The sequence below is a fragment of the Lissotriton vulgaris genome, chromosome 9 (genome assembly GCF_964263255.1).
Source record: "Lissotriton vulgaris chromosome 9, aLisVul1.2, whole genome shotgun sequence".
Taxonomy (NCBI): domain Eukaryota; kingdom Metazoa; phylum Chordata; class Amphibia; order Caudata; family Salamandridae; genus Lissotriton; species Lissotriton vulgaris.
Genome location: NC_141697.1, coordinates 559,064,410 through 559,208,588, shown reverse-complemented (window position 1 = coordinate 559,208,588; position 144,179 = coordinate 559,064,410). Strand labels below are relative to the sequence as shown.

The window sequence follows — 144,179 nt, the reverse complement described above, 5'->3', positions numbered from 1 at the left end:
TGCAAATAACAAGAAATTGCTTTAATGAGGAAACTTTTTCCAGTTCCCGCTTCTCCACTCACGTACAGTCGGACAGGCTTCAACGATGTACATGAGCACTCTTTCTTCTCATGACTTAATCCATGCTCAATTTGCTTGGTAACTTCATCATATATTTTCCTCTGCTCAACGTTGAGTTGTTTTTCCAAGTCTTCTAAGTTAACTGAATCCTCCTGAGCATGTACCATGGCTCTTTCCACTTCATTCATAGCAGTGGCAGCTTCATTTTCGATAATAGGTCCTCCAAGTGGATCTTGACTCAATGAAACAACTCTGACTGTCCTGAGAACTGTCTCTGGCAATCTCGGCTGCAATCGTTGCTTCCTGCTCAATTTCCAAAGTTCCAGAAAACTACAAGGGGGTGGCTCTAATCAGTATGGCTGAGCCAATATCTGTAACAACAAGAAGGGGATGCCAGTACTGATACAAATAACCATTTAGCAATTTAAGACACTCAACCTGAAGCAAAATTCGAGGCTTGAAGCTGATTAGTAGCTTTTATTATTTTGCTTAATGTTATCAAAAAGACAGTTAATTCAAAAATAAACGATATTACATTCTAGGTACAAAAATGTGGGGAGGAAAGGTCTATCATTATATCAGGCATATCACACGCATACAACATCCAATCATTCAGGGACAATGGGAAATATGAAAACTCATGTATTACAGTGAACAGTATTTACAGTGAACAGACGAACACAAAAATGCTAGAGCAGGCCACAGTCTGCAAATTATTCTGAAGAGTTTGGTTTTGAAATTATTTACATAAACTGTACATTCCTAACAAAGGTTCAAGTAGTCACAATTTTTGATAGAATCAAACAAAAGAATGAACAAGGTAATGTACAACTAAGGGTGATAAGCAGACAAACAATGCGAATAAACTTGTCACCCAGGCAGACTTAAAGGTGGTGAAGGGCCTACGCGTTTCGAATCCTACAGGTACACGAGGATTCTCATCAGGGCCTTTGATTCTAGAGAAAGGAAAAAAGAAATTGTAAGATCGAAGATTTTACTACATGTGCATTAAGTGGATAAACATCAGAATCCAAACTCAGTCCACACCCTCTCCTACACAGCTTACCAAGACAAGGTGTTACTACATCCAAATATAATTTTTCACAGCATCATGGCTGGGAGGGGGGGCTTTTTGTACCTGAAATGTCCGAAGCAGACATAAATTACATAACGGACTTGAATACAAGTGGCAGAGAGATGGCAAAACTGGGACAAAGGCTTTTAAAGTTACCTGCTACGGTATACACGGATGATGCTTTACCAGGGACGGATCGCTTGGAAAGGCAGAAAGAATCCCTGAGAGGAAGTGAACATACAAGACTTTTAGGGTGGGTTTGATTCAACTGTTACACAACCAAGTTGTCAAGAGGTTGCAATTCGCCTTACCTAATTTTCTAAAATCTATATTTTGAGTCGCTGTCGCTATATTTTTAAGTCGCTGTTGCCATATTTAAAAGCGCTGTAACCATGGGGGTGGAAGTTCAGTCTGAGACCAGGAGCGTTGAATACCCAGTTCAGCAATTTGAATTAGCCAACACTAGAGGTTAATAAACCTATGAGAAAAGCCAACAAAGCGCTTATCAGTATGGTTAAAGGCGGAGTCAGCCGTTATTTGCGTGCAGGTAGAAGAGTGCTCAGCGGCTTACCGTGTTTTGATTACGGCTGGCGTAGTCCGCTAAACGCGGCTGGTTACTTTCGAAAAGTACCACGAACCTGCAGCGATATAATATGACAAAATGTCAGCAGGCTGTTGGTACCAGATTACAAAGTGCGTTTTTTTAAAAAAACAGTGAGAAGGATTTACCGTCAGCGCTGCAATGCACTCTGCAGGGGAGTGATTAATTACTGCGAAAAAAGCAGAAGTTTCGAGATTAGTTCCGCGACCTTAAGCTAACGTTGGCTACTAACGCAGAGTAAGCAGTACAGAAATACTCACTTTCGAAGGTTTAAGCAGGGAGTCTTGGCGACAGCGAACGCGAGCAAAACAGTTGCACTCAGGCGGGGGCGCCTAGGCTGACCGAGCTGCCAGAAAGACGCCCTTATATACAGGTCATTATTAGGACCACACCCACCAGGTGTACTGGCCGGTTTCGAAAACAGGGGGCAGGAATGAAAACCAGGACCGGAGTGGCTAGTCCATAGTCACTTACAAAGCTTTAAGGTGTATACGGATTTAGCAAACATAAAGGAGCAGGATAGGAAAGTCTAAAGCTTGAATATCTCACTTAATTCATTCAAGCCTGACACCGCAGTGTCGAATTTCACTATTAAAAGGGCTTCCCGTTTTGACAAAGCAAGGTTATGATCGCCACCTCGCGAATTTTTTTCTACTTTGGAAATTACAGTCCACTTCAAGTCACTTACAGTATGTTGCATACGCGTCCAGTGGAGCACCAGGGGTGCATTTTCAACCCGCTTTTTGATTCTTGATTTGTGCTGCGAGATCCTTTGCCGGATCTCTTGGTTGGTTTTGCCTATGTACAGTAGGCGGCACGGGCATATGATACCGTAGACAACAAACTTGCTCTTGCAGTTACTGAACGATTCATGTTTCCAAAAGATTCCGTTGTGCTGGAACAATGAGCCCTCAATCGAGGATTCACAACAGAGGCATGTGCCACACTTGTGATGTCCAAGAATGGGGGGCATCCCCATCATTTGGCGCAACGTAGCAGGTTTAGATATTGGCATAGCGGCCCGAACTACATAATTCGCAATGTTGTTTTCCTTTTTGAAGGCAAATAAAGGGGTGTCTACTAAGCTGTTATCCAAGTCTTTCACTAGATGCCAGTTTTGTTTTATGACTTTCTTCAGGTGGTTGGCATTGGGGCAGTATGTTGTAACACAAACTTGTCTTTTTAATTCAGGTTTGATCTTGCGTTCTAGAGTGGTCTCACGCGGTGTCCATTGTGCTCTCCTCATACAGCTCTTCACGAGTTTTTTAGGATAACCTCTCTCGCATAATTTGGATGTCAATTTCGCTGAGTGTTTTTGAAAGTCCTCTTTAAATGTGCAGTTCCTACGGACTCGCAGGAACTGCCCATACGGGAGGTTCTCTTTAAGGTTCCTAGGATGGTTACTAGAAAACATAAGTGATTTGTTTCTGTCCGTGGGCTTGCTGTATAGGGTCGTGGCCAGTTTCCCTTCAGAAGGGAAGACCTCCACGTCTAGAAACGCAATCCTTGTGGTTGAGCTGGAAATGCTGAATTTTATATCAGCAGTTCTATCATTCAACCATTGGTAGAACTGGTCGAGGGTATTGCTATCACCCGTCCATGTCATAAAAACATCATCAATAAACCGGAGCCACGCTCCGATGTATTGAATGAAAGGATTGTTGTGGTAAATATATGCCTCCTCATACATTGCCATAAATAATACCGCCAACTCAGGCGCAAAGGGGCAGCCCATGGCTACTCCCTTGGTCTGGTAATAGTAATCGCCATTAAAGCAGAAATAGTTCTTCTTTAAGGCGAATGCCGCCAAGTCAACAATAAATTTAGTGGGCACCTGCACAGGTCTTGGTCGGGAATCCAGGTAGTGTGTCAGGACTGCTATCGCCTCATCTTGAGGGATCTGGGTGTATAGAGCAGTTACGTCCAATGTAACTAGTCTGTCTCTGTCTTCGCGAAACTCAATGTTTTCGAGTTTATTGATGAAATCAGTTGTGTCCTGAAGATAGGACTTCACACTGATCATAAATTCTTTCAAGAAACAGTCTACATATTTGGCTGCCGGTTCTAATAATGAACCACATCCGGCGACGATGGGTCTGCCGGGGGGATGGTGTGGATCCTTATGAACCTTAGGCAGTACGTAAAACAACGGCACTTTGGGATGTAAATTTTTAAGGTATTCAAGCTCTTTGGGTCCGACAAAGCCAAGATCGAAGCCTTCTTGTATGATGGAAAAAAGTTGGTTTTGGAGTTCAGAGGTAGGGTCTTTCTTTATTTTACGATAACAGCTGCTATCTGCCAGCTGTCTCGTGACTTCTGTGGTGTAGTCATTAATATCCCATACTACGATCGCTCCGCCTTTGTCGGCCTGTTTTATTATGACTGTACTGTCATTTTTGAGGTTGTTCAGAGCTGTCATCTGTGCCTTAGAGGTGTTAAATTTAACGTATTTCCTTTCTTTTTCCATAGCTGATATCGCTGACAATACGCTCTTTTCAAATGTCAGAAGGTTTTTAGGGACTTTGCTTGCAGGAGGACAGAAGGAGGATTTATTCCTAAGGCCAGTTACCTCCATGGACTGGTTACTAGGGGTATCTTTGAAGAACAAAGTAAGTCTTAATTTCCTGCAGAATTCAATGAATTCTGACTTCATTTTAACGAAGTCAGTTTTTTTGGAGGGGACAAATGATAGGCCTTTAGCCAACACGTTTTCCTCATCAGCTGTTAACACTCTCTTTGATAAATTGAAAATGGGCGACATATCTAATTTTTGTAATGTTGTCGTCTGGTTTTCATTTCCCAAGGGGTGTTGATTCTCACTCGACCCCTGGGTAGAGACTGACCTCTCCCTAAAAAATGAGGATTAGAAGTTTGATTTGATTGTTGTTGGTTGGCGTTCCAGTTACGGTTCCTATTTGGACGGTTGTAATTACTGGTGGAATCACTGTCCGTTCCTGATGATGAAGTATCACTGAAGGAAATAAACTGCTTACGTGATCTTCCTTGGTTTCCTTGAAGGAAACGTCTCGATTCTACCTTGGAATAAAAGTCGGCCTGTAAGTAGGGATATATGTTATCTAATGAAAAACCCTTTTTGTCCTTCTCAAATTGGTTTGATTTTTGAGTTATCGTATAATCTTTAAACTCTTGGACTTCTTTGTTGACTTTGTCCAAGAGAGCCTTAGCATCAGCTATTGTAGGGTTAATACTTATATCTGCCTCTAATTTGGAGATTTCAGCCAATTCTTCTTTTGATTTGAGAAGGACAAAAAGGGTTTTTCATTAGATAACATATATCCCTACTTACAGGCCGACTTTTATTCCAAGGTAGAATCGAGACGTTTCCTTCAAGGAAACCAAGGAAGATCACGTAAGCAGTTTATTTCCTTCAGTGATACTTCATCATCAGGAACGGACAGTGATTCCACCAGTAATTACAACCGTCCAAATAGGAACCGTAACTGGAACGCCAACCAACAACAATCAAATCAAACTTCTAATCCTCATTTTTTAGGGAGAGGTCAGTCTCTACCCAGGGGTCGAGTGAGAATCAACACCCCTTGGGAAATGAAAACCAGACGACAACATTACAAAAATTAGATATGTCGCCCATTTTCAATTTATCAAAGAGAGTGTTAACAGCTGATGAGGAAAACGTGTTGGCTAAAGGCCTATCATTTGTCCCCTCCAAAAAAACTGACTTCGTTAAAATGAAGTCAGAATTCATTGAATTCTGCAGGAAATTAAGACTTACTTTGTTCTTCAAAGATACCCCTAGTAACCAGTCCATGGAGGTAACTGGCCTTAGGAATAAATCCTCCTTCTGTCCTCCTGCAAGCAAAGTCCCTAAAAACCTTCTGACATTTGAAAAGAGCGTATTGTCAGCGATATCAGCTATGGAAAAAGAAAGGAAATACGTTAAATTTAACACCTCTAAGGCACAGATGACAGCTCTGAACAACCTCAAAAATGACAGTACAGTCATAATAAAACAGGCCGACAAAGGCGGAGCGATCGTAGTATGGGATATTAATGACTACACCACAGAAGTCACGAGACAGCTGGCAGATAGCAGCTGTTATCGTAAAATAAAGAAAGACCCTACCTCTGAACTCCAAAACCAACTTTTTTCCATCATACAAGAAGGCTTCGATCTTGGCTTTGTCGGACCCAAAGAGCTTGAATACCTTAAAAATTTACATCCCAAAGTGCCGTTGTTTTACGTACTGCCTAAGGTTCATAAGGATCCACACCATCCCCCCGGCAGACCCATCGTCGCCGGATGTGGTTCATTATTAGAACCGGCAGCCAAATATGTAGACTGTTTCTTGAAAGAATTTATGATCAGTGTGAAGTCCTATCTTCAGGACACAACTGATTTCATCAATAAACTCGAAAACATTGAGTTTCGCGAAGACAGAGACAGACTAGTTACATTGGACGTAACTGCTCTATACACCCAGATCCCTCAAGATGAGGCGATAGCAGTCCTGACACACTACCTGGATTCCCGACCAAGACCTGTGCAGGTGCCCACTAAATTTATTGTTGACTTGGCGGCATTCGCCTTAAAGAAGAACTATTTCTGCTTTAATGGCGATTACTATTACCAGACCAAGGGAGTAGCCATGGGCTGCCCCTTTGCGCCTGAGTTGGCGGTATTATTTATGGCAATGTATGAGGAGGCATATATTTACCACAACAATCCTTTCATTCAATACATCGGAGCGTGGCTCCGGTTTATTGATGATGTTTTTATGACATGGACGGGTGATAGCAATACCCTCGACCAGTTCTACCAATGGTTGAATGATAGAACTGCTGATATAAAATTCAGCATTTCCAGCTCAACCACAAGGATTGCGTTTCTAGACGTGGAGGTCTTCCCTTCTGAAGGGAAACTGGCCACGACCCTATACAGCAAGCCCACGGACAGAAACAAATCACTTATGTTTTCTAGTAACCATCCTAGGAACCTTAAAGAGAACCTCCCGTATGGGCAGTTCCTGCGAGTCCGTAGGAACTGCACATTTAAAGAGGACTTTCAAAAACACTCAGCGAAATTGACATCCAAATTATGCGAGAGAGGTTATCCTAAAAAACTCGTGAAGAGCTGTATGAGGAGAGCACAATGGACACCGCGTGAGACCACTCTAGAACGCAAGATCAAACCTGAATTAAAAAGACAAGTTTGTGTTACAACATACTGCCCCAATGCCAACCACCTGAAGAAAGTCATAAAACAAAACTGGCATCTAGTGAAAGACTTGGATAACAGCTTAGTAGACACCCCTTTATTTGCCTTCAAAAAGGAAAACAACATTGCGAATTATGTAGTTCGGGCCGCTATGCCAATATCTAAACCTGCTACGTTGCGCCAAATGATGGGGATGCCCCCCATTCTTGGACATCACAAGTGTGGCACATGCCTCTGTTGTGAATCCTCGATTGAGGGCTCATTGTTCCAGCACAACGGAATCTTTTGGAAACATGAATCGTTCAGTAACTGCAAGAGCAAGTTTGTTGTCTACGGTATCATATGCCCGTGCCGCCTACTGTACATAGGCAAAACCAACCAAGAGATCCGGCAAAGGATCTCGCAGCACAAATCAAGAATCAAAAAGCGGGTTGAAAATGCACCCCTGGTGCTCCACTGGACGCGTATGCAACATACTGTAAGTGACTTGAAGTGGACTGTAATTTCCAAAGTAGAAAAAAATTCGCGAGGTGGCGATCATAACCTTGCTTTGTCAAAACGGGAAGCCCTTTTAATAGTGAAATTCGACACTGCGGTGTCAGGCTTGAATGAATTAAGTGAGATATTCAAGCTTTAGACTTTCCTATCCTGCTCCTTTATGTTTGCTAAATCCGTATACACCTTAAAGCTTTGTAAGTGACTATGGACTAGCCACTCCGGTCCTGGTTTTCATTCCTGCCCCCTGTTTTCGAAACCGGCCAGTACACCTGGTGGGTGTGGTCCTAATAATGACCTGTATATAAGGGCGTCTTTCTGGCAGCTCGGTCAGCCTAGGCGCCCCCGCCTGAGTGCAACTGTTTTGCTCGCGTTCGCTGTCGCCAAGACTCCCTGCTTAAACCTTCGAAAGTGAGTATTTCTGTACTGCTTACTCTGCGTTAGTAGCCAACGTTAGCTTAAGGTCGCGGAACTAATCTCGAAACTTCTGCTTTTTTCGCAGTAATTAATCACTCCCCTGCAGAGTGCATTGCAGCGCTGACGGTAAATCCTTCTCACTGTTTTTTTAAAAAACCGCACTTTGTAATCTGGTACCAACAGCCTGCTGACATTTTGTCATATTATATCGCTGCAGGTTCGTGGTACTTTTCGAAAGTAACCAGCCGCGTTTAGCGGACTACGCCAGCCGTAATCAAAACACGGTAAGCCGCTGAGCACTCTTCTACCTGCACGCAAATAACGGCTGACTCCGCCTTTAACCATACTGATAAGCGCTTTGTTGGCTTTTCTCATAGGTTTATTAACCTCTAGTGTTGGCTAATTCAAATTGCTGAACTGGGTATTCAACGCTCCTGGTCTCAGACTGAACTTCCACCCCCATGGTTACAGCGCTTTTAAATATGGCAACAGCGACTTAAAAATATAGCGACAGCGACTCAAAATATAGATTTTAGAAAATTAGGTAAGGCGAATTGCAACCTCTTGACAACTTGGTTGTGTAACAGTTGAATCAAACCCACCCTAAAAGTCTTGTATGTTCACTTCCTCTCAGGGATTCTTTCTGCCTTTCCAAGCGATCCGTCCCTGGTAAAGCATCATCCGTGTATACCGTAGCAGGTAACTTTAAAAGCCTTTGTCCCAGTTTTGCCATCTCTCTGCCACTTGTATTCAAGTCCGTTATGTAATTTATGTCTGCTTCGGACATTTCAGGTACAAAAAGCCCCCCCTCCCAGCCACGATGCTGTGAAAAATTATATTTGGATGTAGTAACACCTTGTCTTGGTAAGCTGTGTAGGAGAGGGTGTGGACTGAGTTTGGATTCTGATGTTTATCCACTTAATGCACATGTAGTAAAATCTTCGATCTTACAATTTCTTTTTTCCTTTCTCTAGAATCAAAGGCCCTGATGAGAATCCTCGTATACCTGTAGGATTCGAAACGCGTAGGCCCTTCACCACCTTTAAGTCTGCCTGGGTGACAAGTTTATTCGCATTGTTTGTCTGCTTATCACCCTTAGTTGTACATTACCTTGTTCATTCTTTTGTTTGGTTCTATCAAAAATTGTGACTACTTGAACCTTTGTTAGGAATGTACAGTTTATGTAAATAATTTCAAAACCAAACTCTTCAGAATACTTTGCAGACTGTGGCCTGCTCTAGCATTTTTGTGTTCGTCTGTTCACTGTAAATACTGTTCACTGTAATACATGAGTTTTCATATTTCCCATTGTCCCTGAATGATTGGATGTTGTATGCGTGTGATATGCCTGATATAATGATAGACCTTTCCTCCCCACATTTTTGTACCTAGCATGCAATATCGTTTATTTTTGAATTAACTGTCTTTTTGATAACATTAAGCAAAATAATAAAAGCTACTAATCAGCTTCAAGCCTCGAATTTTGCTTCAGGTTGAGTGTCTTAAATTGCTAAATGGTTATTTGTATCAGTACTGGCATCCCCTTCTTGTTGTTATACAATTTCCAAAGTTAGCATTTCTTGATATTTGGGAAAAGCAGGACATTCTATGGTCTCCTTAGCAGCAGTGAAAGAGTCTTCGTAACAGAGGAAATCTCCAAGCAGTTCCTCTTCTGCACGCCAAGGCTTGAAAAGTTGCAAAAGTGCTAAATAGAAAAACTCCTTTTTTTCTGGAAATTCGCCACTCAATTTTCGATGGTTTACTAATTGGCATTTTCTTTGCTTGACCAGACATCCCTCACTTCCAATTACAGCATACACTCCTTTCTCAATATCTTCTTTGATGTTCCTCTTGAATATATAATTTTGTAGAACCTCATATAGACAAACATTCTCAAGGTGACTGCTTCGATTTGGATAATATGTATCCAACATGTTGGTCTTCAAAATGTCGGTACTGTTTGGTTCCTTTTCTGCCAAATACTCAATTTCCCGGACAGGTTTTAGAACTCGATTTCGCGTTGCAGCAAGACCAAGACTCGCCCAAACGATAGTCCTGGATTTGGCATAGAGACTTGCTGAAGACAACCGGTCAGAACATTCATAAGCTCCAATTTCTCGATGCGACAACATCTTCAGACTGAAACTGTACAACTTCTTGCTGAGGCTCTTTTCATGGGAAATGTCCTCCCACATATCCTTCAGTTCTGTCTTTTCTTTTTTGGTGATGTAAGATGTCACATACCGAGCCACAGCCATACAGTTGTCAGCCACAAACTGTATATCCATGTTAGCATTCCACATGGACAAAATCACTGGGTTGTAGTCGTTGATGTACTTGGACTCTTCGTTCCTTTTCAAACTGTATGTATTTTTGGGTGATTTCCTCGTGACATTATGTCGCAGCGAAGACATCAAACTGTTCACTCTTCCTTTAGAAATCACCGGTCGTGGAAAGTTGAAACGACATTTGGTGTAGAACTTGTCCTTGTTTCTGAATTTACGACGACAGTACTTTCCACAACGATGGCTTTGGAAACGTAGAACTTGTTCTCTTAGGCTTTTCTTCTCCGTTGCGTTTGGAACAGCACACGTAGAATACTGTTCTATGAAGTTCATCACTAAGTCATCCGGATCTGTTCCAAATTTAGGTGCATCCTTGATCCACAGCAACATATGTATATGAGTGTCATGATTCACCAACCATGCCCCCTTTGCGCAGCAGCAAAGAGATGTTTACCCCATCAGAAAACCCACCCGTGTCCCGTGCACCCAGCACGCCATAGAATGTGTACAATGCAATGTGTGTGCTTTGTGTGTAGAAACGTTTTGCTGAGGTATTCATGAGTAAATAATGACTTTGTTTATGATTCTTTGCTTTGGTTTTTGGTTATTATTGTGACTGTAGCGTGTATTCAGAGATAGGCTATATCTTAAATGATGCAACTTAGTTTCCAAGCTCTGTTATTTTCATTCGCAAACTTGTTATTATTGTACGGAGCATCAGGAGAGGTTTGCCGTCAGGACGGGCTGGGCGCTGTTGACGCACACACACGCAGGTAAACGGTGCGCAAGGCGTCCTCTTCTCCCGGGTGTGGCTCAGCTATAAAAAGCCACACCCAGGACTTCTCGATGCTTCGTCTTCCGCAACGCTCCAGAGGACAACGCACCTGAAGCTCTCTCTCTGCCCTTGGACGACCGCAGCAACTTGCAAGGCTTCCGAAGGTCTTCCCGCTTGGAGTTCAGCGCGCGAAGCTGCAGAAAGGAAAAGAAAAGCTAAGTGAAAAACTTCTACTTTTAAATTAAGGCGCCCAACGCAAGCGAGCAGCAAAATATTTAAAGACTTGAACTTACCTGGCAATATTGCTGAGACTTTTGAGACATTCTGGAAGGGGACATATTACGTCCTGAAATAAAGTAACCAAGGCTTTGAGAGGAATATCAAAGTATTTGGTGATTGAAGAACTATAGTTTGAATATCGTGTTTGCAAATTGTGTTTTCTTGTAAAATATTGTTCCCATCTAGGAGGTGAAGGCGAGAAGAGATATCACAGAATACTATAAGTGAGTGATATGTACAAGGAGAAGGGGGAGAGTTAGAGAGTTAAACAGAGAAGTAAAAGTGAAGGGAGTAACTTATTCTTGTGTGATTATTTTTCCTAGGAGAAAGAACAGATTTCTCCTTTTGAAAATTCTAACTCCTCAACTTCAAGAGTCCACGTCACTTCACCCCTCGACGACGACACGGACGCGACGCCTAGATACTTATTGTCGCAGGTAGGCCTTTTAAAAGTTTAACAAGAAGCCTTCCTGGAAAAGTACAAGAAATAGGCGAGTGTTGGAGATAAGGATTTTAGTTACATAGGTCTCTTTGTTGCCTCGCAGGTCGACGACTCAGGAACCAGGTAGCGTCCAGTATCCGGCCCTCCTCCCTATTTTCTATTTAATTACCTAGGTGTTTTATTACAAGTCACTAGGTGTTGCCTAGGAATTTGGGAAGTGGGTCCATAACGTCTCTGCGAAATCCAGCTACAAGCAACTCACAGGTAAGAGTGCTTGTGGTCTTGACAGAAGACGAAGCCCACGTGAATTATTTCGCCCAGACGTTATGGATGCTGCTGATCAGATTTCTCTGCAAGACATCGCCAATATGTTGACTGCTATTCAGGAAGAGAGCGTAGCCCTACGTAGGGATTTTACGGTAATCCAGCGTAACATACAATCTAGACCCAGTACCTGGAGTTTTTCCCCCAGTCAAAAATCAGTTTTGAAACCTGCTACCTTTCAACCTGGGTTTCAAACCTTACATTCAAGCACTGATTCTTCCACTACTCCCACTCAGATTCAGGTAGTAACACCTGTGCCTGTACCTTTAGCACCCCCAGAAAGATTTTATGGGGATAATAATAAGTTTTCCATCTTTATGAATCAATGTCAGCTGCATTTCATCGCAAAACCAATTGCGTTTCCGGACGACTCTTCCAAGATAGCGTTTATTCTATCCTATTTAGGTGGAGATGCGGCTCAATGGTCTGTGCCTATAGTTGAACGAAATGACCCAATTCTTTATGACCTTAGACGATTTAAGAATACCATGAGAAAACTATTTGCCAAACATGTTTTTGTTCAATCTGCTGACCATGAACTTTTACATTTAAAACAGGGCTCTTCAGATCTTTTGCATTACATATCACAGTTTAACAAACTAGTGATTGAAGCACGCTGGCCAGAGGATAAGCGAGTGTCAATCTTTTATAAAGGGTTGAAGGATGAGCTTAAAGACATGGTCACACAAATCCTAGATCCACCAGATGATATTGAGGATTTCATAGATTTGGTAGTAAAATTGAACCATCGCTTATCTGAACGAAGAGGGGAGAAAGGAAAATCAGATCACAATAAAGTGTTTTCTTTCAAGGACAGAATCAGTAGTGTAAAATCAGACACTTCACCTAAGTTGGATTTAGGAGAACCTATGCAGATAGGAACCATAAAAGGACCACTAAGTAAGGAAGAAAAAGACAAAAGGAGAAAACTAAATCAGTGTCTTTACTGTGGAAAGTCTGGGCATTTCGTTAAAGAGTGTCCAGTTCGTCCAACTAAACCTAAAATAAAAAATTCTGAGGTAGGTTTAGTTCAGCAGTCGGAAAACTAGTTAGCTCGACTAATCAAGAGGTCAGATTGTCGAGTATGTTACCTAGCTTGGCCTCCGTTACCCCTGTAATCATATCCCATCATCTTAGTATAAAGATTTCCTTACAGTCTGTGCTAAATAAAGGTAAGGTTTGGACGGTTGACGCTTTAATCGATTCAGGAGCTACGGGGAATTTTATTGATACCTGTTTCCTGGAAGACTTAAAATTTAAGACTGAGTCAAAAGAAAATCCCGAAGTAGTTAAAGCCGTGGATGGTAAAGAATTATCATCTGGGTTAATTCACTTCAATACGGAAGTACTCTTAATGACCTGTTTAAACAAACATGAAGAAAAGATCACTTTTGATGTAATTGATGCACCCCAATTTCGTTTAATCTTAGGTATACCCTGGTTGATAAAACATAACCCAAAGATTGACTGGGTTAAGAAGACAGTGACATTTGACTCCGAATTTTGCCAATCTTCTTGTTGGTTATCCTCAGAATCTGAATGTGTGGTTCAAGGTAGTAATTTCCCTTTAAACTCTAAGAGTATTCTGTTATTGGAAGGAGTTCCAAAGGAGTACGCGGATCTAAGCGATGTGTTCGACAAAAAAAAGGCTAATACATTACCACCTCATCGAGACTTTGATTGGCGAATAGACCTGTTGCCTGGAGCTACTCTACCTTGTAGCAGGATTTATGCTCTCACCGAGAAGGAAAACGAACATTTGAGAGAATATTTGGATGAATATTTGGCCAACGGTTTTATTCGTCATTCAAAATCTCCAGTGTCGTCCCCCCTCTTTTTTATTCCTAAAAAGGGGGGAGAGTTGCGAACCTCTATCGACTATCGAGCATTGAACAATGTCACTATCAAAAACAGGTATCCTCTTCCATTGATTCCCACTCTTCTAGACCAACTGAAAGATGCCACAATTTATACGAAATTGGACTTACGAGGTGCCTACCACTTAGTAAGAGTCAGAAGTGGTGATGAATGGAAAACAGCCTTTCGTACCAAGTTTGGTTTATATGAGTACCAGGTTATGCCATTCGGACTCTGTAATGCACCTGCAGCGTTCCAATTTTTTATTAATGAGGTATTGCGAGAATTTTTGGACGTTTGCTGTATAGTGTATATTGATGATATACTCATCTATTCAAAGGATACCACTGAGCATGTAAAACAAGTAAGGGCTATTCTTCGAAAGCTACTTGACAATTCCTTGTATATAAAACTCGAGAAGAGTATTTTCCATACCACTCGAGTAGAATTTCTTGGATATATCTTAAGCCCCAATGGAATCGAAATGGATCCAAAGAAGATCCAAGCAGTTTTGGATTGGTCTAGTCCCTCCTCAGTAAAGCAAGTCCAGAGCTTTCTTGGGTTTGCTAATTTCTATAGACGGTTCATTTGTAATTTTTCTCACATGATCACTCCAATAACTAGACTGTTAAGAAAGAACATTAAGTTCGAATGGAATAAGGAAGCTGAGGAGGCCTTTCAAGATCTTAAGAAACAATTTACCACAGCACCAGTGTTAATGCATCCTGATCCTTCTCAACCCTTCATAGTGGAAGCGGATGCTTCTCAACTTGCTATAGGAGGCATTTTATCCCAAAGGCATAAGGAAACTGGACAAATGCATCCAATCGCGTTTTATTCTAGAAAACTTACTCCAACCGAGCAAAATTATGCCATTGCAGACAAGGAATTACTAGCCATAAAAGCAGTTTTCGAAGAATGGCGTCATTATTTGTTAGGGGCTAGGCACCCTGTGACGATTTATACTGATCATAAAAACTTGCAATTTTTGCGTTCCGTAAAAGCCCTAACTGCCAGACAATTAAGATGGACATTGTTTTTCAATGATTATAATTTCATAATTACCTATCGACCTGGAAAAGAAAATTTGAAAGCAGATGCTCTGTCTCGCATAGGAATTTCTGAAGATAAGGATAGCATTCTAGGAGAAGTTCAGCCAGTGTTATCTGAATGTTGTTTTAAAATAGGTGTGATAATATCTGAGGTAATGAATGACATAAAAGAGAAAATACAAGAAAAAACAATGGAAGAATGGCAAGATTTGTACCCTCTGTTACAAATTAAGGACAATCTTTTGTACATGAATGACCAAGTGTTTGTGCCCACACAAGAGTTGCAGGAAAAAGTGATGCAATCTCATCATGACACTTTAATGTCAGCTCATCCTGGAGTAGCCAAAACTTGTCAGTTGATAAAAAGAAAATTTTGGTGGCCTACCTTGCTAAACGATGTTAAATCTTACGTTGAAACCTGTGAAATTTGTTCACAAAATAAAACACTACATCAGGCTCCCAGTGGTCTTTTGCTTCCCCTTCCAATTCCACCTCAACCTTGGCACACGTTATCACTGGATTTCATTGTAGAACTTCCTAAAACTAAAGAAGGTTATACTACCATTCTAACTGTAGTAGATCATTTCACTCGCATGGCCCATTTTGTTCCATTAAAGAAAATACCTTCAGCCAGAGAGTTAACTCACGTTTTCTCTAACGAAATTATTCGTCTGCATGGCATTCCTACAGTAATCATTTCTGACAGAGGTCCTCAGTTCATATCGCATTTTTGGCAAAACTTAGGAAAAACTTTAGGCATGGACATACGTACTTCTTCTAGTTATCATCCCCAAACGGATGGGTTAACGGAAAGAACTAACCAAACTATCGAACAATTCTTACGTTGTGCGTTAGTGGAAGAAGAAAGAGAATGGTCAGATATACTTTGGGTACTAGAGTTTGCTTATAACAATATGGATAACTCCTCTACTACTTTTTCACCATTTTTTAGTACTTATGGATTCCACCCCAGAAACATTCCAGATTCTGTACCAATTCCATCCGATATGCCATCCTTAGAAGATCATATCAAAAAGATAAACCACACTCAAGAATTGGCTCAATATCATTTAGCACAAGCAAAAGAAAAACAAAAGGAAAATTCAGATTTACATAGAAAACCCCCACCTAAATATTCTTTAGGGGATAAAGTGTGGTTATCTACAAAAAATTTAAAGATAAGAACCTGCAAGAAATTCTGTCCCAAATTTATCGGACCATTTTCTATCGAAAAAATAATAAATCCAGTCAGTGTAAGGTTAAAGTTACCAAACTGGTATAAATTTCATTCAGTATTTCATGTGTCACTAATCAAGCCTTGTGATCCAAGAACAAGATTTAAGGACAAGCCCGCAAGCATCCAAGTAGATGGTGTCCCTGAATTTGAGGTTCTAAAGATCGTAGATTCGAAAAGAGTTCAAGGTAAATTGTTTTATCTAATTCATTGGAAGGGCTACGGTCCTGAAGAAAGAACATGGGAACCCTTATCACATTTGCAGAATGCTCCTCAATGTTTGAAACGTTTTCATCTGCAAAATCCAGCTAAACCTAGACCTGTACCTCAGATTTTGGGAGGGCCCTTGAGAGGGGAGTACTGTCATGATTCACCAACCATGCCCCCTTTGCGCAGCAGCAAAGAGATGTTTACCCCATCAGAAAACCCACCCCTGTCCCGTGCACCCAGCACGCCATAGAATGTGTACAATGCAATGTGTGTGCTTTGTGTGTAGAAACGTTTTGCTGAGGTATTCATGAGTAAATAATGACTTTGTTTATGATTCTTTGCTTTGGTTATTATTGTGACTGTAGCGTGTATTCAGAGATAGGCTATATCTTAAATGATGCAACTTAGTTTCCAAGCTCTGTTATTTTCATTCGCAAACTTGTTATTATTGTACGGAGCATCAGGAGAGGTTTGCCGTCAGGACGGGCTGGGCGCTGTTGACGCACACGCACGCAGGTAAACGGTGCGCAAGGCGTCCTCTTCTCCCGGGTGTGGCTCAGCTATAAAAAGCCACACCCAGGACTTCTCGATGCTTCGTCTTCCGCAACGCTCCAGAGGACAACGCACCTGAAGCTCTCTCTCTGCCCTTGGACGACCGCAGCAACTTGCAAGGCTTCTGAAGGTCTTCCCGCTTGGAGTTCAGCGCGCGAAGCTGCAGAAAGGAAAAGAAAAGCTAAGTGAAAAACTTCTACTTTTAAATTAAGGCGCCCAACGCAAGCGAGCAGCAAAATATTTAAAGACTTGAACTTACCTGGCAATATTGCTGAGACTTTTGAGACATTCTGGAAGGGGACATATTACGTCCTGAAATAAAGTAACCAAGGCTTTGAGAGGAATATCAAAGTATTTGGTGATTGAAGAACTATAGTTTGAATATCGTGTTTGCAAATTGTGTTTTCTTGTAAAATATTGTTCCCATCTAGGAGGTGAAGGCGAGAAGAGATATCACAGAATACTATAAGTGAGTGATATGTACAAGGAGAAGGGGGAGAGTTAGAGAGTTAAACAGAGAAGTAAAAGTGAAGGGAGTAACTTATTCTTGTGTGATTATTTTTCCTAGGAGAAAGAACAGATTTCTCCTTTTGAAAATTCTAACTCCTCAACTTCAAGAGTCCACGTCACTTCACCCCTCGACGACGACACGGACGCGACGCCTAGATACTTATTGTCGCAGGTAGGCCTTTTAAAAGTTTAACAAGAAGCCTTCCTGGAAAAGTACAAGAAATAGGCGAGTGTTGGAGATAAGGATTTTAGTTACATAGGTCTCTTTGTTGCCTCGCAGGTCGACGACTCAGGAACCAGGTAGCGTCCAGTATCCGGCCCTCCTCCCTATTTTCTATTTAATTACCTAGGTGTTTTATTACAAGTCACTAGGTGTTGCCTAGGAATTTGGGAAGTGGGTCCATAACGTCTCTGCGAAATCCAGCTACAAGCAACTCACAGGTAAGAGTGCTTGTGGTCTTGACAATGAGGAGCACCTCTTGCTTGGTACTCCTTTCTCCAGAAGAAATCCAACACCTCTCCAAGAGGTGGATTCTTCTTATTTGTGATGAAAGACATCATAGCTTCAAATCTATGATTGAAGTACCTGCATACATTCACTGGATCCAAAGAACACAGTTCTCCTGGTGTCTTGAATTCAATGTTTTCAATATTTCCATTTGCCTCTCGTAGAAATTCAAGTAAGTCTTCCCAGCCATACTCGGCACAGCTCAGAGTAAGGAACCATGTTGGAGTTCCTAAGTTCCTCAGAATACATTTTAAATCACCATGACGACGATACCAGTACTCATTAGTACCACGCTGACACGCCAGGAGATTAATTAGGTGAGAATCCAAAATACTGTCTTGGACATAGACTTTATGCATAAAGTAACTTGCCGAGATGTTTTGCATCTGTATACCACTTTTTAAGATGTGGTTCACTGCATATGACAGTCCAGACAGATCGCTTTCAAACAAGAGATGAAACAAATAGGGAATGCATTGACGAAACCTAGGATCTTCCGCATACAATCGTAAAGTCCGGTATTCAGACGCAGGAATTTGATGAGGCCGCTCATCATATCTTCCTCCTTGACCTGTTGGAAATAGCTGTGGGAAACACCGAGCTTCCAAACTTTCCTCCCAAACACTAATGGGACTCCCTTTGGCTTGTTTCATTTGAAACAACTCAATTGCATTCCCCATGACTTCCTTGGAATGCAAAGGATGAACACTATAATGTTCATATATTTCTTCACTTTTAGAGGTCTCTACTTTCTCAATTTGGCCAGCACACAAATCGCTATCCTCTTCATCACTTACTTCCTCTTCTGCAACATATACATTTATATAGTACTTATTATTTTTCTTCAAATACAATGTTGCATTTTTGACTTTCCTAACATCCACTAAATCTTGCCATATTTTCCTATTCTTTGTCGGAACCCCATTAACCAAGATAACCAGAGGTTCCTCTTCCACTTTTTCTACTCCAATTGTGTTAATGTTTTTGTTCAAATCTAGAGGCAAATAAACAACTCTTCCCTTTAATCCTCTCTGTAAATCTGATGGAGGCAACTTCCCTGTCTTTGGCTCCATTCTTACAATTGCCTGAAAGGGATGGATACTTTGAATCAAAATAGATTCATAAGTATTTAAATCCTTCAATTCAGAAGGAACCACAACCAATTCCAGATTATTATGAACCGCCCTAGCAGGCATCTGGTTTTGGTTTAATTTGTTACAACAATAAGTACACACACGTTGATCCGATCCCAAATCAAAACAATTTTCTACCATCAAGTATGTGGCAAAATCCTTCCATTCACTATTATTTTCCCTTTCACTTTTTGCATATAAATCCAATAACTTAGTTTGATTCTTATAATAAGTGCGTCGAAAACACACACAAGTGAAATTAGGCCTCTCACTTGATTTCATCTGAAACGTGGCAATTTCCTTCTGAAATTTATCTGTACTAGAAACCTGTACATTATCTTCAACATTACCCTCTACTTCTGGGTCAATTCGAACATTCTCATCTTTATTTCCAAAGTAACAAAACTCAATTTCTTCACAAATATTCTTGACATCTATTTCAGAACCATGCAAAAGAGCAGCACATAATTGTTTAAGCATAATTGCTGGACTCTTAGCATGATACAACATTCTCACTATTTTCCTGACTTTATTATGATGCACTGCTATCATCCTGAAATGATGAAAAACACTCTGGCATACTCTCCTGGAAAGACAAGCCAGTGAATGACCATGCAAACCTGTCGCTTCTCTCACTCTGCAAGGATCTAATTCTTGCAACAACTTCATTTTCTGCTTCAAACTTTTCTTATTAAATGTCCGTACAAAATCACAAAGCAAATTGATGGAATCCTGTCGCACACTGCAAATAGAACTACACTGCCAGGTGTACACAGGACGCTTAGGACGTCTTCCTAAAACCTCATTACCTAACACCTCGTCTGTCTCTGTTGTCACAAGTTTTTCTTTTTCAACTGGACAACCATCCTTCACTTCATAAGCTCGACCACTGGTGTCAACTGCAAACACCAAATCATTATCCTGAAAATAACTCTCCTCATTAAAAAATGCCTCACAACTTGAACTATGCATCCATTCTCCGGAAAAAACTTCACAAAAGTTACTACGATTTACTACTCTCTTCCATCTACTATTTGATTTGAAATCAGAAATTACCTTGTTTAGTTTCCTAATTCTATTGATTATCAAAATAAACAACTTTCGCTTAATTTCAAAAGCATGATCAATAATTTTCTCTACATTTTTCTTCTTCTTATAAAATGCCACTTTCTGTTGGCCTTTTTTAATATTTTTTAATAAATTAACTATTATTCTGTTGCGGAACATTCGTTTTCGAATGTCCCTAAACTGTTGTTTCCTTCTACTATCATGCACAGAGTTATCTCTTCCTCTACCAGTAACATTTTTGATGGGTCTTTCCTTTCCATTTAAATTGCTTTTCTTTTTCTGGACTAAAACATTTTTGGGAGAAATACTTTTTTTACAACAAATATTTCTTATGAATGATTTCGTGCTCTTACCCGGAGCTTTCTTGGTGATTTCACGAGTATTTTGGATAGAGGACTGCTGCAATAATACATGATCTTGCTGTCTTTGACGTTTTCTCGCCTTTGTAATACGATTTTTAGTTGGCATTTTTTCAATTTAGAAATGATGTGCAGTTGAATCTGTGGAAAAATATAATAAAAAACTGTTATTAACCACTATTACCAAACAGTAAATGAATAACAGTCATCATAAACTTAACACCCTACTTATTATATAACATGTCAAATCTTTGGCACCACCACTGCGTCACAAAAATGACACACAGTGGTATAAAACAGGCATACAACAATCATAAATCTCTCCCCAACATTTTAAATGATTTATTCAGGTTGACGATAAAGTGTGGCCTATCTAGAGGTTTGTTTGGGCCCAGATCTTTGGACTGGGGTAAATGGGTGTCATTGATCCACATTCGGTCCATCACTTGTTTTGTTTGTTTGAGGTGAGGCCAACACACGGTTGCAGATGACATCATAGACACTCAAATGCCTTATAAATATGACCCAAAACAACCTATGAAGCTCTAGCAGTACATATCTACAAATGTAATTGATTTCAAAAAATCGTTTTTAAACACAGCATATAAATCAATTGTATAGCTGCATTCAAGAGGAAATGACTGAAAATGTCCTTGAGACACATGAAAGCATTTTATTGAATGCCCTTGCACCATTTTTGGGACATTATTAACATGGCTATGTAACTCCCATAATCAAAATCTAAATTTGCCAAGCACAGGTGGGAGCGTATTTACAACAAACTTGCCCCATGAGGAACGCTTTCCATTGAAAATGGGAAAAATAACATCATAGACACTCAAATGCCTTATAAATATGACCCAAAACAACCTATGAAGCTCTAGCAGTACATATCCAGAAATGTAATTGATTTGAAAAAATCGTTTTTAAACACAGCATATAAATCAATTGTATACCTGCATTCAAGAAGAAATGACTGAAAATGTCCTTGAGACACATGAAAGCGTTTTATTGAATGCCCTTGCACCATTTTTGGGACATTATTAACATGGCTATGTAACTCCCATAATCAAAATCTAAATTTGCAAAGCACAGGTGGGAGCGTATTTACAACAAACTTGCCCCATGAGGAACGCTTTCCATTGAAAAAGGGAAAAATAACATCATAGACACTCAAATGCCTTATAAATATGACCCAAAACAACCTATGAAGCTCTAGCAGTACATATCCAGAAATGTAATTGATTTGAAAAAATCGTTTTTAAACACAGCATATAAATCAATTGTATACCTGCATTCAAGAAGAAATGACTGAAAATGTCCTTGAGACACATGAAAGCGTTTTATTGAATGCCCTTGCACCATTTTTGGGACATTATTAACATGGCTATGTAACTCCCATAATCAAAATCTAAATTTGCAAAGCACAGGTGGGAGCATATTTACAACAAACTTGCCCCATGAAGAACGCTTTCCATTTAAAAAGGGAAAAATAACATCCTAGACACTCAAATGCCTTATAAATATGACCCAAACAACCTATGAAGCTCTAGCAGAACATATCCAAAAATGTAATTCTTTTCAAAAATCGTTTTTAAACACAACATATCTGTTTCAGCTTACATGAGAGACCATGGAATGGGCTCCATGTACAACAATAACTTGTGTTACTGCATGCCAGAATGCTAAACCGAATATGCAATTACAATTTCTCAAAGAAACAAAATCTATTTGTATTTCACTTGAGACAAAGACACATTTTAAAAACACAGCTTTCTTCATCATTTTCTCCTTAAATCATACTATTCTCTTTCTAAATGAAATACATCTTTTCTCACCTTAGCAAATACTTTTTGAGTTTCAAAACAGTCTCAGAAATACACCAAATTGTCTTGAGCAGATCAAACAGGATGCATTCCAGAGGCTGCAGCTATTGAAAGCACAGAAATACAGATATTCATTACACATATCTCTCATATTAGCCAATCATAACTCTTCCCTCACTTTTTTCAAATCAAAACCCTTCCCCCCTCTGCACTCTCTGCCTTTTTTCCATAGCAACCACCTCCTGGAAGACCTCTCATGTTTGCAAATTCACACAACAATGTTTCAATTGAACTCTGAACTCTCAGTGCACCTGCGTATCCAGTGCAATCTTTCATTAAATGTTTTTTCCTTGACCATTCAAATTGCATCTTTCAAAGAACACATCCATGCACCCTAACCTTCTGTTTTCAGAAATGGAAATCCACCAATCACTGCTAATGAATCATTAGCACTGAAACTCCACAGTTTTTTTTCTTTACAAACTCCTACTGTTTCAACTGCCCTTTCATTACCACACTTCATCTGACTGCAGCACAACCTTCTCTCACCATGTTTAAAGTCTGGATTGTTGGACATAGTTACATCCACTGGGCTCAAAGGTATGCTGAGAACAGAAATTTACCTAACCTCAATTTACAAGATGTGGAAATTAAGTGGTTGGGCCAAAGAGGATTAAAATGTCACCAATTGATACCATTGGTGAAAACCTTTATGCATTTGCCAAAACCTGACCTGTTAATTGTGCACTGTGGAGGTAATGATTTGGGCACTTTGACTGGAGTAGGTCTGGAAATGCTTTTAAAGGACACCTTTGAGCAATTAATGGCACTTTTACCTCAAACTGCCTTGGTATATTCCAATATATGCCAAAGACAGAAATGGAGGTGGTCCAACCAATTTTGTCCACAAATTGAGAAAGCGAGGAAGCATGTAAACAAATCTGTTTCAGCTTACATGAGAGACCATGGAATGGGCTCCTTGTACAACAATAACTTGCGTTACTACATGCAAGATATCTACAGAGGAGATGGAGTTCACTTCTCAGATGAGGGCAACAGAATTTTCATTCTGAATTTAAGACTGTGCATTGGTACCTACTTATAAGTACCTAAATGTACCATAAACCCAAAAGCTCTTCTCAGAGCTACCCTTCATCTGATCACTCACAATTATTATTTTTTTCTAACTTTTTTCACTAATTTTCCACAAATTACGCTCCCCGGGGCGCTACCCGGTTCGCGAACCGAAAGCTAACCTCGCGGAATTTTTAAAAAAAATGTTTTTTTTCCGCACATATAAGCCTCCTCAGCCACCCTCAGAAAACCTAGGGGGTCAAGATAAGTCTACCATGACCCCTTCTACCCATTCTAAACATTATTTGTCCTCCATCTTGTATCTTAATGCGACCGAAACACAAAATGGTGGACCCCCGTGACGCTTAAAGTTCGCGAACCGAGCCGCTTCCCGGGAAGCGGTCCAAAAAAAAGGTGGGAAAGTAATTTACAGAAAAACGACTAGAGACACTCTCACCAAATATAGATTAGCTCATACTACATAACAATCCCTTTCATTTTCACAAATTTGATTGAAATTCCATTTAGCCATTAAGCCTGGAGACCGTGAGGTAAATTACTTCACAAAACACATCTGAAGTGTTGGAATTGACAACCAATGAAAATGTTACTTTCATTTTCTACTTTTATTATCTGACATTTGATTGGTTATATACCTGTATATATATAAAGGAGGAGAAGAAAACACAGCCATTTTGACTGCTACGTCTTGTTGTACTTGTACATCACATTTGAATAGCTATCAAACAATTCAACTTGTTTGTGAAGGTAAGTTGTTATTTTTAAAACTGAAGTATATTGTGCACTATAACTTAATATGGTAGACTTTTTCTGATAGATATATACTATCCCTCTATAGTAGTTATAGATTTAGATAGACTTCTCTGTTATAGTTATGAATGGAGTTAGGCTTGTCTTGGTTAAATCACATACACTTTTTTATAGTCCTATTTCCACTCTGATACTATACACTGCCAAAAGATAAATTCACTGATAAAAACTGCCTATCTAAAATTAATCCCAACAGTGCCCTATCTCTACTAATATATATTTTTTTAATCAAAATTTCAGGCAAAATGGAAGGCGAGCAACAAGTTAAATTTACAATTGTACTGGAGGAGAGCAGCCAAGAAAAAATTGATGATTTTCTGGATCAAAGTAGAGACCAGGAACTACTACAATGTGTTGAAGCAGTGGATAACCTGCTTCAAAATGAGGACAATTTACACCCTATATTCAATTTTGAAATTTCTGACACTGAAATGTTAGAAAATTTAATGAATTATGAAACACAATCAAAATAAAAAAATACTTTAAAAATAAAGAAAACAAAAAAAACTACAAAAACAACAAACAATTAACATACAGTATTAGAAAAGTCTATCATTCTTTTATCCTTATAGTACGCTGCCCAGAACGCTTCCCGGTTCGCGAACTTGGCGCTCACCACGCAAAAAAAAAAAAGAAAAATTTTTTTTTTGACCCTCCTGGGCCCTTTTAAAACCTCCACATAAAACCTAGGGGGTCGACGAGGATCTACTATGCCCCCTTATGGTAATTTCCCCCTTTGTTTTGGCCTCTTCTTCTCTCTCGATCCTACCGAGAGTTAAGATGGCGGCCGCTCCGGACTGTTTAGAATGTTGACAGACACCGGAGAGCCAATCAGCTTCGCATCGCAAAGTTCCATTTCGCGAAAAGTAAGCGGACCGGAGCGCAGCCCGGAGCGCTGTTACAGATATATATCTTGTTTTAAACGTTAATTTCTCAAAATCCACTGAAGCACATATATTGAGACCTAGCAAAGGCACATCGAGCTAACAGTCCCTACAATTTTGCCAAGTTTCGTGGAAATCCATTCAGCCGTTCGGGCTAAAAGTGAGGCCAACCGCCCTATGGAAATTAACATGGGAAAAACTCGTTTTGGGACCCCCCTTTTTTCTCGGCCCCCCCTTGACGAACCCCCCCCAAATTTCCAGGAGCTGCTCAGAAACAAAATGTGCCATTTTCCAGAAAATTTCAGCCGATTCCGTCCACAAACGCCAAAGTTATTAGACATAGAATTTTCAAAAATCCCATAGGGAAAAAATCCTAACTATATATACCTACTGGCGACCGCCAGTAGGTAATATATATATATATATATATATATATATATATATATATATATATATATATATATATCGCATGCAAATCACGCCTTCCACTTCCACCAAAGCCTCGGCGGCGAAGAAAGAGAAGCGAACCACTTCTTTTTTCAGGCAAGATGTTTTATTTCAACCTAGCAGCAGTCAACAGATGACGCGTTTCGGGCTCAGGCGCCCTTGTTCACATAAAGGCTGTAAATGGTTGAAGCCATTTTAAATAATATGCCCTTCCCACCAAGGTCACGTGTTCAGAAAGTTAATGATAAACATAGCAAACAGACTGCATGATTCATATACAATCGATGTGATTTTGCTACTCCTTAGTGCCATAAACCATATTAACATGACCTCAACAACATTTCCGAACATACCATTACAAATAACGGAAATTTATATTATTATGGATTGACGTCAAGAAAACTTTTTGAAATCGCAATGTAATTTCAAAACAAAAACTTCATTTTGGCAATTTTGGAATTCCTGGATAAATCCAAATACACGTTTAAAAAGTGCAATAATTCATTATAGCTGCATAAATGCATGTAATCACTAACTGATTTGTGACTTTGGTTTAAAAGGAATGTGCAATGTATATATATATATACATCCAAAAACAGGTTTGCAGCGCCCCACCTTCCGCATTTCCTCGCAAAGAAAGGGCTCAAACTCCTCTTGAAGGTACGCCAAATTTTATTTTATTCAAGCGATGTTTGCAGTCGCTATACATATATACATATATATACACATATAGATGAGAAATTGCATACCCGACTCCATAGGAAGCCCACGGCGGGCAATTCCATCCTGCACGCCGATAGTGCACATCCTGGTCACCTTGTGAAAAGTATTCCTTATGGGGAATTTCTACGTATACGTAGAATATGTAGCTCCAAGGTAGATTTGGAGAAATGTCAAAATGAGGCGTTCCTTAGATTCTGTGCTAGAGGCTATCAGACATCCGTACTTAAGGAGGCTTTAAATAGAGCTAACAATGTGAACCGGGAGGAATACCTTAATTCCACTAGAGCCATCAGAATTAGACAAGAGCCAACAACAGAAATCCCTGATAGAATCAGTTTGATCACGACTTTCAACAGTGAGGAAAGGAAAGTGAGGGGGATATTAAAAAAGCATTGCCCTTTGTTGAAAACAGATATCAGTGTGGCACCTTTGTTACCAGAGGAAACAATTATAACCTTTAGAAGGGCTCCTTCTATGAGGGATGCCCTGGTTAGATCTAGTCCAGAGGTAAACATCAAGAAAAATTGGTTATCTGACAAATCGGGGTTTTATAAATGCATCTCATGCAGAGCATGCAAATTTGGTGTTACCACCAAGGAGTATTGTTCTGCATTTGACCCATCACCCATTCTAATCAAAGGGCATTTTACATGCCGCACTGATTTCGTAGTCTATGTGCTCCAATGTACTTGTGGCCTCAAGTATGTTGGAAGCACCAAACTACAGGCCTTTAACCGTATCCTACAACACCTCAGGGCAATTGTCAATTCTGATGAAAATTATCCGGTTGCACGCCATTTTGGTTTAGTCCATCAGAAAAATGTGAATGATTTAAAATACTTCATTATTGACGCAATTCCTAAAAACATCAGAGGTGGAAATAGAGAGAAATTACTAAGGCAGCTGGAGAGCAAGTACATTCTGCTCTTAGACACTAGAATTCCCAATGGGTTGAATACAGGGGAGGACCTTCACTGTTTTCTGTAAATTTCTTACTGAAAATTTGTTGTAAATAAGAAGAGTGGCAGTCTTCAATTTTGGTTGCAGGTTGGAACCCCCTTAACACCCTTAAGCCTTTTTCATCCTTTCTCATTTATATGTTGGGTTTTTATGAGAATGTTTGACAGAACTCTCTCTCTATAGTAATGGATATGTGTAGTGCATAGCAATTCACAAAAGGGAAATGGATTTTTTCATGATGTTATGCTACATTTCACCTCGTTTTGAAGTTTGGTTATGGGGATATAATTGCCATTCCACATAATGTTTATAAATCATTCGTTATGAAGATATTGATGTTTTGAGCAGCATTGAAAAATACACTACGTGTCAGAATCTAATTGCTGGGATGAAATGGGCACTATGCCATAAGTCTTTGTTTCCCTCAGGTTGTTTCTGATTTACAGTCATCATTCCATGAGTCTAGCAAAACCTACTTTTTAAAATGGGGTATAGGTAGTTGACTGATTTATTTAGTTTATCATTACATGTAAACCTCTTAACAGGCTTAACGTGTTTTATGATCGCTCTTGTCCTCCCCCCCTCTTTTTGTTGGATTTATCAGCCAATGACCAATGAGTTATATTTGAGGCAGGTATCTGTCTCTTTGTCATGGCTGACATTGCACTTTGCACTTTGCACGCGTGTTTGCACAAATTTCATTGATGTTAGCACTTGCACTTTAGTAACACCTAAGGGCAGTAGTTACTATAATAATGCATCCAAACACCTTAGAATTCATTTTATCCTGTAGACCCTCAATTTTTGATTAGGGTACCGACATGAGCATGAAATTTATGTTGTAAATAATGTTTGCCCTTTGATGACTTTATAAACATTTAACCTCCAAGCTTATTTTAAGCAGATAGGTTGTCCATAATATACAATATAACATTTATGACGAGGTTTATGTTTTTCACAATTGTCAACACTGGATCTGTTTTTTAACAGGATATTTTGTAAACCTTATATGTTTTCAGTGTCTATGGATGTATACGCCCCCTTTGTGTTAATTGTGCACCCTATTTAATCACTGTTATTGGTTCTGCCTGGCATGTGATCAAGGCTACCGTGACGTAGCCGAAACGCGTCATGCTGGCGACAACGAGAGAATAAACTACCTTTGATATGCAACTATAGCGCTGTGGAGTGGTCTGTACCTGTGGCTTTCTTTGTTCACGGAATGCTTTTCCTCGAGTGAGAACGGAGCAGGAACTTGAATCATATATACACATATATACATATACAAAAGATAATCCAAGTGCAAGGGTGCACATACAGATATGACGGATTCGAAAATAGCTGGTGCCAATAAATTACAGGTTTATTGAAAGCTTGTGCTGCCTCTGACACGTTTCGGCCACATCCGTGGCCTTGATCACATGATCACGCTGCGGCTAAGTAAACCATATATAGAAAACAAACCTCCCATGTGACTAGTGATACACGTAATGGCCATAGAAAACATACTATTGCACTTGTTAACAATCGTCCTAATGGCAACTACCTGAAAACTTTATCAACAATTTTTGAAGTACACAGACTAATACTCAATGAAATCCAAATTTGCTCAAATTATTCATCTCATTAGGATATGCTAGCTGTAATGTGCAAAATACAGTACATGGGTGTAATAATGTCATAAAGTGCAACATGCAAATACATGTGCAAATGCGCGTGTTGGTGAAAAATGGCCTCCTCCTACGTGCAAATACGCAATGGTGTCGTCCAGGTACGCAATAATTGATATGCTTGTGAAATTTGAATATCTGAGTATGCTAGACCACTAAATACAGTACATGGGTACTAGAATACAGTGCACAGACTGGACTACAATGGGCAAAAAAAGGCAAAAAGATTCATTTCTGTTATATACGTTGCTTCCTATCCGTCCAAATGCTAGATGAAATACTAGCTGTATGACAATGTACAAAAACGCAATGGTAGAAAGCAAACTAGATATCCAGAGTCCACATCTTTTGACCGTATATACAAAACAATGTATAGGGTATAAATACCCTATTAGTCTACCTTCTTGTTGTTGTCATATTACAATGCATACTAAAATACAAGACACTAAGGACCCTTAGAAGGTCTATAAATGATCACAAATGTGCAAATACACAGTTATGACGTACAAAATAATGCAAATGTAATGTGCAATATATACATATATACATACATATATATATATGCGCAAATGACTCCCAACAGCAGCTTCCCATCCGCAAGGACTAGCAAGCAGGAGACGGACAACAGGATCTGATCGTAGGTCTTTATTCGGTCAGGTTTCTGGTATAAAAGACAGCAATGACGCGTTTCGGGCTCGAGAGCCCTTGATCACACACACACATATATATATATATATACAAGGTGCTTTGTGGGACTTGTTGGCTGAATGAAGGACCCAGGAAAGCTAACATTTTCATCACGAAAACATCGGGGAAGGAGAAGTGTAGCTGCAGGCACGACCCACTGGGGGCAGTACTTACGTGCAAGTACCTGCAGCAAGAGAGCTTGGAGCACCGAGGCTGGGAGCACCGAGTTCAGGAGACTTTCCCTACCTTCGCAGTGCCTACACCAATCGTAGCGGGGCACTGTGCCTTTAAAAGTGGACAGCAGGTTAATGTGAAGGAGAAAGGCATTGAAAAAGGCACACCAGCCGAAACCGATCTGCCGATCCTGAGCTGCTATGAATAAATGAAGGTTTCCTGTGGACCTGTGTGGACCTGTTTCTTTCTGCATAGAAAGTCTCTGGATTCATATATATATATATATATATATATATATATATATATATATATATATATATATATATATATATATATATATATATATATATATATATATATATATATATATATATATATATATATATATATATATATATACACACACACACATATATATATATACACACACATATATATATATACACACACACACACACATATATATATACACACACAAACACATATGCACACACATTTATATACACACACACACACACATATATCTATATTTATATTTATCTATATATATATTCACTGAAAAAACCATAGGTTTCAGACATGTTATAGTTAGGAATTAGCATTTAAAAAACCTTAGAAATTCAGTGAAAAAACCATAGGTTGTAGGGGTGTTATAGTTAGCTGGACATTTCACTCGCACAAAACCATTGAAATTACTCCGTTATAGTTAGTTGTACTAAGTATAACTCGCGCGCCCGTAATCCACTGCTGATGATGTCACATATTACATCATTCATGACATGGTCAGTGACATCACTGATGACATCACTGATGACATCCTAATGGAGGTAGCTGGTGGGCTAATTGCACCCCAGGGACCCTTAGGATTCAAGGGGATTTAATTCCCCAACTTAAAACGTGTTTTAAGTTGGAAAATTAATTCCTCCTCAATCCTGATGGTCCCTGGGGGCCAACTAGCCCATCAGGTACCTCCAGTAAGCGCCATGGAGCTGCGTTGCAGAGTGTTGTAAAAAGGGGCGTGGCCTCTGAACACCTCTCTGCAACGCAGCCCTCTGGTGCATACTGGTGGTACCTAGGGACCTAGGGACCATCACTATTGAGGAGGAATTAATTTTCAAATTTAAAACGCGCCACAGGGCGTGTTTGCAGACGTCTCACCTCAGGCCCGCCCCCTTCCTTCACCATTGTGCAAAGGCGCCCTGTGGTGCGTTTTTGGTTGAGGAATTAATTCCTCTTCAATCCTGAGGGTCCCTGGGGAACAACTAGCCCACCAGGTACTTCCAGTATGCGCAAGGGAGCTGCGTTGCAGAGGTGTTCAGAGACCACTCCCTTTTTTACGCCTCTCTGCAACGCAGCTCTGTGGTGCTTATTGGAGGTACCTAGTGGGCTAGTTTGACCCTAGGGACCCTCAGGATTCAAGGGGACTTAATCTTCCAACTTAAATCGGACACAGGGCGCATTTACACAGGGGTGAAGGGAGGGGATGGGGCCTGAGGTAACGTGTGCAAACACGCCCTGTGGCGTGTTTTAAGTTGGGGAAGTAATTCCCCTTCAATCCAGAGGGCCCCGGGGGCCAGCTAGCCCACAAGGTGCTTCCAGTAAGCGCCACTGCGCTGCGTTGTAGAGAGGTGGTCCAGGCCATGCCCCTTTTTACATCTCTCTGCAACGCAGCTCTGTGGCGCTAACTGGAGATACCTGGTGGGCTACTTGTACCGAAGGGACATTCAGGATTCAAGGGGACTTTATCCACCAAATTAAAACGCCCACAGGGCTTGTTTGCACATGTAAGCTCACCCCCCCACCTCCCTTCACCAGTGTCCAAACGCGACCTGAGGTGCGTTTTAAGAGGTAGTTTTAATCTACCTGTCCTATTATATACTAGGGGCTTACAGAAGAGGCCATGGTAATCACAGGGGTACCCCGATGCAAAGTGTTCCCTAGTGTATGTAGGTGTTTTAACTTTAGTCTAAGTGTCTTTTAGCATAGCACTGGCTCTAGGACTGGTTAGTCAGAGTCAGTTACCACCAGCACCCATCTGAAAACGTTGAGGGTACAGGATGATTTTGCAACAAGGTCTCTTTCTGCTCCTCTATTTGCTCTCTCTGCATGTCTTCCTTCTTCATGCACTTCTCTTCATCTTTGAGGACTTCTGTTGCTTCTTTCTGCATTTCTTTTTCTTCTTTCTGTGTGTCTTTTCTTCTTTCTTTACATATCCTACCTCTGTAGTCATAGTTAGAAACTAGCATTTAAATAACCTTTAAAATAAACTGAAAAAACATAGGTTTCAGGCACGTTATAGTTACAAATTTGCATTTAAAAAACCTTTGAAATGCACAGAAAAAACCTAGGTTTCAGGCATGTTATAGTTACAAATTTGCATTTAAAAAACCTTAGAAATTCACTGAAAAAACCATAGGTTTCAGGGGCGTTATAGTTAGCTGGACATTTCACTCGTACAAAACCATTGAAATTCTCCCATTATAGTTAGTTCAGCTAACTATACCTCGAGCGCCCGCAATGCACTGCTGATGACGTCCTCCTTCCCAATACAAATACAATTCTAAACAGAACATGCAAACCTTGATCACAGACGTTGTGCCCACAAGAACGTTCCAAACAGAGTACAAGACCACACAGCTAATTACCATATGGTATAGAGCGCAAAGTCTTCATCTCTAACACATCTTTATAAGTTTCTTTTCAGAATAGATTCCCCATAGATAAAAGATTTTTCTGAATACTTTATCAGTACAGTCACTGTTAACCTGATCCCTTCGCAATTGGTCCATAAAAGTTTCACATTGGAAATCGGCCACAAGCCTGAGTAGAGCTGCTATATAAGTATTAACATTTTGACATTGTTTTCTACCCATTTTAAAAAATATGTGTCTCAAAATCACCAACACATCAAAGTGGGTCTGATTCTTGATATTCAGCCAAAATATGGGCTTCATTTAACACCAAGGGCCTCATTATGATGTCGTGGGACTAGTGTCCAACCGCCATCGCAGTGGGATGGAGACCGCTGACAAGAAGTTGGCGGTTCCACGCACCATATTATGATGAGACCGCCGTGTAAGCGGCCGGAAACATGCCTTTTAAAATTGTGGCTTGTTCTGCAGCCCAGAAAAGGGCTGCAGCACAAGCCACAGTAGTAAAAGGCATGTTTGAAAACATCCATGCACCATGTGCCAGGCACCGGGTGGTGCTTGGCACACAGTGCATGGATGTTTTGAGGGGCTCCGCAGGTGCCCCCCTGGCCACATAGCGGAGGTTCACTGGGTACAGGGGCCCTGCAAGGGGCCCCATAAGTCAAATTCCATGCCATGAAAAGGCTGTGGGAAATAGACATCGTAATCCCTACAGCAGTGGCTGCACAGGCACTGCCTTCATTGTAGTTATTACTGTCTGACTGCCGCCCCGAGGGGCTCCTTGAGCCTGTCTGAGCAGAGAGTCTTTTCCCTCACCAGCTACACTCCAACCACTGGTATCTTAATAAATCAGTCAGACTGTTGCCCTGGATGTTGGGCAGATCGCCACCGATAGCCTATCAAGTGGTGGTCTGCCTGACATCCTAATAGGCCCTAAACCTGGCAACTGTTTTAAATAGCTCTCCCTTTAAAACCTGAAGAATGGCGTAAAAGACATTTGTACCTTTCTGGCCTGAATCTCAGATCACCTACAGAACCTAAATATGTTTTGAATGCATTGAAATACTGCTTCCATATAATCTGTCATTCATCAGGGCTTTTGAAGAATGGTGGTGGGTTTACAAGTTGCATGTCTATCGTGAGCTAAAATCAACAAGCTTTTTTGTTGTAATATGAAACCCCCAACCATTATGTCATCACTATATAGAAATACTCAAGCAATAATAATAGATAAGGTAAATCTTTGAATAGAATAGTTGACAGTCATTTGTGTGCTAAGTAATGGTTGATAAAATTATAATCCAATGTAAGATAAAAAGCCAATATAGGAGATCACCGAGCAGTTTAAATAAAAGACAAACAAATTCTAACCTAAATAAATCCCAAAACTACGTGTCTTTAATGAAATCCAAATTTTCTGCCGATCAGGCTGAGGAAAATCTACATTTTACATCAAGGTATAGAGTCTAACATTATTCAAGTTCAAATCTAGTGAAAGACATTACTTTCTCCACAGGCTTAAAACAACGACTTCTAAACATTTTTGCCCTATCATTCTACTCTCATACTCTTTTAAACAAGACCCCACCCACACTCTCACGTTATTATTATAATAATACTGGTAAAAAATACTGTTCTCAATAATGTTTTAGTTCTCCTTTCCTGAAAAAATCAGACTGTCTCAGGTTGAAAAGCTCTATTTTTAACATCCCAAACCCCTACATCAGACGTCCTTTTAAAAGACAGTTGACAATGTAGCACAGTACCTTTCCATGCTAAACGTCTTAAATCCAAACCGTCAATGTCCCCACAGCTTTTCAACTCCTGTAGCACCACAGTAACATCCCGTAAAGATGAATACCTTGCCACTGGGAATTTCAAATCTTGCATGCTCCTCATAAGCTTCTGTACAACCACATCTTGCATCTACTAAAATGCTGTTCTCTAATCTATCCCCCACAGCTATTGTAAACCTCCAGAATTAAAAACCCATTAACTCATTGCCAATCTATATGCCTTTCTAGTACCTGATGCCCAGGATTCTCAAAAAAGTCCAAAGGCCATTTTCAAAAGTCTTGGAACCTTCCACTGTTTCCTGAAATCTTCCAAGCCATGATTGGCAGCTGTCTTTGAATGGCCACTGTATGCACCTTTCCCCCTGGTCCCAGCAGCATACAGTTGAAGATGGGTAGCTCCAAAGGGAAATCTACAGAAATTTCCATCAGCAATGTAAAGCAAAGCGTGCTTGTGATCTCCAGCATAGAGTCAATACTTACTCCCAAAATCTGTGTACTTGTACCTGCAATCTCGCTATCACTGAAAAAACTGGAAATGCATAAGAAGCTGAACCTCTCCAATTCTGAAGAAACACATTCACTCCAAAGGACCCCGGGTCTGAGTTCCAACTGTAGTAGTAGAAAAGCTTTATTCGATTTTTGTAAAGTTAAAAATCATAAAAGCAACACCATCAGAAATCAATACATAATATACACAAATATACCAATACATTGGAGGAAAAAATAACTGTGAATACAATAGATTTAAGGACACATTACATTTTTCCTTTTTCTAAAAACACTCTTTAAGAATCCAATCATGATAGCCACACACAATTCATCATTTAAAATCTGGAGATACAATAAAGCTGGGCGACAGTGGTGCCAGGGACCATGATTTTTCAAGAGTGGTTTAATCCATCGGGCTCTCTCTTTTTGGTAAAAACCACAAAAACAAATCACATGAAGTGTTAATTGTTCAGCTCTCCCATCGCATGGGCAATTAATAAGCTTTTTTGGCCAATCATTGATATGTGGAAATGAGACTAGGCGAAAAAAGATATCAAATCTGAACCTGGTAAGTAGGAACCTGTCAAAACCCCTGGTGCACCAATTCAGATAGGGTTGCATATTGCCCGATGTAAGCAACATTTGGTGCCGCACTACTGAAACTTTATTCAACTCTACCCCTAACCGCAGGGATTCCAGATGATACCAGCAATCTTTCTTTAGGTCTTTCCTCGAGATCCTACATAGCCCCTCTGGTGCAGTATAAAACTCGGGTTTCCCCATGTCTAGACAAAACTTTTGAATGTATGATAACCACGCTATTTTGTGAGATTTATCAAGAGCCATAACATCACGAATGATCTCTCTGTTTAATTCTAGCTCCGCTACGGTCCAAACCCTGTGCCATAGTAATAGTGGTTGCATCGCAATCAGGTCACTGATGTGTCGGACCCCCAGCTCTGCGTGGCAATTAAACACAGATAAACTAAAAGGAACAGCTAAAATAAACCTTAAAAAAGCATTTTCTACAGTTTGTAAATCCCTGGTGTCTAGGATACCCCAGACACCAGCCCCAGAAATGGCTGTACTGACACATTTGGCCGAATAGATCTTAAGTAGGATTGCAGGGGGTCTTTTTCCCATCTTACGCGAGAAAGCCACGAGTGCTGCAGTCGCTTTTTTAAACGACAGGATTCTAATCCTGATTGCTGGACCCCAATGTCCCCCGCCCTCAAGGACTACTCCCAGATAAGAGAAGGTTTTAGTGGTCTGCACTTTTTCCCTGCGTGCAAACAGTTTGCAGGTTTTAGACTTGCCCCTGGTGCACGTCATCGCGAAGGTTTTTTTTAACATTTAGAGTCAAGCCCCTAGACTCCATAAAATTAATATAAGCGTCTAAGGCTGACTGCAGTCCTCTCTCTGTCCTAGCCATAATGACAGCGTCATCCGCATATAAAAGGGACACTACTTGTTTGGAATTGATTCTGGGTGAATCAATAACTTTGGACACCAGGACATCCTCTAATTTATTAGTATATAGATTAAAAAGAAGAGGCGCAAGGACGCACCCTTGCCTCACTCCACGTTTCACATGAAAGGGTTTGGTGCATTCACCGCTGGTTCCAAATCTCACCCTTGCCCTTGCCCCAGCGTAAAGTTGCCTTAAAAAAGAAATAATAGTTCTTCTATTTTAAGGTTTTCCAACACCTTCCACAATCGATCGTGCCTAACGCAGTCGAATGCGGCACTTAAGTCAACAAATGCTGCGTAAAGTTTTCCCGCCTTGGCCTGAACGTATTTCCCTTGAAGGAGTGCAAAATTCAGGACCTGTTCCAACTGAAAAATGTTGGTAGTAGGGAATTCTGTCTATTTGCAAACAAATTCATCCAGAAGGGCCCTAAAGTCTCTTGAATCCTGAGAAATATTCTCTGATCCAACCTCCAGTCAACTCGCATCCTGAGAGCTCAGAGAAAACCAATTCACCTCTCCATTGCTTAAACCTGGGATATGCCACAAAAATTGCTTTGTTCGGACAAAACTCCCAAGACACCTCCGCTACCTGTGACAATCATTTTGATCTTGGTCCACCCAAACGTTTGACATACTGAACTGTTGTCCATTCGCAACATGGCACAACAATTCAACCTGCCCTTTTTAAAAGACCAAACTGCAAATTAACCTGCTAACAACTCTAAACAGTTTATGTGCAACTTGACCTCTTGTACACACCAACAACTACCCATTGACAATTTTCCACAACCCGCTCTCCAACCAGCTAAGCTTGCATCTGACTATCACAATATCCAGCCTCTCCCTGAAAATCACCCGCCTTTCAATGCCTTCACATTCCTTAACCAACATTGCAATGCCCTTCATCTCCTGGTTCAGTCTTATTCATTGTGAATACTTCATCCCTTTTCGTAAATGCACTATCTTCAATATCTGCACAGCGCGGTAATGAAGCAGGCTCGGAAAGATTGCCGGAATAGTTGAGTCTGAGAAGCTTATCATCCTTGCCAACATTCTCAATTAAATGTTCTACGTCTTCAATAGTTTCTGAATTTCTCTTCGTAACTTCTTCAACTTTTTGTTGGGTAATCTCAACTCGCCTACTGTTGTTTGAACAATAAACCCAAGAAATCGAGTTTCTTGACTTGGAACTAAACAGGGTTTCTTCCTGTTGACCACAAAGCCAAAGACCACCTATCCTGGGCCATGAGTAAAATATTGGCTAGGTAAATTATACATTTTACCCCTCTGACCCTCAACCAAGACACCACTGCATGTAAACGTGTAAAAGGTTTTTAAAAACATCAAGGGGCATATGATAAATCAAAAACGTGACTTTTGAACATCCACAGTTTTCTGCTCCAAAGGAACTGTAAAACCCTTTGGTACAGTTTCCAGACAGGTAATATCAATTGAGTATCCCTTAGATCTAACCTTGTCATCCAATCTTTTATTTTTACAAACAATACCTCAAAAAGTTAACCCTTTCGATGCTCATGACGGAGCGGTTCCGTCATGAGCATCGGTCGAGCTGTGCTCATGATGGAATCGTTCCGTCATGACCACACTCGTTTTCATTAGGGCCCAGCACCGGCGGTAAATCTGCACCGCACGGATGAGGTTAATTCCTTCCATTTTGAAATGATGGTAAACAATCTTATTGTTAAATTCACTCAGATTTATGATGGGATGTATTCCTTTGTCCTTGTTTTCTCCCAGAAAAACATAGCTCACATAACCTCTTCCACCATTGTACCTCTACAGTTGCCTCTTTTAGTTGAATACCCTATATCTCCTTGTCCACCAATGAGTTATCTTCCTTTGAGAAGGTAATCTCTTTTGGCAACCTGAATAGGCTGGCTTAAAAAAATATATCCTGTAACCCACTACCGTTTCTAAACCAATGAATCCTGGGTTATTTCCTTCACTTTTTCATAATATTGGGCTGGTCTGCCATCCAGTTTTATAGGGGTATCTAAAAGGTCTCGATTGCCACTCACTTGTACTTCCTCATTGACCTTGGTCTCCTCAGACAACTCACTCAAGCATCCGGTCTTGGAGGGAAACATTTCTGGCTTGAACCAAGCTCTGATCCAAATCCAACACTACTGAAGAATGGTCTGATCGCATGTGCCATTAAGACCTCAAATGTGATCTCACCTCATTCAAGATATTCCTCCTTAACCAGTATTACACATACTGTGCAACATGTTAAGAGGGAGTCCTTTCCAGTTGATGATGAGTAAATAAATGAGGATCAAACATGACATTTCCTAGTGGATCTACCAGATTTGCTTTACAGGCCTTGTTTGCCTCGAGGTGCTTCTTTCTGTGTAGTTATCATCGGCTCAATATCTGAATCAAAATCAGATGAGCAATCTCTGCATCATCTTAACTCTTATCCTTACTGCTCAATTAGGAATCAGCTGTATTATGTGTTGCTCTCTGCAGAACACCTTTCAGGCCTTTTATTTTCCCCTAGTCATTGTCATATGCACTATTCTTATGCTTATCAAACTCTAGAAAGCACACTCCATATTCATCTTCAGTTATATCTCTTTTCCTGGGAACCCCAGAACTGTCCTTTTCTGAAATCCTCTTACCCTGAACCCTGTTGACCCAGACACTGCAACCTGTGCTTTCACTCACATTATATTATTGTCTCATATTTTCCTAATCAACCCTCTTATTCAATATAGGCCAAAACTCTCCATCTTTTTCTGAAACTATGCTGTAATAGAACCTATAAATTTACCAAGTGCTCTAGCAACATATGCCTCATTTTCCATGTCATTTTCCATGTCCTTTTAATATGCTTTCCGACACCCAGCCTACCACTACCACAATCACCTGTTTTTTTTTTTTTTTTTTTTTTTTTTTTTTTTTTTTAAAACCTTTATTAACAAATGCACAATACACAGCGTCTGCCTACAACCCCGCAGGGCCGGCCGCTATGACAAAAACTGGCTGAGCAAAAAGTGCAATACGAGGCAGTACGTTGCTGAAGCAATCTTTCCCATCAACATTATCGGCAAGAGCGTAATACCATACAAATAGGATAAGAAAGGTTTAATTTTATGTTTTTGTCGAAATGAACACAAACAAACAAACACATGGTATCATAGTGGCAAGGGTTGCTGGAGGTGGGAGGGGGGGAACGGATGTAGGAGAAAAAACGAGGGTGAGGGGGGGGTGGCGCGCATAAGAGAGCAAAGCATGTGGTAAGTAGAGGAGAGGAACGTAAATCACGGAGAGGAGGGGAGAGGGACTTCGTAGTCAAGTGGAGGAGAACAGATGTCTCCACGGTAAGTATTCCAGGGAGCCCAAACTCTGGACCACTTCCCTGGGCGCCCCCGGGCTTCATATACCGTCTTCTCTCGAAACATGGACCAGTCCATGTTCTCTTTCCAGGCACTGAGCACTGGCGATCTCGGGGAGCCCCAGAGCTGTGCGATATCCCTCTTCGCAATCATATTGCCTAGGGTGACCCAAAGTGTCTGGGCAGCAGTGCAGTCAGTCGGTTCCCACACATTCAACAGACAACGACGCGCCTCAGGAAGCAATGGGACCCCCGTGACACGACTCATAACATCATGCACCCTCGACCAATACGCTACAATCACTGGACATTCCCACAAAACATGAAGAAAAGTACCAGCCATCCCACACCCACGCTTACAGCGTCCGTCAGCAACCAGACCCATTCGCACCAGACGCGTTCCAGTAAGATACACGCGATGAAGGATTTTCAATTGAACAAAGCGAAGTCGTGCCGGAATAGCCACCTCCTTAGGGGAGGACACAGCGGACTGCCAGTCCTCGTCGTCCAATTCAAGTCCGTCAGCAGTCCAGGCAGCCCGGAGCTTCTCGAGCTGGTCAGCTCTGTTATGAATGAGCTTCTTATAAATTAAGGAGATGGTACTGTCTGGGACATGGCCATCTAGAACTCGATCCTCCAGAGGGGAGGACTGCGGAACGTCCGTACCGGAGGGGAAGACCGAAGACAAGGCATGTCTCACCTGCATATACCGGAAGTGCTCCCTATCATCGAGCCGGTATTCCAGCTTTAGTGATTCAAAGGACTTAACCGCGCCACGTGTCCAAAGGTCTCCCACAGTACTAATCCCGATCATGTCCCATTTCTCAAACCCTTTCGTCTTCCACAGGTTGCCCAGTCGCTCCGAGTCATACAGTGGCGTCATACGTGTCAGTCTACCACCCCAGCCCGTGGCCACCGTAGCATCGCGCCATGCCCGCACTGCACATTTCGTTGGGCCCGTAAGGAGTCGAAAGGGTGCCTTAGAGTATAGCGCCCTATTAAAGTTGCCGCCGGGCAACAGCAGTTTATCTAAAGCAAAGGCAGGGGCTGGCTCCGGAGAATATGTCGCATGGTTGATGGCGCTCAGGTGTGAGGCCCAGTAGTACCGTCTAATATCCGGCAGCGCAATACCTCCGTCGTACCAGGAGAGCGTGAGCTTAGATAAGGCAATGCGGGCACGGCCATCCCAGATAAGTTGCCGCTGTAAACTTTCGACTTCATGGAAATAGCGGGCAGGAACGGGGTCAAAGAAATTTTGCAGGGCATAGAGGAAGCGGGGAAGCGACATCATCTTAAAGAGCGCCGCCCGGCCCAATGGAGATAAGGGCAGATCGCGCCATCGCCGAACATCCTGCTTCAGTCTGCGGAGCGGAGCATACAAGTTCCGCTCATAGCGGACCGAGGAGATCATGGATACATGGACCCCCAGATACTTAAAACCGTCAGTCGCTACAAGAATGGGAAACCTACGGGGGAGAGGCGGTAGAGTACCAGCTATGGCGTAGACACAGGACTTGGTCCAGTTAATGACCAGTCCCGAGTTCTTACCGAAGGACGTGAGGACGTCGAAGAGGACATTGAGTGACTTCTGAGGGGAAGTAAGATAAAGGAGGATGTCATCCGCATACAAGGAGACACGATCCTCGAGGTCAGGGGACCATCGGATCCCTTTGATCGAGGGTTCCCACCGGAGCCACGCGGCAAGAGGTTCGAGTGCCAAAGCGAACAAAAGCGGAGAAAGGGGACATCCTTGTCGTGTGCCGCGGCCCAAAGGAAAGGGGTCTGAGCACCTCCCATTCACAGCGACCTGAGCTAGCGGCTGTTCATAAAGAAGCTTGACCCATGCGATGAAGTTGGGGCCAAAGCCAAATTTGGCGAGGGCTGCCCATAGGTAGGGCCATTCAATGGTGTCAAATGCCATCGTGGCGTCAAGGGAGGCGATCACTGCTGGCTCGGCGAGAATAGAAGCTCTCGCGAGGACACTGTGGAGCCTACGCAAATTAAGAGCAGTGTTCCTGTGAGGGATGAAACCGGATTGATCCGGATGGATCAAATCACAAATGACCGCAAGCATCCGATTGGCCAGCACCTTAGCAAGGATTTTGGGTTCCGCATTAAGGAGGGAGATGGGGCGGTACGAGGCACAACGGTCACGAGGTTTGCCATCCTTATAAATGACCACTATGGTAGCAAGGCGCTGCTCAAGGGGGAGGCATCCAGCCTCAACCGCCTCGAGAAGCATGTGACGCAGGTGGGCGGCCATCTTGTCGGGACAAAGTTTGTAGAGTTCAATGGGGAGTCCGTTAGGGCCCATTGCCTTACCCGAGCGAAGGGAACGGATTGCGAGGGCAATCTCGTCGACAGTAAAGGGGGCTTCCAAAGCGAGGCAGTCCGCCTCAGACACAGTAGGCAGAGCAATGTCACGCAGGAGGAACCTGGAGTCGGCCTCATCTCGATCACTAACAGGCGTATAAACCATACGAAAGTGGTCAACAAAGCACTCAACAACCTCACCCGGATCCGAGACAGTCACACCAGAGTCACGAACAATGGAGGGAACAACACGACTCGCACGCTCAGTCTTGTCCAGCCACGCAAGAAGCTTGCTAGCCTTGTCACCCACATCATACAGTCGACCAAGTTGATTTGACCGCATCAATTTAGCAGCATCCGTGACACAGGCCTTATAATCTGCTTGTTTCAATTCCAATTCATGCAACAGTGCAGGCGTGTCATTCCCACCCAACTCACTTTCAAGCGCAGTGATTTCAGTTTCAAGAGCCACAACAGCCTCCCTCTTGACCCTACGCTCAGTGGCAATGAGTGACAGGGCGGAACCCCGAATAACCGTCTTGAAGGCCTCCCAGAGAACAGTGGGGGAAGTGACAGAGCCCAGATTCTCAGAAAAATAGTAATCTATTGCCTTAATCAGGTCTGAACGGAGCCGGGGGTTTTTAAGATGCCAGGGAGGGAGCGGGGGAACTCTGTTACCATGCAAACCACCCACAGAAATCGTGATCAGCAGGGGGGAGTGGTCCGAGATACCCCGGGGGAGATGTCGAATCTCACGAACAGTGGACAAAGTGGAGGCTAACATAAGAAAGTAATCAATACGGGAGAGGCTGCCGTGCGCGCCAGAGTGAAAAGTATATTGTTGGAGCGCGGGATGTAATGAGCGCCAGACATCTACTAAGCCAAAGGTGTCAGCCATTTCACTGAGCCACATCTGGGACTGTGGCAATACTCTAGGGGGTAGTCGGTCGCAGTCGCCGGACATGACAGAATTGAAGTCCCCGCCCAAGACCAACAAGCCGTCTGGCAGCCCAAGAAGAGTCCTGCCTAAATCAGCATAAGTGGTAGCCTGCAGTCCCGGGGGGATATAGACAACAACAAACACGACCTGTTTACCCTCCCACCTCCCCGAAACAGCAGCATACCGCCCACGCCCATCAAGGATAACATCATCAATAGCAAGAGCAAGGGAAGACTTTACCATAATACCCACACCCCGGGAACCCGAGGTGAAACCCGCATGTGCAACCAGTCGATAACCCCGGCGGTCTAGGGCCTTGCAAGCATTACCAATCAAGTGGGTCTCCTGAAGGAACACAACATCAGGGGCGTGGCGCCTCAAAAATTGCAGTACAATGCCCCGCTTAATCCTGTCACCCAAACCATTTACGTTCCAAGAAAGAATCCGCATTTCACCCCCCCCCATTACGGCAAAAACATTCCACACCCACCCCCCAGCAGAACCCACTATAAACAATCATTGCAAAATATGAAATACCATGAAACAAAGAACAGAACAAATTGAACGAGACACAAACCAGTCCCCAAACACCGACCCCAGAACCCAAACCCGTTACAACACCCCCCTCCCTGCACCCCTGCTGACTAAAAAGCCACCCCCAACTGCAGTGTGCCTGTCGCCCCATACTTCTACACAAAGAACCCCCCGAGGAGGAAGGGAGAAATCACCCGTTACCACACCGCCACGGGCAGAGTCATTAGGGAATAAGTCAATATGTATAGTACGTTGCATAGTCTCAATCGGAACCTCCAGGGCATCTGTTACTCCTGGGTCGCTGCACCACCTTCCGCACCACCAGGGCCTCCGCTCCCAAAGTCATCTGCCGGCAACGAGTCCAACCAGTCGGCCGCACGTTCAGGTTGATCAAAGAAATAGGCTCGTTCCCGATATTCAATCCGGAGCCGGGCCGGAAACAGCATGGCATATTTCAGTCCCCGGTCCCTTAGGCGACGCTTCACTCCGAGGAAACCTGATCTTTGCCGCTGCACTTGAGGAGTGAAGTCGGGATATATGGAGACAGAGTTATTGTCATACTTCAGGGGACCATGTTTACGGGCGGCCTGGAGGATAGCATCCCTGTCCCGGTAATGAAAAAGCTTGGCGATGATAGGCCTCGGCGGGTTCCCCGGCTTCACTTGACCTCCGGGGAAACGATAGGCGCGCTCCACGGCAAAGAACTTACTAAGTCCTGCCGGAGCCAGTTGGGCGACTATTAGTTCCTCGACCAGAAGATCGGTCGCTACCGAACCATCGCCTTCCGGAACTCCGACAAGGCGTATGTTGTTCCGCCTGGCCCTGTTATCATAGTCCTCCATCCGCTTGAGCAGTAAGTCGTGCGATGCGCGCAGATTGCCAATTTCGGATTGCGCCTCAGCCATGTCGTTCACCAGGCTCGACGTTTTAAGATCCAGTGCCTTCACCCGCTCATTTGTTTTGGCCAGGTCGGCTCGAATTAGAGTTACATCCACCGCCACCGTGTCTATTTTGGTCACTACGGCCTCAAATTGTTGGCCCATGTCGGCCTTGAGTCCAGTGATGGCAGCCATTAGGTCTTGGAGCGACACTTCCGACGTAGACGACGTGTCCGTTTGAAGTCCTTCAGCACCCATGCATAAGGCCCCGGGGGAGCCTCTCGGCTGGGTATAGCGTTCGATCATGTTCGTCTGGATCGATCCCCCCCGGGTCGCAGCCTTCCGGCGTCTTTCGGCCTCCACTTTCGTCGCCATCTCGCATTCAGAGTTGACCGGTTAGCCAGAGGAGGTGATGAGCAGGTAGAAAAGTCTCGAAACTCCGATGCGCCAGTGAGACAAAGGTGCAGCGGCCTCCTTGCCAGTCCAACGGAGGATCATGCAGATCAAGAGGGCAGCAGGCGAGGCAGAGTAGGAGGAGACAGGAACAAAGGGAAAGAAACCGAAAGTGAAAGCAATACACCTCCGGCGGGCCAGATGCCAGGCAGCCGTTGTTGTTCAATTACAGGTCGGCCACAGTGGGCAGCCAAGTCCCCGGTCGCGCCCGCGGGCAGGCCAGAAAGTTCCAAGTTGCAGAAAAATGGTCCCCAAGGTCCGATTTCGACCAGAAAAGGATCAGTAGCATCAGCGATGATAGCGCTGCAAAAGCCCGTCAAAATGACCAGGATAGGTAAAGGATAGATAAAGGAGGACGGCGCGGGTCTCGGGAGCTCTCTGCTCACGCGACCATCTTGGATGCCCGCGTAGCTCCTCCCAGAATCACCTGTTTTTAAGACTTGTAATTACATTTAACTTAAACCTTGTAACACAAACATCCAAAATGTCAGATGCGTATGCTTTCACTATGCCAACTCAAACAATTAAGATAGCCGTCTGACACTCATGATGTCCCATGCACTTTGCACAGGTACGTCTAATGGTCTTTCCTCTAAGGCTCCAAATGCCGCACCACTAGTTGAGGGCATGCACCAAATTACTACTCTGATTAACAAAAGCTGCACTCTTTATCCAAAACAAAACTTTAATAGCCTATCAACCCTAAGCTTGCAGAATGGACGCCGTCAAGAGACTTCTCTGCCAGCTTCAAAATCACAAGAACAGCCAATCGGTCGTCTGGGACTATGCAGTATTAAAAGACGCTGCTAACATGGTTACCAAAAACAAGGCACATCATGCTAAACTTTGAAACGTCAAGGTATAACCTCAACATAATTTCTCTACTGTTTAAAAAAACCTTGCAAAAAGAGATAAACTGCTACTGTCTTGGTTGTTATTTTTAAAAGAAAAAACAAACCCAAGTGATTAAATACAGCTTAAAGGCATTTAAATCTAATATATAAAGCTAAATATTCTCCCTGATGCTAACTAAACCTTAAAAAAATATACCTCATAAAAACTATACTTTTCTACTTAGTTTTGAAAAACAATACTAAGCCAATATTTGTAAGTTAAAAATTGCAACAGATACTTATCATGTGAGCAGCAGCAACAAAAGAACAATGAGGGCTGTGTTTCCTGGACTTTTATTAGTTACTGGAATTTTACTGAAGTTCTAAATTGTATCTTTTGTTGATGCTGTGAGTATGTGCAATAAAGGATTCATGCATAATGTTAGACTCCGTGCCTTAACATAAAATCCTTGATCAATGTTGATCAGGCTGCATATATACATGTGATTTTGGTGGGGACTATTAGAAATTTGAAGAGCAATGTTCAACATTTATTACAGTAATAATCAGAAGATGGTTTGGGAATTTTCTCTGGAGTAGAAAATGTAGCCTTTACTGTATTGCTACACTTTTTTCATTTTCATGATGTCACAAGTATTTTGAGGGATAACCACCATCCAATATATAACATGTTGTGCATATTGATAATGTATTTGTATATATTAGCTCTAACCACAATTTTACCATCAGCAGTGGTTATGAATACCATCCTAGAAAAGGTAAGATGCACAACATAAATGGATCCAAAGCAGCTTTTGAATAACCATAATTTCTTTATTAAAACAGTGTCTAGTGTCCATGTTATGTCTGCTTCTCCTTAAACATCTTGAAAGGGTTTAGTTCAACTTTAAGAAAGAATAAATGGGTTAAATGTGGTTAAGAAGGTCATCATCATACGATATCACGAGGCGTGAAGATTATCATGATCCACTGCACAATTAGGTTGACGAATGTGAACATGTATACTTCTTTGTTACAACCCTTGTAGTTATGGTAGTGAGGAAAGGTCCAAATGCTGCCTGCAGGAAATTGGAGAGAGGAACAGAGGTTGAGAAGAGCACATACAAATCATGTTTACATTCTTCTTCATCATTGACACTATCATTACTAGAGGGCAGATAAAGTTGTATTTGGTTGAAACAAGGTTTTGATGCTTACTCTCTGTTCTCTTCAGGCCATACCTGGTGAAATTTGCATGCAGAAAGAGAGTAAATATGCAGTAATCTGGTGAACAAACTCTGATTCGAAAGATTAGCCCTCCTTCTAACATCATTCACTTAAAATATCTCAAGGTTTGGAGTCAAATTTACAGTGGGACAAAATTACTAACCAGGAATCCTGGCCAACTTGTAACGACGTCCATAGTGAAAAGGGGGTAAAAATATGGGGTATGATTTATAGAACCATTGAGTCCTAATAAACTATTTGGTATTGGGATTACATTTATAACATGGCAAAAAAAGTTTGGCCAATCTGGACACTAGCCTTCCACCTTGCACAGCTACTGTAATGCATGAAAAGAGCATGAGATGGAGTGCAAGTTGCTACCTAACACATCTCGCTAATGTGGTTGTAGTTGAAATCACATGGGGCTCAAATCAAAAAGCTTTTCTGCACGAGCAACGGCTTCTTTTGGACCTTGGCCGATGGTCTGCCAGTGGGATATGGTCCAGGGACACCACCCCCACAGCTGAGGGTCATCCTCCTTTTTAAAAAATTCCCACCAAGCTGGCGGGGATCTCTGTGTTGTGAAGTAAGCCACTGTAGCTTTTTTCACAGCACTGAAGATTTGCTGAGAGGGTGCCATGTTTAAAGATCCCACTCAGCAGATGTTTTTGTTTAGAGAAAACAAATCCCTAAAATTGAACTGTTTTCTCTAAAAAAAAAAAAAAAAAAAATGACCTGCCATGTAAAGTTGATGAAGATGGAGTAGGATAATTACACAAACCGTACGTTATTAAATCACGGTCGGGCAGTGCAAACAATCAATAGAGTTGCATAAGTGGATCATATCACAATTTGTGATGGTAAAACAGACTGGGTGTGATAAGGCTTTGTTAAAACATGTTATGGGCAAGGTGATGCTTGAGGACCCTTTTTAATGTGGCCAAGGAGGCAATTTATCTTGAGGACAATGGTGAGATGGTAGCTGGGAATACACCTCAATGTTAAGGCACCACTGGTGGATTTAGGTGTGTGGGTGGGTTAGGTGGGGGCCAGGGCAAGAACATATTTGAAGACAAGAATGTAGAGCCTCTAGAGGGCTCTTATTGAAAATAGAAAAGGGAAGGCTCAACAGAGTGTAGGTGACAAATTTAAAACGTTCTCCTGGGGAGGAGGGAGTATAGTGGAAGATCGGTGAGGAAGCTCTTGCAAAGGTCTGGCTAATGGCCCTGGATCATGTGATCTGGTTTTGGCTAGAACTAGACGCATATATTGCTCCTCATTGATATAATGTCACGCCCTTAGCACGACACAGTCACAACGAAAGGCCACCTTGTTCAATTGAGATTTGTATAATGCTATTCTGCCATCTTTTATATGTGCTTTCTGTTCTGCTGCCATTTTGTCATTTAATGTTCAGCTTCTTCCACTATCTAGTGAATAGCCCCTTGGGCCTCATTCCGAATTTCCTGTTATCTCTACTGGGAGATATAGGGCCAGATTTAACGATACTGAATGGTATCTCTCCGTGAGATAACAGGGATTACCTGCCCCCGAGGAATGGGGAATAACATGCAGACCCAGCAAGACCCGGTCTACATGGATTACCCCCTTCAGGAGGAAATAAAGGGTCCAAATCCACAAACATTTACCACCACCAGTTGGAATTATTTTCTGGTCGTAGGGTGTGGTCTGGGGGCAGCGGGAGGGCAAAAGTCCATTCACATTTTCTGCCCCCGCGAGCTAAAGCAAAAAGGGTGATGGTGGTCGGGTATGGCAGCTGCCCACTTGTAGGTGCTCGGAGCATCATCTCACTGGCAAATACTGCTCTGGTCAACTCGTAATGAGGGTCTTTATGTTCACACATCCTTTCGAGAGTGATACGTCTGTGTGAGGCTATCACCTTCTTAATGGTACCTAATGATATTTTATAGTGCTTATTAGTGCCTTCATTATGAGAGGTCCATAAGAAAACCTGTTATTGGTCTTTCAGGAATTATTCATGCCACAAACTTACTGCTGACCCCTTATAATTCCCCCGGAGGTTTCAATATTTCAGATCGCCATGTGAATCAGACCTTGAATTACCAATGGACCTCATTGTTCAAGGCGGTTGCATGTCAAACCATCAAAACAAAATATCGACCTGCAACAATATAGACTATACAATAACAACTTGCTCAATATCACTGGGCAGTGTAAACTTACTATTTTAACTCCACATCTAACTTGGCAATATTATTTAAGACCAGCTCTTGCAGTCAGTACTGTTGCACTTTGAAAATTAAAAGTTGATATTGGGGTACTACATTCTCAGAGGAGACCCAGGGTTCAATCTGGAATCCCTCTTAATTCCACATCCTCAGAGTTGGTATCATTAGCACTGGGGGCACAAAATGAATATACCTAGGTAATAAGGCCATAAGCTCACCTACAAAATGTGGATAGAAAACTCACCTTGCAGTTCAGAAGTCTCATTCAAAAACAATAAATAAATTACCTGTAATCAACCAAATGAACCAGAAGATGGCCAACAAGCCAAAAGCGGTTTGGAAGAATTTGTGGCTCTGGAGTATCGTCAAGAACGAGATGACGAGCATCGATACCAGAGTGATCCCGTTGGTAATGAGGTAGATGGGGATGAAGCGCTGAAGGGGACAGAAGTTCAGACACAGAGAACCTGGGAAGGAGAAAGAAACAGACCTGGAACCAGAAGCAGTCACACATGGATCATGAACACCATCAGTTGTCATTGCATTCGAAATGTAGGCGGTGAGGAGGGATTTCAATCTGACCCTTTTGCGATCATGCGTTATGACCCATCTCTACCGTCTGACCGACAGTCTACCTGCCACATGAAGATTAGAGACCTACATTGCATTTTTAAGTAAGGCAATTTATATATATCTGCCGCGCGGATCCACAATCAAAAGCTCCACTGCAGAAAATGCAAAAGCACTCACAGGAATGCTATAATCCCAGATTTATTGGGTTTACAAGAAGAACACCTCCAGATGCGTTTTGGCTTGCCGCCTTTCTCAATAGTGGCCGGCGCCGCCATGAGGCAAGTTTAAATAATGCAGTACTGAATAAATAAACAAAGGACACCCAAATAAAGATAATGAAGGTGTTGGCCATTTCTAAAAATGCATAATGGTAAAGAAAAGGTCAAAACACATCAATCACAGCATAAACACAACTGTTTTTCTTTAGATATGTGACTAAACATTAAGTAAATAATAATGCCCTGGATTGGCTGTCAAATACTAATCATAGTAATACTAAAGTATCTCTTTGGCTCAAAGTGTAAAAAATATTTCGCCCTGGATGGGCCACTATCTAGGCCTTTATAGAGTTGCCGTTGCTTAAATAAACTAGTACATGCAAACAGTGCAGAATCACATATTATACATTATTGAATGGGGAGCATCACAAATGTACGGCCATCTCCTCACCACTATTTAGGCCACCTGGCATCTTGGTTTGATTTTCGATGATGTGCTGTGACTCCAATCTGCGTAACTGTAAGAGTCTATTACTTCCTCTCACATTTAAGGGCACTTGGTCCATACAAAAGAAGCCCAAAAGATCTCTATAGCTCTTGTGGAACCTCTCAAAATGCCTAGCCACTGGATACGATGGATCCCTATTCTGTATGGCTCTGAGGTGTTCCAAAATTCTTATTTTGGTGGGGTGGATCGTGCTTCCAATGTAACGCAAGTCACACAGACATACCAAACAGTATACCGTGTGGCTTGTGTTACAATTCATCAGGCTTTTGATCGTCATGGGTTCCTTTATGTCTGGTACCTGATATTCCAACACATTCCTGCTATTCTTACAAGTCCTGCATTTAAGACATGGGTAACACCCTGCCAATCTCCCAAATGGGACACTCTACTCTCCTTTTCTCAGTGACTCTGCACTAGGCTGTTCCGTAGGGATCTCGCTCTTCTAAAAGTTAGAAGAGGCGCCCTAGGTAAGTCCTTCCCTATTACCGGGTCCCACTTCAAAATATGTCAATTTTTGGTAAAGATCCTCCTGATATTCATGGAGTCACTGGAATAGTTGGTTATCATCCTCAAGCTGTTTGCATTATCTTCTTTTTCTTTCTCTTTCCTGATATTAGATTTGCCTACAGCTATTAAATCTTCTCTGGATTTCTTGTCAACCTTAGATTTCGCCACATCTAAAGCGGCCTTACTGTATCCTCTCGCCTCTAACCTCCTCATGCTTTCTTTAGCAGCAACTTGGAAATTACATGCCTGTGTGCAGTTTCTTTTCATTCTTAAAAGCTCGCCATATGGTATGCTAATTATTGTTTTCTCCGGATGATATATAAAAATATACACATACCTCAGCTCCAGCATGTGATTTTACAACCAACCAAATGCATTTTGGATGTTGTAGTTGACTGCTGAATCATAAAAACACTAGACAAGCCTGCCTTCTCAGCTAGACATCTGGCCCTCAGCAAACCCTCTCTCTCTTCCATTCGAATGCTTTCCTCTCCACCGCACTCATCTTCCTTTCACTCTCTCAGTCTTATTCTATTGCTCACTCTCAAGTTCAGTTCAGAAGGAATCCAGAAACTGTTCCAAAGTACTATTGGTATTCAGGATCTCTATAGATATCTCTTTGAAAAGAAATAATCACCCCTCCCTCGCCTCTTCCTGGTCCCATTCATTAAATATGAGGCCTTTTACCTGCCCCCTCCCCCGGCAAATAGTATGAAGCCTCTTCTTCAGTTGTCACCAATTTAGCCCCTATGGCTTCCCTAATCGAAACTCTCTCTTTAAAAAGGCATATAATAGGCACCCCACCAGACATATCCTGAAATTTTGTTTTTCAGTTTGATGGAGAGTTTTGTCTTCCCCGGGTGGTGTGCTGCAGGAAGATGGTGCATGTGTAGCAAAGTGCACAGGTGCACATTTAGAAACTTTCCTAGTTTTGGTGCATTGCATTGTGGAGCGACTGTGATGACGATACATATCCGCTTTGTGGACTTTTTTGTGGTTTCCGCCTTCCCTGATGTGGCAGGTCAGGCAAGGGAAGTAGGATGTTGAATACGGTGTTGAAGTTTGTGGGCATCATGGCTTGTTTTGTTGTCTCCCATAATTAGCGGTGATGGCGGTGGTCTCTTGCTCAACACACCGGTCAGGTGAGTTATAAATTGCTTAAACAGGTGCCTGTTAATTTTGCTGCCTTATCTTCAAATAAGTGTTCCTTCAAGTCAGTAGGTGGCCAGAGGGGACATGAGAGCCAGATTAGTTCTCGTCTGCACTCCCAGAAGTGGAACTATTTCTCTTGATGGGTCCCCTGGTCGAAGATATGGCAAGTAGTCTATACTGCCTATGTTCTGAATTCTATCAAGAAGGAGTTCTCCATCCTAAAGGACATGATGCAGAACGAGGTGAACTGTCATGAGGTGTTATCTGTGAGGTAGTGGAAGGTGGAATTTCTTGTTCATGTTTCCTTTGACCCCATTTGCATGGCTGGATTAAGGTGGACGAGGGGGGTCATTTTTGAAATCCTGTGGGTCTTTCTAGGCCAGGACGCTAAATGGCACCCGATTGCTTGACATCCAGGTTGTTCCTGGTCATTAAGTGGGACACCAGCTAAAACAACAACTAGTGTCATGCATCCTGGTCCAATGGAACCTATTGTCGGGGTCTCTATGACTCACGTATTCCAGTCCTTGATGACTGGAACCCAGGGATCCTATTTTGATGATGACTAACACTATTTCAAAGGGCAGGAGTGCCACCTTGGGTCAGACGGAGGCTACGTGCAAGTGATACTAGAAGCATTCTCACAGATAACCTAAATGGAAGGAGCTGGGGCAATATGGCATTGTCTGTTGACCTTCTCCCCTTTTATACTGTACAAGAATGGGGTGTGTTGCATGAAGACTGGTGTGGCCAAGGCATATGCCAGTTTCCATAGGGGCTGTCCTCAAGCCTGGTGTCCAACAGTTTCATGTAGGCAGAGTGACCAATGACCTCTTTGACAGTCATCCAATTTTGGGGGAGGGTGGTAAATCAGTGGATGGGCTGTCTAAGTCAACTGCTGCTGCCCTTGTAAGACTTTTGGATTTCAGACACTAGGGTCCAGGGACTGTGTGAAATGTTTTATCTTTTTTGCCTGGACCTCTTTGCTGTAGTACTTACTCTTGCCGTTTGGGACCACATGCCACTGTAATGGAATTTCCTCTCACAGCCACTGTTTTCCTAAATGTTAATTGTCACATTCCTGTACAATTATACAGGCTGTCTGTCCCAGGCTGCCTGCCCAGCCTCACTCTGAAGCAGGAGACGGAAGCCAGGAAGTAAAACAACTTTCTGAGCTGTGATGCAGGACACAGGGCTTACTGTTCCAAAGTCCTTCATAATGAATCAATGCCATTGTAGTCTACGGAAGTATCCACTAGTATAGGCCAGTGATGCTGTCAGTGTCATTCTTTGGGGCGCTGGAAGCTCCCGCCCTGCTTGAGAGCAGCCGTCCGTCATTCCCAAGCATAGATCCCCCCCTTTCCCATTCGTCTCACGTAGGAGTGTATGCAAGCACTGTGAAACAAGTGTGTTTTACTGCCTTGTCCTCGGTAATGATAAGTGTTGGAATGCTAATCTTCGGTTATGAATAGTGTTCTGTCTGTCTGATTCCAAATAATTTTTTACTCATGTGGCAGAAGGGACCTACGTTTAAAGGGGCCTCCCAGTGACTGATGTCTCCATACATTTCAAAACCCCAGCAGATGTCATTAAACAGAGCAACACTCTGGAGTGACTATTGTTGGTGATTGCTAACCACGCTAGGCTGGTAAATAGCACTGTGCTTTTTTTCTACACTACATGGCCCCTTCCTGAGTGCATGCATATAGCTTACAAAGGGCCTAACATATTGACAATGTTTTTAGTTTTTCACCCTTGCAAATCCTGCTTTGCCCAAAACTCCAGGCTTTGAAGGAATGAAAAACCAAAATGGAGGGTTCAAAAGTAGCATCGCCAGTGGTGCATTTCATTGCAACTCACAATCTTAACATTAAGATTTTGTGTGAGCTGCAAGGAAATGGGGCAGCAAATGGGTTTCCCCTTTTTCTTCAAAAATCAAAAGAAATCTGTCCGATATCACTGATTAACACAGAGGGCTAAGATATTAGCCAAAACTTTGGCGCTCCGATTGACCCTCTACCTCACTAAATCAGTCCACCCAGATCAATCGGGATTTATGCCGGGAAGGAATACAGATCTGAACCTTAGGCGCCTACATAGTGTCCTGGGCTGAAAACACACAATACGCGAGGAGGCGGCGGTCCTGTCTCTCAATGCGAAAATGGCCTTTGACTCAGTGGAATGGGTGTTTCTTTTCGCTATCCTCCAACATCTGGGGTTTGGGCCTAAATTCTGTTTCTGGGTTCGCCTACTGTATACTAACCCTATCGCACATGTAGTGGCTAACGGACATATCTCACAGGAATTTTCTCTGGGACGCGGAACGCGGCAAGGTTGTCCGCTATCGCCACTCCTATTCGCACTAGTCCTGGAACCATTGGCAATCTGGATTAGGGGCGACCCAATAATCTGGGGTCTGTGCTGGGCGAAGGGACAGGAGGATCGCATCTCCCTCTACGCAGACGACGTCCTGTTATATATAGCTTCCCCCCGCAATCCATTTATGAACTGTTAAATATCTACAAAGTGTATGGGGCGGTATCAGGATACACAATTAATTGGGAAAAGTCTGTACTATATATTCTGTGCGGGCCACATCCCAAATTACCTAGCGGTTGCACAGTCAGGGTAGTAACAGATAGCTTCAAATACCTAGGGATACACATAACGAAACTCAGACGACTTCCAGGCGCTCAACCTCCAAGCACCGCTACAGAGGATGAGGTGAGATATCAAACATTGGAAAGCATTACCGCTCACCTTATTGGGCAGAGCGGCACTTTTTAAAATTATGGCGCTACCCAGATTCCTTTATGCCCTACCGGGTCCCTGACTCCTATTTTAGATCAATAGACTCAGGAGTCACTAATCTCCTCTGGGATAGCAAACCGGCAAGGATAGACAGGAGTAAACTGGTCAGAAGTTGGTATGACTGTTGCATCGCTCTACCTAAACTCCGGGCGTATAACTGGGCCTCACAACTGACAGTAATCAATCAGTGGATTCATGCATCTGACACCGACCCCGCGTACCGCCTGGACAGAGTAGCTCTGGGAACGGGAGGAGTCAACAGGGTACTCTACAATAAACAGAAAATATTAGGCCTCTTGGGAACAAAAGCCCACACAATTTATGTTTGGTACACTGTGACACGCCACCTGGGATGGGCTAAAAAGCTTACACAACACACTGGAAGACTAGGTACACTGGGAAAGAGCAAGGGGTTTCAGAAGTGGGATCTGATTGGGATCTCCGGGCTGGGCGATCTCTGGAAAGGGGGAAGGTTGTCACCTTTGCCTACCTGCAGGAAAAATCAGAATGGCTCCCATTGAAATGTTTCACTACATGCAGGTAAAACATGCACTGGAAGCCGCTATTCCAGCAGAGGATGTGCTCCCTGAAACCTCCCCCTTTGAGGACCGACTATTAACAAACCACTTAGACAAGAAAGCAATTTCCCTTACATATCGGAAAATTAATAATACCCAAAACGGACCCCCTACTACGACTACAGGACACATGGCAGGTAGAGACGCGGGAACTGGATGACACCGACTGGCAGGAGGCGATAGAATCGCCCAGAGAGGTAGCGGTCTCCTCAAGAGTGACACTGCATAAGATGGGTAGAGCCACTGACCCTTGCTGCATGTGTCAATGTAACGAAATAGGCACATTCTACCACACCTTGTGGGAGTGGCCACTGATTACACTATACTGGACAGCAGTGATTGACACTATCACAGAGGTCAGCCCTAACCCAGTCCCGCCTGAACCCAAACATTGTCTGTTGAATATATGGGAACCAACGGACCTCAACCACACAGACCGAAATTGGGCAACAACAGGGATGATGATAGATAGGCGGAATATAGCTCAGAAATGAGGGGTGGCACAAGCCCCAAACATGGAAGAGTGGTGTAGGGATATGGACATGATCATGGGGGCTGAGAAAGCTACGTACATTCACAGAGGATGCCCCAAGAAATGGGAGAATGTGTGGGGTAAATGGAATACCTTTAGGGGGCATTTATGTACCCCCCTGTAATAGACTGGGGCTCAGAAGATGAGGTATAAAAAATCGCAACTAAGTATAATTGTATATCACTGTGCACAATGCCGATTGATGAGAGACTGTCAATGTAATATCTTCTCAATGAGAAATATAATTGCAGATCTTATTATATGTATAATAAAAATGTTTAAAAAACAATATTGAAGGAAATTTATCAATGGTCTGTAGTTGCTCCTGTGGTGAGAAAGGACTGGTCATTTACTGATAGGCCTAATCAGTTAGTTAGCAACAATGAGGGTTCTTGTTCCCTTGTGAAATTGGTCCAAATATCCAAGTCAAACGCAAAGCGAGAAATATGTGCTTACAGGAGACATTTATCTGCTGTATGGCATTAAAACTGTCCCTATCTTCATGCATTTAACAACATTAATGCCCAAAACATGGACTGATTAGAAACACGGTGTTAAAAAATGTTAAGGCAATGCAAGTCAGTGATTTAGTTCCTCTCTTATTTTCAAGTTTTACTTAATCCTGCCTTCCTCAAGAGTTAGCTATTTAATCATGTGTTTCTTTCTGCATTTTTTTCAGTGAATACTTTGAGCCATGCCAGGTGTTTCTGAGGGACTTTGAATGAGAGCTCTGAAGCTGACCCTGAAGACAAAGCAAAGTGGCTGTCAGTGGGTTGGCCTCTCCGGAGAGCACACAGAACAATGCGCATGTATTACAGTTGTAATTGCACTTTTGTGAAAATGTGTGTGGGTCTACAGATGGCAAAATATTTACAGGGCAAACGTAAATACATTGCTTATATGTGAATGAGGAATGAAAAAAAAAAACAATTGAAGGACACAATTCACCCCCGTTCAGGGATATGGGCCTAAATCAATCGTTTTCTGCTCACCATGCCATTCCAGTTCGGACCCAGCCATCTGCAAATCAGTCTTGACCCTGCGCCCAATGGGAACAGTCCAGCCCGAACTGCCAGGCCAGGTCCTCCCTGGACTGGAAACAAGCATCCTAGGACCGGTTTCGGGGTTTCATCTCTCTTCAGCCAGGATAGCTTGACTCCAGTGGCATGAAGAGCACGGGACCCATGTTTGGGCATATCTGTCCCACTTGGGGTGATGAATGCAAAAAGAACAATTGATGGACAGAATGCAGAACAATGTCATACATTCACCCCACTACAGAGTTCTGGGCCTAAATCCATTGTTTTTTATGCTCACCATGCCATTCCAGTTTGAACCTAGCCATATGTAAATCAGTCTTGACCCTGCGCCCAATGGGAACAGTCCAGCCCAAACTGCCAGGCCAAGTCCTCCCTGGCCTGGAAACAAGCATCCTAGGACTGGTTTTGGGGTTTCACCCTTCTTCAGCCAAGATAGCTTGACTCCAGTGGCATGGAGAGCACGGGACCCACGTCTGGGCATACCCGTCCACTTGGGGTGACGAATGCAAAAAGAACAATTGATGACAGAATGCAGAACAATGTCATACATTCACCCCAGTACAGAGATCTGGGCCTAAATCCATTGGGTTCTTTGCTCCCCATGCCATTCCAGTTTGAACCCAGCCATATGCAAATCAGTCTTGACCCTGCGCCCAATGGGAACAGTTCAGCCCGAACTGCCAGGCCAGGTTCTCCCTGGACTGGAAACAAAAATTCTTGGACCGGTTTCGGGGTTTCACCCCTCTTCAGCTAAGATAGCTTGACTCCAGTGGCATGGAGAGCACGGGACCCACGTCTGGGCATACCCGTCCACTTGGGGTGACGAATGCAAAAAGAACAATTGATGGACAGAATGCAGAACAATGTCATACATTCACCACAGTACAGAGATCTGGGCCTAAATCCATTGTTTTTTATGCTCACCATGCCATTCCAGTTTGAACCCAGCCATATGCAAATCAGTCTTGACCCTGCGCCCAATAAGAACAGTTCAGCCCGAACTGCCAGGCCAGGTTCTCCCTGGACTGGAAACAAGATTTCTTGGACCGGTTTCGGGGTTTCACCCCTCTTTAGCCAGGATAGCTTGAGTCCAGTGTCATGGAGAGCACGGGACCCATGTCTGGGTATACCCGTCCCACTCGGTGTGACGAATGCAAAAAGAACAATTGATGGACAGAATGCAGAACACTGTCATACATACACCCCAGTACAGAGATCTGGGGCTAAAATAACATTGGATTTAATCCAGATCTCTTGACTGGGGGTAGATGTACGATTTATTCAGCATTCCGTCCATCATTTGTTTGAGTAGCACTAAATGTGAGTGAGTGTTTGGAAGTGGTGAAGTGATGGAGATGCACGGAAGTGCATTCAGAGAAGAATAAAAATAGGGTGCTGAAGAGGAAAGAAGGTGGTTGTGCAGATGGAAGAGATGTGCAGAGCTTAAGGACATCCATTTCTAACATAAAGTGCACATAACTAAACACCAAAACTCCTACCACAGGCCTCAATACTATTGAAATTTAAGAACTGAAACATTTTGAAGGTTAATTATTTATAACAAATCCTTGTTGTTACTCATTTATGTTAAACAGCTAACAACCATCGACAAAGCCCATCGTCATTTTAGGTGTAGGTCAGTTGTTGTGTTATAAATCTGTATGCAATTACATCATAGAGGGAAATCGAAATACCCAGAGCCGTTTCTACAATTTTTTGGGGCCCTGGGCAGAAATGGAATGCGTGAGGCCCCTCTAAATTGCATAGACGTGACACATTCAGGGCTGTCTGCATCTGAATAGATGCCCCTGCTCCTCACGCTGCAGCCCTTCCCTCTCAGCTACCTACAGGCACCTCTTCACAGCTCATCGAGGGCTAAAGGTGTGAGGGTTGCTTATCTCCAGAGAGGGTTAATCCTGCCAGGGAGCTAAACAGCAGGGCAATAGCCATTCCACTGTGCCTCTGCGAGGGTGGAGGCCTAATTGCCAGACAAACCTGAGGAATGTGTCTTCGTGCAACTGGGAAGGGGCCCCCCTCGGGTTCACCTTGCTACACCATAGCAGGGAGGCCAGGGGAGGGGGGCCTCCTAAGGTCGTGCACTTGCAAGGGGTCACCTTTCATGCCTGGTCTGACTCTGTCACATTAGTGCAGGCCCCAAGTTGGAGAGCTGACTACGGGGCCCTGGGCAGCTGCTCACACTGCCCATGCCTAGCGCAGGCCCTGAAAATACAGGTCGAGTAACAGCACACTATGGGCATCACAGAAATGTATTTTACGTGCTCCCTTTTAGAGAGCCTCCAATTTTTAATCCCACTTAAACACCTGTCTTCACGTATTTCTATATGACTGATTACAATCAGCAGCTCAGGGTCCTTACTGAAGCCTGGTTAGAGCATTTTCTTCCAAAGTTGATGCTCCATGCAGAGCAAGACACTGGGCAAGCCCATACTTTAAAAGGCTGAAGTTGTTGTGTTGTACAACCTACACATTACAGTAACTGTTAAACATATTAATGCAGTACGATATAGGGCAGTTTTTTATGTGTTTAATATTTCAAAACTATATATGCTCCCACTGCTTTATAAGCCATGCTTTATCACTAAATTAATTAGCTTTAAAATGCACCATTTGCCAATCCTTTTTTCATCTTTTTTCTCTGGACGAAGATCCAGCCTGGACCTCATGTTTGTCCATTAAGCTTGCCTGACTCGCTCACTACATAAAAGTCATACCAAACTTTTATGCCCACAACTTATAAATACCACCAGTCGCCACTGCATCCCTCCCCATCTCCCAGTTAAATAGTCTTTTTTATCAACACCAAAGTTCAGGCCCTGCTTATCAAGAAGGCGATCAAACCATCTCTAAATCATGGCCGGGGATTTGTAAGCAAACATTTTCAGGTAGAGAAAAATGGCGGAGGCTTCCATCGTGTGCTAAACTCAAGCAATTCAGCTCTTGGGTGGTTTATCACCATTTCAAGATGGAGGACATACTCCTTCTGCAAGAAATATTGCAGGGACTGGATGGTGCAGATCAACCTGAAAGATGCGTATCTGTCAATTCCTATTTTTTCCACGCACTGTTGATTCCTACAGTTTCGTTGACGTCCTCAGCCCCTTGGTGCTTTACCAAGACCCTTTGCCCAGTGGTGCAATTCCTCAGGGAACGGAGTGTGTGCCTGATCATATATCTAGACAATATTCTCATGGCGCAAAGCAGAGAGATGCCTTACTCCACCTTTAGTGGGCTGTGCAACTACTCCAAGATGTGGGTTTCATAAACAATGAGAAGACATTTCTTCTAGCTCCAGCACAGAGTCTGGAGTTCTTAGAATTTCAAGTAGATTCGGTTCTGACTCAACTCAAATTACCCCTTGCGATGATTATGTCCAACAAAAAGGAGTTGAAGAAAGCCCTTGCTTAGCAGACTATATAATTGGGAATTTTAGCAAGGTTAGTGGGCCTTCTGGTGTTGTCTTTTCAGGTCATATTCCCAGGTCCCCTTCACTACTGGGAATTACAATGCCTCAAGATTCTGCACCTCCAGAGGGGTTTATCTTACTCGGAACACATAGTGTTGTTGGAGACCAAGACGGAAATCTCCTGGCAGTTGGACCATATGGACACCAGGAAGAGCAGAGCAATTTTTGCCTGTGTTCTGGAGATGATCATAGAGTCAGATACCAGCTGAAGGGGTTAGGAGGTGAGATGCGGCTCAGTAGAACCAAGAGACAGGTGGACCCCGACCAAACTGAAACCTCACATCAATTGCCTTGAGCTACTGACCGGGGCGTTTGTAGTACGTAGAGATGGACAATGCTTCAGCGGCTAGGTACATAAACAGGCTAGGGGGGACGTGGTTGCGTCTCCTAGTAGAGATTGGCAAGGACCTTTGGAATTATTGCCTACACCATCAGATATCGATGACTGCATAATACATTCTGTGTCAGCGGAATGTGGTGGCAGAGTGGAACTCTCGTTTTCTCAGCAATTCCAGTGATTGGCGGCTTGCCCCCTGCATTTTCAGAGCTCTCAACAGTTTATGGGCCCCCTGTGAGGTGGAATTGTTTGTCTCTCGCTGAATACACACTTTCTGCCATTTTACAATTGGAGGACGGACCAGCAAGCAGCGAGTTCTGATGCTTTTCTCCAGTCTTGGTGGGGGAGGTTGCAGTATGCATTTTCCTCAATCTCAATGATCAAGAAGGTCTTGTCTCAAACGCATTGTCAGACTGCACACCTGATTTTGGTGACCCGCTTTTGGAAGGCTCAGTCATGGTTTCCAGTGGTGATGGCACAATCTCGTGATCCACTGGTCCAGTTTTTGCTGTTCCAGGATCGTCTGGTGGATCCGTCACACATCTATTGGTGGTTCAGGGCTGCTTGTCGCTTATGGTATGGAGAATTTTAGGAGACAATGGCAGGTGTCGGAAGTTTCGGACCAGGCTATGTTCTTCTTGTCCTAGTCTTGGGCCCCACAGTACTCACAAACGATATGCTGCCTCCTAGTGCAGATGGGTTCCTTGATGTAATGAATAGCAAACGGAACCCTTGGGTGCCAGTGTTCTAGTGATTGCTAATTAAGCTCCTTAGGGGTATTAGGCTGCTTTGTCCCCCTCCCCCCAATTGAAATGTTTCATTTTGAGGGATGTAGATCTTAAGAGGAAACAGTTTCCAGCAAAATTGAGTCTGCTTTTGCCCCTCATTGCTTGTAGGTGAGTATCCAATATGAGAGCTTTGGGTATTACGGGTAGAGTATTTACTCCTACATGTGTCTCTTTTCGGTTAACTAAGCACACTAAGACAGATTCATGTTGTGTGTCTTATCCGGCTTTTCCTGACATTCAGGAATTGTGTGTGGTAAGGGGCCTTAGGGCCTATGAAGATTGCACACCACATTTTTAAAATACCCTGGCGGTCATTTGCTTATTTTGTTGCAAAGCCTTTTCGCCTGGTGACTTCTGCAACATTGGCTCATTGGGTCACATGGCTGTTGGTTGAAGCGGGCATTGATGTGGCCACGTTTGGGACCTATATGGTCCGTGGCGCTATGGCATCTAATGCTTTTCCACTGGTCCCGGTTAGAGGGCATAATGGCAGCAGCTGATTCCAGATTTCAGAATTTATATCCGAAGACGATTATACATGTAGCTTCATTGGTGGTGGCACAGCTTTAAACTGCCTCTGCTCCTGCCATAAAATAAAAAAATGTCTTTCTAGGACATCAAGAACTTTCAATTCTATTAAGGACAAGTAGGCGAGCATTATTCCACCTGGTGTTACAAATAATAATGTGTAGTATACACCATATTGTTGATATTGTTGACATATTGGTTATATAGTTGATATTCTGTTGTGTAACCTTCCCTTTGGTTTCAGCTCCATCTTTGGAGATGCATGGGGTCATATTATCAAGCCCCAGCGATAATTATCGCTAAGCACACTTAGCGCTAGGATAATTATCGCCGGGTAGCGTGGATTTTCATCACTGAGATAGCGTGCTATTAGCAACGCATATCTCAGAAGTGATAAAAATTCTCGCGCTAACTGACAAATGAGAGATTATCGCTGGAAAACCAACGATAATCTCTCGAAGTTTGGCGTTAGCTTGATGATAGGGGCTCACAAACTTAGCCATGATATCCACCTTCCATAGGATATCATGGCTAAGTCAGGAAAATACCAGGTGTAAAAAAAGCAGCGGTAACCGCGGTTAGTGCTGCTTTTTTTTATCACTAACAGGGTTAGCGATATCCTTGATAATAGGAGAAATGTCGCTTAACAACATTTCTCCTATTATTTTTCTCTGGAACGCCCCCTTTGCAGCTCATTAGAGATGCAAGGGGAAGCGTAGAGAAAAAGGGTGCTAACATGCAAATTTGCGTGTTAGCACACTGTTGCTGATAGGAAGATAATTGTATCTCCGCTTTCTTGGCTTTTAAAGCCAAAAAAGCAGATATAAATCCCTTGATAATATGCCCCATGGTGTTACAATTCCTTTTCTTATCGACAGGTAGACGCCGTTGGGAAGTAAGGGGTTGGAGATCCATCTGACTGGATCACAGTCGAAAGTACGCTTTTGAGGTGTCATGTTTGGACATGGCTGTTGGCGTAAAGTTGCTGTGTGTCCCTGGTATCCAGACTAGAGACAGGCCATTCATTCACAGTTGAAGCTGTTTGATGCAAAGAAAGAGGACAGAGATTTGTTTCAGGGTTTTTTAATGGGGACTGATACCCACTGATTGGTAGAGACATTCAACTTAGAGCTCATTGGATATGTCGTTTAAAGCTTTGATAGTTTTCATTAGCTGCTGTATTTTTACAGTAAAAAAGAGAAGCATACATCCTAATCTCTGTGTCCTTAATCGAATTGAAAAGTCCGTCTGAGACTTATATTTTATTGTTTAATTACAAATTCAGCAATGGTCGAAACAGGTGTCCAAGAAGACTGGTTTTGAGATTAGAGTTTATTTTTTTACTAAGTAACAAAAAACACACTAGGAGTGTCCAGAAAGAGGCATAAGAGGCCTTAACTGCACAACATAGGCAGTCATCTAAAGGCAACAGTGTCCCCTTGTGGAATACGAGGGGAAACACTTCACGTGTTTTGTAATGTTTTGTAACAAAAATCTTTAGATGCACAGTAAAGGTTGTAAAAATTCACAAGCCTTTATTAATTCCCAGGATTCTCTTGCTTTTTGTCTAGGTGAAGGCAAGGAGCACTTTCGAAAAATGCTAAACTTTCAAGGGCGCTTGGAGCAGGTGAGAAAGGGTTAATAAGCATCTGGTGGCCTTTTCAAACAACAAACTTAAAAATACGAGAGGAAATTTCAGCTTCAGCCTAAACATATTTTCAAGTAAAAAAGTATTTTATTGGATATCTAACCTTTGCAAAGTCAACACACAATAAGTTAAAAAAAGATCACAATGCAAGTTAGAGCGAATCTCAGATACGGGATTCCAGAAAGTCAAAATGTAATTAAAAAACTACATTAGCTTAAATCTTAATTAGTACTTCAAGTGCCGGAGGTGTTAAAAAAAAGGTGTGAGTGCAAACATGTCAGTTCAGCCTTTGAAAACTGGTTTGCTGGCAACTACTCCAGACAAGACAACAGTCAGTAGAGGACAACTATCTGTCCCTCTGCACACGGATCTCCAACATCTCCGAACACCTCGTCCCTCAAAAAAAGGGCAAACCAAAGAGACAAGTACCTGCCCCTTGGTTCGATGACTCATTGAGAGCCCTCAAACTAGCCTGCAGACAAGCAGAGAGAAGATGGAGGCAAGGCTATTCTGATGTCAACAAAACTCTTTGGAAAGACAACCTCCGGGCGTACAAAACTGCCATTGCCCAAAATAAGGCCAACTACTACTGTTCCACCATTACCAACGCTACCAATAGTTCGAAAAGTATTTTTCAGATACTTAAAAACTTAACCCATCCAGACTGTGTCACTTCATCACAGACCCCCACCCAAGCCCTCTGTGATAATCTCGCAGCATTCTTCACTAATAAAATCAACACCATCATTCAAAACCTGAAGACACTCCTCTCTCTGGGAGCCCCCAACACCCAGGGACCCAGCACCAGCTCTCAAAACTTGACGCCTCTAGGCTCCGGCCTGACGACCAGATTACGGGAACTTCCTCCTATCCCGGTCTCCGAGTTTGAAAGACTGGCGCTCGGAATTACCTCGGGCTCCCCGCTCGACCCCCTGCCTCCAAAAATTTGGAAAAGTTTTGGAACTGAACTCTTCGGCACCATGCGCCAAATATGCAACCAGTCCTTGCACAGTGGTTATGTCCCAACCTCGTGGAAACAGGCGCTTGTCACCCCACTCCTAAAAAAAACCCTCCTTGAGCCCAGATTGTCTATCTAACTATCGACCCATCTCCCTACTGCCATTTCCAGCGAAAGTCGCAGAACGATGGGTCAGTTCCTGCCTCTCCAGTCACCTAGAACAGAACAACTTTCTAGACGATCACCAGTTCGGATTCCGTCCTGCCAACGATCAACTACGCTGATGACACGCAGCTCATTCTCTCTTGGGAAGGAGAAGATTCCATCCCCTTAACCACCTTCCACGACTGTTTAAGAGAGACGGCTGGGTGGCTCCACAGAAACTCCCTCCAATTCAATTCCTCCAAAACAGAGGTCCTGTTCTGTGCTGGCACCAATATACCCCGCCAGTTTCCGAGTGAATTCTGGCCTCCAGAGACTAGAGACAAACCTCTGCCAGTCTCCTCGGTCCGCAACCTGGGAGCCATGCTCAATAACAAGCTGAGTATGGAAACCCAGGTGGCAAAGACAGTGGGGATCTGTACAGCCCTGCTACACTCCCTGCGAAAAATCATGCCACTTCTCCCTGCACAAGCCCGGGCGTCGATAGTCAGGTGTACGATACTCAGTCGCCTTGACTATTGTAACGCCCTGCTCCTTGAGTCTCCTGTCACGCTGCTGGACCGACTTCAAAGAATTCAATCTGCCGCCGCCAAGCTGGCTCTTGGCTGGACGAGAAGGTCCTCGGCTACAGCAGCCCTGGCCGAGCTACATTGGCTACCCTTAAAGCAGCGTGAGGCCTTCAAGTCCCTCTGCATTGTCTTTAAGGCTCTGCATGGACTCGGGCCCAGACCCCTGCAAGCTTTGTTTCTGTGGTACATGCCCACGAGAGACTTACGATCATCCTCGGCCTGTCTGGTAAAGGTGCCCAGATTCAACAAAGCCAGAACCGGGGGCAGATCCTTTAGGGTCGCAGCGGCCAAGTTATGGAACAGCTTGCCCATTGACATACGCCAGATCCCACTACTTCTTCCATTTAGGAAACGCATCAAGACCTGGCTATTCCCCTAAATTCTGCCCGCCTGCTACTTTATTCCGGTCTCTCCTCAGCAGAGTATTCTCCAGCGCCAGGAAGCCTGCAAGGTATCAGTCGCGCTTTATAAATACTCAAAATAAAATAAATAACAGTCGACAAAGAAAGCGGCAGCTAGACTGATCCTCAACCTACCCTAGAGAACCCACATCACCCTGCACGTGAGGGACCCCCACCGGCTCTCAGTTCAGAAGAGATGATCCTTTAAGTTCCTGACCCAAGCCTACAAAGCCCTACATGACTAAGGACCCGCCTACATGAACCACTGCCTACACTTCCACCAGCCACACAGGAACCTCCCCTCAACACACCTCGCCCTCGCAGAGATACCACTCATACGCCGTAGCTGCTCCAGAGGACGCTCCCTCGCCTACCTCACCGCCAGAACCTGGAACACCCTGCCCCTCCACCTCCGCACTTCACCCTCACTGACCGAATTCAAGAAGGGGCTCAAGACCTGGCTTTTCAACTAAGACCAGCAGATAGCGCCTGGATACCCTCCTGGGTGACAAGTTTCGCTCTAGAAATACGACTTGATTGGTTAATTGATTGACTCAGGTGTCAACAGCAGTGGAGTACCACATTAGCCCCAGCGGTGCAGTAGGGGGTATTGTGGGTCCCCTCAAAGTACTTTGCATGGAGGCCCCCTCAAGTTTTATTACAGCACTGGTCGACGGGAGTCTTTTTGCCACGATCACTGGTAATGTAATTACCTGGGAGTTAAGCCTGATGTTGTTCCCGTTGCACAGGGCACAAGTCCTAAAAAAAGAAGTGGGGGGGGCACTGACGTCATGACAGGAAGTGACGTCATGAAAGGTGGCTTGCACCATCAGACTCATTGCCTGCCCTTGCTCACCCGTTAGATGCGATTGCATCAGAGAAGCCAGCAGGTGAGCAGCGTTCTGAATGGGTTCCGATCTCGCCCCAGGGAGGCCAAAGAGTGAATGTGTAGCTCCGTTTGCTCCAGTTATCGAGCTCCCGGTAAAATAAGTGGGGGGATGCCGTCCACCCGCGTGGTACCCCGACTCGAGCCGTGCCGTTGGAGCACTCCATGATGGCTTGTCTACAACTGTGCACTTCTAGGGAATTAAAGTGGGGGAAACAAGAGTTTACATTCAGGTAGGAGTGCCTGACAAATGCATATGACGTCAAGTATTGATTCTTGTTCTTGGTGACATCATCTGCATGCTGAATCTGTAGTTTTTGCCAGCCACTTGGGCTGATAATCCACACCTGGTAGTTCACCCAGGTGCTGGTTCGTGAATGGGGTGTTAACCTCTTTCCGGTAACAACTGTCCAGGCAGGGCTTAATTTGAAAAACAAAATAGTTCCATGGCCCTACTCAGGAGATCACTGGAACTTACACCACCATTTGCCCTTGCCAGTGCTTGCAATGGTGGTACCAACACAACTACTAACCATCAAACTCCTACAAGTCTGTCAATTCAGTTTTTCCAGGCCCCAAATGCTATAAGAATGGCTTTGAAACCGGTCCCAGGATGCTTGTTTCCGGTCCAGGGAAGACATGGCTTGGCAATTCAGGCTGGACTGTTCTCATGAGGCACAGGGACAGACTAATTTGCATATGGCCATGTCTGAACCGTGGTGGTGGAGTGAGCTAAAGAATGATGATGGATTGTAAATTGATACTTGTATAGCGCACTACTCACCCGCAAGGGTCTCAAGGCGCTTGTACGAATACCGCTGTGGAACCCGTCCTGGCTTTCCCTGTGAGGCGTCCACTCCTGGGCACCCCCAAGGTGGAGGCCAGGCATCCTTAGCGTTGTGGGGGCCGTTGTGGAGATTAAGCAAGCTATTGCCCAGAGTTGCAGAGTGGGACTCTATGATTAGAATAGGCACCGAGGCGAGAATGATCAGGCCCGGGAATTTTGAGCCCAAGACCCGCGAGGCGGGGAATTGAACACTGGTCCCGGGCTAGACCTCTGCATCAGGGTCTGCCGCTCTAATCATTGAGCCACACTTCTCTAAACCAAGATCAGTTGACTGGGGATGAGTTCTGGGGAAGAGGGGGAGGCCCTTCCACCTCCTCTGGTCGGAAGTATGTCTCCAGGAAGGAGATGTCGGACATTTTGGCACATGTCCCAGACAACTTGAGGTTTTCTGCCTTCCAGCATGATGAGGAGAGTGGGGCTTTTTCTCTCAGTATGTGAGACCCTCTAGGTTGGGCATGCCTTTTTAGGGCCCGGTACGAGAGATGGCTATGCAAGAGTGGAAGGAGGTGGACAAGGTCCAGGCCCCTCTCTTTCTCCAGAAAATGTACTTGGTGGAGGGGGATGACCCTTTGCCCCATTCTGTGCATTTGGATTCCATTATGGCTACATTGATTGGAAAAACTGCCATTAACCCGGAAGACTGTGCCCCGGCTGATGCCACTGACAAGAAGGTAGATTCAGGCCTTAAGAAAGCTTTTGCTGCGGTAAATTTGGTTTTGAGGTCGTCTGTTTTCTGCATACTAAGCACAGTCTCCAGTGTAGAATTTTGACAAGTGCGCCCTGACTTTGCAGGAAAGTTCGGAGTGTTCAGAGCTGTTGGCGGCCCTGGAAGAACAGGCTAAGCTGCTGGCGGACATTTCTTTGGACATCATTCAGGCTTCAGCTATGTCCACTGGGGCTTTGGTGGCTGCCAGATGGTCTTTGTTGCGTCAGCAGTGAAAGGGTACATTTCAACAGTTAAAAAACTGATCACGATCTAATCAATCAAAATAACAAGTGACTACCAAGTCCATTTCTTCATCTATTCTTTAACTGTACAAGCGACCTTTATTTTAAGAAAAATGGGTGTCACTTGTTATTTTGATTGATTAGATTGGTTTGGACTTTATGTTCAGATGAACTTTAGGAATAATTTGTGAGTTCCTCTTTCATTTGAATGCATCGTGATCAGTTTTTTAACTATTGAAATGTACCCTTTGAACTTTTGAAAAATATATATAAAAGAAATCACTTTTTTGATAAAACAGACTTCCCGTGTTGCTTCATTTTCCTTTGTCTAATTGTTAGACTGATATACACAATAGAAATCAGATATCAAAGTTGCTCAAACAGACTGATATATAGAGAATAGACTCTAGTCTGGAATCTGTTGATTTATCTTCCAAATAAAACCCCTGCTGGCACCATTTTAACTTTCTGCATGCTGCAGAAGGCTGAAGAAAAATGTTAATGACATCACACCAGTGGATGGAGAGAAGCATCTGCAAAATAAATCATACATATCATTTTAGTAAAATTAAAAGTTCTTGATTGATGCCAGGCTTAAAAATGAAGGCAGTTAGAAGAGAGTTAGAGGGGAGCGATGAGTCAAAATGGAGAATGTAAAACAACCGGACAGGAGAGCCACCTGGTCTGGTCAAGGAGGGCATGGCAGATGTAGAAGCAGGGGAGGATGGTGCCTTGTGTCTTACCTACTAAAATCTGTGAGAAGCCAAGCATCCACACTGAAAGAGAGAAGAACATATCATGAGCGAGCACCACAAAACTATCAAGATCAATTACAGGCCAAAAGAAGGTGTGGCTTTTGGTAGAGGAGACATATTTACTGGGAAGACATGCAAATCCTGCTCAGTGAGACAACAGGGATTGGGTGCTGTATGTGCAGAATATACAGAGGCATCAATGACAAGGCTGAATACATTCTAAATAAGAAGGGTGAGACATCCACCAGTGTTGGCACTTGGCCTGCATCTACCAAACTCTATATAACCCCCTTTGTCTGCAAGTCAGGCGTTTTACGTAGAGGCTGAGAGCCAGTCTTCAAACCATCCATGCCACAGTCGTCCATTCACCATTCTGTCTCCCGTACCAGTGTGTGAAAGCCATGGGAGACATTACTTACATTTGTAGGGCATGATTTAGAATTTGGCGGCTTGTTTACTCCATCACAAATGTGAAGGATATCCCATGTGCCTTATTACAAGTGCCTTATAGTCATGGCTCTTGTAATAAGACAGATAGTCTATGGCCCTTGTAATAAGACAGATTGTTTGTCCCCCTTGTAATAAGGCAGACGAGATATCAGTCACGTTTGTGACGGAGTAACCCATCTACCAAACTCTAAATCAGCTCCTTAGTCCTTTGAGCAGATTTTTATTCAGGGATTTGGGCGGTTGCCTTTTTGTCTAAGGAATGTCATTTGAGGAGTCAAGCCCATGGACAATACGCCTGGACACTCTGACAGCACCCAAACCACCTTCTTCTGATTCAGGGATGTCAGAAGCCAGCACCAGATGGAGGAGGCGAATTCAGTGCCTGGAAGCAAGTAGCCAGGGGTTCACTGCTGGAGGACTTATAAAGCACATGCTGATTGCCCCACAGGGCTCTCTTACTCTGCTTATCTCATGGGCAGGATTGCCAGGTGTAGGTCCATGAAGGTCAGATCCATGCCAGATGTTAGGGGAACCACTTACTATGCAAATTATTTCCATTCAGGTGTATTGGTGTGAATGGATACTATGGTTTGGCTTAGTGGACAGGGGCAGGGTTTACCTGCAGACTAACGTTGGGAGGGTAGAGGAAAGGTGGGGTCAAGTAGCCCTCCCAGCATGAAAAAACAGAGGAGCACTAGTGATACAAATAAAAAAATAATTAACTGTGGTAAAGCTTTCTTGGGTCTTAAAATCGAGATTACAACATAGAGCCTACTTAAAAGTGTACTGCAACTTCCTGACATCAGTGTTCAGCATCGGGAAGACGTTTGTCCTCCATGCAGGCAGTTACACCTTTGGGTGTATTTGTTCCTGTTTGCCTTTCTGTTCCCGAATTTTACCCTATTCTCATTTTCTTCACTCCCTGCTTTACTTTCACTGTTTTTATTTACATTGTGGTCTAGTTGATTTTACCTTCATTAAGAAAGCTAGCTGATGGCAAATCCAATTTGTTATGCTCTGCTAATAGAACAATCTAATCACGGGAGCTCCTATCAACAGTGCAGCAGGTGCAGTGGCACCCATCTCCAGGGGTGTGAGGGGTCCACTGATGTTTTCTAAACATAAGGAATTTGGGAGCATTTTCTTTTCTTGCATTACGATTCTGCAACCTTGCTACTCCACTGTGACTGGTCGCTTTGTGGGAGTATTATGCCAAAATAGCCAAAATGAGAAGGCGAGAGAAAGGAGTACTACACCGCCGGCCTGATTCACAAAGGGCCTCCGCATGCGCAGTGCTGATTCCGGCCATAGGGCGGAGACGCCCCCAACGACTGGGACCTCCGCCGCGAGTGCCGGCCACCATGTTTTGCCTCTTGTTTCACCAGTTTCTGCTCTACCCAAATTCCATAAGGCTCAAGAGAGTGAAGTTCGACCATGGAACCTGAACTTGGCCTAGCTGCCTGGATGAGGCTTTCTACCCCTAGAGCCAGCACAAGGCAGATGGTTGGTGACTATGTGAGGGGCACAGAGGTACTGGATCCTGCCACCCATGCTATCCATGGTCCGTGAGCCACCAAGTGACACCAGGGCCGGCTTTAGCACTGGTGGTACCCAGTGCAAAATTCCTTTTTGGCGCCCCATATATGACCTCCTTCATGGATTCCCTCAATACCGCCCTACAAAAGTGCCACTCATCTCGCCATAACCTCTCTCTCAAATACATTTCACTGTTTTAAAGCGCTGCCAAAAGCTGGCTTTACTAACACACTCAGCTATCCACATAAAATACAGACCTGTTCTTTGCAGCAGGCATATTAACCCTCTGAGCTACTCCATGGAGAGTCAAAACTGCCACTCCAGGTCTGCGCTCAGTGCGGCTGCACCAGTCGCCCCGCCCTAAAGCCAGACCTGAGTGACACTCACAAACAGCGAACCCTCAATGAGGAGACATTACAACATAAGAAAAAGAAAATAATAGGAAGATGAATCAGGCACTTACTGCAGAACCGAAAGATACAGGTGCAGGTGCAAAGAGATGGATCCTAAAATAAAGAGAAACAATTAAAGTCTTGTTGAGGAGGAAACTCGTTCAGTGCGTCCACATGCGTAAAATATGCAGATTGCAGATATGACTCTCCTGGTCCCTCTGGCATACCTCCTAGGAGGAAACAACTCTAATTTGGTCTAATCCCAGTTACTGTAAATGTCTCTTTTCAAGTCTATGGATCTTTTTCAACAATGTGTTTGGCACTATAGGCAGTGCTTAATTTGCGCCAGTTGTTTCCGGTGCTCGGCACCGGCACCTAATTGCCAGCACAGGCGCTTATGACAGTCTGCCACAAGGTGGCACAGACTGACTAATTTCGGGATGAGCAGAACTACAGTCATTTATTAGTTCAATTTACATATACAGTGACTAATGCCTGCCTGCCAAGCAATTCTTATAGCTTTGGGGGTCTGAATTAGTATGAATTGTCACCCTTGTAAGAGTGTGATGGTTAGTAGCTGTGTTTGTACTGTCATTGGCATCTGGCAGGGGCAATGTGTGGTGCATGCTGCAGAGAGCCCCGGCACTTATTCTTTTACAAATTTAGCACAGACTATAGGGCTACAGGAGGCCCTAATCCTTGCTTCTCTCACTAGGACACATGTGCCTTTGTCAAACCACCTGCTCATTTAGCTCGGACCGGCACGTTTTAGTCGAAGACTTTAGCCGCTGTGACAGCCAAAATCTCTAAATAAAACTTCGGGGGGGAAATGAGGAACTACAAGGAATAGCACCCATAATTAACAATTACGCAAGCAATTTCTCATTTCTAAGGGGATTCTTAGTTCCACTCATAATTGACCAGGGACTCTGCCCTGGAAGGTACTGGGACACCCGAAATCGGAAACTCCAGAGGGCAGAGTTACAAGCCATATCACCAGGGCATGTGATGGCGCCCTAAATGTGTACTATTGTCCTGCACTAAAAGGTAGTGTCATTTCCTAAGTGTCCGCATTCCCAGTTAGTCTGACCTGGTGTCTGGAATGCTGAGAGTGAATTGTGTAGTAGAACGTTGGTGTGATGTGGCGGTGGAGCTCAGAGATAGGGATAGTTGGAGGGATGATGGATACCTGATGTTGCTGTAACCTAAAGGCCTAACATGAAATAAATAACTAGGGGCCAGATGTAGGTAAATCTCATTTACCGATTCTTAAATACCGAATTTTACCGATTCGGTATTTATGAATCGGTAAATGAGATGTAGGTAAAAATTCGGTAATTTTTACCGAATCGGTATTGCCCATTGATTCCTATGGGCCTTGAAGCCCATAGGAATCAATGGGAAATACTGATTCGGTATTTACCGAATCGGTAAATACCGAATCCTGCAAGGGTGCAGGGGGTGTCACTTTGACACCCTCTAGCACCCCAAGTACAGGCTTGTGTGACATGTGGCATACATACATGCCCTAAGGGCATGTCTGTGTGTCACATGGCACATGTGTACATGCACAGATGTGCATGTACACCTGAATTCGGTATTTTACCACCCAATTGTATTGGGTGGTAAAATAACGAATTCTGAAGGCCTGTAGCACTGTAAACAGTGCTACCTACATAAGAAAATACCGATTCGGTAATTTTACCGATCAGTAATTTTTCCGATACGGTAACTTTACCGAATCGGTAAAATTACTGATTCGGTAATTACCAAATCGGTAAAATTACCGAATCGGTATGTTTTTAAGGCCCCTACATACCAATGTCCAAATACCGGTCGGAAACGGCCGAAAATCGGTATTTTCGGCCTTTTCCGACCGGTATTTTGACACCTACATCTGGCCCTTAGGCCTAGATGTAGGTAATAGCAAATTACCGAAGGGTAAATACCGAATTTTACCAATTCGGTATTTACTATTCGGTAATTGCTATGTAGGTAAAAAATTCGGTAAAAATACCAAATCAGTAAGATTCGGTAATTACCGAATCTGTAATTGCCATTGATTCCTATGGGCCTGTAGGCCCATAGGAATCAATGTCAATTACCGAATCGGTAAATACTGAATCGGTAAATACCGATTCAGTAAAATTACCGATTTTGCAAGGGTGACAGGGTGTCACTTTGACACCCTGTTGCACCCCTGATTTTGACTTGCGTGCCATGTGACACACAGACATGCCCTTAGGGCATGTCTGTGTGCCACATGGCACAGGTGTACATGCACAGATGTGCATGTAAACAGGTATTCGTTATTTACCATCCAATAGAATTAAATGGCAAATATCGAATCGGTAAGGGCCTGTGGCACTGTTTTCTGTGCCACCTACATATTGATTTACCGATTCGGTAAATTTACAGAATCGGTATTTTACCGAATCGGTAACTTTACCGATTCGGTAAATATACAGAATCTGTAAATTTTAAGGCCCCTACACATCTCCATTTGTAAATACCGGTCGGTAACGGCCGAAATCGGCAGTTACCGACCGGTATTTGCCGACCTACATCTGGCCCTTACCTCCTACCTGAATGGCCTCAGACTCTTGTATGAAGATCCTGCCCTCTAACATCAACAGACAGATGTATGCTTCCATTCCACCAGGGGATGACCAGGTTCTGTTGCTTACAACATTTCTTTCAACTATTGCAGGGATTGATGGAGATCTAATTTACACGCATACCCTATGCCTCTTTATGTAGCTTGTTTCTTGATTCTTCTCTTTGGTTGTATACATATTTTGCAAGATTGATAAAAAAAAAATTTAAAAACGACTTCAGTGCTACAATGGCTTAAGTCAGGTGTGCACGCTCATATGGCTAAAAAGGCTTTTGCCCCCTCCCCCGTTGTGTCTCAGCCCAGACTGCTGCAGCTCAATCCGCTGTGGCATCAGCCGGGCAGTGTCTGAAATTTTATTTCCTATACACCTGAGTTTTTCACAGGTATTGAAAGACTATTTACATGCCTTTTGTGAACTGGTTAACAAAGCTTTGCTTTTTTCCATGGTTTCAGTACCCCCAGGGTCCCCACTCTGTCTACTCCTTACATTTTATTTTTACTGCCACAGTGGCAGAATGCATTTAGTGAAAAGGCATCTCACGAGTAGGGGTGCCAACTTTCAAAAAGAAAAATACCGGTCATTTGTTGTTTAAAGAGTCTGCTAAGGCCTCCCCTTGACACTCAAAAGGGCTGCAAATAAAATGGTGTGTATTCATTTGTAACATGACTTTTTTGTGTTTGTTTCCTTCAATTATTAGTCATTGATAATTAATGCAGCCCTAGAACACATCTAAAAGGGCTTTCTTTTTATATTTGGTGTTTGAAGTATGCACCGATCAATACTAAAAAAACCCGGCTTTAGGCGATTTTGCTTTTTTGTACTGGCTGTGACATCAAAATACCGTTGGTGCCGGTAAAAATCTGATAAGCTGGCAATCCTAATCACAAGAGTGAATATTTGTTGCAGGATCAGCAAATTATTTATTTCCGCCACCCTCCATCCCTGATTGATGCCATAATAGCACTAGTTTAATTTTTCTTCCTTTTTTTTCTTCCTTCTCTTTTGTCAAATTAATATATAAGTGGAGATAAAAAAAGATTTGGACAGCCTCGATTCAATAAAGGGAGATACCCGGTCCCTCCATGAAAGAAGGGGGTGGGTCAAATCCTGGGTTCCCGATACTGTACCGCCAAACTTTTTACTCCAATTATACAGGCACTTACAGATTATGCCCCAGAAAGAATGCTATTCATAATTTAGCAATCCCCTGTGATCTCAAAAAACCTGTATTTCTGATTGATAATCATTGGACCAAGAATAAACCATAATAAAGCAGATTGGAAAATGTTAAAAATGTTAATCCTTTAATAAGAGAAAATAAAAAAAAAGAAGAAAGTGGCTTTGTAAATTAGGGATAGGCTACCTTATACCAGTTATCCTACAAGCTCCAAAGTTTTATTATTTTCGTGTTCTGTGTTGCTTGGTCCAGTTTAGCTATGCTTTGTACCGAGTTTACCCATTCTCTTTCGAGAGGAGGATTCGGTAGAATCCATTTAATACGCAAGTCTCTACACGCCAAAAGAACTAAAATAAAAATAAGAGCTTTACATGCTTTAGACAGTATCCTATTGCTCTCCTCAACCGGTGTTACCCCAAAAATAACCAATGCCAGGCTCACCTTAATTTCTTGTCCTGCAATTCCCAAAAGCGTCGTACCCACTTTCTGCCAAAAGATCTGGATGGAGGGACACTGTCAGAACATGTGTGCTTCATCTGCATTTAATTCTCTGCACTTTGGACAGCTTGGGACCCCATTTTTGCCAATCCCTGAGGTGGCATCAAAATTTGGCATCAAATAAGAGTTTTGCTACAGATACCGTATTGTAGACATTATGCACCCAACTGGAAATCACCTGGTACACCAGTCTGTTTACAAGATTTGCTTGCAGTACCTATGAAAGAAAGAGGAATTCTCAGATGGAATCAACTCTTAGAAGGTGCAGAATTAATCCCTTGGCAAAGAATGCAGGAGATTTCAGAGGGATCTGGCTCTAAATTCAAATATTATCAATTATTAAGTTGGGCCAAAATGCCAAGAAAAGGGGGAATGGATAGTTTGTTTTGGGAATCCCAAATTTCCTTGCATCCCCCTGTGCGAAAAGAGGTATCAGAATGGTACTGGATGTTGATACAGTCCATGGAAGACACACAAGCCTTGTTAAGAGCGATCTGGAGGAAGGAGCTGCGGGCGTACGATCGCGACTTATTATGGCAAGTATCTTTATCCTTCCTATGGACCTGTGTGAAATCTGCCCACTAAGAAAAAATCACCTTTTTACTATCCACAAGGCATATTGTACTAGTTTAACTTATATCTGAAACCCTACGCCAGCAGTCAGTACAATGCCGAAATACTCCAGGTGTCTGGGAATGCATCCTCTATTTAAACAACTCACTCCTGATTCGCACCGCTCCCACTTTACTTTCACGCTCACCCTACACTCACAGTGATCACACTGCACTCCCACTGCTCAACATGCACTCACGTGATTCCCCTTCTTCCTACTCTGCACTCACACAAACACATCACTGACCCTGCATGCACATGACACTACACTCACTTGTAACTTTTACCACTCACCGTACAGTCACAACAATCACATTGCACTTACAATCTTCATCCTCCTCCTACTCTGCACTCACATGAAAACACCGTTCACTCTGCACTCACAGTGACCACACTGCATTTATGCCCCTCGCCTTGAATGTATGCCATTCTCCCTCCACTTACCCTGTGGTCGCATTAGCACTCAGCTCACCCTGCACTCACAGTTCTTACACTGCACTCACACTAGTCACCATGCACTTATGCTTTTCACCCTGCACTTACATGAGCACACTACTCACCCTGCACTTATGTGATACTTCACTCACCTGTCACTTGCACGTCTCACTCTGAAATCTCACTCAAACAAGAACATCACTCACCATACATTCGTTCCTCCCACTCTGCACTTTCACTCACATCCAAGTTCATCTGTCACATCACTCACCCTGCAGTCACTTCTCTCACCCTAATCTCTCACTGTGCATTCATAGGCCCTCCTGTCACTCACACAGCTCATCCTTCACTCACATGGGCACAGCACTCACCCTGCACTCACACCACACAAACAAACAAAGTACTCACCCTGGAGTCACACCACTCACCCTGCACTACCTCCTCGCACCCTGCAATCACACCGACAAGCCTGCATTCATATGGGCACTATGTCCATCCAGCTTGCACACATGGACAATAGTCTGCCGGAACTCAGAAGGACACACCATTCACTCTGCACTAACTCCTCTCTCCATGCACTCACCAGTCACTCTCACAGATGACTCTTTACTCTCGCTGCTCACCTTGCACCACACACAGGCACACCACTCGCCCTGCATTTACATGGCTCACACCACTCTGCACTCACTCCTCTCACTTAACCCTCACATTGGCCCTCACATCGCATTCATGCAGCTAACCCAACACTCACATTGGCATATTTTTCACCCTTCACTCGCACCACTCATGCTGCACTCACTCACACTATTCACCATCATCCAGAACTTACACGAACACACCTCTTACTCTGCACCGATACAAATTACACAACTCTCATGAATATACACATATTACTACAAAGGAACCCACAGAATACCTGCTATTTCCATAGGACTAGATGCCTATTTAATTCCATCTGCAACAATCGGACTGGTGCAAGAGCAAAGCGTGGACTGAGAATGTGGAATGGCACAAGGGGATGGCACACAATCCTCAATCCAGCACCATACCCCAAAGCCTTAGCACTAGTGCTGAGGCTTTGAGTATGATTGAGGATTGTGTGACAACTTCAGCCATTTCTGTGTTTCCACTCACCACAATGCTTCCTTCCGAGACATGTAATTTTTTTACATTGTAAGTTGAGTGTAAAAAAAACACAAAAGTGGAAAGTGTTACTGTATATGATCCATGGCTGCTGAAGAAGTTAAGCATTTTATAAGATCAGTTGGATGCCCTGATTTTACAAGTTAGAACAGGTTACATTTTGCAGGAGCCTGGCACTTATGCCTCCCTGCACATGAACCTGCACTGGTGGATGACAACTTGATGCACTAATCTGTTCTGAGACACTGTGCTTCTTGGGGAGGTACAGTTTCAGCAGGACTCATACATCATTGGAGACCAATGGTTGCTACAGAGGGCTTAGAACGAGCTGCCAGTGCTGTGCACTGACTTGTGACATCCTCATCCTCTGGGCTTTGCACCAAACCCCACTGACTGCATGTGCTGCCTTCGGGCAAGCAGGTTGATGGGCTTGATTTCACTTACACTGAAGTCGGGGTTGACACCTGTCTGAAGACATAGCCACAGTGCTGAGACCACCACCAGATGTTGGGGTGGGGTCCCCATGCATGGGCTGCTCATGCTGCCATGTGGCAAGTGAGCCTGACCCCAACATTCGTGTTTTCTGCCGTCCCTTACTGGCAACCAAGTGGCGATGGGCCACAGTTAGCCTCCTCTACCCACATCAATGCACTGTCCCCCATTTGGATAATAGAGAGGCTGTGGAGGCCAATTTGTCCTCACCCGCACCTTCCTTCGTGATGATCGGAGCACGATCCTTAAGGCAATTCAAGACTCGAGGGAGGCGTGGAGCATAAAGTTGATGGTCTCCGGTTGACTTCTCACTGCGCAGGCAGGACTTACGTAAAGTAGCAGAAAGAGTGACTGAAACTGAGATTAGTATCTCTACAACTGAAGATGAAGTCACCATACTCAAACACAAGGTATCCAAGTTAATGTCATCAGTTGCGACACTTGACGCAAGGACAGAAGATGCCGAAAACCGCTCAAGGTGTAACAATCTGCACCTAGTTGGACTTCCCAAGACCTTAGAGAGCTCCACCCATGTAGAAACTCTGGAAGCCTGGTTCCGATCCTGGGTCCTTGCAGACAAGCTCTCCAACATGTTTGTTATTGAGAAGGCGCAACATGTTTGTCATTGAGAGGGTTCATTGGTCCCTTACTCAAAGGCCCCCGACCGGCGCTTCACTTCAGCTGGTGATACTACGTATTCTCAATTTTCAATACCGTGGCGCAAGCCTGCATGAGGACCACAACAAGCGTGGTGTAACAACGGCGACGATCCTTTGAGGAGGTGGAACAAAAACTTTGTTCCCTCAACCTCCTTTATATGCTTCTGTTCCCGGCACACCTCAAGGTTATTTTTCAGTCTTCCATCTACTTCTTTGATACTACCGAACAGGTCTGGGAATGGGTAACAGAGGGCCGACAACTGTGGCCAGCTGAGCAAGGAGAATGCCACGAGACAGAGACACGGAGACCACCCCCCACAACGCTCCCCGTGAGGAGGACAAGGAAGAGGCGCTCACAATCTCAGAGACCGAGGACTGGTTGACGGGAGATGGGCACATCACTGAGCCCACCCCAGTCATACAAGGTCAGGCAATGGTGTAACCAGATAGGTTCCTCACTGACACTCCGCAGCACTTTTGCTCCATATACACATTTCCCAAATCATGGACATAATTGGCAGATGATACCTGATGTGAGAACGAGATTCTGTAAGGGTGTTGGACCAACCATTAGCTGCCTGGGGTGCTAGTGTGAGAAGCAGCCTAGACCATATCAGTCGAGAGGGGAGATGAATGAGACTCATATGACACCCATTAAATTAAGCTTAAATGTGTGTTGAACATTACAGTAAAGTGTATGTTCTAATCATTGGGATATTCCCAACTTGTTTACCTTGCCTATTTTCTGAATCCTGTCAGGCACAGTATTCGGCCCATTGGTGTGTACACTGCCATTGAGTTCCTCGTGAGCTTTATGTTTGTGTCCTCCTGATTAGGTCTCTCCTACGCAGTGCGCATGCACTGCATAGAAGACCTTTAGCTGTCGAACAGCTCTTTTTACAAAGCACATACTCGTGCTTGTGGCGGCATACGCGTTGAGGGAGTGTGCAGCGGCGTGCCACAAGCACGAGTATGTGCTTTGTAAAAAGAGCAGACTGCTCTCTCCAGCGCACGGCCTCTCTCTTCCGCTGCAGCGCGAGGCGCGCGCTTGTTTTTATTTTTACTTCGGCGCACACCACTCATGGGAGGCTGCTGTTACACGCACCTTTCAAAAGTTCCTCATTATTTATTTTTTTGCTCCGCTGCTGCACACGTTTCAAAAGTCCCTTTGTTTCCTATTTCTTTACATGCTAAAAGCGGCTGCCCACTATTTCTTTTCATTTTCATTACTTTTGTTACAATCTTGGAGCGGGTGCCACGATTGCATCAAAAGTAAGAATATAAAAAAAAGGTGCTTTTCTATTTCTTTACTTTTGATGCAATCGTAGCACCCGCACCAGTGCTGAGATTGTAACAAAAGTAATGAAAAAGTAAAGCAAATGGTGGGGGGCCGCTTTTAGCATGTAAAGAAATAGGAAACAAGTATTTGCAATGAAATTGGTCTCACATATACACGAGTTTAAGCTATTGCATTGCAAATGCTTGTTGGAGTTTGCTTCTCCAGTGCAATCCAAGACTCCCCACAGTCAGTGTCTAAGTGAATCTTTTACCTCTCACTACCCCTTTCTTTGAAATACATTTTCGCCATGGCCGAACTGTCCATCACTTCCGACATTTCTGAATGGGAGTGAATAAGATTGAACTGGATTTGAACGCATTTTGCCAGTTACAAATTGCGTACTAATTCATAGACTTTTGGAGCATCTAGTTAGGATATTGTCAAGTGTAACTCCTAGACTGTCATTTAGTCGTCGAGTCCAGCTCATCAAAAGATAATTAATCTGTTTGCACAAAATTAAACATTCAAGTCAAATATGTATGTTAAGGGCAATAATGTGATATTAATTATTTAAAATACATCTGCATGGCGAGCATTTTCACATCTTTTAATAATACGATATTGATTATTTAAAATACATCGGTATTGCGAGCATTTTAACATTTCAAAAAAAATATTTAAAAGTTTCAATTTTGGAATTCCATTTTTTAGGGCTTGCGCCTGCGTTGCAATGCACAGCAGTGCTCGCGCAGCGAGAGTCCTTTTGTATGGGGTTCTGAAAGCTGCTCACACGCTTGTGAGTGTGATCAGGCTTTCTCCGCCCACCATTGGCTTTAGCGTGTTTTTTTTTTTAAAGCCACGTGCTTGAGCAAAGGCGGGCGCATGTCCCGCCTTTGCAACGCCCATTCACGTCCGTGTCTAGCACGCGCAGCAGCGCACGTACGTATCACCGCCGCTGTCGTGTTCCCTCCCCGCTCCTCTGTGGTGCATTCGTGCATTACTGTTTTTGTTGCTTACTTGTTTAATTAGTACCAAATTGTCAGAAATATAGGTTTTTGTTGTTCTTCTTTTTTCTCAATGGTCGATACTGGATACTGGATGGGAACGTGTAAATATTCAGTTAAAGACGTTATCCCTGAATAGAATTACTTATTTTGTGTGACGCTTAATTTTCACGCAGATATCTGTGTGGAACAATAACAGATCTTACTTACAGTCGTCCGCCCATATGTCTACCTGACAGTTGAGTTTCGAAAATGCCTCTTCCACACAGTCTACAAACTATGCTGAAGTAAACGAAGCCACTGGCAACGTGCCGTTCATTCACATCATAGGTACTGTGTGCTGTGAAGAGACAAACTTCTCTGTTGATACAGCGAGCAACATGAAGAAATTCCACATGGACCTGACGGGTAACATATTCTGTTATGGGAGCACCACCCAGCATCTTTCACATCACGTATTTTCCCGGCAGCGTTCATGAGGAATTTGTTTGTTTACAACACAAGGGCAGATTTGAAGTGCCTCTGTCTTCTGTGCTCATTTAGCACTGCCTCAAACACAAAAAGGCTCGACAACTCCCAAAGGCCCCATTCAACGTGATCGCCTAGGACAACACAATGCTTCCTGTCTGCGTAAAATCAGCTCAGATCTGTCCGGTTGATGGAGCAGTGGTGTATCCCAGTCTTCTTTCTCAGCCAGGGGGTTATCAAAGTCCGCGTGGGCAACAAATGTCCGCACCAGGTGAGGTGTCTGGGTTGTCCGGCACTCACAACTCCAACATTCAGCTGACGCGTAATGTTCATTTTGATGTCTCCACCTGCTCAGAACGAAACCTAAACGTCACATGTTTGCCTCGTATCATGGACTGATGACCACAACTGCGCACCCAGCTCCTGTCAGGGAGCTCGGACAGCTGCGGCCCGAGGGATGGGCCCGACCCCGGCAGCCTTCTGTTGATGCCGCCTGGCACAGCATTCTTACCTTGCGTTACCATGTGTAATGTTTGTGTTGCAGAGCCTGGTAGGCCGGTATTCTCTCTCTTTTTTTTATTTTGTTATGCCCCAGCCTGCGCGTTTATCACTCAACAGTCATGTTGTCACCTTTCCACTACAATCAACAAAACAATGCATGTTAACGCAAGATCAGCTTAATGGTTCTGTGTAAAATGTTTTGTTTGCAGACGCCCTATTCAAACCAGTTTTCCTGCATTACACAACCAATCGGTGTCTTGGCACTTTAACCCTCATAATAAAAAAATCTAGTTTTTTTTCAATTTTTGAAAGTCCTACGGACTTTAAGAAATGCAGCGCAGTAATTGTACCATACTGATTTTTACTCCTTTGTCTACAATTTCATGTCCGAGGGAAAATCCATGGCAGTATTTGGTATGACAGCCATGGCTCCCAGTCCTTATGTCACACCTTATAAGATGGAACGAGATTCCCTTGTTGCAAAACAAAAGTGGCACCAGAGTATTCACACTCTGCAGGTTTGCAGCAACATCTGCTTTTTATTTTTTTTTAACTAAGAATAGTTGCTATAAAATGTGCAAGATTTTGAAATCCATTCCATTATTTGTGATGCAGAAAGGGGTGGATAAAGGACTCTTTCCTAACAAATAGGTTTTTCCAACATGTGTTTCTTCAGTGCATACAAACTAGCCAAATGTAAGAGTGCACTATACAAGTGTAGTAATTGTATTGTATTGCAATATTTATGTAGTACACTACTATGTGGGGCGCTGGATCGCGTGCCTACATGGGTAGTATGCTACACCGGATGTGTGGCTGGATATTTGTTTTGATCCTGTGTAGGAAGTGTTTCCATGTCATGGGTGAGGACCACCAAGGTGTGCTCATGTAATGGGATGCAGCGCCTAGCAGTCTGATGGCTGGATGAAGGAAGGTGAAAGAGGCATACAGTTTACGGTTTAGAGTAAACCAGCAGCTCTGCTGAACCCCTAATTGTACTGTCTATAATCCACTTAGCTGGTTACTTCCTGGGTTGTCCATTCTGAGATAGTTTGTTGAAAACTATATAGCACCACTGTATAAACAAAGTCTGATGCCTTCCTAAATCGAAGCCTTTCTGTTTTGCTAGTGTTAAATCGGCGTCAGCCACTTTCTTTGTCTGTGAACTATTTAAGTATTCTGAAATCACATATATGCATCACTTTTCAAATGGGTTTTTGGCTCTAGGACTACCAGAAATATCACTGATAGAATGTACTCTTGATTATTGCTTCCGCTGATCAGTTTAATTGAAGTTTCCTAAGTCCCTCCCCCACAGAATGGAGTCTAGCAGTCAGAGGCTATGCAAAATGTTTGGCTCAAGTCTCTCTGGATGTGACTGAAATGTTTGAAAGCTATTCCTTAACAAACTGGTGCGCTTAGTGCTGGAAAATAGCAGTAGTGTGTTAAGTTTGTATGCAACACAAAAACATGATGGATGGAATGAACATTGTCAAACATTCACCCCCCCAGTCACAGATCTGGGTATAATCCACGCCATTCCAGTTTTGACCCAGCCATATGGAAATCAGCCTTGACTGTTCCCCATGGGAACAATCCAGCTCAAACTGCCAGGCCAGGTCCTTCCTGGACTGGAAAATGAGCATCCTGGGACCTGTTTCGGGGTATCACCCCACTTCAGCCAGGCTAGCTTGAACCCGGTGCCGTAGCAAGCACAGGACCCACGTTTGGGCATACCCTTCCCACTTAGGGTGAAAATGCAACACAAAAGGATGATGGACGTAATGTTGAACATTGTCAAACATTCACCCCATCGTTATGGATTCAACTGGGGAGAGGGTGTGGCCTAACGGCTAGGGCAGTCGATCTCAAATCTGGGGACCAGGGTTCGAGTCTCGGCATTGACGTTCAACAACCTGTGATTCTGGAAAAATCTCCCTGTGCCTAACAACAACAAAAAAAGTGTCCTTGTGTAACACAGCTGGTGCTTATGTAAAGCGCTCTGATACCTGATAACTTCGGGTCAAGTTCCCGCTATATAAAACTCCGGGGGAAAAAAAAACAGATCTTTGACTGGGGGTGAGTGTCTGAAAAGTTACATTGCTCCGTCCATCATTTCCTTGTGTTTGTTTGCCTTAAGTTGGCAGAGTATGCTCAGACGTGGGTCCCTTGCTCACTTTGCCTCTGGATTCAAGCTAGCTGGGCTGATGAGGGGTGAAACACCAAAACTGGTCTCAGGATGTTTGTTTTCGGTCCAGGGAAGACCTGGCTTGGTAGTTCGGGCTGGACTGTTTCCATGAGGAACAGCTTCAAGACTCATTTGCATATGTCTGAGTCTGAACTGGGGTGGGGAAGTGATCTAAAGAACGATGATGGATTGAACCCAGATCTGTGACTGGGGGTGAGTGTGTGAAAAGTTTCAGTGCTCAGTCTTTCATCTCCTTGTGTTTGTTAAGTTTGTATGGCCTTACTTATCTTAACCATTTCCCAAAATGCTTTTGATGTGAGAGCAAAGTCAAATTCTGTATTTGTGGTGCTCTGCATTTATGCAATGCTGAACCCCCAATGAGGCAAACAGGACATCCGTTTTTAGGTCTCGCGCCTGCGTTGCAGTGCGCAGCATTTCCCGCGCAGCGAGAGACCTCTTGGAGGGGGTTTAGATACGGACCTAGGAATCGCACACACTTGTTTGTGTGCTTTTCCGTTTGGCCCAGGCTATTGGCCTTTGAGTGCGTCTTTTTATAAAAGACAGCACGCAATTGGCCAAAGGCGGGTGCATTGCTCCGCCCATGGCCTATTGGCGTCTGTTACGAGCACCAGCCATCATGTGGTTTAAATTATTGTGTCCAGACACGGGCACGATAAATGAAAGCACATGTCTCGCTGTGGCGCGCACCACTCGCCGGATTGTTCTTTTTGGATCCATTTCACAGGGAAGCAACTAAATGAAAGAACTGCTGACGTCCTGTGTGCTTCTTGTCCGATCCGCCTGTCCTGTCTTGTTCTCCTTTCCGTGCTAGTCAGTCGATGGGGCTATAAAGCCATAGAGGAGGAATTCTTTGTGTTACAATTGGAGTTTGTGCACCTATTGTTGGGCTAGCAGCAGCGGGCTGGGAGCCAGCCCCTTATCAGATCTCTCGATAGAGACTGCTGCTCCCACTGCCGTCTGCCGGGTGACGTGGGCTTTATGGAAGGTTTGTGAAGCAGTCTGTGCACTCACAGCCGGGGCAGTGCACGCGGGAGCCGTTGCGTGAGATTAGTGTTCACCAGTGTACACATGCACATGGAAATATGCATGAGGACTTGCACAAATTCACTGCCAGACCACTTACCAGAACCGCCGTGCTTGTCTCCTGCGCTCCAGGGGCCCATTGGTACTGTCCTCTGGTGCACACTTGGCTGCTTGCCTGTGTCCTCTGGAAAACTTCATGTGCCACAGCCTGACGCTAGGGAATGTGTGCCTTATGTTCACTCAACACATACATATAGGGTGAAAAAAGGATGGAAGACCTGGGACAAGGGCTATGACGGGGATTAGCAGATGGGGATGGATTGGATTTGGGAAGGGGTCAGTCCCATTATTTACACTTTTCAAAGTAGTCGTGCTGCTGCTGCATAAACGTGGGTGGTGCCTGGTGTGTGGCTCCCAGGGACGAGTAGAACTTCACATGCTTGTCCGAGGGCGCTCCATTTGCATGTTTAAAAACATGTCTGGTGATTGGAAAGAGTGCATGCCGGTAGAATTGGGCATTTTGATAACTCGTCGACGTTTTAGATGGAATTGCTCAACTAGAACAGCGATCTGTCCCTTTTCTTCGTCCAAAGACGCTAAAGACAAAGTGGTGTTGGTCAGCGGGGAGGTTCTCTATAATGTCATCACTGCGCAATGAATATATTTTGTTTCCTTATGAAAGGAAAAATAATGATGAGTGGAAATGATGAATTAATGTGGACCACGAGTGAATGCTCTGGACATATTTCAAGCCATCTTTTTTATAGTCTCCACTGTTTGAAATCAGACTCAACCATATGCAATTCAGACGCCACAAAAGGGACAGTCCAGCCAGTACCACTAGGCCACATTCCATCTGAAGCAACCTGAAACTGTCAGCAACCCCTTTCCGTAGTTTTGTGTTATAAGCTCTAGTTTGCTTGTTAATAATACTACAGGCCTTTAATGGATCAATCGTTTCCAGTCATAATATTGTTTGTAACCCATTAGCGCTCTGAAATTACAGCCCATCCTACTTTGTTTCTGTGATTGAGGCTTTATTACCATATTCTCAAATTGCTCGTCTGCCATAAAGCTAAATAGGCAACAGGCTACTGAAGGAAAATCATATATTTTCTGTTGTTGTGAGCTGATAAGGAAAAGTTACATGGGTCGGAGGCACAACTTCGGAGAGAAACAGCATTGTCAGTGATAGGGCATTTGTGAATGTGGGTCGGATCTTGTGCAGATTGGCGATTGTGGGACAGCAGCGGAGTACGCACTTGAATTTTTAAAACTTAATTAAAGGTTCACAGCATACCATACAAAAGTTACACTATTAGGTGACCGATTTTGCTCCCTGACCACAAGTGCTGCCCCCGGCCTCCGCCATACGCCCTGGTATACCACCAAACGATAGTCCAGATGATCCCAAGGACTGGGCGTGCCAGACTTTTTGACTTTCTAGCATTCTTTACATCACCAATTGAATACTGTTAGTTATTCTTTGAGAGTGCTCGTGGTGAGAGAGCACGAACTGTGGCCGTGTTGGGCGTGAGAATCCTTAGCATTTGATGCAACAATTACAGCTCTCAGACTGTGGTGTTGCACAGTTTTCAGAGTGGGGGTGCTGCCATCAATATTACATCACTGTACTCGTAGAGATTGTAAAAAATCCAAGGTCATACAAAGGACAAGTACCGCAAATAGGCCACATCCTTTGAGCAGGAGAGTGGCAAGGGTGTGGTATGTAGCTGGTGGTGCTATATGAAGTCCACAAGTATGGGAGAGATACCCTTCTACCAAATAAGACAGGGTTCAATATTAATGACACCACGAAAGATCCCTCTTGTGATTCACAACTATTTTCACATCTGTGTGCTCAGTTTTTTTCAGGGGAACCCTCATATATTTATCATCCACACTGCTATCTATTCACTGAACTCTGTTTAATGTAAAAACACCTCCTTTATTTTATTTATTAAATCCTCAACACTTAAAAATATACTATGTTCAGTGATATGTTCAATTAATATACTAGAATATCAAAGCAGATTTTATAAAAACATTATTCCTAACTCATACAGCATCTTATCACTATAATCGCACACTAAATACAATCCTCTATATAAAAAAAAACAATATCAATTCGTCTCAATGATCATACAGCTAAAAGATACCATTACAATTAACAACTAACTACATTTTATATCATATATTTCACATCATCTGCATACAGTTGATGGAGCGAGGGTAAAAACAAAAATTTTTGTATGTCCCTCGTAAAGTCTCTGTCCCATAACAGTAATATGTATCAATTGTGCGGTTTTAAAATAAAACAACATAGAATAGAAAGCACATACACATATACACGTGGGATACTAATTTGCTTGTGCTGCGAACCATAATATACTAATTGAGTGAAATCGTCTTACTAATATAGTACGCAAATGTCATAATCTAACGAAAAACTGTGTATGTATGCTTCTAAAATGTATTATTGTGGCAGAAATGATGGAGAATGGTAAGAAAACAATGCATAATCGTTGCTTATAAAGCTAGGTAACCACAAATAGGGTGAATATCGAATGGTGGGCGGTAAACAGAAGGGCTATACTTTGAAATCTAACGTTTAATTGTGTTTGTTTCTATAATAGTTTCCGTTATGGCCCATGTGGTCTAAAATAAAATGGAGGGTTTGCGAGACTCCGAGAGAGTGAGTCTATACGCATGCACGACTATGCCTGAGAGATGTGCAAGCAGTCCGTGCCTGTGCAGCGTGGGTCAAGGTCAGCGTGGCCTGCAAAGCAGAATGGTGCCAAGATTGAGATGTCCGAGTCATGAGCCTGGGAAAAGATGGGGAAGTGACAAGTTGAAGGACACGAATGAAAAAATGTAATAATAAACAATTGGAACCTTATTGAGATCGGAACTATGACTTAGCGGAAATATGAACAATGAGGGGATGAGGTGATTCTCATCCACCCCTTGGATGGACCAATGGAAATTGAGTGTGGACCTTAAAAGTTTAAAATTCTAGTTAGATAGTTAGGGTAAAAGGGTATAAAAAGAGGTCTTTTGGAAGAAAGAGGGAGCTCGCTTTTGAATTATTTTTCGCACCACGACATCCTGTCGGACTGATCGATTTTTCCTATGGTGCAAAGACTTTGACATTTTCTTGGCTTTAACTTCTGATGGGTCGGAGTCCTGATGGGAGGTGAACATCGAGAAAGAATAGAGAGGCTGTTTTTGGGAACTTGGCTGTTCTAATATTGATTTCCAATACCGAAAGGATTGGTAATATGTCTTAGACTTATTTTTCTGAACTATTCTGCTAATAAGTGTAAACTGTTTGAATTAATTTTCTTTTTCCTTAGAGGGTAAATAGAATGTTTATTTGAATTAGAACCCAAGTTAATAAAAGAAAGTCATGCTAGGAGATCTAAATCATAAATAAAAATTAAATAAATGGAGAATTAAGCTGGTCTTGTTGTCCATGAGTTAAATTTTACTAGCTGATCATTTTGACCAAACCTTGGGGTGTCTTAAATGTTTTTATTTGTCTTGAAAAATTAAACCATGGTAAAATCAAATAAATGCATATATATATAATGTATAAAATATAGATTAAATAGATGAAGTAGGACACTCCATTAAAATCCAGCAGCTCATCCTCTGGTTTTTCACTGATCTTGGGAGCAAGGTGATTTGTGTGGATGAGTGGCTCGCGGTGTTATGGGCCCCACTGACGAGTACAGTGAGATAGCTTTTGGGAAACATGGTGATGGTCTAGAGGTTTGTTTTTGGGCAGCGCTGGATCACCCTGCTCTAACGTTTTGCATTTCTATAAATTATTATTGAGTTGCTTTGCTTATAAGGAGTCTCTTTATTATTGCAAATACAAAAGAAACATTAAAGAACATACTCATTTTCAATGCCAACAGCTCCAACTTTAACTAATGCAATACCTATTGCATTGCAAATGCTTGTTTATTCAGTGTCCATAGCAATGGGTATCACAATAATCTGCTATAAAATGTCGACGTGAGCGTGTTTACGTACGTTACTCACATGAAAACCTTTATTTTTACTTTTGCACTCAGATTTGCAATCAACTGAATATAATGTATGAGTGTAAGAATACAATTTGAGAAGAGCCTAGAAGGGACCTGACACATGAAGAGGAGCTTGGGCCAAAGTGAGCAAGCATTTCCAATGCAATAGGTCTCGCATTTGCAAACATTTAAGTTATTGGCAATGTAAATGACAATGCCTTTTATTTGTGTTTTAAAAACAACATATAAATAAAAAGAATTGTCATTTACAATGCCAATAGCTTAAACTCTCACAAATGCAAAACCTATTGCATTGCAAATATTTTTCAGGTTTTCATTCAGCGTGCCCACCAATGCTAGTGTAGGTCCTGATAGCTGTGATCGGGGTCCCCATGTAAGAACAAACTTCCCAAGTGGTCCATCATCATCACACCACACACACAAACACACACACATGATCATGATACTCTCTTGGAATATTAATGGTCTTTTAGACCGTATCAAGAGATCTGCTGTCTTGCACTACATCAAACACTGGAAACTGGAAGTGGTCATGTTGCAGGAGAACTATTTACTGGGCGCCCACTGCCCCTTTCTGGGACACTTCAGATACGACAGGGTCTTCCATTCGGGTTTTAGGGTAGTGGATCTTCTGCTGGATAGGTCCCTTGCAATGACACTCAACAAGATACATGAGGATCCCCAGTGGGGATACATGGGAGTTGAAGGTCACATGGATGCTTAAAAATACAACTCTATTTCATGTTATGCCCCTCCATAGCTGCTCCATCCTATCCTCCAAGTGCTACACACCTTATTAGTGACACGTTCCATGGGAACCACACTAGTGAGAGGAGATTTTGATGCAGTTCCTAACTCTGACCGGGACCCCTCAGCTGCCCCCCGCCTTGGGTGTCAAACTCTCTCAACATGTCTGTTGAACTGGGAAGAATTGTTGGACCTCTTTGATGCATAGCGTTCTTGACATCCAGCGATGCGGACTTACTCACATCGACCCATGTCTCATAATATAGAATCCCAGATTCACCTACTGTTGTTGCCGGCAACTGACCTCCTCTTGTTACGCTCTGAACGAATCCTTCCTCTGGGCATATCTGATCACACCCCTCTACTAGCGAAATGGGGTGTCCATCCAAAGACTCTGTGTACGATTTGGCGGTTCAGCTCATGGCATTCCTAAAGCTCCTTAATGTGCCTCTTTTGTGGACGAGGAGCTAAAAACCTTAGATCGGGCTAACGAGGGCACTGTGTCATCGAAGACGATGATGTGGGCATCGAGCAAACCCTCTGTTAGGGGACTATTAAAAGGCTAAGTGAGATGGCAAGAGTCTCTACAACAACAGCGAGTATCTGACCCTGAATCCTAAATCCTTACTGACGAATGCCGCTCCCAATGACTCCACACAGAGGAGACTCAACGTCTCCTGACACTGGTGAGAGAGGAGCTGCGACAGGTCTTCCTTGAGGAGACAAAGCAGGGCTGGAGGGCCTTGACCGAGAGAGTTTATGAATCTGGGGACAAATCAGGCTAATTAATATACTGGCTGGCCACTCGCTATGTCTCCACCAGAGTGGTTCCAGCCATTAGAGATTCGGCCGAAGCGCTTCAGTAGGAGCTGCCTACAATTGCCCATGCCTGTGTGACATTCTATCAATACCTCTATGCATGATATCCATTGCCCCAATCGGAGGTTGAGAATCCTCTTCTCAGGGATATCCTGCTGCTTTCTATTCCACCCTCCTTGATCCATGAGATGGATCAGGCCTTACCTGAGGAGGAAGTCAATCTAGCCATATCTGGACTTCAATCCAGGAAGACCTCGGGTCCAGATGACTTCCCCATTGAATACTAAAAGAAATTTTGCACCAAACTAATGCCTCATTTGCTAAATTTCTATGGCGAAGTGATACAGCAGGGATTGTCCCCCCCCCACCTATACTGTTCCACTATTGTGGTTATCCCAGAGGAAGGCCTGCCACCAGACTGGTGCTTGTCCTACCACCTGATCTCACTTATTAATACAGACATGACGATCTTTGCTAAAATTCTGGTGGCCCAGCTGATCCATGCCTTGCCACACCTCATTCACCCAGACCAATGTGGCTTCATTCCAGGTAGAACCATGCACATTACATTAGGCGAGTGCAAATGGCTCTCTCCCAGGCACAGGACCTGGATGGCCCCTTGGCCCTCCTTCTCATAGACATTCGCAAGGCATTAGACACGGTCTCATGGGACTTTCTGAAGGCAGTCCTCTTATGAGCAGTGTTGGGGAGGATGTTCCGCGGAAATGTCTGACTTCTTTACAATAACCCCATGGCTCAGGTCCAGGTAAATGGCATCTTGTCTGCCCCTTTCCAAATTCAAAGAGGCACCATCCAGGGTTTGCCCCCTCTCCCCATTACTATTTGCCCTAGCTATTGAGCCACTAACATGCCTCATACGCTGTGACGCATGGATACAGGGCAGGAAGTGGGGGAGTGGACTTGAGGACCATGGTGCGCTATATGCAGACTGAGTTCTCTTTTTCCTTGGAGACCCTCTGGACTTGGGCCCCCGCAGACTTGAAATTCCTCATCTCTATGGTGAGGCTTCTGGCCTCCACATTAACGCAGATAAATCAGTCCTGGTAGATGTTAGGGGCACACATGAGGGACATAGCTGGAGCCCAGATATCCTGATCCGGCAGAACACTTTTAAATACTTTGATTGGCACATATTTCACTTATCAGCCCTGGCCAGGGCCCTTAACATTCAATAACTGGCCCTGACCCTTGATAGAGGCACGCACCAATGCAACAGCCTCCAATGCAATCCGATGGGGGGGGGGGGGGTAGTGCACTCTTCAGGATGATGTATCTTCCCCGATATCAATATGTCCTTGCAAATGTCCAATATCAAGGGGGTGGTTCTGATCTCTGACTTCCAAACTCACTACTTTCATTTGGTCTGGGAAACGCCACATGGTGGCTTTCAATTTAGCATGGACCCTCAGGCCCCCTTTGATGGGGGCCTGGGGTTCTTGGATGTCTATGTGTACTACCTGGCAGCACAATTAGTTGCCATCAATGACTGGTTTACTGGAGGCTGGAACTTCCTAGAACTTCATATGCTGGAGTTGGAGGGGTTCGTAGAACAACTGTATGGAAGGTGCCTGCTGATGCCCTCAAGCATCCGCATGACGGTACACTGGTGGAGAGCAGCGCTGTGTTATACGATGGGACAGTCGGCTGACTGAACTGACCCCCCCCGTCATGGCAGGGTACGTGGCTTTAACAGCTCTCGAGGTTAGAGGGCTTCCACCAGTGGGACCACATAAGAATCACATCTTTGGGAAATGTGAATAAGGGCGGTAACCTGTGTCCTCCCCCCTCACTGCAGCATTGGCAAACAGAAGTCAACTGCTGTGCACAGCAGGAAAAAAAGATTGTGGATGCCCCCCAAAAGCGTGATAAAATATCAGGGAAGTGGTGGCCCTTTCATGATTTGTCCTCATGAACAGATTGGGTCATATTCTCAAGGAGCTATTGGCAGTTTATTACAGCCAAAGTCACGATAAAGTTATCACCCCATTCACAAGCTGGTGCTAACAGCACATAGCACCAGTTTACCTGCGATAGCAGCTGCAAAAAACATTGCCAAAGATGACCCCCGCAACTATCGCTAATGAGATGCAGAGTAGGCGTTCCCGTGCCAAAAGCCGCGACAACACCACTCCGCAACATTCTCAACGACCAGCCAGATAGGCAAAAAGACCACGAAACATGCGATAAGGCGTGTTAGCAGCAGGAAACTAACACCTGCTCTGACCTGGCTTAAAGTCAGACGGTAGCCTGCACCACAAAAGGGAGCCAGGCCAGAGCCACACCTGAAGGCCAACAGATGCCATGGAGCCACAGTACATGCGGGCTGGACACCTAAGAGGGCCACAACACCCACCGCCACCAAGCCCAGGACCCCCCCCCACCCAGACAGCCACGCCCCCCCGACCAACACTGAGGTAGCACAGACAAAGAAAGCGACCCCAGAAAATTCACCAACCTCACAGACCCAACACCAGAGCATGTCATTCCTCACTACAGGCTCAAACGGACAAACAACCTCTGCATCCTAACCACCATTGGACACCGGCTGACGGTACCAACTCAGCGGACAACCAACATCCCATCTCAGACAAAGATGCTGGCCGTGATGCCCCTTTTGGCCTCTGGTACCCACCAACCAACAACCGCCCGATTCGGAAGAGTCACACACCCAGGCCAATCCAAGTCCCGCACAACGGTCATGGGTGACATCATCTGCTTGGTACCCCACTATCTATACCTCCTACACACTGCGCAGGAACAGCCGGAGACCAAGCAAGGCGTCTACGCCACAGCTGGATTCCCGCACGTGTCAGACTGTATGACAATGTACATTGTGACTGTTTGGGAGGTGCAGGATTTAGATGCGGGACCGTGTACATTTGGACTACATGACGGATGTGAGGTAGTACGCGTACATTTCCATTTCACAATTTCCAGGTCTGTCAGATGTAGTAAGCCTGTTTATGCACGTGCGCGGACCCAGTTGTGTCCTCTGTTATGCAGAGTTGTGTTTGTGCATTGTACCACATTGTCATCAATTTAGGTGTTCTGCTCTTGCTATGTGTGTGTGCTGGAGTGTGCTACGGGGAACATGGACATGATCCTGGGTCATTGTGGGTGTGCAGTGTGCTACACCTCATTGTGCTTGTGTGTCATTGTGCCCATCTCCCCCCGTCCCCCAGTCCCTGGTCGTTACTCACCCTGTTGATGTTGTGTCGGGTCATCCGGAGTTGTTTTCCACGCTATGACTCCTTGCACCGTCTCCACACTGATGACTGTGGCCTCCATTTCCTCCAGCTCCTCCTGTGGCGCAGGACTCTCACCTCCTGTCACCGTTTCAGCCTTCCTGCTGGCAGCAGCTTTGTGCCTGGTTCAGAGTTTCACATCATGCCAGCGCCTCTTGGCCTCCTCCACTGGCTTCCTCGACACTCCGACTGCATTGCCGGTAGTCTAATTGTGGGCCAGGTGATGGTAGTGTTCTTTCGCCTCCATGATGCAGATCTGGTTTTACTGTAGCCTGCATCCCGTCTTCCTCGCCCTCTTCTCCTTGGCCGTCCCTGTCCCCATTGTTCCTTGCTGGTGGTCTGTGGGGATTGTGGGGTTTGCGTTGGACTCTGCACTTAGTCAGGGTGCATCCATGTTACTACGCGCTTTGGATTGCTTCTGGTGTGTTGTTTCTGCGGTTTTTACAGTGCATTTTCCCGCCAGACGCGTGTGATTTGCAGGCCTGTTGCTGGTTTTCGCTGCTTTTTGTACCGCGATTGGCCTCATCGCAAGATTTTTTTTGTTTTGCATTTTTGCGGTGTGGCGTTGATTTTAATGCAGACATTTGAGGCATTATCTGAAGACTATTGCATGGTACCGCCATGTTGGGAATGCTTTGTTAACACGGCGTAATTTTCCCGCGATAGGCTGCGATGTTGGAAGTTGCGTAGTTGCTTTTGCGATAGTTATCATACGTTCTTGAGAATATGCCCCATTGATTCTATGTTGGGTCGTTTTCTGTACAGCTATGACTCTGAATGCTCAGCTTTTTCAGCCTGTAATGTTGGATGGTGCCGCTTTATAAACAAATTACACTAGTTCATAAAAATAAAAAATAAAAAACTAGGTCTATGATTCATTTTTTTGAATGGATTAATTCACAACCTGTGGCTCTTTCCTTTGCAGTAGATACGATAAATTGTACCAGATAACCTTCGCATTTATATTACAAGAACAAATCCAATGCTATCTGAAAGAGATCCTCTCAGTACATTATAAACAAAAATAGAATTCACATTCAATTTTCCTTGTCTAGTATTAGGGAATTGATCTGCTGTGGAAGCAATCAATCAAGTTAGTTCGGTAGTCAATATTGGAGAATTGTGTTCCATTCTGGAGGCCACATCTCCACATGGGTAAAGACAGATAATACGCCATGTAGACAAAGGCTGCCAAAGAGGTGCATGGTGTATACAGTAAGTCAGAAAGAGGAGAGGAGATTTCTCATACGACTAAACATGTGTGCTGGAGGAAAGGGTGATGCAAGGACAGGGTAGAGAGGTTCATTTCCCTGAAGAAAACAAACAACCCAGAAAACTTGATTTTAATTGGAAAAGTATTCTTATGACTGAAGTCCATTATATGGTATTTAATGGTGGTCTAGGACTCAAACATAACCATGTTAAATGTTATAGAATTCACAGGACAAAAAGGCAATGTATTATTTAAAAATGTGTTTCATAAAGTCTGGGATAGAGAGAGAGGAGAAATAGTATGAATATTGCAATGGGTAACGCTGTTGACCATACATGGTCAGTGCTGCCATGATAGGACACAGTCTTAGGCGGACTCAGTGCTTCTTGAAGTCTCAGCATGCCATCATGTCTAGTGTTTCTTATCATGCTATTTTTTGTTTCTTGATTTTTTTATTGAAATAAAAGCGTACAACAGGGTTGCAGTGCAAAAGAAATGCAATAGTGAACCACAACATTGGATGGTGCAATAAAAAGTTGAAATATGATAGGGGGAGGGAGAAGGGGTGGGGTGGGAATGGGGGAGGGGAGAGGCGGGAGTACAAGAGGGAGAGAATATATCACTAGCTAAGACAAGGCATCCGGCCTTTAGTCCTGTTGCTAAGTGTTGGATCTCGGGTGTTGGCCGCGGTATAGTGAGCATATATATTTTTCCCATTACAAGAAGTATGAAGGCCCTTGTGCCATGATGCCTCAGGAGGTATGGGGGGAAGGTAAAGAGGGGTGGGTGCCCGGGGGGTTCTCTAATCATGTTAAAACAATTAAAATGCCCTACAATAAGCTGAGTGGCTTTTGAGGTTAGGAACTCCATATCAAATATATAAATACTTGAACAAACTTGCTGCATGCAGTCTCAGCTGCATCGATTTAACCGCCAGCCAGAGGCTACTCTTCCAAGCACGGATCTACTTTCTCCAGCTTACACCCACTCTCCATATTCTTAAATGTAATATCTCTAATTAGAATCTGATACCACAACCCTAGATCCACCTCACCCCACCTATATCCTCTTAACCCAGTCTGGATCCACTTTACACATCCATGGTCATCCAGTCCTCCATAATGAAAACCCCCATTGAACATTCCGCAAACTGCTCTTTCATGTTATTTGTGCTATATATTGTACTGTAAAATACCCCACAAAAAATATTTTTTTAAAAAGAAAGACCTTTCCTTAGCTTGGGTCATCAGTATAAATTGAATCAAGCCCTCTTCAATCCTCAAGCCTCTGCACCATGAGTGGCTTTAATACCAGCTGATGGAAACCCTGTTTGTTTTATTTTGTAGCTAAGTCCTCTTTTATGATACAATTATAGAGTAAGCATATCAGAGTTCCTTGAGGAATCTCTTCCACACCTTCTGTTCAGGGCTCCTTGACAAGTGTCGAACTGTGACTGCAGCATAGGCATCACTGCTGCAGTATTCGGTGTTATGTGACAAGCAATAAGGAGAGCATTTGTTCCATGAGAAAATGTCCTCCATTAACAACATGGATATAAATGTGAACTATTCTAATTGCACATAAAACCATTCTTTGGGTTTTTCACATGTGCTCTGTATGTAGTGGTTAGACGCTCTCTATTGTCTAGGCCCCTATAGATCTGGTGGTTGTATCCATTCATGATAGGCCACAACATGTATATGGTAGGTGGCTGGAGGAAGGGCACACCTCACTAGGCAACCTATCCGGGAGACAACTTGGAGGAGGTACACCTCCAGTTTGGAGTGGGTTTGGGTCAGTTTATATAGTATGCTTGTCTATCCAGGACAAAGAAGTTTGGGTGATTCCATGGTCCTGACTGTGCTGTTAGAGATGGGCAATTCTGCGGTGTCCCAAATTTATAAAGGATTGAGGGCTGACAAGCAAAAGGCAGTGCTGTCAGTTGGACAGATATGTGAGGGAGAACCGGAAACACAGTTAAAAGATATTGAATGGAACATGATTTGTGCACAGATCTCCAGTAATGCCCAGTTCAAGTTGACACATCTTGACTTCCTTCATCGTATTTATTTGACACTTTATAATTGTAAGGAATATACCCGGATAGGTCGACGGTATGCCCCAGGTGTGACGAGGAAAGAGATGATTTTCTACATATGAACTGGAGTTGCATCCCAATGCAACTGTACTGGAAAATTGTAATGAATAAGTTATGTGATTCCAGGGGTGTGGAATGTATTAAAATATCTACTTGTCCATGGGGCAGGTTGCTTCATAAATCTACTTGTCCTGTAACAAAATCCATTTGTCCCTTTGGTGCCATGTAGTGCTGCCACAAATTGTGGCAGCAATCTCATTATATTAGAGCTCTTATATAGCCTCTCTGATTATGCCAGGGCATATATCATAGTAGTGTTTGAATACTAGTAATCATTTTATGTTGCCACGTTTGTGCAGATCTACATACTGGGACTGAAGATGGTGGTAAGCAGTAGTTCCAGATTTGGAATGCCCTTTTGAGTCTGTGCGAACCTACTAACTTGCCTGTTTTAAGGGTTTTCAACAAATCTTCTCTAATCTTTCCCAAACTGCGAAATGTTGGAAATTTACTCCTGAGAGTGGCAGACGTAAACCTTCTTTCTGAGTTGGTAAAAAAGTCGTTGGAGGGAAAATGAACTTTCAAACATCCAGGTTTTCACATGAGCAAATCTACACATGCACATTTGCTCATGCTAATATGCAGTTCACAAATATTTTGTAGAAGTACAATTTCTTGCCCTACTAATGTAAATTCTTGTGAATTCATGGAAGCCATATACCAAAGGTGCACTTTTGAGACTTTCTTTAATAATTGGGCCCCTAATTTGGTCTGGCGTTAACCATGAACTTTTGTGTTTATTAAAATTCTCTCTCTCTGAATCGGCTGGCTTCACTGTGAGTGACAGCATTCTGCTCTTTCACAAGGAGCATATTGAGACACAAAGTAGTTTTGTTCAGTGCCAGTAACTAATTTGGCAGTGTGTGCTTTTTTTGGGACCAAAAACAATTTTTGCGTTTGCTAATGTTTGTTATAATGGTGAGGGTCCGGCAGCTCTCACATCAATAATGTTTTACAAAAGCCATGCCAAAACTAAAACGCTGACCACCAATGTCAGACCTACTGGCTTTGCCAAGGCTTGTTTATTTGTGTTTTCCATAATCTTATTGAAACTGGTTACACGAATTTTACAATATAAATATTTTTGGGAAATACTAGCATGCATCAACACATTTTACTAAATGATGTTGCAAAGAAATGGTACCTGAAATTTTACAGTAGTTTAGCAAAATGTTTTTTTCCCTACTTTCATTTTTTAGGAACATTTTATATTGAAAGCAAAGAAACATTAATCTTGCTTTCAAGCTTCTGCAAATATTTACATCTAATCAGAGCATTCTGTGAGCATCATGCATTGCCCTATGTTGCTAAACTTTGAAACCGTGTGTACGCATTTTCATACTGGAACCACTGTCAGTATTGCAGTCAGAACGGACAATTACTTAGAGCGCTCACCCTAATAATAAAGGTTTTTAATTAATGAACCATAAATACAAGTTTGAACAGCATTAACACATGCACACAAATATTAACTTAACTACAGGCAGTACCTTTCCCTGATCCTTAATCTGGTACTGCAAACTGGCAGCCAAAGAGTTTGTGCTGCAGGGGATTGGGCCTACTTGACCCAAGGACAAAATGCACATTAAAACGTGTTGCCCTTGACCCCAAACAATATGTCCTGGACGTCGGGCTATAGGAATTCCACATCCCTGCTGTGATATTGTGGGGTTTTCTTTAGAACTGTCTATTAACCACTGTTTACTTACCCTTTTCACTAAACTTAAAAGAAATTGCAAATTAAATAGAAATTTGCACTGCTGGGTTTGGTACTGGCAAAATGTCGTATGGCCATAAACTGTCTGAAACCAAGCAATCAGACCGCAGCATCCTGGGAGAAACACCTCCTAGCTTGGGCAGTTGCAGAATTAATCAGAATGAAAAGGGCCTGGACAGATGATAATTCGTATACTTGGTCAATGTTATGTTATATTAAGTTTATTTGTTTAGCACATTATTGCCCAGAGGCATCTAAGCGCTGTTAAATTTCATCTGCGAGTGTCAAGCAAGGCTGCCGGTAGAGTTACCAGGATTTGAATAACCAAGTCTTTACAGCCTTCCTGAAAGAGAGGAGACTGGATTCACTTTTTATGTACAGAGGAAGTGCATTCCATATCTCGGATGCTTCCATCACAATGCACTTTCCACCCATCGTGCTTTTTGAAATCTAGGCTGTACCAATAGGTTGGCAGTGGCTGAACCGGAACATACTGTTTGAAACTGTGGTTCAAGAAATCAGGACCAAGATTATGAATTGCCTTATAGGTTAAGCATAGCGCCTTAAAGGTTATGCTTTGCTTAACAGGAAGCCAGTGCAGATCTTTTAGATTTTGAGCAACTGAATAAAATTTGGGGATTTTCATTAGGAGTCTAACCGCTGCGTTTTGCAGGACCTGGAGTTTGTTTAAATTATACTTATGAGTGATCAGAAGCAGACTGTTACAATAGTCAATTTCAGACAGGATTAACCATGTGATTAATGTGTTTTGTAGGTTGGCAGGTATGAAACGCAGGACTTTTTAAATTATTCTAAGGGTGTTAAATGTGGAAGGAGTGAGTTTATTTACATGATCTGTAAAGTCACGTTTGGTATCAATAGTCAATAGTCACCCCTAGATTTCGCGCCGTTTTCACTGGAAGGGGAATTGGGCCCATAATGGTTGGCCAGACTGAAGGCCCCACAAATGCGATTCTAGTCCAAACAGTAGGACTTCTTTTTTTTCTGAGTTCAGTTTGATATACTTTCTATCCATCCAATCATGGACAGCTATCATGCATTTCTGAAACCTGTTTTCAGTGTTCTCGTCATTTTTCTCTATGGAGACGACAATTTCAGTGTCGTCAGCATAGGATCTAAGCAAAAATCCAATATTCCTTATATGGTCTGCTAATGGAGAAACATAAATGTTAAAAAGAGTAGAGCTTAGTGAAGATCCCTGTGGAACTCCACAAGACAGGGAGAACGAGTGAGAGGTAATGTTCTCTAACTTCACTACTTGCTGCCAATCTGCTAGATAGTATTTTAGTAAGATCCATGCCTGACCTGTGATTCCACAGGTCGTTAGGGGACTTAATAGTAGTTGATGGTTGATAGTGTCGAAAGCTGCAGAGAGATCCAGCAGGATCAGGGAGTCCCCCTTTTCCTTGATCTAGAGCCTGCCTGAACTCTTTGGTTGCCTTGAGCAATGCTGTTTCCATACTGTGGCCTGTCCAGAATCCAAATTGTGCACTATCCAGGAGTTTGTTGGTCTCGATAAAAGAAACCAATTGCTCGCTCAGAAATCTTTCTGATATTTTAGCTGGTAGTCGGAGACGGGAAATCGGATGATAGTTACACGGGTCTTTTTGATCAAGGGAAGCTTTTTTTAGAGGGATCAGGGCTGCCTTTTTCCAGATCTTTGGGAAAGTTCCTGCTTCACACGTATTTTAAAAAATAGGTGTTAATTTAGACGCGGTGATTCCTGCTACCAATTTAGTTATATTTGGCGGGCATGGATCATCTGGTGAGCCTAAGGTGACAGTATTTAATAAGTTTATAATATACTCTGTTGTTGGAAAAACAAATTCCGTCAAGGCTTTGGTTGTAATGGGGGGGAGGGGTGATTGTTCTCAGTAGTGGGTGTCAGCATAGTGCATAATTTACCATCTGAAATGTTTTTATTGATTAAATCTACCTTTTCTCAAAAGAAATCTGCCAGTGAGTTACATAAGGACTGATTGGCAGTCATAGCTTTTGTGTTATTGTTGGTTGTTAATTCCGTCACTGTGCGGAAAAGCTCTTTAGTTGAGTCTTTTGTGCCCTCGATCTTCTTTGTAAAATATTCTGCCTTGGCTTTCATTTGCTATCTTTGTATGTAGCTATTGATTGTTTATGTTTTTCCTTTTCTTCCTCTTTATATGCCATTCTCCACTTTCTTTCCTGTTTCCTGCAATTCTGCTAACATTTTCTGAGCTCTTTGATGCTTCATACATTGATGATGGGCAGATAGCATTGCTGCATCTGAGTGAGTTGAGTTGCGAACTAATGTTTATACATATCAATATGCCATGATGGTCCAGGCTTTTCAAGTGTTCCTGTCAAAAATGCCACAATTACAGTTGTGAAAAATAAATAAATAAATGCTTAAAAAGAAAAAATATAAATGTACTACCTATAGGCAGTCACCAGAAGGTAGTTATAGTTAGACCTAGACTTTTTTTGACTTGCCTATATCTTTGGTGCCAGTTGACGAATCTTACTGAAAATGTCACAAAATAGCGTGCCAGTGGGTCTTATTGTTCAAGGTAAGTTTCGGGGTGAACCGTCAAGTGGGGGCCGAGAAAAATGGGGTCACAAAAATGTGCGTTTTCCATGTTAATTTCCTTTGGAATTTTAGACACGACCACAGCCAGAACCACTGAATGGAATTACACCAAATTTGGCAGAAAGCTAGATAATGGTCCAGAAAGTTACCTTTTTGTTATTTGGTATACATCCGTTCAGTAGTTTTAGAGGGGGACACCACCCCTCCGGGGAATCCTCCAGGTCTCGTGCTGAGATCTGGTTGGCTGCCAGCACTTCAACAAGGAAATGTTAGCAGCCATATTGGGACTAGGACTCAGCTGAGTCCCCAAACAAAAAGCTACAAAAAGAGAAGTGGGAAAGTTAGGAATACCCTGTTCACATAGGCCTGGTGCTGGGGTCCCCAAAGGACCATGCCAGGCCCAAAAAGCAGTGTTTTTAAAACAATTAGCTGCGAAAATAAGGATGAATCTTTGAATTTGTGCAAAAATGAAAACAAATCTGGATGGGACAGGGGCATGAAGGTATTTAATAGAGAGAAAAAAGGAGGGGTGCACAGTGCTCTTTTTAGGTCCCGGGACCAACACCTCCCCGGGTATTTATTCAAATATGGGAGGGAGGCCAAGCAGACCCCCCTACATTGGGCTCATTGAGCCCCTAGGACCACCACCTCCCCAGGGCAAATAAATAAGGATGCAGGGGACACACGGGCCCCCGGGCCACACAACCCCCTTTCCGGGCCATATACAGCCCGGGGACCACCACCTCCCAGGGGATAACCCATCCTAATTAAGGGAGAGAGATTGCGCGGTCCCCCTCCTGGAGCTATTAATGGACCTGAGGACCGCCACCCCCCAGGGCCGGCTCCTGCTATCTCCTTAAGTTTCCACCCTCGGGAGATAGCTGTTTGCTTTCTCTTGGCAGGAGCTGTGACAACTGCCGTCAAGCAAGAGTAAACACTAACTCTGCTCCCCGCAAGCGGGATTTGTCAAACTGCTCCTTCTTGCTGGGATCGTATTTGTCATTGGTTTCCCTGCCCGCTGTTGAGGAGGTAAAAAAACAGATGAAAGAATTCCTCCCAGATGCAGGGCAAAGCATTTTTGCTGCTCCCCTTTGTGTGGGAGCAATGCTGGCACCCACTGGAGGTGGGGAGCTGGCAGGGACACAGAGGCATTGAGACTCCCCCCGTGGTCACCAACATTGGTCACTGGGTGCCCTGGGTGGGCTCCAGGGCAACCAGGAGCAAGAGGTTGTGCCCTGGGGAATGGGGTCCCCGGCTGAAATCAGCTCGGGGTGTTTAAATAAATCTAGGACCCTAGTGTAATTTTCCTGAATCATGCCCTTATATAGGTATAAATTACCCGATCCTTATATAGCCATAGAAATCATTACCATATTTAGACTGAGCCTATACAGTCCAAATATGGCATGGCTACTTCCACTAAGTTCCGAGAATCAACTACGATTTCTTAGAAAAACCCACTTTTAGCAGCTAGGGACTTCCCCTCGCCTGAATACTAATTTATCTAGGAAATCATGGAGTTTTCACAGAACTGGGTCTTTGAGTTACGTCATTAGGTCCAATCATACGTCAAACTCGGCACCTTCAAAGTATAAATATGCCTACATTTGCCCAGATAAACACACGGTTGTTTGGAGCAGATCGACTAACTACTTGCCCGACGCCCTGCAGCAGTAAGTGCCGAAGGAAGCCGACCCTCCAGCTGACGCACTGAGAGACGCTGTCTTTTCTCTTGCAGAGAAATCCAGCTCCAGTGTTTCCAGGCTACCCTTGCGGGTTGCTGGGAAATCGAGTCCTGAGAGAGAGATACAAGACGTCCTTCATTCTAAACCAAGTTACGGAGCTGATTAGACCCTTAGAGAATTCTTGGATAGATCCTTGGCAGAGAAATACTAAACTTAAGCTACTCCTCACTTACTTCTTCCCTTGTACTAGACTTAGGTTAGGTACACCGTGTAGGCGTATTTTAGAAGCACCAGTTGAGTACTTTTAGTCATTATTTTATGACTGTATGTATTTTTTACGTTTTAGGCAACTTATGGCTTAGAAACCATATCATGCTTTTACAGTACTACTTTATAATACTTTTCGTATTATATGCCCTGTACTTTATAATCAGTATTATGATTATAGCAGTACATTTCATATGCTTGAGAAAGAAGACTGTTCAATAAATACTTTTTATTGAAAACGCCCGTCTCTCTATTTTCTCAGCACCTCTGGTGAAACGAAGCATACACGATTGGCTGAGTAAAATAGTTATCTATTGCTTCCGCGACTCTAGAGATTGATTTCTTATTCTTGGGAAACAAAGTTGTCATGTTAATGCGGTTGTCAGAAACTTATTCGAGAAAGTTTCTAGTGACCTCTGAGCTAGCTGGCACTCACAATTAGGTTTAATATATACGATAAAGACCTAGTCGACCTCAGTCCTACGTCTAAGCTATAGTATATGTTATTCCAATGAGCAGAGCCTATGGGGTATATAGAAACTACACTACATGGTGCCCAATGTTTGGTAAGGTGATAATTTAACGCTAGATACTAGAGTAACTCAGTCAAGCTTTTCACTCAGACCCCTTTTTCCCGAAAAATACTCCAATAGACGTCTGGAGTGGGTAAAAGGTTAATATCCACCAAAACTGAGTAGGACAAAAAACCTATGTATTAGTTTTTTGGTTTGTTCAATGTTGAAGGATACAGTGTTCAGAAAATATTGTGCACCTAATCTTTGTTTCCTTGAAACTTTGCTCTGCAAAAACCTCCAGTCGACAAAATGTCGGAAAGTGACGAAGAAAGGGAGAGAGCTAGAGTAGCAGCAGCTCAAGCAGTCTTAGATGACACAAATCTGCAACAGAATGACCCTGATGCAATATTCATCCCCGGCAAATATAAGTAAAACCATAACTATAAAACGTATAGAAAATGGAGTATCATCAAGAGGTGGTAAAGTAATCTCTGTAATAGAGGCACATGAATATCGGCAGACAGAGGTATTCTATTCATGGATTCTGTTACCTACAGCAAATCCAGTAACACACGAGTTCCACTACTACAAAGTAGAGGAACCTCCAGCGGAATACTTTCCTTTTGAGGACGTTGAAATTCCATTAACTTACCAAGAGCATCAGCTCTGCTTTATGGCACCCTAAAACATCAAAATCACAATACCAGGCTCGGTCCACTAGGTAGACCAGGAGCAACATGGCCAGTACTGGCCAGCTACAAACCACATCCTGACATTAATGGAATGACAGGTCCAGAACTGTTAGCTCAGCTGAAACAGTTATTTAAAATACACAGACAATTGGTTCAATATGTCAAGAGGACTTTAACAGTCCAACCAGCTGTCAGGATTCCACAGCACACCCCTCACCAGGGGAATACAAACAAAATTACACCACAGACTATACAATCAGTCATTGGTAAATTGCCCGCAAAGAGGGAACAAATTCCGTTCTGGTTAACTCAGAAAATTACTCAAATAGAGGCAGTATTCCCTGATAGTACACCTCATGAGAAACACAGAATTCTGACAATCTGTTTACCAATGGGGATAGCACCACATGTGGAGGACTGTGACACTTGGGGTACAGTCTTTGCTTCAATCTACACAAAAAACACATGGTGTATGGTCTATGGCGGTAATACCAGACATTCTGAGACAGATTCAAAATGAATAAGGTGCAGAACCGGCCTTAAATCTTGGTATGAAATTACTAAAAGATTTTAAACAGGTCTCGGCTATACAATTACCCAACATTAAAGGTGAAGCAGCTTCAGTGGCAATCAGCCAAAAGTTAAAAGAAACAGATATAACAGACCAACCATATGAGCTTGCTAGCATTATTGAAAAATCTTATGAAGAACTAGGTAGAGATAGTTTGGGTGGGAAACCAGTAAAACCCGAATTAATAGAAAATCCTGAAAAGGTGTTTATTAAAAATAATCTCACTACTCCTAAAAAGAAGTGGGAAAATAATAAATAGACATTTCCTAAAGAGAAACGTTCTCAGTCCAGAGGAAGATCTCCCCAGGGGGAGCCCTCTGAAAAAAGGTATAACCTTAGAAATAGGGATACTTTAAGAAAACCTGATGGATATCAAGATACTGATACACGTTCCTCTCGTACCTTTCAGACTTCCTCGCAGAAATCCGAGAGGAGAGGATGATCAGAACAGAAAGAGGAACGCGTGAAGTCCAAAGAAGAACAGCACGTTCCAAAAAATAAGAAAACTCAATTCACCAAAAAGAAGGTAGCAAGCATAAAAATCAGATATGCTGAGGATCTTAAGGACACAACTCAAGAACGGGGAGTGGGCCCAGACAATGCTAGAGAGCGCAGCAGAAGTCACCATAGTTCGCAAGATCCTGATGGATCATCTGGAGACAGTGGACTTGAATGAATCCATTCAAGTTGAAACTGCCGACACCAGGGTTAGTGTACCCCACAAGTTACATGAAGTAACATTCCCAATGGAGGGGGACATAACTAGAAAAATATGAGCACTCTTTTGGGAGAAGCTTTCTAAGGGCTATGACATTCTTCTAGCTGAACAAGACTGGCCACCTGAATTTGTCAGGGAGTGCCCACATGGCGAAGAGATAATTATGCCAGCCTTCTCAAATCACATTCCAATTCATAAAAAATACACATATGCCAGAAAATGGGCAGTAGCTCAGGCTCCAGCATTATATAAAAATCATGTAGGATGGGATAAGGACTCTCCTCACCATAAAATACAGTTAAAATATCAACCAACTGCACAAAGGCAGTATCCAGTTAAGCAAGAAGCTAAAAAACAAGTCAGGGAGATTTTAAATCAACATTAATACCAAGGGGTGATTGAAACATGCACCTCGTCAATGAACAATCCTTTGTTTCCTGTCTCCAAACCAGACAATTCATATCGTCTAGTATTGGATTACAGACATTTAAACTCCTGTTGCAAAACGTTTGCAGTACAAAATGCACATAGTGCAGCACTAATGAATAACATTGTTCAGAAAAAATATAAAACCACATTAGATATTTCGAATAGGTTTTTAGGTCAAAACATTGCACCTGAAAGTAGGCATTTGACCGCTTTCTCAATTATGGGGACACAGCAACAATTTTGCCGTCTCCCCCAGGGATTCAAGAATAGTCAAGGGTTATTTTCAGCCAGGGTAACAGAGTTACTACAAATGTATGATGATGAGGCATTATCTTATGTCGATGACATCTATCTTACAGACGATGATTTGGACGTGCACTTGAAAAGAGTGAACACCATAATACTTGGGTTCGCTTCTGAAGGGTATAAATTCAATTTTAAGAAATCACGAATTGCCCACCTCAACGTCCTATTTCTAGGCTACGAGTTATCAAGTGAAGGCAAAAGCCTGGCAGCTAACTTTCCATAGAAATGTGCGCTGCTCCAACCTCCAAAAACGCTGAAAAACTTACAGTCGATTCTAGGTTTCCTGAATTTTGGGTGAACTTACGTTCTGAATTACTCAGAAAGGGTTAAACCTCTCTACGAATCAATTAATCAAACCTGATTTCAAACCAACTAATTGGACTTAAACACACACAGAAATTTTGCGTTCAGTGCAAACAGACATGTTAGCAAAAACACAGTTAGAGACACGCGACAACATGCACATTCTTGTGATCCGAATCATCGCAGGGAAATGCGGATTCACGTACCTGACCTTTAATGAAGGTGAAAAGTTACCAATAGCATACAAATCACACTTGTACACACAAGCTGAAATAAAATTCACTTCAACAGAAAAAATTCTGACAGCGGTTCAAACTGCAGTAGCAAAGGAGAGAGCTCTCGCACAGGGAAAACGAATAATGATCGTTACACCTGTACCTGCCTTAGAGGCAGTGACGAAAGCAAGCATTCCAAATACAAAAGCTTTACATCCGAGATGGATACAATGGGTTAACTCTCTTGCTGCAACAGATGTTGAATACGTCTTTGACCCCTACTTGAAGACACAAGAAGTTTTACAATACGAACATGAATGTCCTCTGCCGACCGAGATTATGCCTCTAGAACATTACGGATGTATAACACATACAGACGGATCAGCACAGCCCGCAATTGGGGGTAAACAAGCCTATAGTGCTGCGTGCGCGATTGTTAAAGGTCGCTGGCGCGAAGGTAAATTCAGACCTATGGTCACAAAAACTCAATCATTCGGAGACTGTACAGCTCAGCGAGCTGAACTACAGGCTTTCAAGATGGCGCTTGAAAATACCAATCGCGAATTCCCCACACTAATAGTTTGTGATTCGTATTACTGCGTATAATCTTACAATGAGTATCTGCAGAACTGGGTTCAAAACGGTTTCAAAGACTTAAAAGGTGGCACAATTAAGCATAAAACGCTTTGGGAACAAGTAGTTATTTTTCAGAAAGAACTACAAAAGACTCACGTGATTCATACACTGAGTCATCAGTGTGATGGCGTTCACGTTGCAGGGAATTCATTGGCTGATGAAGCCGTGAAGGCAGCTGTGCAAACGGCTTCCGTAGCAACAATCACTCGGTCAAAAACAAAAATAGACAGCGAAATAATGCAAGCTGTCACTGATTCAGTCAAAGACAGTGCTAAGACACTACCGAAAGGCTTTCCAGTAAAGTACTCATATATAACTGATGCAAATAATGTTCCTTTTGCTCAAATCCCTGGAGTGGGGGATAGGCCAATTGCAAACATGGAACACAGGTTAGGACTAATCTTAGCAGCACATGAAGGACTGGCCTCTGCACACGCAGGAGTTTCCGCCACAGTATCATTATTAAAAGATATTGGTGGCCACGCATGAGGAAACAAACTAGAAACTATGTTCTAGAATGTGAAATCTGCCAAAAAATGAACGTTTCTACAGTTAAACGTGCTGCACAGATGCCCCTTCTGATTTCAGATAAACCACTGGCGTAAGTTTACCTGGACCACTGTGGTCCCTTAACAAGGGACGGCAACTATAAATATATCATGGTCGCAGTGGATTCCTGCACAAGATTTATTTGGATGTGACCCCAGCGCTGGGCTAGCGCCAGAACTGTTATAAAGGATTTGCGAGTCTTTATCGGCACATACGCAATCGGCACGCTACATTCTGACCAGGTGCCTGCGTTTAGCTCTCGAGCTTACAAAGAGGCCATGGCTAGCTTGGGCGTTGTATTGCGGTATTCTAGTCCCTTCCATCCTGAGGGTAATGCGGTAGTGGAAAGAAAAAACTGTGACATAAAGCAATCCATAACAGCTAAGGTATTAGGTTCGGGTGATGGGTGGGTCAAACATCTAATAAGTGTCCAACATAGTCTTAACAATCTGCCAAGAAATTTTCTGGGTGGAATCACTCCATATGAATTACTGTTTGGTACTAGAATGATAAACGAACACCTTGATTGTCAACCGTCAGTGGTGGAACAAAAACCCTTTGATGTCAAAGATCGTTTGACTGTTTTACAGGACTTAAATGAAACAAGAAGAAGTCTGAGTAACACAACACAGAAGCCAACGACCACTGAAGAAAAACCACCTGTCCCAGCAAGGCCTGTCTGGATTCCAAAGACTGGGGATCTAGTCAGGGAAAAGATCGCGGTAAAGAAGGATTTTGGGCCTTCTTACAGAAAAGCAGTACCTGTTTTGGTAATCCAAGGAACAAGATCAGTAGAACTACCGCCCCTTGCTGGTAAAAGGAAGAACAGAGTTGTGTCCATCTACCTGGTCAAACCACAACATGTGGCCAATAATAAGTAGTAGGCCCAGTGGACTCCCAAGATGTAGCAGAAGACCAAATCTTGCTACAATCCAAGAGGTTCAGACTGAAAGACTTATCACCTTTGATAAACCTACAGTAAGAAAAGGACTATGTAACAAAGCCATGGAACGCGTGCCTCTTGAGACCCAAATAACAGTTTGTGAAGAAACACCTGTCTACAATGATGTAGCCTCTGACTATACCAATATGACAAAGGAAGAAGCAACTCCAAAGATTAACCCCTTCGGTGCTCATGACGGAGTGGTTCTGTCATGAGCGCCGGTTGAGCTGTCCTAATGACGGAACCACTCCGTCATGGCCCCGCCCGCTCATTAGAACCTTCAGCACAGCGCGAAAATTCGCGCCGCGCTGAAGAGGTTAGTAACAATCCTGATGCAATTCCAACAATTGACAGAACTGCCTCTGGCTATTTTATCAACTTTGATACCTTCTCTGAGGATCCCAGTGAACCTGAAGATAAGCCAGCAAATAAAACTTTCAAAGAAAAAATAACAGAACTCTTTCATCAACTTGAAAAAACATATCTGGTTTCACCATGGATTGAATTTTGGATTGTGTTAGGTGTACTTTTCCTCCTACTCTGGCTCATTCTAGTTTTAAGCTTGGGAAAAATGATAGATGGAAAATACAGTACAATGGACACAGAAAGTCAGAAAATCAACTTGGTCCTGAAACCTCACAAATCATCTCATCGTGAACGAAGAGACCTCTCATGAGTGAACATCACAGCCGTTCCTATACCTGGTGGTATAGCATGGGATATAACTGATTATGACATCTATGGCCCGGTGGAGCTGCTGAAGATTCCACACCAGTTCAAGGTTTCTTTGAGTGACTTTGTATCACCCAGCACATTTTCTGATGTTTGGGACTTTGAGACTATTAATAATATGATGTCAGATTTAGAAATGTCTGCAAAATTTACAGAACATGACTATTTAGAAGGGTCATCAGATTATGAACAAATGTATTGTTTTAATCATTATGGTCACCATTATTTGCATAAATCTGCAAGCCCAAGGAATGTTTTTACATATAATAAATGGGAACATTGTCCAACGGCGCCAAAGGGCAGCGCGAAAACATTTAATGAAAAGTTTCCATACTTCTCAGGGTTTAATGTTACAAATCCAAAAACGTTTTATTTCAAAAATGTAAATAAGACAGGAATGAAAACAATGTTGACCAATACTAAACAAATGTATTCTGCATACTTTTATACTCAGCTGACTACATTAGGTTTCGACTTTTGGAAAGACAACATTGAGACAAAAACTGTCTGGGGCACGAAAGACTGGCAGGTGCAAGGTTCAGAAGCCCTGTTCAGAGCCTGCATTATACCAGAACAAATAATGTTTTTAAATGACACTGTTCAACAAACTTCTTGTCTTGGCCTGGCTAAGATAAAAGATTTAAATAAACCGTCTATACCTAAACCCACATCTGAGAATAATGATACTACAGAAAAGGAGGTAGACGTACTATATATTTTAATACACAACAGAACTAATCCTGATTTGAAAAAAATGGTTAATCTGGCCCACAGACACTAATAACTGTCAAGATAGATTCCTGAACAAAACACAGGGGTTAAAAATGAACAGGCCAGATCAAAGATATTCCCAGAGACAATATCCATGGATAGTAACAACATACAGTGTAGGAAAACTATGCCTTGAGTGGCTACAAACATCCACACTCCCAGAAATCAAACAACACTTATCTTTACTTAAAGAAGGCAATGATTTGCCAGATTTCTTAATGGGGCCTCGCAAACCACGTCAAAAACGTTTCATATACGCTGCGTACAATGAAGCTTGGAAAATAACGCAAATGGAAACTGCAGAAAGAATACGAGAAATTGATCGTATTAATTTAGAGAAAGCTCTCTCTGTAGTGGACAATGGGTTAACGACTCTGTCCTCCAGAATATATTTATTGGACAGCATTGTATCCTCTGCAATTGACATAATGGAGCAGGACTTGCTAATGTTACAACATGGCCAGTCTCAATTACGTTCTATAGTGCAGTTAGGCTGGACATTGCAAAATCGTCGTTCAGGCTACTTGCCATGGCGTCTAATCAACACAACGTCATTGTTTGCTGTATTTAACCTTACAGATAAATAAATCTCTTTGGCACAAAGAGGAGCAGACTATATGGTGCTGAGCATTGAAAAACTGGAAAGATTACCATTGACAGTTTCTGAGAAGCCTGTCATTGAATGGATAATACATGGCACCATTACGATACTAGTGACGATTTTCCAATTTCAGTATTATCTACAGCATATACCAGCGGGCCTGTATGAAAGGTTGGGTAAAGAATACATTAAGTCGACCTGGACTTTACCATACACACACAAATGTTGGAGTGGGGGAAAAGAGGCATTCCTTAGTGGTAAAAACTGTAAGAACTTACTAAGTGGTACACTTTTGTGCCAAGGTATTAATTTACACGGAGCCTGTGAAGGATCTGCAAATAACCTCTCTTGCCACCTGCACGGTACACCCTCCACAGTGATAGAACCAATTTTCAGGCAGCTATCCAATGACAGCTATGTTATGCTCAATGACCACAGCTGTTGTGGTATGTTTCCAGGAAAAACTTATCTCATTAATGTGTCATCCAGGATCACTTGTTGTATGCAAGTATTGTATCCAAAGAGCAAGACAGACAGGGAGACAGAGTTATGGCCTTCACTGAATATCTCTTCTATACAAATTGATACTTTGAGCAGAATGAAAGTCATACTTTGCAAAAAACTGTGCCACTGACCTCGTCTAAAGAAACGTATGATCTGCAAGTTGCAAGGACTTCTGCAGAGATGCATGCATTATTATCAACAAACTGCCTGTACATTTTGCAGAAATGTTAAGTCAAATCTTAAATATGTCTGATACCAGTGGCATCACACATGTATTTAAGACAATTTTTTCGGGACTGTTAACACCATTTGAAGCAGTCGTCTGCATTTTTCCAAATTTTGTGCACTCTGTGTTCGGCGGTCTGCCTCTGATTTTGGGACTCGTAGCAGGAATTCTATTTTTATTCCTTCTGTTCTGATATGGCAAGTCCGGTCACCAGCGATATCCAGAATAACATCGAACAATGCCTCCTTGCCATGAGGTATCGTGAGAGAATTACACAGATTCTTGGCTTGGCTCGTTTAAGAGATCTGAACACAACTTAGTTTTTATCGTTCAGACCAATCTGGCAAGATTGCATCTTACCTGTTCTACGATGCCTGCTTTGCGGAGAGAATTGATTGTTGGACATTTGTCTTACACTTCCATCAGTACTGCCATCGGATGTCGACGCCTTGCTAGGTCCGGTACGACCCATGCATCGTGTTGTCCCCAACGGCTACCAATCCTGATGACGGCATTCATTGAGGTCTCACCAGTAAGTCTAACTGAGGGTGAGATACGAGGATCAACAGGCACACAGGTACCATCCGAAATGAACATTGCTAACGCGGCACTTGGCGCTGACGGCAATGCTCCTCATCTGTGCACATTTGATCTACTTGATGAAATAGTTCCACTTTCATCTACTGTGGTAGACGATTTCTTAGCCAGCCTAGTCGATCTGATGTTTTCTCCTGACACCGAGAATAACTCTTGATTCATGCACTCAGCGTTCCCTGAAATCTGAAATTCGGCCTCCCCGTTTTCAAAACAAAGACTTCTAATTTTGGAACTCTATTTTTCTCAAACGATTGCACTTTTTTTTTCTCGCCCAAATCATTGAACTTTTGGCACTGACTAATCTGCTTAAAGTAGAACTATTCTTAGAGAACAAGAAATTCTTTTTGAACACTTCCTAGAGGAAACATTTGGCCTTGTCGTCAATACTATAAATATTGATATGCTATGTTATGTTATGAAATGGTCTTCACCTTTTTTCTGTATTTAAGAGACATTTTTCGTAAATGTAATTACATGATTCATTCAGTTTGCATTTCAGACATCATACTTTATGCTTAGAATGACATCATTTCCTTAAATGTGTACTGTAAGAAATGCTCATTTTTTCATGTACAACCATTTCAAGTGCATTTCATGTATTTTGGGGTGGGATTGTAAACACATGCCTAAGATATGTTCAGTGCTTATACATTTAGTTTACTGAACTTAATATTGTGGAGTGGGTGTTGTAAATGAATCTAGGACCCTCGTGTAATTTTCCCGATTTATGCCCTTATAAAGATGTAAATTACCCGATCCATATATAGGCATAGAAATCATTACCATATTTAGACTGAGCCTATACAGCCCAAATACGGCATGGCTACTTCCACTAAGTTCCGAGAATCAACTACGATTTCTTAGAAAAACCCGCCTTCAGCAGCTAGGGACTTCCCCTCGCCTGAATACTAATTTATCCAGGAAATCATGGAGTTTTCACAGAACTGGGTCTTTGAGTGAAGTCATTAAGTCCAATCATACGTCAAACTTGGCACCTTCAAAGTATAAATATACCTACATTTGCCCATACAAACACACAGTGGTTTGGAGCAGATCGACTAACTACTTGCCCAATGCCCTGCAGCAGCAAGTGCCGAAGGTAGCCGACCCTCCAGCTGACGCACTGAGAGACGCTGTCTTTTCTCTTGCCGAGAAATCCAGCTCCAGTGTTTCCAGGCTACCCTTGCGGGTTGCTGGGAAATCGAGTTCTGAGAGAGAGATACAAGACCTCCTTCATTCTAAACCAAGGTACGGAGCTGATTAGACACTTAGAGAATTCTTGGATAGATCCTTGGCAGAGAAATACTAAACTTAAGCTACTCCTCACTTACTTCTTCCTTTGTACTAGACTTAGGTTAGGTACACCAGGGTAGGCGTATTTTAGAAGCACCAGCGGAGTACTTTTAGTCATTATTTTATTACTGTATGTATTTTATACGTTTTAGGCAACTTATGGCTTAGAAACCATATCATGCTTTTACAGTACTTCTTTATAATACTTTTCGTATTATATGCCGTGTACTTTATAACCAGTATTACGATTGTAGCAGAACATTTCTTATGCTTGAGAAAGAAGACTGTTCAATAAATACTTTTTATTGAAAACGCCTGTTTCTCTATTTTCTCAGCACCTCTGGTGAAACGAAGCATGCACGATTGTCTGAGTAAAATAGTTATCTATTGTTTCCGCAACTCTAAAGATTGATTTCTTATTCTTGGGAAACAAAGTTGTCATGTTTATGCAGTTGTCAGAAACTAATCCCTTCTTGTTTGTTCGAGAACGTTTCTAGAGACCTCTGAGCTAGCTGGCACTCACAATTAAGTTTAATATATGCGATAGAGACCTAGTAGACCTCAGTCCTACGTCTAAACTATAGTATATGTTATTCCAATGCGCAGAGCCTATTGGGAGTATAGGACTTACACTACAGGGGGCCGTGTGGCCTTTCTACCCCAATAATTTTTGACTGGGCCCCAGGGGATTGGGTTCCCAGGGCCAAAATCAGCCCAAAGAGGGGGTTGTGCACTCCCCCTCCCCTTCCAATAATTGTCCGTGCCTGGGGGATGGGGTCCCAGGGGCCAAAATCAGCCCGAGGAGGGTGCTGCACCCCCCACTCTTAATTCTTAGGCAGACTCCAGAGTTTGGGGTCCCCGGTGCCAAAAGTGGCCCGGGGGGCCCTCCATTCACTTTTGGCAGGCCGTTTTGGGCCTGATACTCATTTTACAGAAATTAAACTTTATCAGGAAGCACTTACAAATATAAACATAGCAGGTGCCCCTTTTGAACCTCCACTTGTGTAAAGTACAAATGATCCTGACCTCATGGGCTTGGTGAAGGCAAAGCAAGTGTATTTTCTCAGCAATTCCACATTGAAATATGATCTAAAATGCTTTGTGGAGGTGAAAACATTGTTGATCTATTGGAGCTCAATCAGTAGTGACTGTGATAAGTGGGTTCTTTCTTGTCCTTAACTGGTGAGAGCCGAGTCCATGGTTCCCCCTTTAAATTACTATGAGTATTCAAATATGCAAAATTACCGAGAAGCTTCACCCGTTTGCCCCCACCCACTTTAGTGGTATGCAAAGAATTCCCGCCTTTTGCCAGGATGATGGAAGAGGCCTCCCCAGCGCGTTTATCTGCAATTTGAATGATGCGCTCTTGATGTCAAGGAATATGAGGACACCTCCACCAAAGAAAGAAGCAATTACTTCATATAGTTAAGAAAAAGGACCTTTCTTTGGTGGAGATTTACCCTTTGTACTCTCATTGTGTCCTCTATAGGAAGATTCATGTTATCACAAATTTCTGGATAAAAACGCACGAGGAACAACCACATTGCCAAAATGCACACAAGGTCACTGGTGATATTTCCTCATGTTTCATTGTGCCGCTGTAGTGTAGAATACCTACTAGGCATTTACCCAAGGAGGTAGCACTTAGTAATTAACCAACAAAAAGAACTCCATTTGGGTCGATATTTTGTGCAAAACTGTGGACTCTTTTTGGATAAAGGGGCAGTTGTGGTTCCGCTGTGGCCCAGTCACTCACACAATTACTGAACACCCACAGATTCACTCAGACACTCACACACTCACTCACAGACATACTCAGACACTCTCACACGCACTCCTAGACCCACTCAGACACCCACTGACAGATTGCTCTAAGGCACTCTCACAGACACTCATGTACTAACTCACAGACCCAATCATACTCTCTCACACCTACTCACAGACCTACTCAGAGACTAACGCAACAACTCACAGACCCACTCAGAGTCTCAAACACCCACTCAAGACCCACTCAAAGACTCACACACCCACTCACAAACACACTCAGGCACTCATGCACATTCACATTCACATTCACAGAGCCACTCAGACATTCTCAGGCCACTCAGATCCATTCAGTCAGTCATGCACCTACTCAAAGACCCACTCAGAAACTCACATACACACTCACAGACCCACTCAAAGACTCATGCACCCACTCACAGACACACTCAGACACTCATGCACTCACTCACTGACTGACTCACACACTCAAGGAGGCACTTGCAACCCACTCAGACACTCACACCCACTCACAGACCCACTGAGACACTCACTCATACATTGAGGCATCAACTCATAGACCCACTCAGACTCGCACAATCACTCATGCACTTCATGAGACACTTATGTAGCTACTCCCAGACCCTCTCAGACATTCACACACCCATTAAGCCACTCATGCACTCACTTGCATATTCACTCTCAAAGGTTACAGGTTACAGTTAGGAAAAAACATTAAAAAAACAGAGAAATTCACTAAAAAACAAAGTTTACAGTGACATTATAGTTAGGAACTAGAATTGAAAAAACCTAGAAATTCACTCTAAGTAACAAAGGTTAAAAGGATTTTATAGTTAGCTCTAAGAAATGAGTGAGTGGTTGTGTGAGTACTTGTATGGGTCTGTGAATGGGTATGTGAGTGGTTGTGAGAAGTTTTGTGGATGGTGTCATCAGTGATGTCATTTGAGATGGCATCAGTGATGTCATTGATCATGTCATGAGTGATGTAATATGGAAGGTCATAACCAATGCATTGCAGGGGTGTAAGTTATAGTTATCTCAGGTAACCATAACAGCTGAATATACTGGCTTTGTATGAGTGAAATCTGAGCCTAACTATAAAGTCCCTGTAACCTTTGGTTTATTCAGTGAAATATATATATGTGTGTGTGTGTGTATGTATATGTATATGTATATATATATATATTTCTTCAATTTAGCGGACTTAAAAAATAGGTGATCTATACTATGCTATATTTACTCATCTTCACAATATTGTCTTAATCAAAATCTTGGATTCAATATTTTTGCGAAACAATATTTTTGTACTCTGTTTACCGGTATACAACATTTTTCCTATGATCAGTTGTCTTCATGGCTGATGTTTATTTTCAGAACTTTACATACCATGATATTCTTCTGTCCCTTATCTGTAGCCATGGTTCATTTGATCCTGGGAGGGTTTGAAGCTGATGGCCCTTCAGCTTGATTCTCTCAGCCTCCTGTGGATTTAAACCCACAACACAAGGTTATGTTCTAATATTGACCATGGTGACATGGCAATAGGGTTGCCACCTTTCTAAAAGAAAGATTCTAGTCATTTGTTACTATTTTAGAGTCTGCAAAGACTTGGTCATGATACTAAATAGGACTAGAAACAAAATCATATCTATTCATTTGTAACAAAACTTTTCTGTCTTTTTTGTACCTTCATTATTAGTTATGGATCATTAATACATCTTTAGAACACATTTAAAAGTGCTTTCTATTTATATTTGCTGTTTTAAATTATATACAGATTGTGTGGTTCTGAAAATTCTGGACTTGGGTATCCGTGGTACTGAACCACTGGACTCGTGTCATAAACATCATCGTATCACGACGATTTTGGTACTAGCAGACCGGTAATGGTTTAAACATCATTCATAAGTATTTTCGTCACGTTCGAGTGACGAAATCACCCTTAAATCTAAGTTTTCGTCTTGAACCCTCGGGTTCCATTTTGTGAGCAGCAGCCATTTTGTAATTGCCCTCACATAGTCAAATGACTAAGGCCGAATTCAACCTAAAGGACACGTACACCTTTCATTGACTCCTCTGTGACCTGGGCAAGCTGATTCCACTGCCCGGAGCCAAACCTGTTCGGGCAGTTCCTTTCCCAGTGGCCGAACAAGATTAGTATCAAGGCACAACATGTCATAAACCGCTCATCGCACACAAGCTATGTCTAATCTCAAGTAAAAAGGTGGGGGTTCCTCTCTGTATGATTAGCTTCAAATGTGTGACCAAAGGGACTACACACTAATGTCTCCTTTTAGTGTTTATGAAGTACAACCTATTGTAACTTTCTAGTGTTATTACTTCAAGTTCATGACCACACGGTCTACACACTAGTATCTACTATAGCTTTCTAGAGTTCTAGAATGACACGGGTGATATTAAATCTGCACAGAAACCTACGGTATCTTTCGTTTCACAAATTTTTATTTTTTTATATAAAAAGGATTTACATATATATTCATTAACTACATTTGGTTACTGTAAACACATTACATTGGTTCGGAGTATAACAGTTATACACAATTAAAAAACACTAGTTTCAATTAAAATCATTTCATACAAAACAATATGTAAATTCAATAATTTTTAACAAAAACATTTAAAAATGATGTCATAGTGAGTCCTTTTGTCGACGCGTTTCGGTGCTTTACAGAATTTATAGCACCTTCCTCAGGACAGACTTAATAAAAACCAAGTATCTTCAATCTAAAAACAAATACATACAATTAGAATCATGTATTTTCAAGTGCATACAAAGTACATTGCAAATTAGTGTGCAGGTTTGCCACGTGTCTCATTATTAGCAAAAGAGTATTATCTTACTTGCTAAAGATTTATAGTGGAGCCTTCAAATTTGTACGGTTCCACTCCCGGAGGGATAGGGTTTCTATCGGTCCTCTAATTTAGAATGTATTTCTAAATAGACATTCTAAAAAATGAAATAAAGTAGAAAAAAGTCGAGATCAATGATTTATGATCTAATTCATTTAAGCAACAACATTTTAATCCTCCCAATACACTTACTTTAAAAGGGGGAGATGATCATCTGAAGAGAGGTCAAGGGGAGGTGGAGTCCAACTAATTGTATTTGGTTTCTGTACCGGTTAAGGCTCCCCAACCCTGTTCAATCTTGGAATGGAGTAGCTAGCAAGCTACCTCAAGATAAAAATCAGATTAGGCTTAACTAAATAGAACTGTAACCAACTCTTGGTATAAAATCCCTTTTTGGTTTTAATTGAAATAGAGGTGATCTTAAAATGTGAGAGCTGAACCTTTTTGCAAACTAAGCAGAATTTATGTACTACTAAGGTTCATTATGGAGAATGCTTGGAACAAAACAGTTAGATTGAAGATCAGCCAAATATATTGCCTGACTGGACATGGTACTTTGAATAACCATTTCATATTACCAACGTGATATACAGGCACAAAAAACCTAGACCGTGTTAGTATATGTAAATGATATAAACATATAAACTGAGACTGATGTCAGATTACTATTAACATCAGTGACCGAGACATATTGACACCAATACTCTTGTCTAGGATACTGCGATAAAGGAAAATAGCTACTCACCTGGACATCTTTTCATGGAGCATCATCTCCATCAAAATATAACAATTTTGGAAGTTTGACCAATATAAAACGGTATGTAGGAACTCACTGTGGACAACTAACCAAAATTTGTTAAAGGAATAAAATGCCAAATTTCTCTCCAAATTAGAGGAGACACAAATACAACCTTAATTATTTTTAACAGACCAGTTTCTAATTAATACAAATCCCGGATGTACCAGTGCTGATCAGAAGGTGTGCAATTGATAAAGACACACAGATGATCATCTCCCCCTTTTAAAGGAAGTGTATTGGGAGGATTAAAATGTTGTTGCTTAAATGAATTAGATTATAAATCATTGATCTCGACTTTTTTCTACTTTATTTCATGTTTTAGAATGTCTATTTAGAAATACATTCTAAATTAGAGGACCGATAGAAACCCTATCCCTCCGGGAGTGGAACCGTACAAATTTGAAGGCTCCACTATAAATCTTTAGCAAGTAAGATAATACTCTTTTGCTAATAATGAGACACGTGGCAAACCTGCACACTAATTTGCAATGTACTTTGTATTCACCTGAAAATACATGATTCTAATTGTATGTATTTGTTTTTAGATTGAAGATACTTGGTTTTTAATAAGTCTGTCCTGAGGAAGGTGTTATAAATTCTGTAAAGCACCGAAATGCGTCGACAAAAGGACTCACTATGACATCATTTTTAAATGTTTTTGTTGAATTTACGTATTGTTTTGTATGAAATGATTTTAATTGAAACTAGTGTTTTTTAATTGTGTATAACTGTTATACTCCGAACCAATGTAATGTGTTTACAGTAACCAAATGTAGTTAATGAATATATATGTAAATCCTTTTTATATAAAAAAATAAAAATTTGTGAAACAAAAGATACCGTAGGTTTCTGTGCAGATTTAATATCACCTGTGTCATTCTAGAACTCTAGAAAGCTATAGTAGATACAAGTGTGTAGACCGTGTGGTCATGAACTTGAAGTGATAACACTAGAAAGTTACAATAGGTTGTACTTCATAAACACTAAAACGAGACATTAGTGTGTAGTCCCTTTGGTCACAAATTTGAAGCTAATCATACAGAAAGGAACCCCCACCTTTTTACTTGCTTTGCACCCAGTCCTTTCTGTAACTGGGAAATTCTCTCTTTTTGTGAAAATATGTCTAATCTCACACACACCTGTCCCTGTTTCTTCTTTATGACCTGTTTTACAAGGAGGAGGTGTCCGTTTTTATTGGGGGTCCGTCGATATCTGATGAAAGTTCCGGGCCTTGTCGGGTAATTTATCATAGACTGGACAAACTAAAATGTGGGCTTGTCATCATGACTCTGCTTTTTCTTTGTAGTGAAAATATGTATATGGTCAACTGTAAAATAAGGAATGTTTGCCTGAAGCTTATTATTTTGTATAAAAAGAGAAGGCTGGCTTTGTAAATTCGAGCAGTCTCCTGAGAACATACATGCTGTTGTACTTCTAGGATACCTGTTGCTGGTTGCAGCCAATAAATACGATCTTTGACTTCACCTAGAAGACTCTGTGTTTCTGTAGTCTGAAACAGGAAGGACTCGAGGTCTTTGGGTGTCCCCCCTGGCACCGCCGGGTCCATAAAAACCCGGTACCTCAATTGGGACAAAAAATACTGACGTGATTTTGCTTATTTTTGTACCGGCCGAGACATCAAGATATCAGTGGTGTCCGTAGGAAACCAGACAGGTGGCAATCCTACTTGGCAACCACCCAGATAAGCAAAAACCAGATTCCGACCAGAAATGCCATCTGCTTACGGGGAGAAATTCAAATGTGATAATAAAGAAAAAGGTCTTACAGATCCTTATCTGATGTAGCAAGTTTTCACTTTTCTATAGATACACTCAAAACATAAGGGGAGCACACTGACTAGGTTGTAAACAACTCTCCTCTGTATGAGTACCTAGAGAATCTTCTCAAAGTAACATTTATTATGATTATTATTGTTAATTAGCAGAGTGGCATAAGCACCAGGTATTGCTCAATTATCTTAGATCACCTGTCCAAAAGAGTCTTTTACTTGCATATTTTATAATCTAAGTCATCTTCAATTTCCCAACACTTACATTCGTGTTAGGTTACACTTTGGGTGTTTTCATTTGTTTGATCGTTTGGAACAAACTCAACCCTTCATTAATTGTGTTTATTTTATTCAAGTTCTGGAAGCATATATATATATATACCCTACCCCTAAAAATCTATTGGATGTTATGGCTCCGTCGTTGAAAACACAGTTCTAATTTCATAAACAGAGCATATCCATACTAATAATATAAAGAGACAGCCTAAACCTTTGAGATGGGTAAGCTCCGGAACCACAGCGCCCACCGGAACACCGCATACAGCATTGGAAAGGTCAGGCAAAGCAGATGGACATAGGCTATACACCAGCGCAACGTATACATTAGAAGGGACAAAGCACGTTATTTCACTAAGTAATCCGTTGGAAGTAGCGCCAGCTCTAAGGTGGGCGTGTGCGTTCTGTGAGGATTCAGCATTGTAAAGTGTGAGATGCCTGCAGCCTGAGAATAGCGTCCGGTATAGCTTTCGATAACGTCGTGAGGTGTGTTCTGCGAGGGGGGGCGTGTGCGTGCAGAATTCAGCATAGTAAAGCATGGAGACGCCAGCGGCATGAGAATAGCATTCGATTCTGCATTGTATCGTGAGGAGACGCCGGCAGCCTGAGATTAGCGTTTCTTTGTTGTGGGCGTGTGCATTCACAGACGCCGTCGCCTGCAGCATGAGATTAGCGTTTCATTGTTGTGGGCGTGTGCATTCAGAGACGCCGTGGCGGGTTTCAGCACCACGCCGTGTTTCGGGACAGCGTGAACCGACAAAGGCACACAGCCTCATTGTCAAAGCCACGAAAGCACTGGGCCATTTGCTAACTGTCGGCTTCGGGACTGCGTGGACCGACAACGCCGCACGGCCTCATTGTGCAAGCCAGGGAAGCACAGGGGCATTCAGGACTGCGTGAACCCACAAAGACGCACGGCTTCATTGTCAAAGCCACGACAGCAATAGGCCATTTGCTAACTGTCGGCTTCGGGACTGCGTGGACCGACAAAGCCGCACCGCCTCATTGTGCAAGCCAGGACAGCACAGGGGCATTCTAGACTGTGTGAACCGACAAAGACGCACGCCCTCATTACCCAAGCCAGGGCAGCACAGGGGCATTAGCTAACTGTCGCTTTCGGAGAGCCCAAACACACGTTCACCTTCGGATAAGACATGACGGCTCGGGCGGTAGCACTATCTCCATTTGGCAGCTGGCAAACACACACTCACCTTCGCTGACTCACTCGCAGAGTGAAAGCTAACCTTCTGCGGCACTGAGGCGGAACTTCCTCAGAGCGGGCACACAACCTCAAAAAAAAAATATTTTCATACTAAAACCATTGCTAACTTGCTTTTTTATACCCGGACAACGTCGGGACGGGCTGCTAGTTGTGTAATAAAGCAACTCAGAAGTTGTTTGTTTTTCTTTCAAGACGCCTGTTTCCCACTTTTACTTTCATATGAAATACTAGGTAGGATTGTGATGTTTTTAAAATGTAAACATTTGTTATGATAAATTGAAAAGAACTACTGAATTTAATTTTTTGTCGAGGAAATGTGCCCACCTACAATGCTTTCCCTTGCTGGTAATATTGTTTACGTATATGAAGCATTTTAGCCTGCTGTTGAGAGCTATCATGGTTGTTAAAGGCCTCAAACCCAAGCTACATGCCCGAGCCACGGGCAAGGGCCTATAACGAGGGAGAGGTATTTTAATAACTGGAATAGCCTGAGGCAGATGGGGTATAATTCTATTAGAACATTCCATCCACTGAGAGTGGATTTTTCCAAACTAAACAGAAAGACAAACACTGGAATGTTGCAGCAGAATTTCCTTATCAGCCATTGTTGTGCCTGAGCTCCTCCAATGACTTCAACAGGGCCTCCCAATACGCAAGTATTCTAATAACTGTGAGAACATTTTATGGTACTGGGAGAACCTTTTCAGAAGTTCCCATGTGTTAATGGAAGCCATTTGCCATTAATGTTCTTTTTCCCAAACCCTCCTATTGAACTTGAAACAGAGCACCAAGTACAGCTGTTTAGCACTTGACCATAACGGTGGATAAGTCTAGTAGTCCAAAGTTAACTCAGAGGAGTAGTGTGGAATTAGACACTCATTACTCAATAGACTACCTAATGATGTGTATTAAATTACTGCCTAGTCAGCACTTTGGTTCATAAAAGAAAAACACTTTATTACTAACACTAAACACAATTATTGTACACGATCCTCAGAGGAGACTTGTAGATAAATTGAAAAACAGGTGGGAGAGGCTAGCAGGCAACTCTGTCTGGCAAGCACAGGTAAAAAGGCTTGTCTTGCCACTATAATCTCTATTGCTGCCAACAGTGCCAGTCCTCTGTGGCTCGGAGACCTGATGGTAAAATCACTATCTTGAAGGGGGGTGCACATGGTGCGCCCCTCAAGACCATAAAGACCCCCTTTAGGCTTAATCCTCAGCGTTCTAAACCACGAAAGATTTTGGTAAACTTTCACACTTACGTCTTGAAGGAACGTATATTGAATATGGCCCTGAAGCAAAAGTCTTTGTCTGGGAAAGGCTTTACTTTTTTGATAAGATCTGACCTGTCCCGAATAACACTTGAAAAACAGTGGGAGTTTGGCAAACGCTTGGATACTTTCAGAAGATTGGGGGCAACGGCCCAGCTGATGTTTCCGGCAGCTCTTAAAGTTATGCATAATAACAAGATGTATAACATTAGGTCAGTGCAAGCGGCAGATGAGTTGCTGATGGATCTGGGTAAAACAGCCTCTTAGGGCAAAAGTAAAACAATGATCTGAATAATAAGTAATGACCCATAAGTGGGCTTGAATGGAAAGAATCTAGGCATAAATCTTGTATATAGTTAGCTCCCCCCTCTCCCCAATACCAAATGGACTCAATATGTTTGATCTTTGTCTTTTCATACTCTCATAGTCTTAATTTTGATAAAGTCGACCGGTGGTACATATCTCCACATGTGGCTACATGTGGGTAAAATGAGAGAGAGGGGTTGGATAAGGAACTTAATTAAAAAAAAAAAAGGGGGGGGGGGAAAGATTTAAAAAAAAGAGGGAAAAGGGCAATTAATTAAAGGGCGGAAAAAAAATAATAATAAATAAATAAATAAATAAATAAATAAATAAAAAATAAATAAATAAATAAATAAAACACAAAAATTATCTTATGGACTTAGGTCTACTCACCTGAATACTGTGAGGTGGGACTTTTCTGTAGGGGATCAACCGGTGGGGCACTATCTACTGGGACTATGTTCCGGTTAGATAATGCAAGGGTTCTTCACGGGGGGGGGGGCTCTCACCTTGAGCGGGTGAGTGCACAGGGGTGGCAAAATTATAAAATGTCCTCAATAACTAGTATGGAAATTTTTGGAATAATAATTATTGGTTCATATATTGTATATAACCTTCATATTTTTATAATCGCCGGATACAATCAGTTAACAGCATTACAAAGATCTCTTTTTGTTGCAACATTAATCAAACTGTTCCATCGGTTAGGAGATGAGTAGTATAGACCTCCTTTCCTGGAACATCAACGGCCTGCGCACAAAGCCCCGTGCAAATAGAATTCTACAATATTTGAAAGATTCGGCAGTGCAGGTCATTGTATTGCAGGAAACCCATCTTATGCATACTGAAATGTTGGAAATAATTAAAAAGAATAGATGGATTGATTTTATGGTTACTACCACACAAACATCCCATACAAGAGGGGTTGCTATCATTTTTAAAAAGGGAGCCAAAGCCAAGTTAATCTCAAAGGTTGTGGATTCCTCTGGCAGATGGGCTATTACCACAGTTCTTATTTCTGGGGTCTCAATTACAATAGTTGGCTACTATGGTCCGAATCAGGATGACCCCACGATACTGGAAACAATTTTTTTGAAGTTATTATCAATATCAGGACCCATTATCTTAGCAGGTGACTTTAATATTGTTTTGGACCCCATCCTGGATAAATCTCCCAACAATCGTTCCAGGGTTTTGTCTAAAACCAGATCCTTTTTATTAGACGCCATGAGACAGCAGGGGTTCGTCGACGTCTGGCGGCAAAGATCGGGAAACCAACAGGGGGTCTCTTATAAGAATCATAAGTATCACCATAAGTCTAGGATAGACTACATTTTAATGACCCAAAGACTGGCCGATTCAGTTATAACAATAGAATATCTCCCGTCACACCTCTCAGATCATTCTGCTGTTAAATTAGTGATGAGTCTTCGCAGGAAAAAAACCTCGACTGTTTGGTCTTTTGATCGTTCCTTGCTCACTAATGAGGAGGACATTTTGTTTTTAAAAACAGAGACACGTAATTTCTTCCAATCTAATGATGATACTGCGTCTGATAAAATTATCTGGGATTCATATAAGGCAACATTGAGAGGGTGGATTGTTGCCAAAGTTGCCTTCCAGAGAAAGAGCTACAACGAATCGATCTCTTCTATAGAATCAGATATGGCTTCTATTGAACGGGAAATTGATCTAAGTAATGGATGTTCAAGGTCAATATTAGACCCCCTACATAACAAACTCACGACCCTGAAGGGGACCCTGGCATCAACTTTGAGTTTGAGAGTCCAACAGAGGTGGGAAGCCAGCAAGCTGGCCCACTTCGAATATAGTGAAGGTGCAAGCAAACTTCTGGCCTGGAAGACTAAAGTAGACCAGGTCCGGAACAACATTGCAACCATAAAAATAGGTAATACTAATCTCTCCTCCGATGAGGACATCAGGGAGGCATTTAGGAAATTTTTTCAGGTTATTTATAAAGAAGACAAAGTGATATCGGCTGAGTCTGTTAAGAGCTGGTTGGATAATATTACCTTACCTTCTCTCTCTTTAGAACATTCCCAATATTTGGACAGCCCCATTACTCAGAGTGAGGTGATCTCAGCCATTAAGAATTCTAAGAAGGGGAAAGCATCGGGTCCTGACGGCCTTCCGGCTGAATTATATAAACTCTTAGACTCCAAGATTGCTCCTTTTCTCACAAAGTTGTTTAATCAAATTCTCTTAGAAGGTATGTCTCCTCCAACATCCTGGGATAGTGCTTCTATTACCCTTATCTTAAAACCAGGTAAACCGAAGGAAGAATGTGGGTCGTATAGGCCAATATCTATCCTGAATGTGGATTATAAAATCTTTACCACTGTTTTATCATCAAGATTAGCCAAAATCGCACCATCGGTCCTTCATCTGGATCAAAAGGGATTCTTAAAGGGAAGACAAATATATGAACTAACCTTTGATCTAATTGGCGCCATAGATATAGCAACATCTAACAAGCTTCCATTGGCAGCCCTGACACTAGACGCAACCAAGGCCTTCGACAGGGTTAATTGGGTTTACCTGTCGGAGGCCTTGGCCAAATTTGGTGTGGGTGGTGGCTTTCGTAGGGCGATCAGTCTCTTGTACAACAATCCCTCGGCATCTCTTCTCGTGAATGGTGAATTATCAAGTCCTTTTTCTATTACCCGGGGAACTCGACAGGGCTGTCCACTCTCCCCCTTACTTTTTGATTTTTACATCGAACCGTTTGCGCAATATTTAAGGGAGGAGCCCACCATTAAACCGTTTCATTATCAAGGTTGGACGAGAAAGGTGGCATTATATGCCGACGATGTACTTATTTTAACATCAGAGGCCGTCACGGCTCTCCCTGCCATAGTGAAGCTAGCTACAGCTTTTGGTCAGGTGTCGGGGTATGAGATAAACGCAACCAAAACCGAAATGCTTATCTGGAATGATGAGAATCCACCTATAGAACTTCATCCCAGCACCTCAATGCGCTACTTAGGTTTAACAATTGTAAAAGACATAAATAAAATAGTCCAGGTTAATTTGTCTTCAGTACTTAAAGACTGTCGGAAGCTTCTTCAATCTTGGTTACATCTTCCCCTCTCATTAATAGGTAGGATAAATCTTATCAAAATGTCTATTCTTCCAAAGATTTCTTTTTTATTTAATACCATTCCCCTATATTTTGATCAAAAAATCTTAGCTAAATTTCAATCAAACGTCTCTTCTTTTATCTGGCACAACCACATACCACGAATTGCCTGGAAAAAACTAAGACGGCGACGGGAAAAGGGAGGCTTGGCGGCTCCGGATTTAAAAATCTATGCCTGGGCCTTTCAATTATCCCACTCAAGGATGTTGTTAAAGAACCCTGACTCCTTTGGGGTGGGTATGATGTATGCAGCAATGTTGGAGGGGGAAAATATCAATCACTCTAGTTTTCTTTTTAAGTTTGGAAATCCTAAGTTTTTTAAGAAGATTAAACTGAAGATCTTACAGGGTCTTGCACGAACATGGGCAGAAATCATGAAAGCTATAAAAGTAAACTACTTTTGCGAAAAAACCCCGTTGTGTGGCTTACCCGAAGGTCCGGTTTGGCTTGATGATATCCTGGCAGTCCCTTTGAGGGAGGCTGGCATGGAGGTTTGGGGGGATCTTTTCTACGAAGGAGACTTATTTCCATGGGAATATTTGCAAGCCAAGATCGGTCCTAACTTTTCTCGCTTCAAATATAACCAGATTTACAGTTGGACAGCAGCCTATAAAACATCTCCTGCTAATAAAAATAAGTTCAAACTAGGTGGACATAGCCCCTTTATCTCCGATCTACTAAGCAGAGGGCCAGAAAAGAAAGAAATATCTAGATGGTACAACTCTATAATGGAGGAGGTAGATGGACACTTTGTTTTACCAGAGTCAATATGGGGCTCTGACCTGGGGGATGTGAATCTACAAACACTTTGGAAATCCTCTTTCGAGCTCTTGTGGAGTATCGTTAAGCCATCATGGCTTCGTAGAAACCACATTTTTACCCTATATAGGGCGTATTACTCCCCCTCTAGGCTTTCTAAATTTACAGGTGGTCAGACAGTGTCCTGCGCCAAATGTGGCCAAATCGCCGCTTCGGATACAGATATGTTTTTTGAATGCCCAACATTAACATCTTTTTGGCAAGATATCAGCAACAGCCTCACTGAGTCCTTAGGAAGACATGTCATAATGGATTTGTCCCTGATTATTTTTGGAGTGTTGGAAGGAGTACAACATCTACCTAAATGTTTAGTTTTTTATTCCATCCTGCTCGCAAGAAGATAGATCTGCAGGAAATGGAAGGACTCCTCACCTCCTACTTTTAGAGACTGGCAAGACTCTGTATTGCGGACATCAGTCATGGATTTGGCTAGATCTGGAAATCGCAGGAAAAGGGCATTTTGGCACATGATAAAGTGGTCTCAGTGACACATCCGGGTTTTTTTTTTTTTTTTTCCCCCGAGTCCAATGATTGATCTCCTATGGTTGCTCTTCGTGTTTAGCACCATTGAAACAGCTGCTATCCGGTTCATGCCCGGCTTTTATATGGCTGCCAAAACTACTCCGAGATTTGCTGTGGGATGGCAAGTTAAGATCTAGTGCCTCTTCGGATTACGGTGGAAGACTGTGGGATAGAGGGCCCTCAAGATATCTGTCCCCACCAGTTTTAACTGAGCCAGTTATTCTCCGTTGATTCCTTTTTGGCACTGGTCTAAACGGTGGTTATGAGGACAAAAAAAAAAAAAAAAAAAAAAAAAAAAAAAGACCATAAAGACCAAATCTGTACCTCAGCCCTTGTTACACACATGCTTCTCGCACACAAGCAAAGTCGTCGGGTGTGCTGACGCGTGTTAAAAAATCTAACGCAAGACATAAGGCAGCCAACATTACAGCTACAGGGCAGAGGTGGAGGCATCATTATCAGACTTGGCTCCATGTTGAATGCACAGCTCTAGGATATGCATTATGTGATACTGGACCATTATTATGAATGCATACATTACAGGTGGACACAATGGTGGTCATTCACAGGAGAACTGCTGTATATTGGCTGTTCTCCTGCCCATCCAAACCTGCGATTCTACTTAGAGGTGAAGAGCCACTGGGTTTCCAGTAGTAGAACCTCGGCTAGGCTCCAGCACTGAAAACGCTTTAACCAACAGCCAGCCAGCTGCAGAGTCACTAGGTCACAGAGGTGGAACCCCACCAGCCACCCACCAATTATGTTTCTTGCCTTGTATCACTATGTAAGACATGGATGTTGTATGAATTCTGCCTTTTCTGCATGGTCACCACAGATTTGTTTGTTGTTGCTGAACTATGTATATATACTGGTTTTAGAACACTATACACTCTACCCCTGCTAACCATTACTAAAGAACCTGCGCTTCCCCTTTAAACATGGTTTAATTGGCATATTCCAAATTGGTATACATAATTTGCCTATAAGTCTCTAGTATATGATACAAAGTGTACACAGGGCCTTGAGTCTAATTGTCACTAGTAGACTGCAGCACCTATTATGCCATCCCCTACAGTGGCAGTGAAAACATGGCTTCAGGCTTAACCTGTGTACATAGACTATAGCAGTGTGACAACAGCAATCGACCTGTCAAAAATAAACCCTTTGACAGGTCAAAACCTTCCTCGAATACTATTTTTCACTGTAGCAGGCCTAGCTTTCTTCTGTAGAAAACCAGAGTACAGATTAAAATCCTAATACTGTATCTCAGGAATGGGACTAGCTAGATTTGTTTTTAAATAACACATTTCATTGAGTTTTCATGATACCAGGTGGGCCGTAGCCCTACATGCATACATTGACACCATGATGGTCTGGATATGCAGAGGTGGTATTAATTTTTCACTGTAATTGATACATAAAACAACATGAACTTTGTGCGGACAGTTTCCAAACCCATACATTTAAGGAAGTGTAGGTGGGTATTCGTGCATACAATAATAGTACGTTGTGTGCGGCCCGGAAAGGTCCGGGGAATGCTAGTAGCTTCATCCATCATGGGGTCTGAGGGGAAGGGGGGGGAAGGTCGATACCCCGGTATGTGGTCCAACAGGAACTTATTTTCCTATGTCTCCGGGGGCAGCCGCGCACCTGGAAAACTGCCTCTTCTGCGTCCATACTCCTGTTGAGTCCCTGCTTCCACTTCCCTAATGTCAGGGGGAGACCCCCTTCCATAATTGGGTAATGTCCCGCTTGGCGATAGTGAAGGCCATGAAGAGCAGGTGCTGCTTGTACCTATTCCCCCTATCCCATCTGTACGGTGTAGTAGGAACAATTTTGGGTCATATGGGAGGTCCCAGGCTAATACCCCATCCAGACACTCAGAGCCATATGTATCATTCCAAATTGTGATTGCAAATGCCGAAATTCTGAGAATTTCGGCATTTGCGATCGCAATTGAGCTCAGTGGCATGTATGAAAGAAAAACTGCCTCGCAAAATAAGGAATTGCAAAATTTGTGATTCCCTATTTTGCGATTTCATTTAAGGAATCTTAAATTGCCATTCCTTAAATACAATGTAAGAAGCAGAGAAAAAGTGCAATTTGCCTTACGGAATCGCAAATTATCACCAACTTCAAGTTGGTGGTAATTTGCGATTTCTCTAAAAAATTCACTTTTTTGCATTTTTCAAAGTGCCATGTGGTCCACATACACTGCACTCTACAGCTCATGGGAACTTTGTGATCCCCAGATTTAAATTAACAAGAATGGGAGGTTGTTCCTTCTATTTTCTCGCCCCCAAAATCTGGAATTCTCTTCCTGTGTCTTTGAAAAATTACTCGTCTTATCTGAGCTTTCGAAGAAATCTAAAAACTTGGCTTTTTTAGCAGTAAATGTGCTTTGAACCTCTCGCTTTCTAGCAATTTGTGTGCTAGGCGCCGGGAAACCTCTTTTTGGTTATCTGTGCACATTACAAATTGAATTTAATAATAATACATGCCCTGAGGGGGTGTCCTTTTGACACCCTGGCACCCTTGAAATTGCATTCTCAAATTGCGATTCTCCAATTGAGAATCGCATATTGAGAATGTCTTCCCATTCATTCCTATGGGCCTCTAGGCCCATAGGAATGAATGGGGAGGTATTCCTTAATTGCAAATCGCAATTTGCAATTAAGGAATATGTAGGATTCGCAAAATTATTTTCAAAACCTACATACATAGCGTTCTGCGATTCTCAAATTGCAATTTGAGAATCGCAAAATCAGAGTTTGATACATATGTACCTCTGAGACTCTGCACCAGAAGGGTTGTAGGGCTGTACAGCTCCACACTGTATGGATGAAGGTACTCTCATCGCTTTCACAGCAGAGACATTGAGGAGATTGGACAACCCCCATCTTCCATAAATAGAGTCTTGTGTAGTATGTGCAATGTATATACTTAAATTGGGTGAGGTGATATCAGGAGAACACCGCCACGCGCCTTAGACTAGCTATGGCCTCGGCCCAGTCATCATCAGTTAAGTCAGGTATGTTGTCTTGCCATGCCCTTCTGGTCTTGTGCGTTGTTAGGGTCTGATAGACCTGCCTAATTTTATGGGCACCCAGGTCCCCCATGAGGAGACGACTCTCAAGGGGTTGGAACACCGGTAAGCTGTCTAGGCTAAGGATCATAGGAGTCAGGGCCTGCCGCAATTGGAGATATTTATAAAACTGTGACTTGTGCAGCTGGAATTCCACATGTAACTGCTGGAAAGACTTTAAAGTTGTCCCCTTCATAACATCACCCAACGTGGATATGCCCACCAGATCCCACTTGCGGAAACTGGTCAGGGCCGCAACTTGACGCAGCTGAGTCCCATGCCAATGGGGGGTTGCTTGGGTCAGTCGACCCCTCCACCCCATTTGCCTAACTACATAACGCCATAGCCGAATTACCGTCTTACAAGCATGAGGTAGGGAGTCTAGGCTCTGAGCACTATATAATAATTGTAGATAAAGGGCACCCTCAAATGCAGCATGCTCCAATGCAAATGCCGGATCCAGTGGTGAACAGTACGACCAGTCGTTTATAATCAGTAAGTGGAAGGCGGCATAATAGGAAAATACGTTAGCTGCTGCGATAAGAAAAATTATTTGAAAACTATTTTAAATAGTTATTAAAAATCAAATTCAATGGTTAAGTCAGATTTCTAATAAATATTAAGAAGAATTAACTTTTAGAAAATTACCTTGCCCTTGTTAGAAGCTTCTGGAGGCTAATTTGCATTTTTTCTCTAACATCTCCCAGTCATAGACTACCATTTGACAAGGAGTGAAAAATGTGTGACACTCCTCCCGGGAAATACCAAAGGGGATGATGGACGGAAGGTTGAACAATGCAATCACTCACCCCCAGTCAACTGACCTGGGTTCAATCCATCCTCATTCTTTAGCTCACTCCACCACCCCAGTTCAGACATGGCCATATGCAAATAAGTCTTACCCTTTGCCTCATGGGAACAGCCCAGCCCGTACTGCCAAGCCTTGTCTTCCCTGGACCAGAAACAGGCATCCTGGGACCGGTTTCTGGCTAATCAGCCATCATCAGCCAGGCTAGCTTGAATCCAGTGGCAAAGTGAGCAACGAACCCACGTCTGGGCATACCCTGCCAACTTAGGGTGAACAACGCAATACCAAAGGAGATGATGGACGAAGCGTTGAACAACGCAAGTACTCACCCCCAGTCAACTGATCTGGGTTTAATCCATCACCATTCTTTAGCTCACTCCGCCACCCCAGTTCAGATATGGCCAAATGCAAATCAGTGGGACCCTGTGCCTCATGGGTACAGTCCAGCCCAAACTGCCAAGTCATGTCTTCCCTGGACCGGAAACAAGCATCTTGGGACCGGTTTCTGGCTAATCAGCCATCATCAGCCAGGCTAGCTTGAATCCAGTGGCAAAGTGAGCAAGGGACCCACGTCTGGGCATACCCTGCCAACTTAGGGCGAACAAAGCAATACCAAAGGGGATGACAGACGGAGTGTTGAACAATGCAAGCACTCACTCCCAGTAAACTGATCTGGGTTTAATCCATCATGGCTTGGCAGTTCGGGCTGGACTGTTCCCGGATTCAAGATAGCCTGGCTGATGAGGTTTATGAACCCGAAACTGGCCCCAGGGTGCTTGTTTCCGGTCCAGGGAAGGTATGGCTTGGCAGTTCGGGCTGGACTGTACCCATGAGGCACAGGGTCAGATTGATTTGCATATGCCCATGTCTGAACTGGGGTGGTGGAGTGAGCTAAAGAATGGTGATGGATTACACCCAGATCAGTTGACTAGGGGTGAGTGTTTGATTTGCTCAAACGCTTTGTCAATCATCCCCTTTGGTATCGCTTTGTTCTCCCTAAGTAGGCAGGGTATGCTTAGACATGGGTCCCTTGCTCACTTTAGCACTTGATTCAAGATAGCCTGGCTGATGAGGGTTATGAACCCGAAACTGGTCCCAGGATGCCTGTTTCCGGTCCTGGGAAGACATGGCTTGGCAGTTCGGGCTGGACTGTTCCCATGAGGCACAGGGTCAGACTGATTTGCATATGGCCATGTCTGAACTGGGGTGGTGGAGTGAGCTAAAGAATGATGATGGATTAAACCCAGATCAGTTGACGGAGGGTGAGTGTTTGATTTGCTCAAATGCTCCATCCATCATCCCCTTTGGTATCACTCCTCCCGGGAGCAAACAATAGTCTGACCTGAATGGGTTTAGATAACTTCTCTGATCCTCACAGAATATACAGAGTGGAACTGTGGGCATCCTTCTTGACACTACAGTGTCAAATTCTGCTGGAGTGTCAAATCCTGCTTGACTGGTTTGCTGGGTTTACATATAATATTTGGGACGCACTTGAACGGTAGAGATCCGGATGCCAGGACAGTTCTTGTTTATCAACTGTCTGGTTGCTGAATGACCCGACCCTGCTTTGTCCTACTTGACTTCTTTATGTTGGTTTTATATATAACATTCTGGGTGTAGGTTACTAAAACAATTCTTGTGTCTCCACAGGCTGGTTCCTGAAGAACCCTGCCTTTGTCCTACTAGACATCTGTCTCTAGGTGAATTTGGAAACATTCATGCTTCCACCGACCCTGACAACAGTGCCAATAGGGAACTAAGATGCAAAACATTTGTCATGTGTACCCTCTGGGTGGGTTGGATTGCTGTTATAAATGGACAACATCAAAGTTTATTACATCAAATAGAAGAGAAGGAAAAGTAGGCAGAGTGAACAAAAACAATTGCCTACGATCACACAATCTGTTCAAGTGGGGAAGCCGGGATTGATCTCAGGCTTTCTGGTTTTGCATTGTGCAATTGACCCACTACATGTACATGGTTTGCTTCCGCTACATCCACTTTACAAAGCCCATATCACCCGACCCCCACTTTGCTGGCATCAGTGCAGCCCTCAGTCACACCACACACCATACTTTGTGGCACCTGGAGTACCCATGATGTAGAGTCTGCGGCCCTTCGTATCATTGAAAGTGGTTGTCTATGTCCACGTCTCAGTTGAGGACCTTCCGCCCCATTTTGAGATCCCAGCCTGACTGACAGGGATTTCTTTGCCAAAAGTGCATCTGCTGGTATGGTGAATGCACTTTTGTCAAAGATGGGTGCTGAGGGGTTCACCATGTTGTGGCAGCTCACATGGTACACCAAGAGCGAGGATTGGGCTCAAAATAGCAAAATAACTAATGGCCCTAACTTGTAGGGCATTTTCTCCCTGTGCTTTGGGCATATTTAGCTCTTTTACTACCTTTGACCACAGTAAGAAACCCTTTTATTAATTTGGGGTGTGGTTACCCACCTCAAGGAATAATCCTAACCCTTGTCAGGGTGAACCTTCAAAGTCACTAAATTATTCTAAGCTCAACCTCCTGGTAGCTGTTGTGAGAAGTTGGCCTGATATATAATGCTCACTAATTCTTAGTGATCACTTTGTATCATGCCAAGCAACCCTTATGATGATGGTTGTAATTCAACCTTGTAGACCAGTTATCCTAGTGGTAACGTGGACAAAGCAGTCTTAGGCTAAACTCTGAAAGGCATGTGAAGCCAGCTGTTATACCATACACAACCCCCTTGAATACCAAATGAAAGGGACACCACACAGATATATATTGAAAATATATATTGATTTATTAACTATTAAAATCCCCTGGACTCTTTATGAGCACAGAAGCACAAGCGTTAAATCACAAGACAGTTTAAAATACACAAAAGTTGCACAATATGGATGAGCCCTAGGGGCCACCTAAACCATATACTAAGAAAGTGGTATAAGAGATACCAGGAGGAAAGTGAAGAGGCCTAGGGCCTTGGGAATCGCTGGAGCTATTCGAGACTAGCAGTGACTAAGTCGGGAGAGGCCCACGGGACTCGGGTGCAGTGTTCAAAGTGCACGCACTTTCCAATGTAAAGTCTATGGTGCGTAAAAAGTACAAAGTTAGAAAGTTAGGAACCTTCCGAGTGACCTACGGAGTTAAAACTTAAGACACAGGCCCTTGAGATGTGTACCAATGCAGGAGCACTGGCGGAGCTGAGTTACCTCACCCACAGGAAGCGGGTGCACAGGGTCGAAGTAGTGTCGGGTTTCGTCACGCCGGTCGATGGTGCTTGGAGCTGAAGATGCTGCAGGCGGCTCGATGAGAAGAGTTCCGGTGGATCCAAGGGTGGATCTGAAGATCTGAAGACCTGAAAGCAGAGGGGACAGTGTTCAAAGTCACTAGCCAGTGACTACCGTGGAACCAGATTGGAACCAGGCGATGTCGGGTGCAAACAGGCGTTGTCGGGTAGCTTCTTTCTGCAGCCACGTGGATACCCGGGGTCGAGGACGTCCAGGAGTCGGTCACGAGCTGTCCCACGTAGGCTTCTCGCTGTTGGCGGTATCGGCGACCTGATCGGAGCAAACAGGCCTTGGCAAATGCAAGCCACGCAGAAGTTGAAAGATGCTGTTCACTCGGACCAGCAAGGTCAGAGCGGGTGCTCCTTTTCACAGGAGCTTGGGTAGGTCTGGAGCAACTAGACCTGCTGTATAAATCTTCGGGTTCGTTGCCAAGATGGCCGCTGACCACGTGGCTAGTGGCCGGGATGGCGCGTCGAGTGGCACAATGCAAAAGGGCCCCACGCAGATCGTGGAGATGCTGGAGGGCTGATCTTCGGTGCAAGGGCTGCTCGGTGGCGGGGGTTCTCAGTCCCCAAAGCACAACGTCGAGAATGCCTCAGAAGCTGCGCAGTCAGCTTTTCGAGTGTCTTCCAAGAGGTCCGGTCCCACGTCACTCGGTGCCTCCACGGGTCCCTTCTTCGCAGGGACTGTGGATCGGGCTCTGAGAGGTCTGGGAGTCTGGTTCTTGTCGGGCTCTGGGCTCGGTCTCCGGCGGGAGGCGGCGGCAAAGCAGACGTCGAGTTGCTGGTTGGTACCTGTGCTCACAGGGTGGCCACTCCTAGGCCACAAGGGAGATTCTCTTCAGTCTTCTGTGCAGCAGAATGTCGAAGTCCAGTCTTCTTCTGCGTGTAAAGTTGATTCAGGATGATCTGCTGTGCAATGGCACTGCTCCCGCTCTTATTCCCAATCTGAGGGGTGGATCACCTACTAGGTCCCTCCTCTGGGAGGAACCAGGAAGGGGGGCGGTTACACCCCCTTTCCTTTGTCCAGTTCCGCGCCAGGCCTGGGTCTGGAAAGTCCCAGGACCGGTTTGGACTGGCCTATGCACGGGGACACCTTGTGTGCCCCGGGCATGTCTGATTCTATTCAGCCCTGTCCTACCCAATACACAAAATCCTGTCTGGGGTGGTGCTCGCACCTCCCAAGGCAGGAAACCCTTTGTCCAGGCCACCATCTGCCGAGTTTCGGTCAGCAGCAGGAGGCCAGACTCGTGTCTGTGGTGGCAGCATCCATTTTGTGATGCTGAGGCTCTGTTTAACTTTAACCGGGGTTAAGGCTACACACATGTCGTGTCCCTCTAGAAGGGTGGAATGCTATCCCCGTCGCCAGAATTGGCGAGGGGATAGTATTCCAATTCGTATGACACCTTACTCGACATGTTTTGATAAAGCCAAACCAAAGATAGCAAATAACCGCGAGGATTATAATGCACTTAAGAGTATATGGTATGGCAATATCCCGGAACAGCTTAGGGAGTTGTTCCCGACAGCTGCAGACAGGCTCAGCTCATGCTAGAGCACCATCTCACATATTTCCAAGCACTCTGCCTCCAGGATTGATGAGGCCTTCCATAGGAGTGGCTGATAGGAGCATATGTGTCCAGTTTAGGGATAGGCACAGACATACTGTACCTAAGTAAGAGGTGGTTACACCGACTTACCCCAGCTGAGTGATCAGCCAGTTGTGTCAAATATGGAGGCCAGGCCAGGGGTGGCACAATACATGCTGCAGCCCCTGGTAGGCCTTGGATACACCTATGCCCTGGGCACCTAGGGTGCACTAGTACAGGGGCTCATAAGGTGAACCAGTTCCAATTCGTAATGCACCTAAAGTGCATTGGCAGTAATTTAGAGAGAGAACAGCAGGCTGTGGGTCTGATTAGCAGGCCCACAGCCACATTAAGTCAGAAACCAGTGAAGCAAAAAGCAAAAATTTGGGGTGACCATAGGATAGCAGACCCTACTCTCCTACATACCCCCCCCCAAACGCAGGGACATTAGACTAACCTTGACCAGTTGTGTCTTCATGTTCTAAGTGGAAGTACCTGGAGAGACCATCTGCGTTGCCATGGTCAGTCCCTGGGCGGTGCTCCACTGTAAAGTCCATCCCCTGTAGGGAAATGGACCACCTGAGTAGTTTGGGGTTTTCACCCTTCATCTGATTAAGCCATAGGAGGGGCTTATGGTCGGTCTGAATCTTGAAGTGAGTACCAAATAAGTATGGCCTCAACTTCTTCAGGGCCCACACCACAGCAAAGGCCTCCCTCTCTATAGCTGACCAACGTTTCTCTCTGGGGGTCAGCCTTCTGCTAATGAAAGCAATGGGCTGGTCCTGGCCATCTACATTCAGCTGTGAAAGCACTGCTCCCACTCCCAACTCAGAAGCATCTGTTTGGACAATGAACTCTCTTGAGTAGTCAGGACTCTTCAGGATAGGTGCAGAGCACATGGCCTTCTTCAGGTCATCAAATGCCTTTTGACAGATTTCTGTCCACTGAACCTTTTTGGGCATCTTCTTAGATGTCAGATCATTAAGAGGAGTCACAATGGACCCATAGTTCTTAACAAACTTCCTGTAGTACCCAGTCAGGCCCAAGAAAGCTCTGACCTGAGTCTGGGTGGTTGGAGGGGACCAGTCCTTGATGGTCTGGATCTTACTCTCCAGTGGTTGAACTTGGCCTCCACCTACAAGATGGCCCAGGTATACAACCTTGCTCTGCCCTATCTGGCACTTTGTTGCCTTGATAGTGAGGCCTGCCTTCTGCAGAGCCTCAAGCACTTCCTTCAGGTGGACCAGGTGATCCTCCCAGGTGGAGCTAAAGACAGCAATATCGTCCAGATAAGCTGCACAAAAGTCATCCAACCCAGAGAGGACTTGATTCACCAACCTTTGGAAGGTGGCAGGTGCATTTTTCAAACCAAAGGGCATCACCACAAACTGATAATGCCCACTAGGGGTAGAAAATGCTGTCTTGGCTTTAGACTCCTCAGCTAACCTGATTTGCCAGTAGCCAGCTGTCAAGTCAAATGTGCTCAAATATTTGGCAGAAGCCAACTTGTCAATGAGCTCATCTGCCCTTGGAATAGGGTGTGCATCTGTCCTGGTGACAGCATTGAGTCCTCTGTAATCCACACAGAACCTCATCTCTCTCTTGCCATCTTTGGTGTGAGGTTTGGGGACCAGAACGACTGGGCTAGCCCAGGGGCTCTCTGAAGGCTCAATTACACCTAATTCCAGCATCTTTTGCACCTCAGTCTTTATACAGTCCCTGACGTGGTCAGGTTGCCTGTAAATTTTGCTCTTTACAGGAAGACTGTCACCAGTGTCCACCACATGTGTACACCAGTTAGTCTGACTGGGTGTCAATGAGAACATATGCCTGTATGCCTGTAGAACTTGTCTGCAGTCATGTTGCTGATGTTCAGTGAGGCTGCCACCTAAGGCCACACCATCAACTGAACCATCCTCAGGGTTCTGAGTGAGCAGGTCTGGGAGAGGGTCACTCTCTTCCTCCTGTCCCTCATCTGTAGCCATGAGCAAGCCCATGTCTGCCCTGCTGACATATGCCTTCAATCTGTTCACATGGAGCACCCTGTGGGGGCTCCTGGGAGTTCCTAGGTCCACCAAGTAGGTAACCTCTCCCTTCTTCTCCAGAATTGTATGGGGTCCAGACCATTTGTCTTGGAGTGCTGCTGGGGCCACTGGCTCCAACACCCATACCTTCTGTCCAGGCTGAAATTCAACAAGGACAGCCTTTTGGTCATGCCAAGCTTTTTGTAATTCTTGGCTAGCCTCAAGGTTTTTGGATGCCTTTTCCATGTACTCTGCCATCCTGGAGCGGAGACCAAGTACATAGTCCACTATGTCCTGTTTAGGCTTTTTGAGAGGTAACTCCCATCTTTCCTTCACTAGACACAGGGGTCCTCTTACAGGGTGCCCAAACAACAATTCAAAGGGGCTGAAGCCAACCCCCTTTTGAGGGACCTCTCTGTAAGCGAACAAAAGGCAGGGCAGAAGGATGTCCCATCTTCGCCTGAGCTTTTCAGGTAATCCTTTAATCATGCCCTTTAGGGTCTTGTTAAATCTCTCAACAAGCCCATTGCATTGTGGGTGATAAGGAGTGGTGAACTTGTAGTTGACACCACATTCCTTCCACATAGCTGTCAAATATCCAGACATGAAGTTGGCACCTCTATCTGATATTACCTCCTTAGGAAACCCCACTCTGGAGAAAACTCCAAGTAAGGCCCTGGCCACAACAGGAGCTGTTGTGGTCCTAAGTGGAATTGCCTCTGGGTACCTGGTGGCATGATCCACTACCACCAGTATGAATCTGTGCCCAGATGCTGTAGGGGGATCCATTGGACCAACAATATCAATCCCCACTCTTTCAAAGGGAACCCCCACCACAGGTAGTGGTATTACGGGGGCCTTTGTTGTTCCACCTGCTTTACCACTGGCTTGGCAGGTTTCACAGGAGCGACAAAACTCCTTGGTGTCTTCAGACATGTGAGGCCAGTGAAAGTGAGGGACAAGCCTGTCCCAAGTCTTGTTCTGGCCTAGGTGTCCTGCTAAAGGAATATCATGGGCCAAGGTGAGTAGGAAGCCCCTAAATTGCAGAGGTATAACCAACCTCCTGGTAGCACCAGGCTTGGGGTCTCTAGCCTCTGAATAAAGGAGTCCATCGTCCCAATATACTTTATGGGCACCTTGAGCATTCCCAGCAGCCTCAGCAGCAGCCTGCTGTCTGAGGGGTTCAAGAGAAGGACAGGTTAACTGAGCCTGCCCCAAGTCTGCCCTAGAAGGTCCCCCTGTCCCCAGAAACTCAACCTGATCAGGTTCAAGTTCTTCAGGGACAGTTCCTTCAGGGGTCTCAAGATCAGTTTCCTGTGAAGCCTGATCCTCACTTGTAGGCAGTTGGGAAGGCGCAGCCTTAACCCTCCTGTTCTTCTTCTTGGAAGGTACTTGGTCCATTGTTCCAGGATCCAAGACCTGAGGTTCAGAGAGGCACTTTTTGGCCTGTGACCTGGTCACAGCAAGGACATGTGATGATATCCCTAACATCTCTGCATGAGTCCTGTACTCAACTTCTGACCATAGAGAGTTCTCCAGGTCATTGCCCAACAAACATTCTACTGGGAGATCAGCACTAACCACAACTTTCTTTAGGCCAGTTACCCCTCCCCAGGAAAAGTTAACAAGTGCCACACTATGTGTAGTAGTGACATTGCTGGCATTGGTCACCAGGTAATCATCGCCTGGCATGTATTGTCCAGGGTCCACAAAGTTAGGTGTCACCATAGTGACACTGGCACATGTGTCCCTGTAAGATTGAGCCACTTTATTGTTGATCAAAGGTGTCTGTCTGTATTTGCCCAGGTTACTGGGACTTATGTCAGGGGTCAAATCTATGTCCCCTTCACAAACCAGAACAGCCTGTGTAAGGGTTCTGACTAGGTCAGAATCTCCTTCAGTTCCCAAAGTGATACCCACTAATCCCTTGGCTTGAGGACCAGCACTGCTAACTGTACTAGTGGGTGCAGGTGCCTTAGGGGCTGCAGTGCTGGGGGCTCCACCCTTTTTACACTCACTTGTCCAGTGAGAGGTGTTCTTACAAGTTTTACACCAGGGTTTCTTCTGACCTTCTTTCTTCTTCTTCTTGGAAGTTTGGGACCCACCCTCTGTCTCAGTTTGGGGCCCTGTTGAAGACTTCTGGTCTTTAGCTTTCTGCTCCCCACCCTTCTGGTCTGTTTTCTTCTGGTCACCACCCTGGTTCTGGTTCTGGTTCTTTTGCTTAACTCTGGTTCTTACCCATTTATCTGCCCTCTTTCCCAATTCTTGGGGAGAGGTCAAATCTGAGTCAACCAAATGTTGATGCAACTGCTGGTTCTGACAATTATTTAAAATTTGTTCTCTCATCAGCAAATTATACAATCCTTCATAGTCTGTAACCTTGCTTCCCAGCAACCATCCCTCCAGAGCCTTAGTGGCACACTCAACAAATTCAGACCAGTCCTGAGTCTGTGTCTTCTGGGTATCTCTGAACATTAACCTGTACTGTTCAGTGGTTAAGCCTAACCCATCAATCAGAGCACTCTTCAGGACCAGGTAGTTTCTAGAATCCCCATCACTAACTGTGAGGAGTCTGTCTCGGCCTCTACCTTCAAACGAGAGCCACAAGATTTCTGCCCACTGCTCCTGAGGGATCTGCTGTACTCTGCAGGCTCTCTCCATTGCAGTAATCCATTTGTGGATATCATCCCCAGCTTTGTAGGGGGCACAATCTTACTCAGGTTTCTATTATCAAAAGACCTGTCTTTATCCTTGTGGGTATTGCTGCCACCAGTGGGTTCTATTACCCCACTCTCTCTAGGCTGTCTTGCTCTAGCAAGTTTCTCTTGGGCCAGGGCAACTTCTAATTCTTGTCTCTGGATCCTAAGCTCAGCCTCTCTCATTTTGGCCTCATGTTCCCTTCTCTGAGGGCTAGTCATCTCCTTTCTGGAGTGACCATGAGAGCCTCTAGAGACATGGGAGGTATTGGATTCACCTGAGTGATTCCTCCTCCTCCTATGCCCCTGGTTAAGTCCACCTGGATTATCTGACCCAGGGTGGTGTGGAGTGCAAAAAACGATGGATTTAGGCCCAGATCCTTGTACTGGGGTGAATGTAAGACATTGATCTACATTCTGTCCATCAAATTGTTTTTTGTAATTTTCTCCCTAAGTCCACCTGGGGGTCTGAATGGGTTGTTACCTGATTCATTCCCAAGTTGACTTAAGTTAGCCTGGTTCAGTCTACTGACCAGCACCTGACTATCTCTGTCATCATCTGACTCACTGCTTTCCACCTCCTCCTCCTCTTCCTCTTCCTCTACATCTACCTGAGGAGCTCCAGTGGTGGAGGCTTCCTCATCTACCAGGATGATAGGGGCAGGGGTGTCTACAGTGCCATCCTCTGAAGGATGGCCTCCTTCAGCATCCCCTGTGGGGTTTGCTTTAGAGGGCTGTAGAGTCTCAGACTGGTCTAAGAGCTCTCTTAGGTGGTCTGTAGTAGGGGAAGGCCCTGTCTTCAGACCCCTTAAGACACAAAGCTGTCTTAATTCCTTAAAGGAAAAAATAGCAAATTTGGATGGTGCCCTTGGAGGGTCACTCTCAACAGGCGTTAGTCCACTGGACCCCTCTGCTCCAGACATTGCTCTAGTGTGGGTGGATGTGTTGCAATCTACCTACACTGGTGTTTACCTACTAAACCTATCTAGTAGTTGTAGCTAGGGTGTGCTACTCCCTTTGCTCTACAACAACTAAGTTCAGTAGAACTTAAGTATACTAGTCTTGTTTTATATGTACCTAGCAGGTACCTGTATGATCTTTCAAATGATAATCTCAAAGATTGTAATGGTAAAACAACAGCAAGCTCAGATCCCAATCCGCTGCTCACCAATGTGAGAAGTT

At 43.4% G+C, this 144,179-nt stretch overlaps 1 protein-coding gene across 1 annotated transcript; it reads right to left on the bottom strand.

Annotated features, from left to right (window-relative positions):
• Positions 1–46,247: 46,247 nt before the first annotated feature.
• Positions 46,248–118,194, bottom strand: LOC147691791 (uncharacterized). The gene is made up of 5 exons (XM_086936683.1): positions 117,871–118,194; positions 71,541–71,583; positions 69,080–69,112; positions 49,149–49,328; positions 46,248–46,503 (listed from the first exon to the last, which is right to left on the bottom strand). The coding sequence occupies exons 1-5, from the start codon at positions 117,901–117,903 to the stop codon at positions 46,376–46,378; spliced, it is 417 nt and encodes a 138-aa protein (XP_086792809.1). The 5' UTR covers positions 117,904–118,194; the 3' UTR covers positions 46,248–46,375.
• Between the last annotated feature and the right edge of the window lie 25,985 nt (positions 118,195–144,179).

Coding starts and splice junctions, on each gene's coding strand:
- LOC147691791 (XM_086936683.1), bottom strand. CDS start 117,903: ATGGCTACAGATAAGGGACAGAAGAATATCATG. Junction 49,329..69,079: donor CTTCTCACAGATTTTAGTAG/GTAAGACACAAG, acceptor TCTCCTTCCCAG/GTTCTCTGTGTCTGAACTTC. Junction 46,504..49,148: donor GTTCATTTGGTTGATTACAG/GTAATTTATTTA, acceptor AATTTCCTGCAG/GCAGCATTTGGACCTTTCCT.